Here is a 144179-nt window from a genome sequence, read left to right as displayed (position 1 = left end):
GGAAGTGAGACATCACACATCACCTGTCACTCACTGACCAGTAACGTTGAGACGTGGGATTGGAGGCGCTCGAATAAATGATTACCCAAACCACCTTGGCTTAGCACAAGACATGCATTTTTCATCCTCAGGGTCGGGGGTCTGAAAAATAAATGTCACTCCTCTCCCTGCTGCTTGCTAACATCACTAGCCGGCCAGACTTGATCAGAAACACAACCAGACTTGCACACTAAACCTACTAGCCCAAGGAAACTTGGGAGTGGAGACGTGTGCGGCTAAGCATTGAAGATAAGGAGCAGGAAGGAATAGTAAAACTTTCACAAACTTCAGCGCCGGCTCTGTAGGTGCTGAGGAGCTTTGGCACCACCGGTATTTCTGCCCTCAGCCCTGCCTGCCGCCACAGAATAAAAATAAAATATGAAATGAAATGAAAAAATAAAGCAAAATCAAAACGGCATTGTTGAGCAGCCAGATATCTGTTGAGAAATGGAATGATAAAAATAAACCAAACGCACAATATGTGATTTTTAACTGTGCGACTTTACCAAATACGTAGCTTTAAGCAAAGCCGTAGGCTGCTTACGCCTCCCGGGCTTGCCTGAAAGTTTGATGAACATCAGACTGCCAGTTTTCCAAAGTGTAACTTTTGTGCACTGAATATCAGCAACGTGCAGACATTTTTTTAAAAAGTAAAAATGAAAAAAACATTGGACAAGTTGGTCTAGAGTTTTGCTGTGCGGAGGGATCATCTATACATTAAAAAAAATCCCCATTTTAATTTCATGACAGTCGTTGAGGTTTTTTGCCACTGAGAAAATGTGAACGGTACAATCTATATGCACTTTTATGTCATTTTAGATGACCACCCCCAATCACTTTTATAAGCTGCCGTCTTATGTTCACACAGGGTACCTCATTTTAATGTCCCCCTCGAGGCACCAGGGTAAATAGCAGCCATTTAACCTGCTTGCCTTCTTCTTCTTTCGGCTTGTTCCCTGTTTCTCAGGGGTCACCAGCAGATTTTACAGTTTCCATCGGTACCCTGATAGGGCACAGTACCAATGGCGGCCGCTGTTAACCCGGGCCTTGACCGATCTGGTATGGTGCCTCAACCGATCCGGTGTGGTCTTGTCAATCCGAATACTGATTTGACAACATTTTACGTCGGATGCCCTTCCTGACACAACCACTAACTCTATGGACGGGGGCACAAGTAAAGCGCTGGATGCCATCCCAGTACTCATGGACTTGCGCCCATGCCTGTCGCCTGTACCAGCAAAACAAAAAGTGGCACCAGACTTCATGCAAGAGCCATAAGGTGACTGCTTCCTGCCCACAGCAGCACTGTTGTTGAAAGTCAGGATTGTAAAGAAACGCCTGTGGGCGCTTCCTGAGGCATCATCCTGTTGGCTGATCATAAAACAAAGAATAGCCAAGAGGAAACAGGTGTTTGAAACAAATCAATTTCTGCATTCAGTGTACCACTCAGGTGCACTGAACGCTGAAATCCTGCAGTTTTACATACAAATGGCTGAGTGTGTCTCCAGATAATTAATGCTTTTGTTGTTGGTCATTCTAGCTCATGTCAGTTACGACTCTCCGAGGAAAATCCACACGCCTCATAGTATTTCCTGTCTTTACCAAAGCAGCCCAAGTCTGTGAATTTCGAGAAGAAACGAAGTTGACAGAGCAAATACAGCACACCAAGCTTGTGTTTGGATCTCTAAGACTTCTAAGACTAAGCGGTCACATGCTAATGTCATAATAAGGATCAACATTGGTGTCAGTAAGTTAAAAAAAGAAAAAAAGATGATCTTCAGGATTTTAATCGGCGTGATTTTCGACACCTAATTGTTATCGGTAACAGTCTCCTCTGTATATTAGAAATGAGCTTAGCTGGAGATTGCTACCATTTCACATTTGTTCCATACAAGTTGTCGTGTATGCTAGACACTGTTGGGGAGACTTAATTAAAGGTTGGCAGTGGATTGAGGGCCGGGCTCTGGAGGGGGAATTTATATTATTCCTTTAATCATCAGAGGGCTCCTATCTGCACAACATGTTATCAGAAAGGTACCCAGGGGAGAAGAAGAATAGGCTCATAAGTCTTTCAGTAACAACAGTGACGGTAAAAGGGGAGAAAGGTGTCTGTCCTTGTAAATCTGTACTCTTTACTCTTCACACTGTGCCCCCGCCCCCTCTTTCTCGTCCTCCCTTTTCTTTCTATTTCTTTCTGTGTGGGTTTGTAGCTCTCCCCATCCATGTCATCAGGGCTTCTGGCTCTCAAAGAGCAGCTCGTGTTAGTCTGCCCTCTACTGGAAAAGTCCGGAACAGATTTCTCCCTCTCCATACTGGAGAGACGCAACGAGGCTCGGTGACAGCAAAAGAAATGCCACTAAAAAAAAAACAAACTGAAAAGTAGCACGTTTGTCACTCTCACAGAGATTATATTAAGTAAGGCCGTCTGAAATCGGCTTTATTTTTTCCCAGATTCCGTTTTATTTTTTTCCCCCATTTCCGTTTTTCTTGGCTTTATTTATTTGTTTGGTTGATCGGTTGTTAAAATTTTAGTTTTTTACTAATGTTCCTTGTTAGAAAGTTTGTCTAATCAACTACAATAATAAAACTAAAACCAAAATGGCCATGTTGTCTACTGTCGCTTCAACATTTTTTCCCTGCATCGTATGCAACAAACCCACATGTGTTTGCTGACGTGTGTCCGCAGTGATGCACTGATCACATGACCAGACACGGAAGTGTGATGGGGTTTGTGTGCGTGAGGGAGAGTGATGGATGGTTCATTTTCTAACGTGTTCACAAAGTTTGCGAACAAATCACCAGAACGGCGCACGTGCATTTAAACAAAATGTTGTAACTGTCTTAGTCTACCATCGTTGTAAAAGTCAAAATTTAATTACATTAGTATAACGTTTACCCCCCCCCCCCAAGGACTTTTTCTGATTCCGATTGCACTTTACTGATCTCCTCAGAGGAAAACTGGTTTTCCTTTCAGACCTTAAAAAAAGGACTAAATTAAAGTCGTTTTCGTCCGGAATAGAACAAAAAATATTTCGAGTCTGGGTCATTCTAGTGGTGGGACGATACTGGATCGAATTCCAAATCGTTTGATATGTAAGGCGTTTATTCACTGCCAATAATCAGCGCGAGCAGACACTCACTGCGCGAGCACAAAAACATTCTCGCGCAGTGAATATCTGCTCGCGCCGATTGTTGGCCGTGCATAAACGCCATAAATACTGTAGCGAATTCGGGGGGCAACCACAGGAACTGCCGCGGCCGGGACGCGAACCCGTATCGCCCGCACCGCGGGAAATATCGCTAACCGCTCGACTAGTGTAACGTGCATGGATAAGAAACGTTGGCCGCACCGTCACGGGTCTGACCCTTTAGTCGAGCGGTTAGCGATGTCTCCCGCGGTGCGGGCGATACGGGTTCGCGTCCCGGCCGCGGCAGTTCCTGTGGTTGCCCCCCGAGTGAAGCGCACCACTTGGCTTCGACCACCGACTCGTGGCTCTCGAGAGCCATGGAGTTATTTGACTGTGACGGCTCATTATATTTCTTCGGAGTGGGAGTTAAAGAGCTCTGTGTTCCAGACACGCCCGTTGTATGAGAGCCACACGAGTCAACACTTGGTGGTGGCTGCTGTTGAAGAGGGGAGATTTGGTGAAGTCCAACACGTCAATTCCAGTCACCACTGATAATGCGAAAAACAGTCAATACAGTTGAGGGAGCAGCTGGATTGGGACCACAGATTGGGTGTTTTGCCCACGTCCTCAATCTTGCTGAAAAATAGAGAACTGTTTTGTCTTTTGTTTCCAAGGCATTCACTGTATCGTATGAAATCAAAATCGTGAGCCCTGGATTGTGAGACGTATCAAACCACGAGATCTGTGAATTGTCCCACCCCTAGTCATTACAGTGCAAGTCCAACATGAGATCTTCGAAATGCAGAGTCGAGACCGCGTCCACACTACAAACGTAGAGGATATTCAGATCCAGATTGACTAGCCGTGCTCCTGAATCTCCCCTCCTTCTCTTCTCACCTCCCATTCATTCCTGATCATGTCTCTTTATCCTTTTTTTTCCTTTCTTTCATCACAAATCTCACTTTGATGGACACACTCCAGTCCCAGCAGTGATTTCACCGTCTGCCAGTCCGCAGCGGTGGGTTTGGCTGGCCTCCGTGACCATTCTGGAGTGCAGGAATGTCATCGCTCTGATTCGCCTCCCCACGCTGCGCTACAGCTAGGATCACACCTGCTGCCTGCTGGGAAAATTCCACCTTATTCTCTGCAGGAGAGAAGGGATTATACCCTCTATCCAACCCTCAATATGTCCTCCTGTCCCTTTACAGTTCAGGCTGCTACTTTTCTCCATGAAAGGAGTGCACGGCGTTGGTATACACACTGTATTTAATAGTACGCGGGCATAATAAGCAAGTGGGCTTGTACGCTTACACTATAAGCGCCTGATCCACACAGATGTAAAAGGCAAGGTTAAGGTCAATTTCTTTCAGTTTAGATGGCCTCACAAAGTTGAACATACAAGTCACATAATAAAGTGGCTTCGTGGCCCTAACTGACTTTGAGTAAGTGAAATCGGATAGATGGGGAAACCTGGCTCCGTGAGGCCAAGGTGCCGTCGGCACGCAGATGAGGCTGCGCATACATACCAAGGCGAGATTGCGGCAGAGGGGTGGCAGGTGATGAACCCTGAAAGGCAGATGGAGTGAGACAAAGATGAGAAGATAAGAATGGGGATGAGGGAATGTATGAATACAAAAGCGCAGGAAGATGAGATGAGGCGGCCCGGGTTGAGAGAGATCAGATAGAATTGAAAGCCCGGAGTGAGCCAAAAGAGACAGACAGAGGAAACAAGAAGAAATAGATCAGAGGGAGATTGGGGTTAAATCCTGGAGATGATCCCTTGTGCCTTTGCTGCCTTCACTCCGGTGATGATGTCTTCATCTGTTCCTGCATCCTCTTTCCTGTTTGTTGAATACTACCCAGATCCTATCAGTTCTCCGCCAACTCACCTCCGTGAAAGACACTTGAAAATCAACAGTATCAAATATTGCTGTTCACTCTGGCCATATTCTATTGTGAATGAAGGGAGTATACTATCTTGAACCCGGGAATGACAAATACAGAAACACACACACACACAAACAAACACACACACAGACTTAGTTTCTCTATACTTGGGGACCCCTTCATTCCCTAACCTTAACCATCATAACTACATGCCTAACCTTAACCCTTACCTTAACCTTATCCTAATTCTAACTTAACCCTAAATTCACGCGCTAACCCTAAAATAGACCCTTTTCCTCATCGGGACCCATAAAATGTCCCCACAAGGTAGATGGTTTCTGGTTTTTCTATCCGAATGGAGACATCTCCTCCCCATGCAGATAGAAAAACAAGCACGGGGCATCTGGGTAGCATAGCAGTCTATTCCGTTGCCTACCAACACAGGGATCACCGGTTCGAATCTCTGTGTTACTTCCGGCTTGGTTGGTCATCCCTACAGACAAAATTGGCCGTGTCTGCGGGTGGGGGAACCGGATGTGGGTATGTGCCCTGGTCGCTGCACTAGTGCCTCCTCTGGTCGGTCTCCTCTGGCTGGAGTAGCGTGATCCTCCCACGCGCTACGTCCCCCCGGTGAAACTCCTCACTGTCAGGCGAGAAGCAGCTGGCGACTCCACGTGTCGGAGGAAGCACATGGTAGTCTGCAGCCCTCCCTGCAGCCTTCAGCAGAGGGGGTGGAGCAGCGACCGGGACGGCTCAGAAAATAGGGCAATTGGCCAAGTACAGTTGGGGAGAAAAAGAGGGAACCCCCCCCCCCAAAAAAAGAAAAACAAGCACACACACACATACAAATGCACATAGTACTTGAACAAAGAAATTGTTCAGATTTTTCGAAGTCTATCCTTATTTTAATCTCACCGCTGGGTTTCTTTTTACAGTTGTCCATTCGTGTTCTCATACTCGACATTGTAGGCTGCCATCTATGACGCAAATTATGGTAGGACAAATCCACAATCCTCGTTTCAGTGCAAACAAGAATTAAAAGGGCCAAAGCCAACGTTAAGCTACAGCAGTCTATCGGTGGCCATTTTAAAAATATAGTTATGTTTCTTGCTAAATGCCTTCGCAGAGTTTGGGTATGTGTATGGGGATTATGTCCCCCATCAGTTTGCTTTGAACTGTAGATGGCCAGCAAGGGTAGCACGGTTAGTATGAAGAAAAGGATGGATGTTTGTGAAAATTAAACCTATGTACATGTACTACATGAGGGCTGAGTATCAGAGGTGGCAAAAGTACAAGCATTCTTTACTCAAGTAGAAGTACAGATACTTGTGTAAAACTAGACTCTGGTAAAAGTAGAAGTACTGACTCAACTTCCTTACTCAAGTAGAAAGTAAAAAGTACAGGCTCTGAAATGTACTCAAAGTATAAAGGTAAAGGCTCGGCCATTTCACCGTGTCACCATTATTTTTAGTCAAAGTTGCGTTATCACTGTTTTAATTTAGTTGAAGGCACAGATTCATTTGAAAAGTCTAGCCCGAAAATACTCCTTGGTGAAAAGATCGTTTTATGAATTCAAACGTCCATGACTTCCATCAAGGCAATATGAATGTTAGCCAGAGAAGTAGATCATTTTATGATAGGTCTATCCCCTGAAAATATGAATTAAAAAAACATGCGACAACACCAGTATCGTCCTTTTTTCCCCAAATCGTTCAGCTTTACTATTATCTTTCTAAATTTATTTCTGATTTTTCCCTTTTTTCTTCCAATTTAGTGGCCAATCGAACCCTATTTTAGTTCAAACACCCACCCTCGTACTGCATGTGTTCGCCAACTGCATCTCTCCGGCCGGCAGTCTCGAAGGAGACGCCTCGCCACTTCCGCGACAAGGCGAAACCAGGCTGAATCACTGCTTTTTCCGACACACACAGAGACGCATTTATGTGACGAACACAAGCTGACTCCGCCCCCCTCCCGAAGACAGCGTGCCAATTATTGCTGCTTCATCGAGTCCGGCCATAGTCGGATCTGACGAGACCGGGGCGCGAACCCCGGTCCCCAGTGGGCAACTGCATCGACACAAAGCCGATGCTTAGACCGCTACACCACCGCGGACCCAACTATTATCTTAACCATTCCAACGTCAAATAAAATGACGTCCGTCTGGTATCGTAAGACTATCTGAGATCGTCTCCGCTAAGCGTTTAGAGACGGACTCACGAGTCTACAGGGTTATAATGTTAATAATGGATAATTCCCCCCGAATGCATTAAAGTAACGAGCCCGTTTTGAAAATGTAAGGAGTAGAAAGTACTTAAATTTGTGTTAAAATGTAGGGAGTAAAAGTAAAACGTCAGAAAAAATAAATATTCAAGTACAGATACCAGAAAAATCTACTTAAGTACAGTAACGAAGTATTTGTACTTCGTTACTTCCCACCTCTGCTGAGTATAAAATAGAGAATAAACTTCAAAAAATCCAAACTATTCTTTTAATGGGAGTTTGCCTTCCAGACAGGGGAGAGGAACATGAGGTGAAACTGACTGTGGGCTGCGGGCTGTGCAGCAGAAGTCTGTGAGCATTTTGTTGTGAACTATGTGGAGGTCAGGACCGCGGCTCTTATTATTATTATTTTTAAGGTTGGAGGTGTAGTTTTCATGTAGGAAATGTGAATGTGCATTGAGCACAAACCACCAAGCTTGAAAAGGGATTTGTAATTGGTTTTCTATGTATACCAACGGCGTGGGCTGACCTCGCTATTGTTCTGACCCTGTGTGTGTGTGTGTGTGTGTGTGTGTGTGTGTGTGTTTAGGTATTCCAAACTGAATGACCCCGCCGACTGGCTGTCCATCAACAGAACAAACGGCCAGATAGTGACCACAGCCACCCTGGACCGAGAGTCTATCTATGTCAAAAATAACATCTATGAAGCTACGTTCCTGGCAACAGACAATGGTAAGAGTCCGACCTTTGACCCTGTGAGATATTGAACAAAGAGGGACTATAACAGCAGCAACCCAAGCCAGGTGCTTCCTTGGGTTCCCTGTTCATATCGTTCTCCTTTTGTACGCTTAGCACCCACATATGTATTGATGTCTGTGCACAGTTCATTAAACATCACACAGAGCAACACAATGTGTGTTTGTGTGTCTGTATGTGTTAAGGGACCGGAGAACACAGAGACCAGAGTCTCTGGCCTTGGTCAAACCTGGTATTCTTGGATCCATACATACAACTATTGATTTGTTTTTTCCCACACACACACACATATACACAAACACACACACACACACACCTGTAATCACACGGTAGCCCCCACCCGCCATACAAACAAACACACACACACACCTTTAATCACACGGTAGCCCCCACCCGCCATACAAACAAACACACACACACACACCTTTAATCACACGGTAGCCCCCACCCGCCATACAAACAAACACACACACACACACACACACCTGTAATCACACGGTAGCCTCCACCCTCCACACACACACACACACACACACACACACATCTCTCCCTCCTTTCCATTTTCTCTCCTCTTCTCCTCCTCCTCTTCCTTGATATTCTCCATCTTAGCCTCCCTTGCCTGTCTGTTGTGTCACAGTCTGTGTGGTGTGCGTCGTTTGTTCTGCCGCAAAGTTGAAACTCGAGCTTAACCAAGCACAAACTCAATCACAGCAAACAAACAACTTCCTTTTCTCTCTCAGTAGACGTGAGTGCTGCTTGTCAGCCAAAAAAAAGGAACGCTTTTCCTCCCCAAATGAACTCATCAGTGATGTGTAGCGCATCAGTGTGTGTCCATTAGTGTGTGTCCAGGGCGGAGGGTTTCTTTCATGCAGAAGTGGGTGTGCGTTTGTGAGCTTGTGAAAACCTTTTTTTCCTTTTCTGCATGTAGATATTGATTACAGTGTACATCCAAAGGAGTTGAATCAAGTGCAACTGGACTTGGTATATATCCGTGAAGACGTTTTGCCTCTCATCCAAGAAGCTTCCTCAGTTTGTGTCTTTCTGACTAGACCAAGCTAGTCTGGCTGGCTGGTGATGAGACTCAGTATTTGTCCTCTAGGGGTCGTTTTCAGAGCTATTGATATGCGTGGCTCTTTGTGATCAGATATTTACCAACGCCCGTCGCTAACAGAGCCATAGATATGCGTGGCTCTTTTGTGTACCGATGTTTGGCCGCGGCCATCGTTATCGGAGCTATTGATTTGCATTTGTTTAGCAGCGACGGTCATTTGGGGTGTTAGTTTCGACTTCATTATTCAGTGGTCATGAGGGTCGTTGGAGCCGTTAGTGACCGACTGTTGTTCTTGGAGGCTAGGCTTCTTGAGTCTCCTGGGTAGAGATGAAAGGACGGCATTGTAAGTGGGAGATAGGTGGTGTCGCAGACCTCCTCCTCTGTTGAGGGATGGTTTTTCCAGTTTCACATAGATGGCTTCCTTCACCCCTCTTTCAAACCATCTATCTTCTCTGTCCAAAATGTGTACATTGCTGTCCTCGAAGGAGTGTGTCTTCTCCTTTAGGTGTAGATACTAGACTGCTGAGTCTTGTCCTGAGGAGTTTGGTCTTCTGTGTTGGGCCATCCATTTGTGTAGTGGTTGTTTGGTTTCTCCTATGTATAGGTCAGTGCAATCCTCATTGCATTGTACAGCATACACCAGATTGCTTTTTTGGGTGTGTGGTACACGGTCTTTGAGATGAACCAGTCTTTGTCGGAGTGTGTTGCTGGGTTTGAAGTATACCGGGATGCGGTGTTTGTTGAAAATTCTCCTGAGTTTCTCGGAGACTCCAGAAACATATGGGATGACTGTGCTATTCCTTCTGTTCCTTTTCTCCTCGTCGCTCACCTGGTTGGTCTTTTTGGAACATGTTGCAGTTTTCACAAAGGTCCAACTGGGGTAGCCGCAGGTTTTTAAAGCTCCCTTCAGGTGTTTGTGTTCTTCCCGTTGGGCCTCAGTGCTGCTGGGCACATTGTCAGCTCTGTGTTGCAGAGTTCTGATGACGCTCAGTTTGTGTTCCAGAGGGTGGTGTGAGTCGAAAAGTAGATATTGGTCTGTGTGTGTAGGTTTCCTGTAAACCCCAATGTGGAGGCTCCTGTCTTCCCCAATGTGGATGTTACAGTCCAAGAAGGGCAAACTGTTGTTCTTTACGTCTTCCCTTGTGAACTTAATGTTCTTGTCCACTGAGTTGATGTGTTTGGTAAACGCTTGCACCTCTTGTGTTTGGATTTTGACCCATGTGTCGTCCGCATATCTGAACCAGTGGCTCGGAGGTGTTCCTCTGAAGGAGTTCAGGGCCCTGTGTTCTACCTCTTCCATATATAAGTTGGCCACAATCGGCAATACTGGTGAGCCCATTGCACAGCCGTGTTTCTGTCTGTAAAACTGGCCCCTGAATTGGAAATATGTAGTGTTCAGGCAAAGGTCCAGTAGTTGGCAAATCTGGTCTGGGCTGAGGTTGGTCCTATTGTGGAGGGTGTCGTCCCATAGCAAACGTTGCCTCACAGTTTCCAAAGCCTCCATGGTTGGGATGCAGGTGAATAACGAGGTCACGTCGTAGGATACCATGGTTTCATCCGGTTCCAGTTTTACACCTTGGACCTTGTCCACGAAGTCAATGGAGTTTTGGATATGGTGAGGTGTTTCGCCCACTAAAGGGGTTAAGATGTTGGCTATATGTTTGGCAATGTTGTACGTGACTGAGTTTATGCTGCTGACGATAGGCCTGAGGGGGGTTCAATCTTTATGGATCTTAGGGAGTCCATATATGCATGGAATGTTATCTTGTGGGTAGAGACGGTGGTATTGTATCCGATCAATGGTTCCTCCTTTCTGTAGTTTCTGTAGGTATTCTATGTATTATTCTCCTCTTGTAACCACTAGTTGGATCACGTCTCAGAGGTTCATAGGTGTCAGCGTCGTTGAGTAATGACGTGATCTTGGCGTGGTAGTCTGTTGTGTTGAGGATCACCATGCATCTTCCCTTATCTGCTGGAAGGATAGTGATGTTTTCATCCTTGCTCAGGGCTGTTATAGCTTTCCTTTCCTCCATGGTTAGGTTGGAAGGAGGGAGTTTCGCATTGGACAGAGCTGCTGATACCTTTAACCTAAGCTGTTCCGCCTCGGTTTCCATTAAATTGTTTTTCCTTAGGGCTGATTCTGTGGATGTGATGAGGTCAACTATAGGTAGTTGTTTGGGTGTCATGGCGAAGTTCAGTCCTTTGGCTAAGACCTCCTTCTCTGATTGGGTAAGTACCTTGTCCGACAGATTCTTGGTCCATCTGTCCTGCGTTCCGTTTTGTGTGGGATGTTCTGTCTTTTGTCTCCAGGTAAGTATATCTGCTTGGCTAGTGTTGTTGGTTTGTCGCTGTAAGTTTTGAAACTTCCTTGTCTGCCTTTCTTTGGTTTTGTGGTGTTGAGATAGTTGGGCTTTCTTGGTGAAATCAGTGATCCTCTGCAAGACCGCACCAGGCAAATGGGATGTTATTTGCTGGAGTAGTTGGTCAGATTTCTCCTTCAGCCCTTCAATAGTGAAATGGACCTGTCTCACTCTTTCATTCAGGAGTTGATTCTGTGCCTTCTCTTTGATTCTGTCTGCTCTATATCCTTTCATTGTGGTACACAGGCACAGGCTAGTGGGTATGAGCCTGTGTTGTCTGCATCTCAGATTGAATCGCAAGTGGTTTCTGTAGTCTGCAATCTTCCGAGCCATCCTTTCATATTCCCTCACCATTTTGAAGGAAGCCATCTATGTGAAACTGGAAATACCATCCCTAAACAGAGGAGGAGGTCTGCGACACCACCTATCTCCCACTTACAATGCCGTCCTTTCATCTCTACCCAGGAGACTCAAGAAGCCTAGCCTCCAAGAACAACAGTCGGTCACTAACGGCTCCAACAACTCTCATGACCACTGAATAATGAAGTTGAAACTAACACCCCAAACGACCGTCGCTGCTAAACAAATGCAAATCAATAGCTCCGATAATGACGGGCGCGGCCAAACATCGGTACACAAAAGAGCCACACATATCTACGGCTCTGTTAGCGACGGGCGTTGGTAAACATCAGAACACAAAGAACCATGGACATGTATAGCTCTGACAACGACTCCAAAGAGGATAAATTCTGAGTCTCATCACCAGCCAGTCAGACTAGCTTGGTCTAGTCAGAAAGGCACGAACTGAGGAAACCTCTCGGATGAGAGGCGAAACGTCTTCATGGATATATACCAAGTCCAGTTGCACTTGATTCAACTCCTTTGGATAACCGTGACCTGGATGAATGAGAACATTCACAGACATTACAGTGTACACATACATGTAAATGTGTGTGTGTGTGTGTGCTTTTGTGTTCATGCTTGTATGCCTTCCATGATTGTCAGTTTCAAAGTGGCTTATGATTTCCAAGAAAGACTAGTGTTTCAGATTAGGTAGCAAATGTGTTCGAATTGATACACACACACTTTGTATCTCTCACTCTCAAACCCCTTCTCCGTGTCTTTCTTTGTCTGTTTTTGTGTTGTCAAAGTGTCCTGGCTCAGGGCGTCCGGGTAGCGTAGCGGTCTATTCCGTTGCCTTCCAACACGGGGATCGCTGGTTTGAATCCCTGTGTTACCTCCGGCTTGATCGGGCATCCCTGCAGACACAACTGGCCGTGTCTGTGGGTGGGCAGCCGGATGTGGGTATGTGTCCCGGTCGCTGCGCTAGCGCCTCCTCTGGTCGGTCAGGGCGCCTGTTTGGGGGGGGGGAACCTCCCATGCGCTACGTCCCCCTGGTGAAACTCCTCAGTGTCAGGTGAAAAGAAGCGGCTGGCGTCTCCACATGTATCGGAGGAGGCATGTGGTAGTCTGCAGCCCTCCCCGGATCAGCAGAGGGGGTGGAGCAGCGACCGGGACGGCTCGGAAAATAGGGTAATTGGCCAGGTACAAGTGGGGAGGAAAAGGGGGCCGGGGGAGAAAGATGCCCAGAGCAGGGGTCCAGATGAAGGCGCCTGTTTTCCTCATGGCCTACTTTAGGTGCGTAGTGCCAAAAGGCATCTTAGGTTCAGGTTGAGCTGGTTTGGGTTTAAGAGCCCGTGTTTGTGTGTGTTTTTGTGTGTGCATCAACATACTGGATGTGCACATGTGTGTGTGTCTGCTGTTACATCAGGCCGAGTGTGTGGGTGTTGTCGGAGTGTCAGCCATCACAACGTGAGAGGGATTATGGTGAGACACGCTGGCGTTGCTGAGACACTGCAAAAAAAAAACAAAAAAAAAACGGGACAGCGGTTCTGGGCCGGGTGACATTAGGTTGAGCAGTGAAGCCTCACTGCTGCCACTTTTGTAACGTCCACCCCCTGCGAATCCCGCCCGCACCGAGCCCCTCCAACATGCATCTCTCCTTTCAAAACACCCGTGTTGTTGTTTAGACTTTCTTCACGGAACATGCGGTTGGCTCGCTGGAAGTCCTTTTTCCATGCGTAAAATCTCTGAGCCGCCATCAAAAAAGAGGAAGTTAATACAAATCCTTCTGAGGCATTTACACAAACATAATTATTTATTTAGCTGGTTAAAACCCACATAATTCTCCTATCAGCTACGGCAAGCTGCTTTCACATGTCCCCCATACATGGCTGGGATTATAACATGCGGCACGCCAGGAGAGCGAGGGGAGGCTTCCGTTGTGTGCGAGCGCCTGACTGTACACTTGTGTGTGCACGTGTGTTTTCTGCACAATTTCCCATCTGCGAGTCTGTATGTGTGCGCAGATATGTTGTCACCCGCATGTGTGCGAGCGTACCTTACGTTGGGCTAACCCAGGGGTAACTAACCGCGTGCCATGGAGAGCCATGTGTGTGCAGGTTCTCATTGCAGCCGGACTCCACACCAGGTGACTTCCCTGATTAGCAACCCTTCAACCAAAGAAGAAGAACATATAATAATAATAATAATAATAATAACCTCATTCAAGGAATGGGCCCAGTTATGTTGTATTATGGCATGAAGTTAGAGGAAATTTGTATAATAATAATAATTATTATTATTACTGTTATTACAGAAGCTCGCACTACTTAGAACATCTCATATCCTAAGAAAGGCACTATCCATCAAATAGACTTGTACCTCATTCTAACCCTAGGCCCAAGGAATGGGCCCGGTTATTATGTTGTATTACAGCATGAAGTTAAAGGAAATTTGTATAATAACAATAATAATAATAATCACTGAGCTCACCTGGTGTCGAGTCGAGTTGGGATGAAAACCTGCACACACGTGGCTCTCTATGGCACATGGTGAGCCACCGCTGGTCTAACCCCTCTCCAGCATCCATACGGCTAATCCAGGGATAGCAATAAGGAATAACAGTAGCAGCCCACTGAACATTTTTAAGATGATTCGCAAGCAAAATCACATCCAGGCATCTACGCTGAACCCAGACTATTTTTGGCTGGGTCACATACAACCAGTGTTGCAACAGCATTTCGACAACCATATGTCCATGAGTGGCAGGTTTAATAAAGGCGATCCACAGACCTCATGTCCTCTGTCAGGCCCACCTAAAAGTCGCTTTGTAGCCACCAGGCATTAGCAGACTGCCCCCCCCCTGCCTTTTTTTTTCCTCCCCTATTGTACTTGGCCAATTACTCCACTCTTCCAAGCCGTCCCGGTCACTGCTTCACCCCCTCTGCTGATCCGGGGAGGGCTGCAGACTACCACATGCCTCCTCACATACATGTGGAGTCGCCAACCACTTCTTTTCACCTGACTGAGGAGTTTCCTCAAGGGGTCGTAGCATGTGGCAGGATCACACTATTCCCTCCAGTTCCCCCTCCCCCCTGAACAGGTGCCCCGACCAACCAGAGGAGGTGCTAGTACAGCGACCAGGACACATAACCACATTTGGACCCACACCCGCAGACACAGCTAATTGTGTCTGTAGGGATGCCCAACGGAGCCGGAGATAACATTGGGATTTTAACTGCCGATCCCCATGTTGGTAGGTAACGGAATAGACAGCCATACCACCCAGACTTGTGTATTTATTTTACGGTAGTTGCTGCAAAAAATATAACTTCACTTTCATGTGATTGGTTGAGCTAAAACCGGCATACAGTACACATAGCCAGGTGACTTGCAGGCTACGTGAGGGCGAGGCTAACCCGCAGCCAGTTTCAATGGAAAGCAGATGGACATATACATCTAAATGAGATCTACTGCTCAGTGGAGGTACCATGCTTCAAGGTTTGCACTTGTCAGTCAAAAACCCCACCGCCCACCGCCACCCTGGTCTTCATGTGTCTCCCTCTTTCTCTGTCTCTCTCTCTCTGTCTCTCTCCTCGGACCCGCCTCTGTTGTCAAATGCCTTGCTCTGTTGCTCCGTTTAATTGGCAGATCTGTCAGCTTTGCATAAATCTTTCTAAACTGCCCTTATCTCATCCTGGAGATGGGTTTGGGGGTAGATCCCCTCTAACCATGGGCTCAGTCAGTGGGGCGTGGTGAGGAAATGACTCCTAATTGGAGGCAGCCAAGGGTCGTCAGCCCCTGACACACGCTCAATAAACAGCCCTGAGCTCACGCTGTCGAGAACTCACTTTCGTCTTGATTTTTTTGGGGTTTTTTTCCATTCGTCACATCAGACCGATGCACACATGCACACGCTTACACACACATACATCTCCAATACACACACATATAAACACATACATGCTTTTCTTCGCCCTCTTTTCTGCTCCATTGTTCTCTAATTGCTGAAGGCTCTTACTCTTCACTCCCAATTCTCTAAAATGCTATTGCCGATGGTCTGCTGTTCTGCTAAATCAATGCAAATGCCTTCAAGGTTGTGGCTTGATGAACAGCAAGTCTGCATGTCTGTGTGTGTTTATGTGTGTGTGTGTGTGTGTGTGTATGTATATATATATATATATATACACTACCGTTCAAAAGTTTGGGATCACCCAAACAATTTCGTGTTTTCCATGAAAAGTCACACTTATTCACCACCATATGTTGTGAAATGAATAGAAAATAGAGTCAAGACATTGACAAGGTTAGAAATAATGATTTGTATTTGAAATAAGATTTTTTTTACATCAAACTTTGCTTTCGTCAAAGAATCCTCCATTTGCAGCAATTACAGCATTGCAGACCTTTGGCATTCTAGCTGTTAATTTGTTGAGGTAATCTGGAGAAATTGCACCCCACGCTTCCAGAAGCAGCTCCCACAAGTTGGATTGGTTGGATGGGCACTTCTTTGAGCAGATTGAGTTTCTGGAGCATCACATTTGTGGGGTCAATTAAACGCTCAAAATGGCCAGAAAAAGAGAACTTTCATCTGAAACTCGACAGTCTATTCTTGTTCTTAGAAATGAAGGCTATTCCATGCGAGAAATTGCTAAGAAATTGAAGATTTCCTACACCGGTGTGTACTACTCCCTTCAGAGGACAGCACAAACAGGCTCTAACCAGAGTAGAAAAAGAAGTGGGAGGCCGCGTTGCACAACTGAGCAAGAAGATAAGTACATTAGAGTCTCTAGTTTGAGAAACAGACGCCTCACAGGTCCCCAACTGGCATCTTCATTAAATAGTACCTCTTAGAGCCTGTTTGTGCTGTCCTCTGAAGGGAGTAGTACACACCGGTGTAGGAAATCTTCAATTTCTTAGCAATTTCTCGCATGGAATAGCCTTCATTTCTAAGAACAAGAATAGACTGTCGAGTTTCAGATGAAAGTTCTCTTTTTCTGGCCATTTTGAGCGTTTAATTGACCCCACAAATGTGATGCTCCAGAAACTCAAATCTGCTCAAAGAAGTGCCCATCCAACCAATCCAACTTGTGGGAGCTGCTTCTGGAAGCGTGGGGTGCAATTTCTCCAGATTACCTCAACAAATTAACAGCTAGAATGCCAAAGGTCTGCAATGCTGTAATTGCTGCAAATGGAGGATTCTTTGACGAAAGCAAAGTTTGATGTAAAAAAAATCTTATTTCAAATACAAATCATTATTTCTAACCTTGTCAATGTCTTGACTCTATTTTCTATTCATTTCACAACATATGGTGGTGAATAAGTGTGACTTTTCATGGAAAACACGAAATTGTTTGGGTGATCCCAAACTTTTGAACGGTAGTGTATATATATATATATATATATATATATATATAGTGGGGGGGTTTTTTCAAAACCGTCAATGGTGTTGTAAGTGCTCAACTAATGAGGAGTGGAATATCAACACAGTCCGTGTGGTGTGCGTTGTACATGAGGGGTGAGTCTGCAGTGGGTTCCCAGTAGAATTTTGTTGATATATATGATATACTATATGATATTAATGATATATATGATATATATCATTGATATATATGATGATATATATGCTGATATATATGATGACATATATGATATATATCCGCTATATATAGATATAGATATAGATAGATATAGATAGATATAGATATTAATCCAGCCATGCAAAATTCCATATATTCCATATATATATATATTAGTTTGCACGTGCTTGTGTGCTTAGCTATTGTACAAGAATGAGTGTGCATGGACCGAGGAGTGGGTAGCATTGGAATGAAACTTCACTCTTTGCTCATTAGAAATAAATTCTTAACCCACTCGAGAGAGGGACCTCTATATGAACAGATGACTACGCGTCTCTTGTGAAATACACTCAGACATAGGCCTGTTTTATGGTGTTACAGTCATCATTATTGCACCTGTGCTGCTCTTTGGGTATTTGGGTAAGCTGTGCAAAGTAGGGATGGGTTGTGATGGGTTTGATTTGGCTCTAAGGTGAAAAGAGGCGGTGGAGAGCACGACTGTCAGAAGCCATTCTGTCAAGAGAAGGAATTCTCTCTGACTCTCCGGCACCGCTGCCCCTCTCGTCATTGCTGAGAATAAACTTCAGTCTCGGAGATCCGCTCATTCACTCTCCCGCCGACTGAATGTACAGGATGCTTATTGTTTTTCCCTCCATCTCCTTTCTGTCTTCTCACTTCCCTGTTGTGCCTTATTCATTTATTCTCTCTTTCATGATAATCCCTCTCTTCCATCGACCGCCCCCCAAAAAATCTCTCACCGCTCCTCTCAGTTGTTACTTTCACTCCACACATTTCCTCTAGTCGTCTTTTTTTCTCCTCACACTGACGTTCTCTCGCTCTCTCTCTCCCTCCCTCCCTCTCTCTCTGCTCCCAGGTGGCCCTGCAGCCAGTGGCACAGGCACACTGCAGATCTATCTGATAGATATTAATGACAATCCCCCGGCGCTGGTGCCCAGGGAGGCTCAGATCTGTGAGCGTCCGAACAGGAACACCAACAACGTCAACATCACAGCCGCCGATGCAGATACGGACCCCAACGCCGGGCCCTTTGTTTTCGAGCTCTCAAAGTTCCCCCTAAGCATCCGACGTAACTGGACCATATCACGAATCAACGGTGAGGAGGAGTTGGCCGGAGAACAAGCCGTTAAAACTCAGTTAAGGAGCTGTGCTCTGAGAAACGGTCTCTGGCTGCGCTTACAGAGCGCCGCTGGTTGGCGTCACACCGTCCCAGCATGCACCAACCTCGACCAGAACAGCGCCACATTGGCAGGACTCTGTAGTCATTTCAGCTGCGGTATTTTCATCAAAACTGTAAAATGTTAGATAGCAGATGTGCCACTGGGATATCAGAACAAGAGGGGCTAAGGGAAAGGGAGATATTCTTATCACATCCCAAAAGATCCTTAAATGCAAAATAATTGGGCAACTTCTTGTGTGTCCTCAAGTAAATGGCTGTCGAGCCCTTAAACGCAATTGTCATCACTTGTCATCTGTGACTTTATGCTGGAGGACCCCGGAGAAATGTGTCAGAACTGTCAATCTGTCCAACCACAGGTCTGACATTTGGTGTAAAAGGGTAAAAACAATGCTTAAAATCTAGGTGGCGCCTTTTGTCGGACAGATTCTCCTCTATTCTCCTACACTGTGATGCTAATGTTAAGAGACAACTTAGCCTTCCGGTAACAACAATGCGTTTTCTAGCAGGAAGACTCCAGAGCTGAATGTTCATAAAAGAAAAAATCCAGACTTCGTCCATTTGTAAAGGTTCAGGCTTTTCCAGGCCTTCAAAAAAATCACTGGAGTAGCAGGAGAGAAGGTTTGTTAGATAGTTGTAGCTCTCTAGATGTCGGCGGTCTGGAACTTTCTCCCTTTCTGTGGTTTTAAGCGTATAAAAAAAGCAACACAGGTGCATGATAAGGTTCCCTGATATCCAGCCTATTGAGTTTTGTAGCATGTCGATCAATGTCCTATTCAATGAAATGTGCCTTGAACTCGGAAGGCCTCATATTGATACTGGCGCCATTAATTTTCATTCGTTTTGCACGACAGCCTTCCTGCCACAATAGCGGCGTAAACAGATGCGTCTCGAATCTAGTCACACGGCGTCCTGCAGTCCTATAGTTTATTATACGTGTGTTTATTTTTTTCAACATTATGTGCTGCTAAGTTTTTGGTATAATATCCTGAATCTGCGCTCTCTCGCCTCCTCTCTCAACTTAGGTGACTACGCCCGCCTGGGCCTGCGGTACCAGGTGTACCTGGAGCCGGGGGTCTACGAAGTCCCTGTAATAGTGTCGGATTCGGGTAACCCCCCGTTGTCCAACACGTCGACCATCAAAGTGAAGGTGTGTCCCTGCGATGAGAACGGAGACTGCACCACCCTCGGGGCAGTGGCAGCCGCTGGGCTGGGCACCGGAGCCATCATCTCCATCCTCATCTGCATCATCATACTGCTGAGTGAGTAGCTTCTGTGTCAGTTCAGTTCGACTCAGGAGTGGCTGCAAAGCAAAATAAACTATAACATAAATCTAATACAGTATTAAAAATTAACAAAAAGAAACGACCAGCCATACACAATATTCACATGGAAATGCTAAATTATAAACATATAATAAGTAGTAGTTAAGGAATACTACAATAAAATGTATGATTAACTCAACACCAGATAGGTTTACAGAATATTATCTTTAATTTTTTTATTTTTCTCCTCAATTGTACTTGGCCAATTACCCTATTTTCCGAGCCGTCCCGGTTGCTGCTCCACCCCCTCTGCTGATCCGGGGAGGGCTGCAGACTACCACATGCCTCCTCCGATACATGTGGAGTCGCCAGCCGCTTCTTTTCACCTGACAGCGAGGAGTTTCTCCAGGGGGATGTAGCGCATGGGAGGATCACGCTATTCCCCCCAGTTCCCCCTCCTCCCCGAAAGGCCCCCCAACCGACCAAAGGAGGCGCTGGTGCAGTGACCAGGATACACATGCCCACATCTGGCTTCCCACCCACAGACACGGCCAATTGTGTCTGTTGGGACACCCGACCAAGCCGGAGGTAACACGGGGATTCGAATCAGCAATCCCTGTGTTGGGAGGCAACAGAATAGACCACTACGCTACCCGGACGGCCACAGAATATTAGTTTAACAACAAATAACATCTATTTAGGTACTCCATTTTTTGTTTTGGATCATGTAAAATGAACACATACAAGATGTGCTGAATGAAGTTCCTCTCCCAGAGTTATGGGGAGCATTTTAGGATTTGAAAGGAGGTGAAATGTGGAACAGATATTTTTAAATGTCTTTTAAAAAAAATGCCTTCCTGGCCGTTTCATATTTAAGGACACTGAAAAAGGAAAAGCACTTCGTTTTCAGTGTCACCTTCTTAACATGATCTGCTCTCAAGATTCAGTGATTCATCACATACTTCACGTACAAGTCCAGTAAGCAGGGGAGTCATTCTTTGGCAAACTCCAAAACTGTGCAACGAAACGGAACAATAACAATAAAATGAGAATCGAATATAATAGAATTATAAAAAGCTAAAAAAAAATATCCAGGGAGCACACAAAAGGTCTGTCCCGATATATATCTACATACAACGTGCAGTTACAATACAAACACAAGTACATGTGTGCAAACAGTCTGAATGGGTGAGGTGCCTCCTCTCTCTTGGTGAGAGGGATTCTCAACGTCTCCCACTCTTGATTTTATGACAGTGATCGCCAACTCCGTATTTTGTTAGGATTTGTTTTTCACTAAGTTGCTTTAAATTTAAAGTGTTTCTATTACTCATTCTCTCTCCTTCGCTCTCTTTCTCTTTCTCAGATACACACACACATGTACATCATAACATAACCGCTGGCACTCTCTCTCTCTCTCTCTCACATGCACACATGCACACTAGGGGTTGCACAAGTGCATAATTTTACAACTCGAGTACTCTTCTGGAAAACTCAAGTACTGGAGGGGAGGAGAGGGGGGTCGTGCAGGAGCTGGAGGTGTCTTGCATCAACTATGACGGGGTTGGTCTCAGCACATAGAGCAAAGCATGAAATTAATAATATGATCTGAAGATAACACTTTGTCTTACCTTATGCCATCATGAAGCGTGGATGATGCCGATGATATTTTAACATTACTGCAACCAATATTCTACAGTAGCCCAAGAAAAGAAAGTTCAGTCAACAAAGTGGGTTATTATTCTGTTTAGATAAAGCGGCTGGTTTTCTTGTAAATTAGGTGAAACCTGGTTATCGTTAGTAAGCCTAACCAACTTAAAAATTAAATAAGTTGGGCGTCCGAGTGGCGTGGCAGTCTATTCCATTGCCTACCAACATGGGGATCGCTGGTTCGAATCCCCGTTTTACCTCGGGCTTGGTCGGGCGTCCCTACAGACACAATTGGCCGTGTCTGCAGGTGGGAAGCCAGATGTGGGTATGTGTCCTGGTCACTGCACTAGTGCCTCCTCTAGTCGGTCAGGGCGCCTGTTCAGGGGGGAGGGGGAACTGGGGGGAATAGCGCGATCCTCCCATGTGCTACGTCCCCTTGGCGAAACTCCTCACTGTCAGGTGAAAAGAAGCGGCTGGCGTCTCCACATGTATCGGAAGGGGTATGTGGTAGTCTGCAGCCCTCCCCGGTTCGGCAGAGAGGGTGGAGCAGAGACTGGGATGGCTCAGAAGAGTGGGGTAGTTGGCCAAATTCAGTTGAGGAGGAAAAAAAAAGGGGGGGGTGAAATAAGTCATATTTGCTTGGATCTACCTTTTAACAACATCAATCTATTATCTATTCAGCCACGTTCATGTAGCAGCCTAGTCTGTTATATGAAAGACTGGACGACTGAGTGCACGTGAGCTCTAGCATCACGCAATTAATGAGTTCTCTGTTAATGTAAAAACTCGAGCACTGATGTAACTCTTCGAGTGCAATCCCTAAAGAATGTGTGCACACACACACACACACACACACACACACACACACACACACACACACACACACACACACACACACATACATACATACATACATACATACATACATACATACACTATATATATATATGTGTGTGCACAATCTGACACAACCACAGTGTGAAAGCTGCCTGTGATCTTCTTTGATCTGCTTGTCTACTAGCCAGTCCGGATGGGATGCGATCATAAAACATTCACCAGGTTGTAATACATACACATGTACAGTAGTTTGTATAAATCTTTAATGCCCTGGCTACCGGATAACTCTCCTGTATCTGTTGGCACAGATGTTTTTGTCTGGATTTTCTTTTTCTTTTCTTTTTTTTTTTAAAAACCTGTTAAGGTGAATATATATGATGATAGCTGTCTGGCAGATGCTTCATACAGCTGGGTTACTTGTGGCCATGGGCTGTGGTGAGCAAAGGGGGGGGGGGGTTTAATTGACAGATGTACCTGCGACTGTGAGTCTTCCCCGGAGTATTAAAACCCTGGTAGTGTGTGGCTGAAACTCCTCTATCTATCACTACCCCTGCTACTCTTGTTGTTGTTTTTTATTTATTTATCTATTTTCGTTTATTTTTTCATAAGCAGAATTGAGTATCAGAAGGCGGTGTGCTTGTTTGTGCGTGTTTGTAGGCATGGTGCTGTTGTTTGTGGTGTGGATGAAGCGCAGAGAGAAGGAGAGGCAGACCAAACAGCTTCTCATCGACCCCGAGGATGACGTCAGAGATAACATCCTTAAGTATGACGAGGAAGGTGGAGGAGAGGAGGACCAGGTGAGACAGAGACACAACCAGTACGACTAGACACACACATCACATGTTTGTTTATATTATATATTGTCATGGAGACAAAAAAAAATTATATCGAAGTCAAAGCCCCATTTGCTTTACCCCAATGTCAAAAATGAACCCCCACCCTAATCCTAAACCTAACCAAAATACCCCAAGATAACCCACATTTAAACCTGACTTTAACCCTTCACCTGAGCCCTGGGACTAATTCTAAGGCTAGCCACAATCCTAGGTGTAAACCTAGCCCTAAACCTCAGCCCTAGGCTAGAAATAATACTCTCGTGGCGACCACAAAAATGTCCCCAATGGGTATTTGGGTGGTGATTTTACTGTCCTAATGAAGACTTTGGTCCTCATGAGTGTAGATAAACCAAAACACACACACAGACACACACTCGTACATACTGATGTTCCTAGTTGAACATGAGTGCCTCGTCACATCTGGGTGCCCCTCTGACTGTGCAGGACTACGACCTGAGCCAGCTGCAGCAGCCCGACTCTCTGGAGCACATCATCAGTAAGCCCCCTGGTGTCCGAAGGGTGGACGAACGCCCCATCATTCCTGAGTCTCAGTATCCCATCCGGCCTGTCGTGCCCCACCCTGGAGACATAGGGGACTTCATCCATGAGGTGAACTGGAAATGGAACATGTGTACACATACATGCATACCAGCACGCACACACACACACACGCGCACACACACACACACATATTATATGCAGAATATGCAGAGCTCAATGTTTGTTAGATTCATCTAGCTTAAAGCTCTTAGCACATTGCCAAGTTCACACACACACACACACACACACACACACACACACAACACTCCAACGTTGGCACGCTCATGCAAGAAAATGCTGATTGACAGACTCACGACAACACGTTCACACTTGAGAGGTGTTGGCAGCTGTTCAGCTTTGATCCATCCATCCTCAACACTTTCTCTCTCTCTCTCCCTCTCTCTCTCGTTTCCTCTATTCCTCTCCCCACTCACACATGTGCTCACCTGATCTTACTCCAGCAATCTGGTAAAACACAAACACAACAAACACATGGTGCCTCTGCCACCCACTGCACCCTGGGGGGCAGAGGCATTTCAGATTCAGTGGCTTCACTCTGTACTTTAGTCTGTACGACTGCCTGTCCACAGGATTACAATGGTTTTCCTTTGGCAATCCAAACATCCTCAGTCTTTGTTGGTTTGTTTTGGGGTTGTTTTTTTTTAGCTGTTTTTTTAATCATTTGGAGCAAACTTTTTTTTTTTTTTTTTTACTCGCTGCTTTGGTGTTTGATGCCCATCCCGTAGACCTCTTAGGTGTTGTCATCATTTCGGGAATCTCAAAATACATCCAGATGCATTTATTGTTTCACCCATGGTGAAAATGAATAGGGTTTTTGGATCCTGTTTGCCAGTCTTTCTGCTTTTATAACTTTATTGAGGGCTATAAGTAGAAATGACATATCACAGAGTTTTGACATCGCCTAAGAATTATTTTGCGAATAGCCATGGTGCTGATGTAATGTCACTGGGATATGAGAGTGCGCTTTTTGCCCAATTTTTTATTTTAGGGAGTTGTTCTTATCCGATGTGAGGGTCTAAGGACAGGACAAACCCACTGAGGCAAATTTGTACTTTGTGATAATGGGCTATACAAATAAAATTGACTTGGCTTGACTTAATCTGCCACTTGTCAGTGCTATCATCAGGGGTAAACTCAGTTTATGCTAAGCTAACAATAGCCAGCAATTTCTTAAAGGAAATAAATCCCGATTGTAAATATCATCTCCATATATATGTTGTAGGAATGGCTCTCCACTGGCAGACATAATTCTGACCATGTGTGTCGGAAAAGCTGCTGAAATTGTGTGGAAAATGGATGCCAGTGATGTCACCGAGTTTGAAACCTGCCTCCTGGTTTGCCAAGGCTACACAATGTATAAGAAAATGTGAATATCAATGCAACATTGTATAGCTAGACGTAGCACTTTTATCTGCATTGTCTTTTACAAAACAGCCTATCGGCAAACCAGGAAGTAAGTACACATTTATGGATTGCCCACCATGGGCGTCACCGGTGGACACAATTACGGCTTCACTTCAGAGATATGTAATAGACTGGTCAATATTATGGCGTTTCATCCCTACAACATGTACTTAGAGAAAATACGGAAAATTGTGATTGTTTCCCTTTAACCCTCTGGGACTAGGACTTTAGACCCAATCAAAATCCCTCTCAACCAATCTAAATCTAAATTAATAAGAGCAATCCTTATAGGCAAAAACAGTCAATGTTCAGTGTTGAACATAGTTAAAGGGAATCATTTTGCACCCATTACATTGGAGTGAAACGTCACAAAATCATTTATTATGTCATGAAATATAAGTTCATGCTCTAGAGGGCCATTTCTGTGCACACTGACCTTTGTCTACCCCACCACCCTTTCTCCATTACATCTCAGGGTCTACGAGCGGCAGACAATGACCCAACGGCCCCGCCCTACGACTCCCTGCTGGTGTTTGACTACGAAGGCAGTGGGTCCACGGCCGGCTCTGTCAGCTCCCTCAACTCCTCCAGCACAGGGGACCAGGACTATGATTACCTCAACGACTGGGGCCCCCGCTTCAAGAAGCTGGCCGACATGTATGGCGGAGGAAATGATGATTAAACACATCCAATCACTTGTGCAAACACAGACACTCTCTTTCTCTTTCTCTTTCTCTCACACACACACACACACAGACACACACACACACATACAGACAAACACACTCACACCCTCGTAAACCGTCAGCTGGCCTGCCATGCTCTGTCCCTCCAACACATAAGGGGCCAAATGCCCTCTCTGAACATACGCAATGTTGTTGCAGATATACACACGCTGACGGACTGACTGACTGACCGACTGACCGACCGACCGACCAACCAATCAAATTACCTGCCACAGTTGGACCGCGCCGTGAGTCAGTTTTGGGTGCTGCTCTAAACCGTCTCCTGCCCCTAAAACTGTCTGAGACTGAAACTGAAGCTCTGAGCTGCAGGCTTCTATTTGTATGAATTTCTGAGTTGTTGTTTTGTTTTGTGTGTATTTTTTTTTCAATTGCTTTGGTTTTTTTCTTTATATGTTTTATGCTAGGTGTAGGTGTCAGTTACCTTTGTCTGATTTCGGTTTTGCCTTAGTTTGTTTAGGCTTATGTTGTCCTCATCTCCCTTCGACGCGAGTTGTTTCATGTTCTTGAGGGTTCACTTCTCCCTCGCTGTCGGCCCCGCCTGTCCCTCTGCAGAGGCTGTAGGCTCAGCTGCTTGCTTAGTCCAAGGGGAAGAAAAGAAAATCACAAAAAGAAGACAAAAATTAAAAGTCCTTCCTGCATGGAAGGCCCAGGCTTATTCTGTCTTGAACTTGAATTATTTAGAACAGAAGCACTGTTGTTTAAGAAGTGCCTTCAGTGGTGCGTATTAGCAGACTCCCGCTATCTCAGGATTGGTTGCCATTTTCTGGGCATATGTGCCCGCCATATGACCCCTGACCCTTTAACCCAGACACTCCCCTTATCATTTTTTTTTTTGTATCCTGCAGGGCTGTGGTAGCTCCGGGAGATGTTAGTGTTGGTTTTAGAGGAGATGTGAGCGACGTCGTTGGCATATGAGGGTGCTTTATGTAGACCTGCTGCACTTCGGCCTATAGTGTGTCTTTGTAAGTGATGGACAAGTCATTTTTTTTTCTCACATCAGTCAACTTGATTGTGATTACCGATATCATAAAAACACGCTACACGACTGTGTTGGAAAAAGACGAAGCATCGCGTGTACTTTGGTTCATTGTGGCTTTGATAGCAGCAACGTTTCTTCTGAGCTCTTGTTGTTTGCACCTACAACTTAATAAGGTTTGTTGCTCAATTTTGACCGATCATCATGTGTGTCAGCTCTGCAGTGGTATATGAAGTACGTGTGAGGGTTATTTAAGGAGACGTCTTTCCTAAGATAAACTGGGGTCTTGCATGTTTATCCCCCCCACCCACCCAAAGCTAATCCACATAGCACCAATTATTGTGTGGTAGATGTGTCGAAGAAGTCTATGTAAACTGTACAAAGGTGACGAAAATATATCTTTTGAAATGCTGACGCCGAAAAAATTGCGAAATCATGTGAGCCCTATTTGGTACCTGTATTCTGTTTTGTTTTGGGGTTTTTTTTTCCACCTTTCTTGTCTGGTTTTGTAGTTTTTGTATTGTCTTTTTAGTTTATTGGGGTTTGTTTTTTTGTTATTTTGGGTTACCACAAACCGCTGATATACAGTCTTTTGTGCTGGCCTTCATCGTAAAGTACCAGGACGAGCTGCACCTCGGCCAGGGATTTAGCACCGTCGCAGTCTGTCTCTCCCCTGACGCTTTATTCATCTGAAACCGTGGGGCTGTACGTGCAGGAGGTTTTGAGGAAGTTAAGGGAAGGAAAAAGTCTTGTTAGAAAGTTTTTTTTTCCGAAATGAGGAGATATATCTGCACTTTATCAAAGCAGAGTTACATAACCGATGCTCCAGTGATAGCACTTGTAATCACAAAAGACAACATTGTGTTCTTTTATAATAGAAAAGAAAGAAGAGAGGAAACTACCCAAAGGCAAATTTGAATACTGTAACTAAAGCCTCACCCTTCATGACGCCGTGAATTATTTAGACATACAAAATATTCCAGGAGGGGACCTTGGAAATCCTGGTCAGTGACAGAACAACTTAATCATCTCTTATCTTCAAAACTCCTGTTGAAATGCTTCTTAAACATGATCCAACGGCAACCCGGCCAGTGTTCCCGGTGTCACGGGAATGTCAAGTCTACCAGAAGCTTTTCAACTCAGTGTTGGAATCACCGCCGTATCTCTGCTTTTCTTCTTTCTTTCTTTTTTTTTCCATTAGATTTAATAAGGTTTGGCTAGAGATGTGTGTTTAATCTAGCCTCCGAATCCTCTATTAATTAAGATGATGAATCCATGGGAGGTGGTCTCTTTGATGAGTGAGCCTCCACAAAGTCTTTAATACGTTTCGATGAGGAGGACTCTCTATTCTGCTCATCATCTACCCCAAGATTATTTCATTTGATCTTCACCGAGAGTGAGTCCCTTTCTCTTAGGCCCTGTTCACATAGGGATCTTTGGGCTCGACAAGCAAGGTTATTAACAAGAGTCACTGTTCTGGATCCGTAAACAAACAAACACACCCACACACACATACACAGATATTTAGAAGACTGAACACCGAGAAAACTCGGGAAGCAGTCATCCCTCTATTTACAATGCAGTCAGTAAGTTTGTAATACAGCAATATTTGCTCTGAACATAAATCTCACATTTCAAATATTACGCAGTGATCTCCATTGTCATCAAATATGGAGGCAGCCCTTCATGTTTTGTTTATTTCTGCTGAGAGAAGCTGGAGAGCACAAGTGTGCTTCACTGGCAGGGAATTGCACCAAAAGAAATATATATATCTGCACATAAACTTAGAAAGAATTTCATCTCATCACGTCTCCAACTTGAACCACGAATTTCCTCCATCATTTTGAAGGTTAAATGAAAGACACTCCAGGAGCGTTCTGCAGTTAATTACTGGGCATCAGCTACCAGTTGTCAACTCCTGTTCCCGTCCATACGTGTAAAGCCAAGCTCATTAACGTAGGAACGAAGGAACCGGAGTCAACTGCAGCTGTCACTACCTGTTTCAAGCACGACCAAGGAACTTCCAGCTGTCGCTCCCATTTATAGCCAGGCTGAGTTTGAACTTGACCGGGTTAAAAACCGAAACGGGGAGCATCGGCGTCTGTTCCGTTGCCTACCAACACGGGGATCGCCGGATCGAATCCCTGTGTTATCTCCGGCTTGGTCGGGCGTCTCTACAGACACAATTGGCCGTGTCTGTGGGTGGGAAGCCGAATGTGGGTGTGTGTCCTGGTCGCTGCACTAGCGCCTCCTCTGGTCGGTCGGGGCACCTGTTCGGGGGGGGGGGCTGGGGGGAATAGCGTGATCCTCCCACGCACTACATCACCCTGGTGAAACTCCTCAGTGTCAGGTGAAAAGAAGCGGCTGGTGACTCCACATGTATCGGAGGAGACATGTGGTAGTCTGCAGCCCTCCCCGGGTCGGCAGAGGGGGTGGAGCAGCGACCGGGACAGCTCGGAAAATAGGGTAAGTGGCCCACTACAATTGGGGGGGAAAAGGGGTAAAATTTTAAAAAAAACCGGGGAGCGTCATCCGTAGTTAGCTCTAGTGTGAATGGGGCCTTGTTGGAGGACTTTACCAGATATGGCCGAGACTCACGCGGTGCAGGATTTGACCATTGAAAAGGGGAAGGCTAGCACAGCTATGATCAATACTGTTACTGGGGGGTGGGAAACTCCTCATGGATTCATAAAATGAAGAAGTTATTTGAACACGATGCTGTCGAAACTGACAGCAGATGATTCTGAAGACACCTGTCGCCTCTGTGCTGTGGCAGGCCTGGGAGACGGAGCAGCGTGCTGCTGGATAAGTCTTATCTTTCTTATTGCCTCTCACTATAGCATGCCCTCACAGAATATCTTCACACAAAAACAAAAAAATAAAAACCCTTCACTTTCTGCTGCTCATGATTATTTCCAACAAACAAATGTTGTGTATATATGTTTTTTTATACATTTGGTAGAATGATTTCGTTTGTTTACTGTATTTGCATTTTTTTTTCCCTTTCACTCGCAATTTCATTGATTTGTCACCACAAAAAGCCATGTCAATTTATGACTATCTCCAAGACTCTAAAAGCTTACAGCCATACTTGTTTATGTGTTTCGCCGTTCAAGGTTGGCCGAATCGATACGTGAAAAGGTAGCTTTCCCAGTTCAAACCAACTTGTACAGACTGTAGTCCTGCTCACTCACCCCTCTAGGCCTTACTGTACAGATGTGAGTGCTGTATATTATATGAGCTCCCCCGGCTTTGTTCACGTTCTGCTGTGGAGCTCGCAAATCGCTGAAGGTCATCTGGCATTCATTAGGACCAGGTTCGTGAATACCTTGCAGTCCCACATGCCTATCAGACATCATGTCCCTGATTCGGGGCCCGTCCGCTCCACGGGAGGCAAACGACCTTCAGAGCCATGTCACACATGACACGACAGTTATTATGATAGTGAATGTGATGAACGATTTCCAACAATACGAGGCAGCCAACTCGTCAATAAAGTCAATCAAACCTGACCCAGTGTTTGAATGAAGATGTGTAAGCGATGCAGGGATGAAAAGTGAAGTCGCTCGTCTCTTTTGACGCTTCCTTGACGGCTCAATTAGCGCGAGCTTCTTGAGCACACACCGAGGTTCGTCAGTAATGGCGAGGAAACGACCGCCTCGCCATAGCTGACCCCTGTCCCGAGGCTGTGTGACCCGCCCAGCCTCGGGGCAGCGGCCACCTCGTCACAACGCCTACTGACGAGGGGTGGCCTATGCGTTGTTATTTCAATCCTGAATCTGACAATGGAGGCAAATGTGATGGGAGGATTTCGGGGAAGGGAAATGTTTTTTTTTTCAGTCCTGCCATAGCCAGAGCCACCAAGACGGGCCGCAGCGTGGAGTTGGAACGACTCTAATATTACTATTACTCAAGTCTGAGTGTACATAATGTAGTATTTGCTTGAAGCTAAACAGATGAAGTTAGCCAAAATATAACTGTACAATTGGAGCTTTTTTGCATGTGTCTTTTTATAACGGACAGAAGAGTTCTATAACAGTAAACATACGACGTTTTAAACATGTGCCGCATCCCGCATGACTGAGGATGCGGCCCAGAAGGAGTTCTGGTGTACCATACTCACGTAGATTCAAATGAAGGGAAAGAAGGAAAAAAAAACAAACAAGAAAATTAACGACAATAAAAAAAAGAAGAATTGCACAGTTATCGAGTCAAAAGACTTTTTTCTAAACTGTCAACAGCACAAATATTTTGTATTGTTGTTTGTACCATTTTGTAAGAAAAAGTGAAGAAAAAAAAAAACCTCCAAAAAAAAAAAGGGAACGAAGTCTGTTGTTTTAAGCGTGTGTTTCTAGTGCCACTGCAATCTTGGTTTCCAAATACCGTACAGTACATACGCAGCCTTGCAGATCAACCCTGTATTATAGCAGTTGAATGGGTGGCTCCCCGTCAGCACCCTGTGGTATAAATAAAGCTTCCCCTCCTTATAAGAAATCTGCCTCCTGTTTCTTCTTCCTCTTCTTCGCCTCCCGCCATCTTCTGCGACGGAGGCGTGCAGTCGCCTCACAATTATTTGATTATTTTCAAATTAACCATATGGCGCTGAGTTAAAAGGCGCCACGAGGGTTTAGGTTTTTGTTTGCGACGGTAACCTTTTCACGCAACAGCTAACAAACGGTACATTACTTTTTTTTTCCCAATTAAAAAAAAAAGATTTAAACTTTTATAAGGTGATTAATCATTGATAAAGGGTTGTAAGGCAGCGAGGGAGCCGAGCAAAGAACAGATTGAAATTGAGTTCACTCAAATTTAACACGCCGCAGTCCTTTGAAATTATGGAAACATGAATGCAAACGCAGTTTGGTTTACCAGATAATGTGGGTAAAGTTGAGTTTGTTATGATTGCGTCTGCAGCAGCAGCAGCGGCGGCGGCGGGGGGGGGGGGGGGGCAGGCTGAACCTGAGGGTAGTTATATGTGATTTGGTAACTGCATTTGATTATGGCTCCGGAAAGCCAGAATGCAATTTGATAGGAGGCCCCAAGTCTCGTATAGAGTAACACTCACCTTGATAGAGTGAGCGTGCAAACAGCACGATAACTGGATTACATGCGCACATCAGCTGAGGCCCGGGCCGGGGCTGGGGCCGGGCTGACAGGGAAAAGGGATGAGGCGTGGATTTAGAGCGACCTTGATCAAAACGCCATCAATCTTTGTTTTGCAAAATTATACTCCCAACACTTATCTGCAGTTGTGCACGCACGCCGTTGAAAAACACAAATGACATCCAATTTGCATGTGCGCGTATGCATTCGAACGCACACGCTTGCGTGTTAGCGCGCTCATTATCAACAAAGAGCTCTCCGAAATTAGGATGCGCTCCGTCTCAGGAGCAAGCTAATTTGTGTGTATTTCTTGTTCTTTATTCAAACACGGGGAGCCTCAATGGGTTTTGCGTGAAAAGGGATTCAACAATCACTCGGAAGCGTTTACACAATGCCAGAAACGGAGACTTCGGGACTCTGAGAATCTGACTTGATTTGCTGCGTTTGAGTGTCACGTTTCACCTTAGTGAACTGCCGCCGAACACACAAAAGACAAAAATGTGCAACACATTTAAACCTGTTCACTTTTTTTTCTCTCTCTCTCTCTCTCTTCAGCAGACAGGACTCATTTTGAAGGTGTGAAAATAATCTCATCCTGTTGCAGCAACGGGAAATGAATTCGACAGGATGATGCAAGGGGGGGTAGGGGGGGTGCGGATGACACTTTCTCTTTTCCCACGTAAATACCTGATTTATGTGCTGCAGCCTGAGAGTGTCACCCTGGAAATGATGCCGCCGAGAAAGAAACAGACGTCACTAAAGCACGGGTGCTTGATAAACCCCAAAACTTCCACTCTGAGAAAAGACGCCACACACGACCGCAAGCGTCAATCTCAGCCTTTTACTAGTATCTCCATATAAGCGCTTGATATACGTCTACTGAGAGCTCGAGCTTTCTGATGGGCCTTCCTCCTCCGTCCTCCCTGTGTTTGGGTATTCAGATTAGGATCACATGAACAATGATGAATGAAACAAAACTCACACGAACTCATAAATCGGCAAGTCGCGTATGGTAGCTCCTCGGCCTATAGCAGAAAAATGAAGAAAAAAAACACATAAAACATGATAATTGACACATCACCCCTCAGTCAAATCTCTCTTATCAACGATTATTTGGCTGCAGGCGGCAGAAGCCCGCAGCGGAGCAGGAGGAATGCGAGCAAAAGTTCACGTTGGCAGGGTTCGATGAGAAGCGAGATGAGATGACCTCCAGTTGTACTCTTTTAGCACAGCAGGTAAATGAACCAGCAGCAGACTGCATCTCCTCCTCATCGATCGGCCTGTCAGATCAAGTCAGAACACGGGCAGACAGAACAACAATCACCCCCCCCCACACACACACACACACAACCATGTCACCCTACACTTGTGGGGACCCGTCATTGATGACATTCATTCCCTAGCCCATAACCATAACCATCAAAGCTACATGCCTAACCTCAACCCTTACCCTAATCTTAACCTAATCCTAATTCTAACTTTAACCATAAAACCAAGCCCCAACCCTAAAATAGACCCTTTTTCTCACGGGCACCCATAAAATGTCCCCACAAGTTGGGTGGTTTCAGGTTTTTCTATCCTAATGGGAACACTTGGTCCCCATTAGGATAGAAAAACCTGGAGTACACACACACACACACCATACACACTGCTGTGTCAAATGGGGCCCAATACATTCTACTATCTCCCCCCTTTCTGTTTCTTTCCCTCTGTTTTCATTTTTTCATCACATGAAAGGTGCTGTACAAATAACATTATTATTATTATTATTGTTATCCATCCATCCATCCATTATCCAAGCCGCTTATCCAAATTGGGGTCACGGGATGTTTATTATCATTATTATTGCCTCTCTTACACACTTGCAAACACACACAGTTAGACACACACACAGCCGCCAACATCAAAATCGGTTGCTCAACAGCAACCTGTCAATACCCCATCCAACTGAGGCCTGAACTACTCAATTCAGATCAACTGCCGAGGAGCCAACCCAGGAAAAGTGGGGGTAAAATCTGAAGACGGAAAAAGCGAGGATGGCTCCCGTGTTGACAGAACCCCCAACCATCAACCCAACCACCCCGAAAAACAACAACGTCACCACAGTGAGCAGCGGGCAGAATAGCCTCACGATTACCAGAACTGACAGTGCTGCCTTTTTTACAACGCCTGTACAGATGGATGGTTTGCAATTTGTCTTGAGCCACAGCGTAATTTTAATTTCATTATTTATTTCCCCCCCCCCGCCTCCCGCCAGTAAAGATGTGTTTGCAGACCATCAGCACTACGGTATGGAGAGACTCAAAAACGATGGTAGATCTATACGAGGGTTTTTTTTTCTTTCAAACCATGTTTGCAGAATTCACAGAAACAACGCTGAGAGGGGAAAAACGTGTGTCTTTTGCACAAGTCCTGTGTGGCTTTCCGTCATCAAGCGCGAGGGCTGCCATTTCGAATAACACCTCGGACTGTTACCCTATTTTCTTTGAGCAAAACATCTAATGAGCCCGAGTAAAAGCCGTGTGGAAGACATGGTGGAGTGTTTGCAGGCAAGCAAACACCGATGGATGCTGTGAACGTTGCCATGGGAGATAAAGTCACCAATATGTGTGTGTGTGTGTGTGTGTGGGGGGGGGGGGTAGTGCTGTTCTTACCCTTCCCCATACTCGGTTAACATTAACGCCCAGGCTATGTGAATGCCGCCACACATAAAACAAAGTCACCTTAATTGTTTGTTCTGTAGACGCCATACCATGCCCACTAAACCAGGGCAGCACGGTGGCCCAGTGGTTAGCACCGTTGCCTCACAGCAAGAAGGTCCTGGGTTCGAACCCCAGGTCCTTTCTGTGTGGAGTTTGTGTTTTTTTTTCCTTTGATTTTGACTGCTGGGATAGGCTCCAGCATCCCTGTGACCCTGACAGCAGGATAAGCAGTTTGGATAAAGGATGGATGGATATACTTTATTAATCCCCGTGGGAAATTCTTCTCTACATTTAACCCATCCTAGCTGTGTAGCTAGGAGCAGTGGGCAGCCGCCGTGCAGCACCCGGGGACCAACTCCAGTTCTCCTTTCCGTTGCCTTGCTCAGGGGCACAGACAGGAGTATTAACCCTAACATGCATGTCTTTTTGATGGTGGGAGAAAGCGGAGCACCCGGAGAAAACCCACCGCAGACACGGGGACAACATGCAAACTCCACACAGAGGATGACCTGGGATGACCCCCAAAATTGACCAACCCCAGGGTTCGAATCCAGGACCTTCTTGCTGTGAGGCAACAGCACTAACTACTGGGCCACCATGCCTCGAGTTCTCCCCATGTCTGGGTGGGTTTCCTCCAGGTGCTCCGGTTTCCTCCCACCATCAAAGAGACATGCATGTTAGGGTTAATACTCCTGTCTGTGCCCCTGAGCAAGGCAACGGAAAGGAGAACTGGAGTTGGTCCCCGGGCGCTGCAGCTTCCCACTGCTCCTATACAATAGGATGAGTTAAATGCAGAAAACAAATGTCATTGTAACCTGTAACAAAGAGGCTTTCTTTCTTCCTTTCTTTCTTTCTATCCTACATGCTATATCAAAGCGCCCACTGAACAAACTCATCACTAAAATACAAACTCCTGCTGCACAACGCAGCCTTCGCAATCGAAATCCATTGACGTGTTCCACGTAAGAAGCAACAAGTGCACTGCATGTATATTATCAAAACAAACCTGACAGAAAAATCTTTTTCACTGCATTGATTCTTTATTATTTAATAATGCCTCGCTTTGACCCGTCCTCCAGATATGTCTCTGCCTCATGAGACTCAGCAAACGCTGCTGGCATTTCAATTCCAACTTCATACAGAGGTGAGTATGAGCATAAATAGCTGGCAAATTCGCCCTGTCTACCTTGTGTTTTTCTCGTTATGAATGCACAACCATGGTAACAGATAACACAAACAAACCTGTTTCTGGAAGAAGCTTCTGCATAATTACATGTGCGCTTCTTTGGTATTGCCCTCTCTTCAACCCCACATTATGAAGTGCTACTGCTAACTAGCATCCTCTAAGCATCCACAGTTTATTGTCCTGTACAGTATACCCCACTTATAGGGCGGCACAGTGGCCCAGTGGTTAGCACTGTTTCCTCACAGCAAGAAGGTCCTGGGTTTGAACCCCAGGCTGTCCCAGGTCCTTTCTGTGAGGAGTTTGCATGTTTTCCCCGTGACTGTGTAGGTTTCCACCAGGTGCTCCGGTTTCCTCCCACCATCAAAGACACATGCATGTGGGCCATCCGGGTAGCGTAGCGGTCTATTCTGTTGCCTATCAACACGGGGATCGCGGATTCGAATCCCCATGTTACCTCCGGCTTAGTCAGGCGTCCCTACAGACACAATTGGCCGTGTCTGCGGGTGGGAAGCCAGATGTGGGTACGAGTGCTGGTCGCTGTACTAGCGCCTCCTCTGTTCGGTGGGCGCACCTGTTCAGGGGGGAGGGGGAACTGGGGGGAATAGCGTGATCCTCCCACGTGCTACGTTCCCCTGGCAAAACTCCTCATTGTCAGGTGAAAAGCAGCCGGCAACTCCACATGATTCATAGGAAGCATGTGGTAGTCTGCAGCCCTCCCCCGATTGGCAGAGAGGGTGGTGCAGTAACCGGGAAGGCTTGGAAGAGTGGGGTAATTGGATGGGTACATTTGGGTAGAAAAAAAAAGGGGGGGGGACAAAACATGCATGTTAGGGTTAAGGCGACACAGTGGCGCAGTGGTTAGCACGGTTGCCTCACAGCAAGAAAGTTCTGGGTTCAAGCCCTGGGGTAGTCCAACCTTGGAGGGGTCGTCCCGGGTTGTCCCCTTGTGTGGAGTTTGCATGTTCTCCCCATGTCTGCGTGGGTTTCCTCCGGGTGCTACGGTTTCCTGCCACAGTCCAAAGACATGTAGGTCAGGTGACTCGGCCATACTAAATTGCCCCTAGGTATGAATGTGTGTGTGTGTGTGTGTGTGTGTGTGTGTGTGTGTGTGTGTGTGTGTGTGTGTGTGTGTGTGTGTGTGTGTGTGTGTGTGTGTGTGTATGTCAGCCCTGTGACGGCCTGGCAGCCTGTCCAGGGTGTCTCCCTGCCTGCCGCCCAATGACTGCTGGGATAGGCTCCAGCATCCCCGCAACCCTGAGAGCAGGATAAGCAGTTCAGAAAACGGATGGATGGATGTTAGGATTAATACTCGTGTCTGTGCCCCTGACTAAGGCAATATGAAGAAGAACTGGAGTTGGTCCCCGGATGCTAAAGCTGCCCACGGCTCCTATATGACAGGATGGGTTACATACAGAGAACAAATTTCATTGCAACCTAAAATGACAAAATAAAGCGGTGTTCTTCTTTTTATCATATTGAAATTATTGCATGCAGTCAAACATGCATGTGATTGACTCAGCCTGGAGTGAGATGTGTGTCTTTAGTGATAATGTGCAGGGCTGGCCAGGTGGGCACAAAAATGGTTGCGATGTAACGATAAGGTATGACTTGCATGACATATTGCTATGACATATGGAATGGTCAACGTGAGACCTGAGATATTATCACTACTTGATAAAAAGGTACACAGGAGCTGATATGGATGTTGGACAGGATGTTGTGTTGCTATAAAGCCCACTGAGGCAAATTTGTAATTTGTGATAATGGGCTATACAAATAAAACTGACTTGACTTGATATGGTAAATGATAAGTGGGTTGCATTTATGTAGTGCTTTTCTAGTCTTCTGACCACTCAAAGTGCTTTACAGTGTATGCCCCACATTCACCCCTTCACACACAGATGGAGGAGGCTGCCATGCAAGGTGCAAACCTGCTCATCACGAGCAGTTAGGGGTTCAGTGTCTTGCTCAAGGACACTTTGACACGCTCTCTAGAGGAGCCAGGGATCGAACCAATGACCTTCCGATTACTAGACGACCCGCTCTACCTCCTGAGCCATGCTGGCCGCATATATATTATAATTCTTTAGAGTTTGGTATTCGAGGTGAATGGCTTTTGATCAGTAACCGAGACTCGGCTTGCATTTTGTACGGTGTCGAGTCTCGCACTTTTTCATGACTGCCCAAATCAGACTCGGGCTTGTTTTACACTCGTCTTAATATGGATGAACAGGGGCTGCTGTTCTTGCAAGGCTGCAGAGACAGGGTAAAAGGTGCTCCCATGCTTCTCGCCAACAGCTTTTCCACGCCGTCTTTCTCCACGAACGCAGCCGTATAGTAAACTGAATCCGACTCCTGTACTGTTCAGGCTGCTGCAGCTATTCTGCACACAGAAATAAGGACTGCCGGGCGAAACGTTTGAACAAGTTTTAGTGAAGCGTTGCACTAAAACTGTGCCCGCAGTGTGCATTCTGCTTGTCTTTGCATTTCAACTCACACCCTGACAAAGGCCTCATGAATGCCAAGACGCTTCGGTGTTCGGCTAAATCTAAACAGAGGCTGTTTAACTTTTACTGACACGGCGATTCTCCCACAGTTTGTAAACACAGAGGATTTAGGACACTATATGCCAAGACATCTGTCTCGATGCGAGAAGTGATAATAAGTCACAGTCGGTGGTATTTTTTCCACACTGTATATTCAGTAAGATAGCGAAGAGGAGTGTGAAAATGTGTTGCTTTTCCATCTGTAATTTGAATCCTTTTAGTACCGGCCATTACTCTGCCCTTTGTTGAGGTGAGTGAATCAGCGAGAGAACCAAAGGCTAATTAGACGTTCACTCCTTTTTTTGTGTTTTGCACACAATTCTTTCCACCACACATCAAGCCCTTCAACACCGAGGTTTTCAAAAACCTTTCTTCAGACGCTAATAGATGTCCACCCGCACCTTGAAACCAAGGATCCCCCTTTTTTCCACCCCAATTGTATCCGGCCAATTACCCCACTCTTCTGAGCCGTCCCGGTCGCTGCTCCATCCCCTCTGCCGATCTGGGGAGGGCTGCAGACTACCACATGCCTCCTCCGATACATGTGGAGTCACTAGCCGCTTCTTTTCACCTGACAGTGAGCAGTTTCACCAGGGGGGCGGAGTGCGTGGGAGGATCCCACTATCCCCCCCCAGTTCCCCCTCCCCCAAACAGGCGCCCTGACTGACAAGAGGAGGCGCTAGTGCAGCGACCAGGACACATACCCACATCCGGCTTCCCACCCGCAGACATGGCCAATTGTGTCTGTAGGGACGCCCGACCAAGCCGGAGATAACACGGGGATTCAAACCGGCGATCCCCCGTGTTGGTAGGCACACGACCAGATTAACCCACCAGGGGGCCCCATGGCACACACATCCATTGCCACCCCTCCCCCATCAGATAGGCTGCGCAAACAATACTAAACATTGTTAAATGTAAAACTAATGCAAATAGCCAACATGGTAGTCAACGCTATGCCAATCTGCATGGGATTCGGATGGCGACTACAAAGTACAACACAATTTTGAATCGCAACACAAACAGAGATGAGAATAGCAGCTCAAAGCATCGCAAACACATTGCTAAGCCTATTTCCCCCACTTACGTGAACACGATACCCCTGACCTTTTGGGGCCCCTCGTGGTCTGGGGCCTCGGGGCACTCGCCCGGCATGCCCGGTCCGTAATCCAGCCTTGGGTGGGCAATGGAATAGCCCACCATGCCACCCGGATACCCAAGGAAAAAAATCAGACTTTCACTCTTATTTTTTTTGTATTGTGCACATAATGTTTTTCCACCACACATCAAACCTTTTAACACCAAGGTTTTCAAAAACCTTTCGTGGTGGGCCAAAGGGCCAGGAGGCACCGAGGGCGGTCTGACAGGACGCGGAAGCAGGGCAGGCTAAGCTAATTGCTAGCCCATGCAGACCGGCAGTTCCGACAGTCATTCTGGCTGGCGTTCGTTCCCTTGGACAGGTTTTTAATTATTTATTTATTTTAGTTTGGATATACGTGTTAGTTTGGATGTGTTTTCTTGTAGTTTTTGGATGTGATTTTATCTTTGTGTTGCGCTGCTGTGGGCTGGGGGAAATTACATTTCATTTCATTTAATGTACTTCCATACATGAAATGGAACGACAAAGCATTCCTGATTCCTGACTCAGACGCTAATAGATTTCCGCCAGCACCGAGAAACCAAAGATCCCCTTTTTGACCCACTGAAATCCGGGGTGTGTTTAGAGAGAATACGTTTTGAAATATGTGGTTTCATTTTAGCATATGGCCAGGTGTATTGCCCCGCCCGAGGGAGTTCTGCAAGACATACATGGCTAGACGGGTCATCCAGCCGTCGATCCAAACAATTTCCCCATACTCTCCATCAGTGAATTTCATTTTCCTTCTTGATGGCCTGTGGACGCGGGGGACTGGTGCAAATGGGGAAGAGAGGAGAATGGCCCGGACCTGATGGGATATGTATCTAATGGGTGCTTTAGTGGACTGCCTCTGGACCCAGACATAGCAGACTATTGCAATAGACAGACCGGTGACAATCTGTTTTCTCTGGGAGCATTACCAGGAGCCCTCTCCCGGTAATGCATTTACTCCAACTGATCTGGGAGAGATGCGTCACTCGGCGTAATAAGAATAAACAAATTGACATACTACATTGGCTTTATTGTTTAACATCGATGCTGATTTATTTAAAGCCTCGGTGGGCTTTTCTATGCAAATTGCCAGCTGGCCCCGCGGTGAACCCCTCATCTAATCCTTTCAGAGAGCAAAGCACCATAGCAGAGGAGTGGACTCTCAGCAGAAATGAGGTGGTTCAAACAGTCAACAGGACCACAAATGGCGGACTGAAACAATGGTGAAACACTAGATTGCCCCTTCCACCAGTCGCCACATGGATAACTGATCTTCCGCTTCCAATAGAGGGTTCAGCGTAGACAGTAGACGGGAGGCTTTGATGACAGTGGCAGACAAGATGACTGTTATGATGGAAACCGGGGCACCATCTTGGAGGCGGGTCTGCCATATTGTAAAGAACTGAATTGGATGTGATCATGTTTCCCTCTGGGTCTCTGTGACCACATCCCAGGGTGAATAGCTAAGGCTGACCAAATTATGCTTGGCAAAAGATAGGGGTAAGCCGGAGCGCTGGGCCCATAGTACTGCCCAAAATAAGATTTACATTCCAGTCTTACATCCAAATCACATTATGATCCACAGCTTCCCTCGGAGCTGGTATCTGTCGCACACGCACACACACACATGGACAAACACACACACACACTCAATATGATCAGACCATCTGTCAGTTATTCTTCTTACCTACAAAGTGGAGGGAATCCTATTGAAGCGACTACATCAGTGACTGCTATGACATTTTTTCTACCGACCGTATGGACGAGCCATTTGATTATTATTAGATAATATAGATGAATCCCTCGAAATTTTAAAGTGCTTCAACCGAGCCACCGATATTAACTGATGACGTCTTATTGTTTCTGAATTCTAAGATATTTCATTATGTGTGACAAACTGTATTGGCATCAGGAAGATATCTATCTCAACAAATGCCGGCCATGCATCATGTCAGAGTAACATAATCCGAGTATTGCTTGGCTCTGGTGGCTGAGACCCGACATACGAATCTAAAGCTACAGCGCTGGGAGAGTAAGGAGACTACGGTAAGCTATTCTGATAGAATTTAGTTTCTCGTTGTGTTTCGTGTCCAAAATGTCTAACTTTCAAACCCCCTGACTAGTACTTCCTCCCTATTTCACGGAGCAGTGCTCTCCAGAGTTCATTCTTTCCCCTATCTCTCTCTCTTTCTCCAACTTCTATTTCCTCTTTCATTTTTTTCCAACCACTATGGTTTCCAAGACTAAGTTGGGAGACAGTTTTAGATTAGAGGGTAGAGATTTTACAACGTCTTCTGAATGCCTTTTCAGCACCGATGAAATAATGAAGTCTGTCTGAAAAGAGTCATGTCCTTACCACAGACTCTCTGGACATTAAACAACTCTATTTATCTCTGACTGTGGAGTATTTGGAGATCAAATCCATATTTCCTTTGCATTTCTGTCAGTAAATGTAGACCTGGCTGCGGTTCAGGTATAATCGAGGATGTCTGGATGAGGACACAGAACCTGCAAGACGATGCATTGTCATAGTACGTGGGCCAACGTGTTGTTTTGGCCACCAAAAAAAAATCCTCTCAAATGCGATTTTAATAGATGTTCTTATGGCATACTTTGCAGCTGTATAGCTGTTACAATAAACTGTACCTTATAAATGGGGAAAAGTGCACATGTACAATACTACTGTTTCTCAAATGATATGCCCATGAAAGGAATTATTTGGGAAAATCTTTTTTCCTCCTTTCCTTCTAAACAGCCATCGTAAGATGCGAGCAGAGCCAGACATGAGTGTTGTGTTAAAACGCCTGAGAATAAGAGATACACGGTGGTGGACTTCTGAGGAAGCCCTCAGTGGTTAATAAACACCAGACTGGGCGTCTGGGTAGCATAGTGGTCTATTCTGTTGCCTACCAACGTGGGGATCACCGGTTCGAATCCCCATGTTACCTCCGGCTTGGTCGGGCATCCCTACAGACACAATGGACCTATCACTCAGTCCCGTCCCTTGAACGCAGACGAGCCAATGGCAGTGTAGTACTAAATGCAGGTGGGAGCTCACTCAAACATCTAGAGCTAACGACTCCATTAAGTAGTATCAGAGTTGCATCAAAAGTCGTGGTTTTTGTGATGTTTTATGGATATACATTGAACAAAAATGGTCAAATGACGTGCATGGGGTACATGCAACACTGATAGGAGGTATCCTGAGAGGACAGGCAATGGGGTATATTTTATCCCATTTTCCAAACCAAAACAAGACAGAGCCAAATGTCTCCAGTGGATTAAGCTGTGTGGCAGACCACACAGTCAACTCAATGTAACGAAGATAAACAAGGATGTCTACATTTGTTCTAAGGTGAGGCAAGATTGTGTTGTGTAGTTTTGACACCGATAGCCGCCATTGTAACTCTCTAGTCAGCCCGGGTAGCTTGTTCGAGTTAGCAACAGTAACTAAGGGTGGCGGGGCTTAGTGATAGGTCCATTGGCCGTGTCTGTGGGTGGGAAGCTGGATGTGGGTATGTGTCCTGGTCACTGCACTAGTGCCTCCTCTGGTCAGTCAGGACGCCTGTTGGGGGGGGGGGACTGGGAGGAATAGCGTGATCCTCCCACACGCTACATCTCTCTGGTGAAACTCCTATCAGGTGAAAAGAAGTGGCTGGCGACTCCACATGTATCGGAGGAGGCATGTGGTAGTCTGCAGCCCTCCCCGGATCAGCAGAGGGGGCGCAGCAGCGACCGGGACGGCTCGGAAGAGTGGCGTAATTGGCCCAGTACAATTGGGCAGGAAAAGGGGGGAAAAAATAAAAATAAAATAAACACCAGACTTCTGCTCCAAAGTGAAATATCAAAACACGTGGACAATGTGACGTGCGCCATGAAATTATGGGAAACAAACAAACGATTTCAAAGGATAGAAGGGAAAAGGTCCAAGTACACAAAAGGAGGAGCAGAGCTGTGGAATAATTACGTGACCAACTTTCAGCTGGCCAAATCTGTTTCAAATACTAAAAAGGTTTAGATCCACGTTTATTCACTTGCCATATCATCGTGATTGTCCACATTTTCTCCGTCTCGCTCCTCCTTCTTCTCTGTTTTTTTAAATTAATTTTGGATGTTTTCTTTTATCTTTTTATACATTTCTGTTCTATCTGTATGCTGTTGTTGTCAACGCTACAGCTCCAAATATGTATAAGCTCTATAGACCACCTTCCTTCCTTCCTTCCCTGCGTATGTTATTTTTGTCGTTATTATCATAGTGACATTATGAACTGGTATGTCTTTATGCATGCTCAATAATCCAGGTAAGGAAATCACAGCAGTTCATCTGGACACAACGTTTATTGAGAGAAACATTTCATCCCTCATCTAAGTGACCTCTTCAGTCTAAACTGCGAGGGTCTAAGGACAGGATGTTGTGTTGCTGTAAAGCCCCTTCAGAAAAATGTGTAATTTGTGATATTGGGCTATACAAATAAAATTGACTTGACTTGACTTAAACTGAGTACAGGTACCCCCACCCTTATAAACAATACAGTGGCATAACAACCGAAACCAGCGATTCATTTCATATGCAAAATGCCATGAGCATTAACTATTGTTACAATGGCCGTGTGTACTGTTCACAGAGGACTAGGGAATAGTTGCAACCACAGCATTGTAAGATGGCGACAGGTGTACTCTTAGCCCCCCCAGTTCAGGAATTGTCGTTCCCTCTTCACATAGATGGCCTCTTTGACTCCCCAGTCAAACCAGTGTTCCTCCCTATCAAGGATGTGGATGGGTGCACCTGTAGATGGCCACTCTTTCAAGGATGAGGATGTGGTCATTATGCCAGTGTATTGTTTATAAGGGTGGGGATACCTGCAGTCAGCTGAGACTGAAGAGGTCACTTAAATGAGTGAATAAATGAAAGCCACTTTATTTGACATTGTATTCTTACAATGAATATATTCTCTGCATTTAACCTATCCTATTGTATAGGAGCAGTGGGCAGCCATGCAGCACCCGGGGACCAACTCCAGTTCCTCTTTCCATTGCCTTGCTCAGGGGCACAGACAGGAGTATTAACCCTAACATGCATGTCTTTTTGATGGTGGGAAGAAACCAGAGCACCCAGAGAAAACCCACGCAGACACGGGGAAAACATGCAAACTCCACATAGAAGGGACCTGGGATGGCCTGGGGTTCAAACCCAGGACCTTGTTGCTGTGAGGCAACAGTGCTAACCACTGGGCCACCGCGCTGTGATGAAACATTTCTCTCTCAATTAACGTTGTGTCCAGATGATCTGATTCAACTTTCTGTGATTTCCTTACCTGGATTATTGAGCATGTATAAATGCCACCAGGTTAGTTTTTGGCCGTCACTACAAGGTTTGTTTGAATGCTCTTGACGAAAATTACAAATTAAAAAAAAAAAAAATTAAAAAGAGAACATACAGCAAAGAGTAATTATGTCACTATTATTAATGTCATCAATAATGTTCCTTAACTACGGTACTCCATCACTGCTGAAACATTATAAATGGCCATTTGTCTTCCTGCAACATCCTTCCTTGGACACGTCTGGCATGTTGCTGATGTCGGAGAAAAGAGAAAAGTGCTCATTCACTGTAACACCGGAGCGTGAGGTTGGACCCAAGATAGAGGCCTAGCAGTAAAGCTGTTAGAGTCAAGCCATGATGGTTGAACTCTACTGAAATGTCCACATCCTCTGTCTTTACTCAAATAAGGGAAACGCCATTAGACTCTTTCTTATGCTGGCATCGAAGACCTTCTTCTCTTTAATGGAAAAGGGGCGTCAACGCTAAAGCAGCCAAATGGAAAGACTAGCAGCAAACTGCAGCTCTAATTGATGGACACTTGGCACGCTCTGTGAGCCTGGCGATTTGTAGAATCCATAAAATGAGATGTTGAGGTAATTATGTTTGTCATGATATATTGAAAGCAGGGATCGACAAGCTAATCAGAATGGCTGACAGCTGCAGCGTGCAGATGCTATCGGACCTCTTGTCCACGGTGATAAAATGGAAGCAGGTCATTCTAACAGGTAACAGCTGTTCATGGCTAATTTGCTGAATTATCTGCAAAGGATGCAGGCGGAGGTTGTTTTACAGTCCCGGAGGACCCCTTCTCTACCCTGTTGACTCTGGAGTGATCCTGGACCATCCCAAGAGGTCTGGTTAAAATTAAATAAAAAGCAAAATTAAAAACACCTGCATTGAAAATTCCCTCGGCGATGGTGACTCTGCAATAGCATTAGGATGCTTTCTCTGGTAAGGTTTTGGATTAGCTATTCTGCAGAGGGCAAACTCAGTGCTGTTCGCCACAAACTTTTCAAGGTTTTTTTGTGTTTTTTTTTTTTACTTGTCTCACAGTGCTTACGTCAGGGTATGGCTAGCAAAAATGGCAGATGATATTACCTGTTTTGAGAAAGTGCACTTCTTTTCCATGATAACAGGACTTGTTTCAAGTTTCAAGACATTTGCTCAAAAAAAAAAAGCTTAAATCGACTTTCTGGCGTTAAAATGTCTTTTCCTGTTTAATGAAAATTCCTTATAAGTCTTCCAATCACGAAACAAGTGTACTCTCTTGAAAAATAAAAGATAATATCTGGGAAAGGGTAAGAAAACTTTACCAGCAACATCTTTAAACAAGCATTTCGAGACTTGAGAAAAAAAGATAAAATACCTTAACAAGCTTGTAATTTTTTTTGCAGTGTAATCACGTAGCGTTGTTGGGCAGTATGGCAGTGATGGCTGAATCCTGTTTTAAACGGTCCAGTCCCGTGTTAATGTTCAGCTGGGATCAGTTCTGGTTCATAGGAGGATCTCATTATATTGTCATGCTATTCAATCTCGCCCTGTTGATTGGGGCCACTTTCTTCTAGGGAGACACAGCAAAACTGCATCATGGGAAAACAGTGTCATAAACCTGTTTAACCAAGCCTGTGTCATCAATCAAATGATTATATGAAATGTTCTGTTCTCAGATCTTTTGCTACCTTGGCCTGTTTAGAAATGCTGAATTTAGAAGTTGTATGCTAATTTAAAAGTCTTTGATACCGACCTACTGTATTGTTTAGGGCTGTCCCCGTGACTAAAATAAATCTTGTTAGACCAAAAGACGTCATTTTTTTCTCAATTTTCCATTATTTGTGACCCCCCCCCCCTCATCTGCTCGGGCCTGTCTGCGCAGAGGCAATGGGTACGCTCGAATAATTGGGCTATGACACGAAAAGGGCGCGAGAGAGGCAGAGGTTAATGTCAGCAGGGTGTTTACAGAGCGCGGGGAGGGAAGGCAGACAGGTACGTGCCCGGAACAAAGAGTTTAGATGAGCATCCACAAAGCATACCGAACACGCGCCATGGCCCCATTTCACTCAACACAGCTCCCATAATAATCATTTGCATGCAATTTGCAAAACGGGGTCTTTAGTGCGTCTTTACTTTACCTCGTGTTTGGGCCGGTTCCCTCCGTGGATCTGGGTGCTCTGTGGCGTCTTTGCAGTCTTTTCGAGGCGAGTCTTGGAAGACGAATCGTCTTTAGTAACTTCATCGAGCCCCCCGTCAGATAGGCTACGCAGACAATACGAAACACTGTTAACTGTGAAACTAATGCAAATACCCAACATGGTAGTCGACGCTAAACCAATTCTCCTGCGGTTCGACCTTAAATAGTGTTCAAACGCGTCCGGGTGGCATGACGGTCTATTCCGCTGCCTGCCAACACGGAGGTCGCCGGTTCGAATCCCCATGTTACTTCCGGTATTGTCTGGTGTCCCTACAAACACAACAGGCCGTGTCTGCGGGTTGGGAGTCGGGTGTAGGTGTGTCCTGGTCGCTGTACTAGCGCCTCCTCTGGTCGGTTGGAGCACCTGTTCGGGGTGCGTGATCCTCCCACGCGCTACGTCCACGTGGCGAAACTTCACACTGTCAGGTGAAAAGAGGCGGCTGGCGACTCCACGTGTGTCGGAGGAAGCATGTGGTAGTCTGCAGCCCTCCCCGGGAAGGCTCGGAAAATAGGGTAATTGACCAAGTACAATAGAGGGGAGGGGGGGGGGGTAATCCAAAACAGTGTTCTATGCGAAACTGTCAAGCTAAAGCGTTATTTTGTGTGACATAAGGTACGTTTGCAGGGGGACCGACACGTCTGCAGAGGCACAAAAAAACTAAAATGACTGCTGCACAGCCGCCGCCCCAAGAATAGCTCAAGTCAAACAGGCCTCGTGCTCAGCGAAAACGAATTTCGACCACCAAACAAATCTTGGATCAATGACACAACGAACCCACCAAACATTCAACCGGTCGATAAACCGAGGTCACCCCCAGTATTGCTAACGGGTACCAAAACCTGAGAAGGGCGCGTTCTTGTTATTTCAAAATTCACGGTGGGCGGGGCCAGACAGGCTAGCCCGGTGCTAATAGCAAGACGCTCCTGCCATATCCGGGAGAATGAAAACGAGACGGACTGTGTCTAGATTTCATCTGAGGCGTTTTGGAGTAGATCAAAATGTGCCAATTTTATTCACTCGCCTTCACAGCTGTCTCCAGAAAGACATTATCCCGTGAGCAGTCTGCAGCCCCTCATTATGCAAAATCAAACAAGACAGTGGAATTGAGTTTAGTGTCCCAGAGAAACATCAGCAAACACTGCCTGACAACTCATATCGGAGAAGACTTAGAAGTCTGCCTCTGCCGGGAGAGGGAGGCAAGGACGACAACGATCTGGCCCAACTCACAGGCATGAGATACCTTGTCTGCAGAGGGAACAAAACAAACAACTTTGTAAGCCTCAAATCCACCTAATCTGAAGGAAAGTGAGCTAGTGCTTTTGTGGGATACTTAACGAGATGTCCATCTGTGTGTGTGTGTGTGTGTGTGTGTGTGTGTGTGTGTGTGTGTGTGTGTGTGTGTGTGTGTGTGTGTGTGTGTGTGTGTTCTTTTGCAGCTATATTTGTCGGAACCAATGTGAGTTTTTAAACCATCAGCGCGAATACATTTTTGCAAATGGAGGACATTTTGACCAGGCCTCACTGCTTTAAGGGTCTATTTAAGGGTTAAGGTTTGGGTTTGGGGTTAAGGTTAGAATTAGGGTTAAGTTAAGGTTAGGCATTTAGTTCTGATAGGGTTATGGTTAAAGCACAGAAATTAATGTGGTGAATGAGGACCCTTGCAAGTATAGAAAAACAAATGCGCGCGCGCGCGCGTGTGTGTGTGTGTGTGCATGTTGTACAGAAATCCCTGTACCGTCAGAGCAGAAGAACAGAAGGCAGGCGACTGGTATGTTGCTTGGCTTGCATAAAATCACATAGCAGTCAGGGCACCTGGGATCAATAACTCAATATGAATTTCCATCTCAAAACAAAATGAGTGTGATATGGGGTGGGATTCAATTCTTTACCAAGGCAAAACATATGGCATGCATGGTCAAGGATTTGCAACACTGGTAAAGGGGTCAACCTGTGTTTATGCAACATGTTTGGTTGTGAAAGTGGTGCAACAGTGCCCTCTTCTGATGACAATCTGCCCTGTCTCCATGTCTCCACTGACCAGAGGTGCATCAGAAAAGGGTGGTATTAAGTGGGTAAGTAGCATTCTCTGCATGCACTCCCATATCTAAAGCAGATTATACACGAGCTATTCTTCAAGACATTGGATAGAGGCAAGGAAAGGGGCTAGTGGACAATAATATCATATCAATAATACCAAAATGGCCATCACACCCGCATCCGTTTGACTGTCGGGCAAAAAGGGGAACTCAGATGTTTTGAGGTCGCTTCAGCGGATGCTATTCAGATGCTGCGCTCTGTCACGGTGAAGCTGATCATAGCAGCGAGGTGATCTGAGACGTTTTCTCATCAGATGGTCTCGGACAGATTCTCGACTCTGGTCCTCAGGAGCCCCAGCGGGTGGATGGGATCAACAACCTGGCAAAACGAAAAAACTAGGAGAACTGGAGGAGTCCCGAGGACCACCAGTCTTGGATAGTCTTACTGTATATTTGTAAACAGGAATATGTCTCTTAAATATGCGGTTACCAGAGAATCTGGACTTAGACCTGTGATTCATCAAGATTGTGATTCATATTAGAAAGAACTACATACGACTTGGCAAACATGTTCATGGGATAATGGTCCATTTTGGAGTTAAAACTAATTGCACAAATCAAGATCAAACTTATTTGGACATATTAATGAAATAACAATAAACAAACCTGCTCTTTTTTTCTCCCTTTTTCTCCCCAATTGCACTTGGCAAATTACCCCACTCTTCCGAGCCGTCCCGGTCGCTGCTCCACCCACTCTTCCGAGCCGTCCCGGTCGCTGCTCCAGCCCCTCTTCCGAACCGGGGAGGGCTGCAGACTACCACATGCCTCCTCCGATACACGCGGAGTCGCCAGCTACTTCTTTTCACCTGACATCGAGGAGTTTCACCAGGGGGACGTAGGGCGTGGGAGGATCACGCTATTCCCCCCAGTTCCCCGTCCCCCCCTGAACAGGCGCTCCGACCGACCAGAGGAGGCGCTAGTGCAGTGACCAGGACACATACCCACATCTGGCTTCCCACCCGCAGACACGGCCAATTGTGTTTGTGGGGATGCCCAACCAAGCCGGATGTAACACGGGGATTCGAACCGGCGATCCCCATGTTCGTAGGCAAATGAATAGACTGTTATGCTCGTCTTTACATTTTGTTTCCCATCGATCATCCATCCATCCAACCTTTATCCAAGCCGCTTATCCCAATCGGGGTCGCGGGGATGCTGGAGCCCAATGTTCTTAAATAATGGAAAAGATTATGTGGACGTGTCATTTTGCAAATATTCCAATGTTTATGAATTTCATTTCAATGGACTCTGGGGTTCCCCTACCGAAGTCACTCTAAAATTTGGAGTGCTTCAAGTCTTGCACATCTAAAAAAAAAAGTAACCGTGTACCACAGTGAATTAAGAGAAAGCTCACCCAACAGCTTCATTGTACTGCTGGTGAGTTAGCATGTTAAAATCCCTTTGCGTATTGTAACACTGCAACATCTTTACATTTTCAAGCCAACGCTATATTGGTCTGATTTTATGAATGAATGAGAATATGAAGCAACCATAAGGCAAGTAAGATGATGGTGATGCTTAGAGGCAGTGCTTTGGCAATTTGTACAACGGCACTGTTAGCTCAACTTCAGCTTTCATCTTTCAGGTTAATTTGATCCAAATGGGGCAATAGTAAAGCTAAGAAGACGAGTGCTAAAAAGTTGTGTGTGATATTGAGGTGTGGTTTTTGTGTTGGCTGGAGGCAGAGAGCCTGGAGATGTTCTGTCGCACATCAGCAGCACACCTGCAGGGGATGAAAAATCCTACAAAACTGAGATGTGTAGTAATTAACTCAATATACATATTTTCCCTGCAGTAAGACTGGGAACTGAAGTATACCAAATGCACCAGAGCTGACAGCAACACCTCACAGGACAGAAAGAACTGGAATCTGTGTTGTGTCACTTTTGAACCGGAGTCATGGTGATAAGGTGGCCTGCGGATGGTTAAAGCTTATGTTGTTTTGGAATCAGTAAAACTCCCTCATACAGCTCATCCTGATGTAAGAACATCTTTCATTTCAATAATAACTCATGACACTGTGCAATGACTCAGTGGATTCAGCCAACTAACTCGTATGTGAGCAGCATACAAGTATCCTGCCTCTGGAGATGAATGGAGGGCAGGTTGGCACCAATGATTTTCTCTGCAGACCTAACTGTCCGTTGTAGTCTGTTCCAGTCGTGTTTGGTGGCCGATCCAAACCAGACATTGATGGATGTGCAGAGGACAGACTGAATTATTGCACAGTAGAACTGAATCAGCAGTTCCTGAGGTGGGTTGAACTCCCTGAGCCGGTGAAGAAAGTACATCCTCAGCTGGGCCTTTTTGATAATTGAGTCTGTGTTTGACACCCACCTTAAGTCCTGGGAGATTGTGGAACCCAGAAACCTGAAGGTTTTCATAACAGACACAGTTATTAAGTATGGTGAGGGGGGCAGTGTTGGGGGGGCTCCTCCTGAAGTCCACTGTCATTTCCACAGTTTTGAGCATGTTCAGCTCCAAGTTGTTATGGCCGCACCAGAGGGCCAGCTAATCAACCTCCCGTCTGTATGCAGACTCATCACCATTCCGGATGTCCGGATAAGGCCAATGATGGTTGTGTCGTCCGCAAAAACTTCAGGAGTTTAACAGATGGTTCATCTGAGGTGCATTAATTTGTGTTGAGGGAGAAGAGCAGAGGGGAGCGCACACATCCCTGGGGGGCACCGGTGCTGATTGTCTGGGTGCTGTGCGGCTCCTCCTGAAGTCCACTGTCATCTCCACAGTTTTAAACATGTTCAGCTCCAGGTTGTCATGACTGCAAAAAATCTACAAATGATAACTTGTCACAATAAAGTGGATTTCTCATTTTCCAAATTTGCACACGTCAGGTGAATATGAGATGCTTAAGAGTTTCAAGCATTTAAACCCTTTGCAGTGAGACTTCGAAGTGAGTTAGGATCGACGCACCCATAATACCTTTTAATGTCCTTGAGATGTGAGGGAATGATTCAATCTGGCAGAGATTATTCAGAATAAACCACATATGTGTATAACCTGTAATGTCCCACAGATGGTGCTGCCTGTATTGGCAGAGGCTCAGCTGTGAAGCTGTCTGTCAAATTCAATGACAGAATTGCAAGGAAAGGGGCATCCGGGTAGTGTGGCAGTCTATTCCGTTGCCTACCAACTTGGGAATCACCTGTTTGAGTCCCCATGTTACTTCCAGCTGGGTCGGATGTCCCTACAGACACAATTGGCCGTGTCTGCTGGTGGGAAACCGGATGTGGTATGAGTCCTGGTCACTGCACTAGCACCTCCTCTGGTCAGTCGGGGGGGGGGACTGGGGAGAATAGTATGATCCTCCCACATGCTACGTCCCCGTGGCGAAACTCTTCACTGTCAGGTGAAAAGAAGTGGCTGGCGACTCCACATGTATCGGAGGAGGCATGTGGTAGTCTGCAGCCCTCCCCAGATCAGCAGAGGGGGTGGAGCAGCAACTGGGACAACTCGGAAGAGTGGGGTAAATCATCAGGTACAATTGGGGAGAAAAAAGGGGGGGGGGGTCCAAAAAATAAAATAAAAAAATTGCAAGGAGGAGGCACACATCTGGGTGATGCTATCAATAAATTAAGTTTTAGAGGTTCAGAAGTAAAGAATGGACTTTGTCATTAGGAAATGTGCATCTGACCTTAACTGGGCAATCTGGCAGGATAAAGGCCTCAGCCAGGGGGGCAACCAAGAATTAAAGATGATTCTGACAGATGGTTTGTGGCTCCAATGGAAACCCAAGCCAGAAAGACAACAGTAAGAATAGCGCTTCACAAATCTGGGCTGTTGGTGGTAGGAAGCCACTCCTGAAAAAAAAAGGCACACGAAAGCACAGCAGGGGCTTGAACAAAAAGCACGTAAAAGGCTCTGACGTAGAAGATTTAGGACTCTGATAAGATAAAAGTTTCCCTCCCCAGCTGTTTTGCAAAGCATTTGTCTGGTGGAAACTGGGAACAGTTCAGCGCTGTCGCTAACAGCATGATGAAGGCAGTAATCATAATGTGGTGGGGGGTGTGCTTTTCAGTGGTATGGATTGGGAGATCTGTAAAGATAAAAGGAACAGTGAATTTAGCCAAATACAGGCAAATTTTGATTTGATTTTGATATACTATATTAATCCCAGTGGGGAAATCCCTCTCTGCATTTAACCCATCCTAGCTGTGTAGCTAGGAGCAGTGAGCAGCCGCTGTGCAGCACCCGAGGACCAACTCCAGTTCGCCTTGCCATTCCTCAGCCAGGGACACAGACAGGAGTATTAACCGTAACATGCATGCTTTTTTGATGGTGGGGAATACTGGAGCACCTGGAGGAAACACACCACAGACACGGGGAGAACATGACTCCATACAGATGATGACCTGGGATGACCCCCAAGGTTGGACAACCCCAGGGTAAGAATCCAGGACCTTCTTGCTGTGAGGCGACAGCGCTAACCACTGAGCCACCGTGCTGCCCAAATTCTGAGGCAAAGTCAGCTTCAGATTGTGAGACTGTAGCTTCTAATTACACAGAAAATGTTTAATATTCAGAGAGATCAGCAGTGGAGTGGTGAACAATAACATAAAACTTTTTTCACTGACTAGCCATAGCCCAGACCTGACCCCGATTGAACAGTGGAATGATTCGAAGATACTCTCCCCATTCAACATGACCAAGATTCAAATCTCCAATGAGAGACGGGAGACTTGGTGGTGGAATGAGAAAGTAAAGTATACAGAGGAAGAGGTTGGCAAAGAAGTGGGATAGTCAGAGAAATGAAGAAAGTAGACAGGAGTACAAGGAGATGCAGCATAAAGCAAAGACAGAGGTGGCGAAGGCAAAGGAAAAGGCATATGGTGAGTTGTATGAGAGGTTGGACACTAAGGAAGGAGAAAGGGACTTGTACCAATTGGCTAAACAGAGGGACCGAGCTGGGAAGGTTGTGCAGCAGGTTACGGCAATCAAGAATAGAGATGGAAATGTGCTGACAAGCAAGGAGGAGAGTGTGCTGAGAAGGTGGAAGGAGTACTTTGAGGGGTTGATGAATGATGAAAATGAGAGCAAGAGAGACGGTTGGATGATGTGGGGATAGTGAATCAGAAAGTGCAGTGGATTAGCAAGGAGGAAGTGAGGGCAGCTATGAAGAGGATGAAGAGTGGAAAGGCAGTTGGTCCTGATGACATACCTGTGGAGGCATGGCGATGTTTAGGAGAGATGGCAGTGGAGTTTTTAACTAGATTGTTTAACACAATCTTGGGAAGTGAGAGGATGCCTGAGGAGTGGAGAAGAAGCATACTGGTACCGATTTTCAAGAATAAGGGCGATGTGCAGAACTGTAACAACTACAGAGGTATAAAGTTGATCAGCCACAGCATGAAGATATGGGAAAGAGTAATAGAAGCTAGGTTAAGAGGAGAGGTGATGATTAGAGAGAAGCAGTATGGTTTCATTCCAGGCAAGAGCACCACAGATGTGATATTTGCTTTGAGAATGTTGATTGAGAAGTATAGAGAAGGCCAGAAGAAGTTACATTGTGTCTTTGTAGATTTAGAGAAAGCATATGATAGGGTGCCAAGAGAGGAGGTGTGGTATTATATGAGGGAGTCGGGAGTTGCAGAGAAGTATGTATGTAGGAGTGGTGCAGGATATGTATGAGGGCAGTGTGACAGTGGTGAGGTGTGTGGTTGGAATGACAGATGGGTTCAAGGTGGAGGTGAGATTACATCAAGGATCGGCTCTGAGCCCTTTCTTGTTTGCAATGGCGATGGACAGACAGGTTGACAGATGAGATCAGGCAGGAGTTTCCGTGGAATATGATGTTTGTAGATGACATTGTGATCTGTAGCGAGAGTAGGGTGCAGGTTGAGGAGAGGCTGGAGAGGTGGAGGTATGCACGGGAGAGAAGAGGAATGAAATTCAGTAGGAGCAAGACAGAATACTTATATATGCATCAATGAGAGGGAGGACAGTTGGAATGGTGAGGATGCAAGTAGAGGTGATGAAGGTGCATGAGTTTAAATACTTGGGGCCAACTGTCCAAAGTAACGGAGAGTGCAGAGGAGAGGTGAAGAAGAGAGTGCGGGCAGGGTGAAGAAGAGCGTCAGGAGTGATTTTCGACAGAAGGGTACCAGCAAGAGTTAAAGGGAAGGTTTACAAGATGGTAGTGAGACCAGCTATGTTATATGGTTTGGAGACAGTGGCACTGACAAAAAGACAGGAGGTGGAGCTGGCAGAGTCGAAGATGCTAAGATTTTCATTGGGAGTGACGAAGAAGGACAGGATTAGGAACGATTATATTAGAGGGACCACTCAGGTTGGACAGTTTGGAGACAAAGCAAGAGAGGCAAGATTGAGATGGCTTGGACATGTGTGGAGGAGAGATGCTGGGTATATTGGGAGAAGGATGCTGAATATGGAGCTGCCAGGGAAGAGGAAAAGAGGAAGGCCAAAGAGGAGGTTTATGGATGTGGTGAGGGAGGACATGCAGGTGGCTGGTGTGACAGAAGAAGATGCAGAGGACAGGGAGAAATGGAAATGGATGATCCGATGTGGCGACCCCTAACGGGAGCAGGCAAAATAGTAGTAGTAGTAGAATCAATTATTATATTTTGATATTTCATTCCCTTGTTATAATCTGTGTAGATTGTTAAAATCCTAATTTTATCAATTTGCTATTCAGGTAGCAATGTCACAGCATGCAGAAAAAAAATCCAAGGGTTTGAATACCCCCACTGCATATTCACAGAGCTTATTTAGTTAATTTATACTTTTACGGACAGCTACATGTATTTACAGAACAATGATGACTTTTCACTTTACCCATGAAATTGTCACTTAAACACTGGTTAGAAAAATATTTTCTTTTACAGAAAGTTACCATAAAAGACACTTTTTGAAAAGGTTCGCTGACACACCAGAATGGAAGCTTAGTTATCTGGTTGGATGTGATGACTTGTATTAATATACAGGACTGACATGTGCATCATATGTAAACCCCCCACCTAATATCATTCTTTGTTATCTATGATACATGCTTCTAATAATCACTGGACCATTTATTCATTCATTCATCATCAGCTGCTTCTCCGGGGTCGGGTCGCAGTGGCAGCTAGCTAAGTAGGGTACGCCAGATGTCCTTCTCCCCAGCAACGCCCTCCAGCTCCTCCTGGGGAATCCCAAGGCCTTCCCAGGCTAGATCGGACATGTAGTCCCTCCAGCGAGTTCTGGGTCTACCCCGGGGTCTCCCCCCAGTTGGATGTGCCCGGAAAACCTCCAAAGGAAGGCACCCAGGAGGCATCCTAATCAGATGCCCAAACCACCTCAACTGGCTCCTTTCGATGCGAAGGAGCAGAGGCTCTACTCCGAGTTCCCTCCGGAAGTCCAAGCTTCTCACCCTATCTCTAAGGCTGAGCCCAGGCACCCTACGGAGGAAACTCATTTCAGCTGCTTTTATCCACAATCTCACCCTTTCGGTCACTACCCAAAGCTCATGACCATAGGTGAGGGCTGGAACGAAGACTGACTGGTAAATTGAGAGCTTTGCCTTCCGGCTCAGCTCCCTCTTCACCACAACGGTCCGGTACAACGTTCGCGTTACTGCTGATGCTGCACCAATCCGCCTGTCAATCTCCCGCTCCATCCTACCCTCACTTGTGAACAAAACCCTGAGATACTTGAACTCCTTCACTTGAGGCAACAACTCATCCTCAACCTGGAGGGCGCAATACACCATTTTCCGGGAGAGAACCACGGCCTCAGGCTTGGAGGTGCTGATTCTCATCCTGGCCATTTCACACTCAGCTGCAAACCACCGCAGTGTGTGCTGGAGGTCACGTTCTGATGAAGCCAACAAAACCACATCATCCTCCGAAGAGCAGAGATCACTAGACCAATGATGATATAACAGGTTTTTTTTAACTCTTTTTTTAATGGAGATCATTCTCTCTCAATCCTCTATAAAACAATAGCAATTAAAAACCTTTTCATTAGTCTATTTACATATCGACAAGTGGCTGTGCAAAATTTACATGATATTGGTACATATATTTCTGTCAGGTCTTTGCATGTTTTATCGATAAAAGAAATCAGCAAGAATCCAGACTAACATTTGTAACAGGCTATCTGGCAAGAGTATCAATATTGATTGATAAGCAGTAATCAGGATTCTTTAAAAGACAAACTTTCCTGATGTGAAATTACAACCTGACAAATCTACAAAAAAAGCAAACCAAAATATATACAGTCATTCTTTCACAATATGATAAAAAGATATAAAGAAAAAAATTAGTATGTGCACAAAATATAAAAAGATATAAAGTGGGCGTGCCATCTGACAAACTTATTCTGAAAGCTGTCAAGAGTACAGTCCATATTCTGTATTTAGGCCTCACTTGAGTCATACACAAAATGTGGACATCCAACTCTGCAAAATTATGACTCTGAAATTACTGCAATTATTGTGAATAATTTGTTCAAAAAATAGTCTCTTCTCCAAACAGGTTGTCAACCATCCCTTCATCTTAATCTACTGGTGAGTGAGAGGTGTTTCAGAAACTCTTACAGTAAGAATGCTACAGTGGCCCGAGACATGGAATAAAAACATGTTTGTGCTAAGATTGGACATAACATTTCCAACAAATACGACATAAATAATAATTAATAAATTTTCCAACCAAATTAAGTCAAACAAAGAAAGCGCTTAAAAAAAAAACAAAATAAAAAACAGCAAAACTCGCACCCTACAAACCCAGAGGAAACTGACGGGGAGATGAAGCAAGATTCTTTAGACACCACCAGGTTAGACAGCTGTGATGCATATGGCTTACTTTGGGAAGAAGGCAACTCAGCATATAACAGAACTGTTAAATCTCACAAAAAAAAACTATCCACAGGCATTACAATTGTGCTACAATATACTAGAGAAAAGAAAAATGAAAATCCTATCTGCTAAAACCTAAAATCAACATGGTTGTCTTTGTGTTTCGCAGTGTCTTGTTAGATAACACGCTTACAATAACATTACTGCCGTACTGTAAAACCAACCACTTAAACCTGAATGTTGTTCTTAAGAGAAACAAGTGTCATTGCTGTTTTGACAAGTGATGTCACCGCAATGACAGTGATGACGATTCCAGTCCTTTGGGTGCTGATTCAGCTGAGGACATGTTGCTCCCAGACAGCAGGGGGCAGTGTATGAGGTGTGGTGTATTTGGGGTAGTTAAAATCTGGGGGGGCACACTGAAAGGCGGACCAAGAGTTTCACTTTTCCACTCCATCTCAATGCATTGCAAATTGCAAACGTGAAAGGCCAGTGCTTTAGGGAAGTTGGCAAAGCCAGTAGCTCCACAGTCTTCCAGATGTCTCTTTTCTTAACCCCTTAGATGGAGGTCTCTTTTGTCATTCAGTGATAACAGATTAAAATAAGTATCAGCTGAAAGGGACTCTGAGTTGGTGGTAAACTACTTCCTCAATGCCACTGAGTGAAGCTGGTCAATACAATTTGTGTGTTTGTGCTATTTTAGGAAGCCTTTATAGAGTAAGTGCGAGTGACTGGTCCCCCTTTCATTCTCCAGGCAGAAGAGCAGGTCCCTGAGGTTGACCCTGGTAATGCGGTGCCTCGTAAACTGTCGAGAGCCCCCTCCACCGGAGTTTGCTGACTGTGAGGGGCCAGATCCTGAGCCCTGGAGGGAAAAAGAGAGAAAGGGAAGAGTTATGGACTTTGTAATTACATTTCATCCCGATTTATTTTATTTAACAAATTCAAAACAAACTAGTTATGCGATGGCTGAGTTATGTGTTCAGCACCTCTACACTGGCACCGCTGAACGGTGAATCCATTTTCCGTTTTTTCCTAGGGCCGATGGCAGCCAGTGCGGTTAGGTTGGCTTCTCTCTGCCTTATCTGTGCCAGCTCCTGCTGCTGCATCTGGAATTGAGCCAAACAATTACAGGGTTGAGGTCGATCCTACTCACTCACACACTTGACATTACAGTTAACATAACTCATTCTATGCATTCGGAAGCATACTCTCACCTCTTTGGCCTTCTGTTTAAGTCGGAGCTGCTCAGGGTCCTCCTGCCGTGACCGAGACTACAGCAACATGGGTGAAAGTTTTATAAGTTCAAGTTGGCCACTAGATGGGGCCAATAGCATATGAAATTATGGACTGGTGTTTGCATCTTATGAGTTTGTTACCTTGGCTGCTTTCATGAGGATCTCCCTCTCCTGCTCTTCTTTCCTCTGTTTCTCCATCTGGTCCAACTGCTCAAAGAATTTTAGCTGAGCACGCACATCACTGACCTGCTCATACCGCTCATCCTCCTGTCGGATGGATGGATGAATGGAGAGGTAGAGGGAGTTCAGAAAGAGAGGGTCAGAACGAGATTGAGGATACTGTGATTAACTGAAAGGCCACATGTCTCTGTCTGGCCCAATACTGAATCGTGCTTTCTCACCTTAAAGATTATGTTTTTCTGTTGTGCAACTTCTGACACTTTTTCTAACAGGTTCTGTAGTCGTAGCTGGGTAGCATGGGAAATGTAGTTGATTACCTCTGGAGCCAGCTCGCTGACACCAAACTTCTTACCTGTCACCAACAGGGGACAGTGGACATGCAGAGTCAAACGTGGTATGAGAGTTGCCTCCTTTTAAAGATGAGTACTTGCCTATTAAAGGAGTGTGTGTGTGTGTGTGTGTGTGTGTGTGTGTGTGTGTGTGTGTGTGTGTGTGTGTGTGTGTGTGTGTGTGTGTGTGTGTGTGTGTGTGTGATTCTCACCAATCTCTAAAGTTCTTCGAGTGAGTGAAGAAGTGGAGAGGAAGGCTTCATCTTTACAGGATCGGGTCACTGTGCCTACAAGCTCAGAGTTGGTTGCTAGGATACGAGCGCTCTCCTCTGATAAGTTGACTCCAGCCATGGAGGCCACGTCATTGATGTCATCGTCGTCCCTGGATAAATGGAAAAGAGCAAAAAGCAAAACAAGCTGATGAGCTTCATCATAATTGGGGGAAAAAAATTAAAGGTTGTTAGTTCAAGTGGAAAATAATAACATAATATATAGAAACACAATAATCACTCGTGTCAAACATGCAGCACAATAAATCACAAAAAATGGATACATGATTGATTTAAAAAGCTTAGAGGTGAAGTTAAGTTTTAAAAGTAATGGGTAATCTTACCAATAATGGATTTTTTTCCTCAATTTGGTCAAATCAGGGTATTCCACTAGTGTATTCAATGTCTAGCTGGGAGGAAATAATAGACGGCTGGGACTGTGGGGTGGGGTGGGGTGGGGTGGGGTGGGGTGGGGGGTCAGGCACTCCATAATGTGAGCTAAAATGGTGTTTTGCACTTTTTGCGGCTCAACTATTGAAATTTGCAGCAAAGAATGGCAACATACTTTTTCAAATGTATTATGCTGATTTTTTGTAAGCTTTCTTCAGATGAAAGGCCACTATTATAATGAATGTGACTAATTAGGGAAAATACAGCATAGGCTCGCTTTTAAGCCCGCTTATTAAATACAAGCGCAACCAGAGTGAAAGTTCTGTTCTGTAGAGTAGACAAACATCAGACAGACACCAAAACATCACTCCACCTCAATACGGTGTCAAGCATGACAAGAAGCCTGCAGTAACACAAAACAAATAAAAAGTTATATGTCTATTTTGTTTGCCATCTCTTGCAATAGATGCATCTGATGATCTGGTGATTGATGGAGCACTCATTAAAAGTTGTGTAATGAAATTTGAATGGACCTGTAATTTCCTGACATTGTCCCCACGTGCAAAATATGTTTAGCGGACCAACCCAACAACGTGAAAACAGGCTTGGGGAGTAATGGAATATAGTAACAGGTATTAAGTAATCAGGATAAAAAAAAGTAACTATTCCAACACAGTTGGGTGGCATGGCTCAGGAGGTAGAATGGGTCGTCTAGTAATTAGAAGGTCGCTGGTTTGATTCCTGGCTCCTCCAGAGAACGTGTCGAAGTGTCTTTGAGCAAGACACTGAACCCTAACTGCTCCTGATGAGCAGGTTGGCGCCTTGCATGACCGCCTCCGCCATCAGTGTATGAATGCATCAGTATACGAATGAATGTGTGTGCTAATGGGTGAATGTGAGGCACATACATTGTAAAGAGCTGTGAGTGGTCGGTAGACTAGAAAAGCACTACATAAATGCAGTCCATTATTATCAAAGTTACAGGTGGAAAAAAAGACACAGATTACCGATTACAATTTTTAAAAAACGGGTATTATCTTTTATTTTTCAAGATTACATTTTAAAAATAATGTTTTTCTCATGGCTGCAGTGCAACTGCCGCCGTGGGCTATGCGTCGCAAATTGTGTTCACTCACAGATGACCTGAGACGGGCGCTTAGTAGGACGCGCGCTCGTTAGTCTTTGATATTGTAGCGAATTCGGGAGACAACCACAGGAACTGCCGCGGCCGGGACGCGAACCCGTATCGCCCGCACCGCGGGAGACATCGCTAACCGCTCGACTAAATGGCTTTAGTCGACTGGTTAACGTTGTCGCTTGCGGTGTAGGAGCCACGGGTTCGCGTCCCGGTTGTGGCGGTCCCGGACTGCCCCCCGAATTCGCTACAATATATTAACTATATACATTTCAAAATTCCTCAGAATGGCTAATCTAACGAAAATGGAAGGAGTCTCTATCTGTCCGTCTGTCTGTCCTTCGATTTCCTCGGTAACTGTTCATCCAATTGACTTCACACTTGGCGGGTGCACGGTCTGTACAGTTTCGTGCTTGCTAATATTGCCACGGAATCAGAATTGAAAATACGGAATCGTCCTGTGGTTTAGAAGGAAATGACGCATTCCTTGCTGAACTGACACCGTGTGTGACTTGTTCATTATTCTACAAGTGGCCCGAAGTCCGAAAACCAGAGAAGGGAGAAATATGTAGGCAGTGCCTCTGTATTTTTCCCTTCTCTGGTAAACTACGGTGGTCTACCAGAGCAATTTCCTCGGGGTACCAGGGGCACATGGCCTTAGTCTGAAAATTTAAAATTTATAATTAAATCAAATAATATAATTTTGTTAAGAAATAAAGAGTACATTGTACATTTGTACAATAGCACATTGTTATGTTCAGTAAATTTATTTTGCGTGTTTCTTTTGTTTGCCAATAAAGCACTTAACCAAAACATTATGTAGGCTACATATCTGTTTTCTGGAGACATATTACTCTGACTAGAACTGCTCATAAGTACCGTGCGCTAACCGATTGCGCCACTGGAGCTTCTGGGTCTGCTTACTGTAGGCAGTTGCCTAGCCTATTGTATATTCCCCTTTAGATATCCAAATGAGTTGAATCAAATGCAACTGGACTATACCAAGTCCAGTTGCATTTGATTCAACTCCTTTGGATAACCATGACCTGCATGAATGAGAACATTCACAGACAGCCCCTTTAGATGAACCACAGAAAGGTGAATCAGTTCACCTGGACACGTTTATTGAGAGAAATTTTTCATCACTCATCTAAGTGACCTCTTCCGTCTCAACCGACTGCAGGTATCCCCAGTACTTAAGGTTTGACTCTCAAACAAACTACGAGTCATCAGGATGCTGTACCACCGAGCTGACAACGTCCCCACCAACACAGTGGCCGGGAAAGAGGAGAAATCCCACATTAAACAAGCCATGTGGTTATTCTGGACTTCCGGTTTGGCGAATGGCGGAGTAGGCAGCAAGACGGAAAAGCTCTGTCACCATTCGACATTTATTTGATATCTGCTGCATTATTTACCCATATAAAAATTGAGGTACCCGCTTCTAAGACTGGCTTTTGACTTTACGTCCTTTATATCAAGTTCAACATGGGCAAAACGACCACAGCCTAAGACAAAAAAGCAGAACGTGAGGGGAATGGTAGTCAACATGGCGGGTTGGCTTCTGAGCTGACTAACTGCGAATCCAGGTATGACGACGGCAGCAACACAGCGGTAACTTTGGCTGATATACTCTCCAGCATGGAGGAGCGAATTATCACAAACATGGCAGCACAAATTTCATCCATCCATGCTGCTATTGTCAGACACGATCAGACAATTCAGGCCATTGAAACGTCATTGAATGACTTCCAGGGGGAATAACTGCGCTTGAATCTACACCTGGTCGTCTTGTGAAGGAGAATGAACGACTGAAACTGAAGATTGACGACCTCGATAACAGGTCCAGGAGGTGCAATATTCGTATAACAGGCATACCAGAGAGAGCTGAAGGCACCCAACCAACTTGTTTCATTGAATCCTGTCTCAGAGAAACATTTGGTGCCGATGTTTTCTCCCGCCCTAAAACCGTAGACAGAGCGCACAGGGTAACCATCCAGAGGAGACAGGACGGCGCACCTCGTCCCTTCATAGCCTGTATACACCATTTCCAGATGGAGCAACAAATAGTGCAGCTTGCACGTGAGAAAGGTCCTCTGTTTCGCAGGGGCGCCGAGATCCACATCTATCCGGATTATAGTGCTGAGGTAACCAGAAAGAGAGCCGTCTTCACTCCTGTCGAGACCGAACTGGGAAATGCGGGGCTCCGCTTTAGCCTACTTTTCCCTGCTAAGCTCCGGGTGACAGCAGATGGTACCAGGCATGAGTTCAACACTCCGGCTGAAGCAGCTGCTTTTTTGGAGAGCTGACGATCAACAACATAATACCCCTCAATAACCATAACTTGGGAAAATATTCCGGGGTTGTCACATTTTCCGAGATTGAGTTGGTTGGACTGTCCGGTGACTGAATGAAATTGCTGGCTAACTAAGTTGACCAACACTTGAAAACTGAAGAACATCTCCCATGTGTGTGTTTACGGGGGTCTGCGTTGTGAGCAGTGTGTCATGGGCTGTGTGTTTGTATAACGCTGTTCAGTTGTTCAATGGTTGCTAACTCTACGCCTCTAATGCTAAGCCATTAGCTCTAATGGTTACCGACATGCTAGCAATACTAGCCGTATACATAATAGCCTTTTATTTGGTTTAACGCTCAGTTGATGAACTCGGTCTGACTCGTGAAGTCGTGTTAAGTGTGTGCCTTGACTGTTGTGCATAGCCATGGAGCACAAGGTTTGTTTTTTTTTTGTATTTTTTCTAACACCTCGTTATGTCATTGACGTGAATCTGACCGGGTAAACAGAAACGGACGTGACGTTGCGTTTTCGTTTCTTCTTTTTTGGGTTGGGCAGACCGAAGGCCGCAATGGTGTGTTGCTGCCCTCTATTGTTTGTTGCATATATTCGGAGGTTGCGCCAAACATTAGGAATACCTTCTTTGCCAATGTCCACAACTTTATTACTCAGAGCTTCTTTATTTTTTTAAATAGAAAACTAGCGGTCTAACTGAATGTTTTCGGGCTCTTACTTTGACTTAGTCATAACCAGCAATTCCCGATTATAGGTTTAAATGTCTAATTTTTATTTTAATTATGATTTTTCTTTATCTTGTTGAGATACAGAACTGTCGATAGAGACAATGGTTGGAAGTTCGTTTTCACTATATCATCGCTTAGATACATAAGTAGAGGGATACCAAGTTTAAATTCATTTTTCTTTTTTCTTCTCAATTTTCCATAAAGACAAGAGCTTGAAGTGGATAGCAGTAAAAGGGAAAGGGTCGACAGGTTTACAGGTACATGGGATTTGAGTACCCCCCCCCCCCACACCCGTTTTTTTTGCCCCCCCCCCCCCCTTTGCTTTCTTATTACCTTCTTTTCCCCATTCATGTGCTCTTTCAAACAGGACATCACCTTTGGGCTACCAAATGTGGTTTGCTTCTCCCTTTTTATTTTCTTAGACTGTCATGGTAGGTCAGTCCAGTAAGGCGACTGATAACCCTTCTAAGTTCATATCCTGGAATGTAAAAGGGGTCAATAACCCAGTGAAAAGACAAATAGTTATGTCTCATTTGCAGCAATTGAAGGTAGACGTAGCATTTTTACAAGAAACAGATCTTTGTAATGCCAATATTTCTGGTCTTAATCAAAATTGGGTTTGTCAAGTATACCATTCCAAACTTAACGCAAAAGCCAGAGGGGCAGCCATATTAATAAACAAAAACATTTCTTTTCATTCCAGAGGTAATTAGTGATCCAAACGGGCGATATATTATTGTTGTAGGGCAACTCTTTGCCAGTCCTGTTATTTTAGTGAACTTATATGCCCCTAACTGCAATGACAGTAATTTTTTTGAGAAATTATTTTTGACAATACCTAAGCTCCACAGTGGATTTCTCATAGTAGCAGGTGATTTCAATCTTGTGCTAGATGTAACCTTAGATAGGTCATCAAACACTCCCCAGAATCTCTCTAGGTCAGCTGGAGTTGTGAGTGACTTTATGAATCAATGTGTCTTTCAGATATTTGGAGGCTTAAGTTTCCCCACACCAGAGCTTATTCCTTTTTTTCCTAACGTGCACCATACCTATACCCACATAGACTATTTCCTACTTGATAACAGACTGCTGCCTAAGGATAAAACTTGCTCATATAATAGTATTATTATATCTGATTATAGTGCCATCATATTTGATTTGGATCTTCCAAATTGTCCTCCCCCAAATAGACTCTGGAGACTTAACCCTCTTCTATTATCAGATGACAAATTTGTGGACTTCATTTCAGCCCAAATACAATGTTTCCTAGAGATAAACACTTCCCCAGAGATCTCACAAGCCACACTATGGGAGACTCTTAAAGTGTACCTCCGAGGGCAAATCATAGCTTCTTCTTCTACAATTAAAAAAAGAAAAAAAACCCTCAAAATTAAATGAGATTTCTCAACAAATTCTGAATATTGACTCAAACTATGCTCAATCCCTGACCCCAGATCTACAGTGCATCCGGAAAGTATTCACACCCCTTCACTTTCACCACATTTTGTTATGTTACAGCCTTATTCCAAAATGGATTAAATTCCTTTTTCCCCCCCATCAATCTACACACAACACCCCACAATGACAAAGAGAAAAAGGTTTTGTAGAAATTTTTGCAAATTTATTAAAAATAAAAAACTGAAATATTGCATGTACATAAGTATTCACACCCTTTGCTATGACACTCAAAATTGAGCTCAGGTTCATCCTGTTTCCACTGATCATCCTTGAGATGTTTCTACATCTTGATTGGAGTCCACCTGTAGTAAATTCAATTGATCGGAAATTATTTGGAAAGGCACACACCTGTCTATATAAGGTCCCACTGTTGACAGTGCATGTCAGAGCAGAAACCAAGCCATGAAGTCAAAGGAATTGTCTGTGGACCGCCGAGACAGGATTGTATCGAGGCACAGATCTGGGGAAGGGTACAACATTTTTTTACAGCTTTGAAGGTCCCGAAGAGCACAGTGGTCTCCACCATTCGTAAATGGAAGAAGTTTGGATCCACCAGAACTCTTCCTAGAGCTGGCCGCCCAGCCAAACTGAGCAATCTGGGGAGAAGGGCCTTGGTCAGGGAGGTGACCAAGAACCCGATGTTCACTCTGACAGAGCTCCAGCGTTCCTCTGTGGAGATGGGAGAACCTTCCAGAAGGACAACCATCTCTGCAGCACTCCACCAATCAGGCCTTGATGGTAGAGTGGCCAGACAGAAGCCTCTGCTCAGTAAAAGGCACATGACAGCCCGCTTGGAGTTTGCCAGAAAGCACCTAAAGGACTCTCAGACCATGAGAAACGATTATCTGGTCTGATGAAACCAAGACTGAACTCTTTGGCCTGAATGCAAAACGTCACGTCTGGAGGAAACCAGGCACCTCTCATCACCTTGCTAATACCATCCCTATAGTGAAGCATGGTGGTAGCAGCATCATGCTGTGGGGATGTTTTCAGCGGCAGGAACTGGGAGACTAGTCAGGATCGAGGGAAAGATGAATGGCGCAAAGTACAGAGAGATCCTTGATGTACACCTGCTCCAGAGAGCTCAGGACCTCAGACTGGGGTGAAGGGTTACCTTTCAACACGACAATGACCCTAAGCACACAGCCAAGACAACGAAGGAGTGGCTTTGGGACAAGTCTGTGAATTTCCTTGAGTGGCCCAGCCAGAGCCCAGACTTGAACCCCATTGAACATCTCTGGAAAGACCTGAAAATAGCTGTGCAGTGATGATCCCCATCCAACCTTACAGAGCTTGAGAGGATCTGCAGAGAAGAATAGGAGACATACCCCAAATATAGGTGTGCCAAGCTTGTAGCTTCGTACCCAAGAAGACTTGAGGCTGTAATCGCTGCCAAGGGTGCCACAGCCAAGTACTGAGTAAAGGGTGTGAATACTTATGTACATGCAATATTTCAGTTTTTTATTTTTAATAAATTTGCAAAAAAATCTACAAAACCTTTTTCACTTTGTCATTATTGGGTATTGTATGTAGATTGATGAGAAAAAAGGAATTTAATCCATTTTGGAATAAGGCTGTAACATAACAAAATGTGGGGAAAGTGAAGGGGTGTGAATACTTTCTGGATGCACTGTATATAAGGAACGCTTGAAACTGCAAACTGAATTTAATCTTTTATCCACTGATGCAACACATCTCATTTTGAAATCCAGACACAACGTCTATGAATTTGGAGATATAGTGAATAGATTATTGGCTTTGCAAGCCCGTCAAGCAGCTGCTACCTGCTCAATCACAAAGATTCAGTCACATTTACAGGAGAGATGCTGACAGATCATGATGACATAAACAAAGCTTTTTTGCAATTTTACTCTAGCCTTTATGCATCAGAATGTAGTGATGACCTTGCTCCCCTACATGCCTTCTTTGAAAATTTGACTATTGACACTGTATCAGAAGAACAAAATACCAATATGAGTGCGGACATGTCGATCTCTGAAATAAATACAGCCATTAAATCTATAAAAAAACAAAAAACAAGTCGCCCGGTCCTGATGGGTTTATGGTTGAATTTTATAAAACGTTTTCCCTCCAATTGGCACCAATTCTTCAAGCTATGTTTATAGAGGCACTCTCCTCAGGCATTCTTCCTATGACTTTCAGACAGGCCTCTATATCTCTACAGGCAAAGAAAGCTAAAGATCCATCATTATGTGCATCATATCGTCTTATTTCTTTGCTAAATGTAGATTTTAAGGTGTCCAAAGGAGTTGAATCAAGTGCAGCTGGACTTGGTATATATCCGTGAAGACGTTTTGCCTCTCATCCAAGAGGCTTCCTTGGATGGAAACCTCTTGGATGAGAGGCGAAACGTCTTCACGGATATATACCAAGTCCAGTTGCACTTGATTCAACTCCTTTGGATAACCATGATCTGGATGAATGAGAACATTCACAGACATAGATTTTAAGGTACTGTCCAAGGTCTTAGCTAAGCGCCTAGAGAGTGTGATTCCAAATATCGTTTCACCCAATCAAACAGGATTTATTCAAGGCCGGCACTCTTACTCAAATCTAAGAAAACTATTCAATGTTGTCCACTTGGACTGGTCAAAATGCCCAGAAGTCGTGATTTCACTTGATGCTGAGAAGGCCTTTGACCAGGTCGAGTGGAAATATCTATTTTTCACCCTCCAAAAATGTGGCTTTAAAGACGAATACATTGCCTGGATCAAATTGCTTTATTCCTCTCCCCTTGCAGCTGTAATCTCTAATAACACTCAGTCTGATTACTTTCCCCTTGGAAGGGGGACAAGATAAGGGTGTCCACTCATCCCCCCTATTGTTCACATTAGCAATTGAGTCCCTAGCAATAGCACTGCAACACTGTAAGGACTTTAAAGGCATACACCGAGGTGGGCTAGAGTTTAAAGTTTCTCTCTATGCTGATGATCTGCTTCTGTATGTCTCTGATCCAGCTTTATCACTCCCCTGCATTCTAGACATCCTCAATCAATTTGGAAAAATCTCAGGGTATAAGATAAATTTGCAAAAAAGTGAACTCTTCCCTTTAAACGCTGAAGCAGATGCACTTCCTCCTAGCCTTTTCCCCTTTAAAAGGGTCCAAGATGATTTTAAACACTTGGGGATTGAGGTCACTCGCTCCTTTCCAGCTACTTTTACAAAAAAAAAATCACTGCTCTTTTTAATATGTGTAAACAGGATATGAATCGCTGGTCCTCTTTACCATTATCATTAACAGGGCACATCAACTTAATTAAAATGATAGTATTACCAAAGTTTTTATATCTCTTCCAAAACATCCCCATCCTAATTAAAAAAAAAATTTTTTAAAACCCTTGATAAAAGTATCATCTCATTCATATGGGCGAATAAGTCTGGCTGAATCAGCAAAACCCATCTCCAAAGACCAAAGCGCTCAGGAGGCCTGGCTTTGCCTAATTTCCTTTTTTATTATTAGGCATGCAATATTCAGAAAATAAATCACTGGTTTGAAGACAAACCAATTGCAGGAAAGGCAGACGGCACAATTAAAGTTCTCATCATGCCAGCACAATTTGGGCTGTGCCCGAATCTCTCCACCTTTTGGATAAGAATTTTCAAAGCCTTTAGCCGGACATTTGAAATCCAATTTGACCCGGACCCTATCTGTGCTCTCTTTGGTTTAACATCACAGCAATCTCATGCTCTTTTACCATATAAAGCCCATGTGATCATAGCTTTCACCACATTGCTTGCGAGACGTTTGATCCTCTTAAAATGGAAACAACACACTCCTCCATCCTTTTCACATTGGGTCAAAGATGTTATGCATTTCTCAAATTTAGAGAAAATTAAATACACATTCTAAGGGTCATCTGGAACTTTTGCTAAAATATGGAGGCCCTTTCTGGGTTTCTATTACTCTCTACAGGAACCCCTTGAAAGAGTAGGTAGACGCCAAAATGGCCTATTACAGTAATGAGCTTTCCCCCCCTCCCGTTTTTTTTTTTTTTGTTGTTTTGTCTTTTTTTTCTTCATCTTTTCTTTTTGTTTGAATAATTAATACAATTATTTGATTATCTTATGTTTTCCCTTCTTTACCTAAATGTATTCTGTAACCTGTGATCCTATGAGTGGGTGGTTGGGTGGGTTGGCAGTGCTGGGAATGGGGTTTTCAATTTGTTAATACATGTGATGAATAATACTTTGTTTCTGGGGATGAGTAGCTGATTTGACATTATACATGTTTTGTAATTCTTGTGGGATAAAACATTTGAAAATCAATAAAATATATTTCCAAAAAAAAAAAGTGTTTATCCTAACTGGGCGTTTGTCAAAGCCAGGAAGACATCCAAACAGTGCACCAGCCGATCAAAGAGAGGAGAAGGACAATAGCTGTCTAAGTGCAAACCAGTGGTGATTCCGTATGTGGCGGGAGTGTCGGAACAGTTGAGACATATTTTCCAAACACTGCATCTTAGTTGCTTTCAAACTCCAAAACACACGGCACCAGAAATTGGTCCACCCCAAGGATTGGATCCCCCAACACAAACAGCAATAGTGTATACTGTTAAGTGCCAGGAGGATTGCTGTGACTTGTACATTGGGGAAACCAAACAGACACTGGCCAAGAGGATGGCACAACACAGAAGAGCTACCACGTCAGGCCAGGACTCCACAGTCTACACTCATCAGTCTACACCCATCTCCAGGCCAGTGGCCACTAGGGCTGAATGATTTGGGAAAATAATCTAATTGCGACTTTTTTTTTTAGACCAATATTGTGATTGCAATTTAGTATGCAATTTTTTCTAAAGTTCCTTATATTCTGTATTATTCATTAAACACAAGCAATAACTCATTCTATAATATGACCAACACAACATTGAATACACTCAACATATAAACTGCTCTTTCCTGTAGGCCAGTGCTACGTATTATGATAAAATGAGATGAATTGATATGTATAACATATCTTTATTTAACTACTGAATTGTAAAAAGAAAAACCTTCAATCGCAGAATATTGACTGATTTAACTTCAAGCCTTGTAAACAGGTAATGTAATTATCATGACTCAACTTTTTCATAAAATCAGAAAGGAACAACAAAGCACTACAGAACAACAGGCCTGGTGTGAACATTAATATGAAAAATAAATACAAATCTTACTGATCTCCAGTCAGTAACTTACAAATCACACAAACTGAAGTGCATAAAAAGAAAAAAGAAAAAAAAATCTGTGGCTCTACCACTAAAAATATTTAGACAACTCAAAGTCGTTGTAATGAACATGTAATATGTAAACATATGGATTGCACTTTTTAACAAAATCTGAAAAGAAAAAGAAACACTGTGAACATTAATATAAATATTAACCCTACTGATCGCCAGCCAGTAATTGTAACAAACCACACAGACTAAAGTGAACAAGGAGTATGGCTCTGGTAGCCACTATGATATCCTACTGTATAGTTCTCAGTAAAAAAAAAAAAAATTTTGCCAGGAAAACCAACTTATCGACTTTTGCTGGTTTTAAGGGTGAACAAGTACAAGTTACTACATTCCCTCCAGTGCGAAACAGACGTTCCGAGGTGGAACTTGTGGCTGGTACACAAGGATACTTGCGGGCCAACTTGCTCAGTCGTGGAAAGTTGATCTTGTGCAGTTTCCACCAGGCCAGGGGATCTTCTTCTCCATCAATGGCAGGGGTCATGATTCAACTCAGTCTCTACGAAATCTTAAAGTTGTATAGGCAAAGCAGGAGATGCCACACTGGTCTTGAAAAAACTGCCGAGAGACTTCTTTGCCTTTTCTTCATCAAAAAGACATGCATGTTAGGGTTAATACTGCCCCTGACCAAGGCAATGGAAAGAAGAAATGGAGTTGGTCCCTGAGTGTTGCAGCTGCCCACTGCTCTTATACAATAGGATGGGTTAAATGTAGAGAACAAATTTTTTGTAACAGTACAATTTGTTGCAAGAATAAAACGACAAAATAAAGTGGATTATTCAGGTGTAATTGCCAGGTGTCCCAATACTTTTGTCCATATTTTGAGTTGTTTTGGAGTTTTTTTTGTATTTGTTTTTCATTAAATCTTTCTGCCTAAACCATAAAGATGGAACTTAATTATTCGATTCAATTTAGAGTGATAACACAAAAAAATAAAGAACCCCAAAAGTAGCGATTGTGTCCTGTGTGGTACCTATTTCCACGAGTTACACAATTTTGGTGTGTATGCACACAAACACACTCTCACACACTCACACACACACACACACACACACACACACACACACACACACACACACACACACACACACACACACACAAAATATGGACAAAAGTATTGGGACACCTGACCATTACACCTACAGGAGCCTTTATGACATCCCATTCTAAATCCATAGGCATTAATATGGAGTTGGTCCCCTCTTTGCAGTTATAACAGCTTCCACTCTTCTGGGAAGGCTTTCCACAAGATTTTGGAGTGAGTCTGTGGGAATTTTCATCCATTCATCTAGAACAGCATTTGTGAGGTCAGGCACTGATGTTGGACAAGAAGACCTGGCTCACAATCTCCGTTCTAGTTTATCCCAAAGGTGTTCAATGGAGTTAAGGTCAGGGCTCTGTGCCGGCCAGTCAAGTTCTTCCACAGCAAACTCACCCAAGCATGTCTTAATGGACCTTGTTTTGTGCACTGGGGCACAGTCATGCTGGAACAGACAAGGGCCCTCCCCAAACTGTTCCCACAGAGTTGGAAGCATAGAATTGTCCAAAATGTCTTGGTATGCTGAAGCACTAAGATTTCCCTTCACTGGAACTAAGGGGCCTAGCCCAACCCCTGAAAAAAAAAACCCATACCATTATCTCTCCTCCACCAAACTTTACAGTTGGCACAATGCAGTCAGGCAGGTAACGTTCTCCTGGCATCTGCCAAACCCAGACTCGTCCATCAGACTGCCAGACAGAGAAGCATAATTTGTCACTCCACAGAACACGTTTCCACTGCTCCAGAGTCCAGTGGCAGCGTGCTTTACACCACTCCATCCGACACTTGGCATTGTGCTTGGTGATGTAAGGCTTGCATGCAGCTGCTTGGCCATGGAAACCCATTCCATGAAGTTCCCACCGCACCATTTTTGTGCTGATGTTAATGCCAGAGGAAGTTTGCAACTCTGCAATTATTGAGTCAACAGAATGTTGGTGACTTTTACGCACTATGCGCCTCAGCATAGAGAACTGGCTTGAGGTAGGAGACGCTGGCATACTGTTCTCCAGAAGAACATCAATAAATTCCTGGAGAGGATATATAGCACCTTGTGAATGGACTCTTAATACATCAATATCCTGCCAGGTCGGGACAAAGGGGCGCGCATTTCGATTGCCTCACAATACCTGGGATATGGCCTTGGTCTGTTCCAAACCTCTTGCAATCACCATTTCTTTGGATCCCCATCTTGTTGGGCACTCAGTTATGAGGGTGTGCTCAGGAAGATTGAGCTCCCTCTGTGCCTCAGTCACTGCTGCCTTCTTCCAACTGTGGAAGTGCCCCATCAGCTTCTTGCACAGCCCTGTTGCTCTTGACACTCTGTCACCTTTCATTGCATTTTCTGAAAGAAATGAAAAAAATAATTTAGTGTACTTTATACAATTTAAGTTGTGTGTTACTAGGCTATCACGCACGCATGCGCGCCCACAAACACACACACACCTACATTAGAAAACAAAATTAATCTTTCATTCAGCCATTCTATTCTTAATCTTAATGTTCTCTTCTTACTGTCTCTCCATCTCTCTCACACAAACACACAAAAATGCTGAATAAAACTTACCAATGGCAAGATATAATTGGTGGCCAAAACGCTGGAGCCTGATCCACTCGTTAAGCTGCGCTGCCTTCACCATGTTCAATGCATTGTCTGTTGTTAGGCAGACATGTTTTCTTTTTCATCGAGGTCCCAGTTGGCTAAGCCCTCTTTCAGGCTGACTGCAATGTTCTCCCCAGTGTGGTCATGCAGGAAGTAAAGCAGTCTGAAGACAGCAAGCTTTCAGGTCGAATTCTTCATTGATGAAATGCACGGTCAGACTCTGATAAGGGCCCGCTGTACAGCTTGACCACATGTCCGTGGTAGTAGTGAAAAACTCCACTCTTTTAAGCTCCACTGCGACTCTTTGCCTGCATGTTTTATATAGCTCCGGTATGGCAACCCGGCTAAAATATGTGCAGGATGGCATGCTGTACGGTTTATCAAGTGTCTTTACCAAAGCCGTAAACCCGGCCTTGGTCACCGTGTTGAGGGGCATCATATCTTTCCCTATGAACTCCGCTATCGCCTGAGTAACTTCGCGGTGCCGTTTTGAATCTCATTCATATCAAGATACACTCTTGAACATTTCGGTCAATGATCCCTGCCGGGTGGTATTCAGCCTGCTTGACACACTGGTGGTCAGGTTTTGAGCCATGCAATTGTTACACATGGCCTTGTGATGCTTTCCTAAAGGCTGGAACAGGTTTGTAGTGTTGCCCTGTGTTGTAGCTACGGTAGCAAGGCACATTCTGCACAATACCTGACTCTGTGCAGCATCTTTGTTCCTACATCCAAAATAGGTCCAGACAACCGATGTTCTGCTCCTCTTTGACATTAAAGTCATCTCGTCAGTGCTTGGTTCTGCTGAGGCCTTGTCCACAAGATAGTAACGTTACTGCTAGAATCAAAGTGTAGCGTGGCAAGTTATTTTCTTCATTAACTGCTCTCACTTGCATGTCACGTGAGTATAGGGTAGCGTGTGTGTACGTAAACCCCACATGGCCAGGTGTTTCTGACCCTCTGATTAGTCAAGAGTATGTAACATAAAAAAAAAAAATTTGCAGCCTTTGCGATTTGAAAATAGTGTTCTATTATATTGCGAGTCCGGTTTGAATTCGATTAATCATTCAGCCCTAGTGGTTGCTCTTTCAAGGTGCACATCCTTGATAAAGAGGAATGCTGGTTTGACGGGGAGTCAAAGAGTCCATCGAAGAGAGGAGGGAACGACCATCCCTGAACCGAGGGGGGGGGGGGGGGGGGCTAAGAGTACATTTGTTGCCATCTTACAATGCTGTGTAACTCTAGTTAATGGTCACGGCAATTTGCATATCAAACTCTAGTTAATGGTCACGGCAATTTGCATATGAAACTGATCGTTGTTTTCGGTCGTTATGCCACTGTATTGTTTATAAGGGTGGGGATACCTGCAAGTCAGTTGAGACTGAAGAGGTCACTTAGATGAGTGATGAAACGTTTCTCTCAATAAACGTTGTGTCCAGATGAACTGATTCACTTTTCTGTGATTTCCTTACCTGGATTATTGAGCATGCATAAAGAGAACACTGGATACTCTTAATTTGTGTAGTAGGCCTAAAGGAGAAGGGTGGGTGTAGGTGCCTTTATCTATGTATTGCTACATGTTTTCATGCTTAAAGCTTGGTGTCCCCATTATCCTTTCTAAGGTTACATTGTTTTGTTGTCTTAAAAAAACACTTAAGTAATAGTCGTGTTATTGATTTATTTTTTTCCATATTTAGCATTAAGGTAGTCCAATTTTACCCAATTTCCCCTCGGGAATGAATAAAGTATTCTGATTCTGAGTATTCTGATTCAAAAGTAATTGAAAGTAACCAGATTACTTTACTTTAATATTGTGATAATTAGAGTAAGTTACTGAATACCTTTTCCAACAGATAATTTGTAATTTTAATAGAATACATTTATAAAGTAACCCTCCCAACCCTACGTGAAAATACACTTAAGTGTTAGAATGAATGATTTTTTTTTCCTTTTTCTGGGGAAACTGAATTACTCTTTTTCTATAAAAAATTGTCTTGTCACAGCATACTTCCAAGACACTGAAGCTACTCATAACTTTGTTAACTGTCAATGTGAAACAAACCTGAAAGTTCCACCGCCAACCTCCTTCAGCTTGTTTTTCTGAGCAGCGGTTAGAGTCGACTGGGCAGCAAGCAGTCCTTTGGACCCAGGGGCCAAAGTCTTCACCACTGGAACTAATACACAGAGAGAGATGATAGATGGGAGGAAATTTAGAGTGCAAATAAAAGTTAAATACAACTAAAAACAATAGGCTGATGACCCAGACTGGCAGGAAGTGTGGACTCATGCTACAAAAATATTTATCTGTAATCGAACCAAAATCTACTCAGTTTAAAAAACTTTACACCGTACGTATATAACACCTGCTCTCAAAAACAAGATGGATGCTAATGTGTCTCCGCTCTGCTGTACATGTAACTCTGAGACTGGCAATTACATTCACTGTTTCTGGTCATGTGTGAAGCTACAAAGCTACTGGTCTGGTATTGTGGATGACCTGTGTGTTATTTTTGGTGTTCCAATAGAGTTAGATCCTATATGTCTCTTTCTTGGTCTTCCAGATGGTCATATTATAAATATCAAACACAAGAGGCTATTCAATCTATTGACTTTTGCTGCTAGGAAGAATATTTTGCTCTTTTGGATCAAGGACTTTTTCTCCAACAAAAAAGTCGTGCCACAATATTATAATGAAGTTTATTCCCAATGAGTACATCTCATGTATGCTTCACTCATCACTGGACACCTTCTATCAAGTTTGGGACCCTTACTTAGAACATATTGGACCTACGCTGTCATCTTCCATATTACAAGGGTTTCCTAAACCGGCCTAGCCTGTCCCTGTACTTTTTTTCTATTGCTAAACCAGTTTTCCTGTAATCTGGCTATTTTTGTACATGTTTATTTATTCGATGTTGCTTTTCTCTGTTGTAGGGGATGGTGGGGGTTGGAGATGGAGATAATGCCCACTATTTTTTTTTATTTACTTACTCATTTTGTCATGTCGTGTCTGAGCTGTTAGTGTTTTGTGTTGTATACAAAAATGTAATAAGTGAATGCGCCCCAAACTACACTTTGACCAGATAACGCGACCAGATAATGCGGTAAAGCATTGTACACAGTAATGCCAGTCAAGGAGACTGGTGATATCAGCAGCCGCCTATGGTGGCAATTGGTTAGGGGTGGTGCAGAACAATGTTTTACTGGCCTTATTTTAGCCAATATTTGAAAAATATTGGCTAAAATAAGGCCAATTTGAACCATATCTTTAGACCTATACAGAGGATTGCAGACTATATGAAAATATTATCACGATAATCATATTGGATTTTATGCGACATCAATACACATCACGATATCTGCTTACATATGCAAAAATACCATGTTTAAGAACCCAGCTGAGATTCATCACATTAAACTGTTGTGTAAAACAAAGTATAATATCAAATCAAAACTAGTTTTCAAATAATATTCCCCTCAAATGTGTCGGACCTCATTTTGTGAGAAATTCTAGATTAAAAAGTCTCATTTTCAATTTCGACAAAATTGTGTATCACGATATGACAATCTCCAAATTTCACCTTGATACATTCATTCATTCATTCATCCATCCATTCATTGTCCAAACCGCTTATCCTTACTAAGGGTGCTGGAGCCTATCCCAGCAGTCACTGGGCAGCACGCAATAAGACACCCTGGACAGGCTGCAAGACAATCACAGGGCCGACACACACACACACACACACACACACACACACACACACACACACACACACACACACACACACACACACACACATTCACACATAGGGACAATTTAGTACAGCCAATTCACCTGACCTACATGTCTTTGGACTGGGAGGAAACTGGAGCACCCAGAGGACACCTACACAGACATGGGGAGAACATGCAAACTCCACACAGAGGATGACCCGTGATGACCCCCAAGGTTCGACTACCCCCGGGCTCAAACCCAGGACCTTCTTGCTGTGAGGCGACCGTGCTAACCACTGTGCCACCGTGCCACCCATCCTGATACAATACCAGTGAAAAATGATAAACAGCCATACTGAATTATTGCCCATCTCTATACACTCACACACACCCACACACCTGTCTGCAGCTGCTTGACCACCTGTGGCTGGCCCATGATGATGCGACTATGGGGTTGTCCCCTGAGTGTAACCATGGGGGACTGAGCCAGAGTCACCTGGGGCCTCACCATAGGCCCCTGTTGCTGGGGCACAATCTACATGCAGATAAAGACATGGAAAGAAACACAGGTAGAAACACATGGCATTAAGATATAGACAAGTAAGGTTACCTGGAGCTCACACTTAAGCATACTGGTGGTATACAGGTATAAGTGCAAATCAGTTGCAGTGTCAGAACATGAGGGCAGATACAGCGAATGCGGCCCCTGATGCATATATTACCAGGCCAGGTTTGCTGTGAGGTGTCTGTGTCACGCTGATGATTGGGGCTTTGTTGCCACTAGTGCTGGTTGCGCTCGTGGTGGTGGTGGAAAGAGGGGGTCGGAGCACCACAGCAGTCAGGGCTGTGGAAGCTGTGGCAGCGGGCTGAGGGCTAGGCTGGGGCAGTTGGCTCTGCTGAATAAAAGCTGCTGCATCTGGGGTCCTCTGACGCACTGCTGGAAGACTTCTCTGGAAGCATGAAGAAAGGTTAAAACTATGCTCAGTTTGGCAAATTCAATGTCATCAAATTTGATCACAATGATAATAAATCCAAATAGTTTCTTATTTTTGGGGTGGGGTCAAAATCAATTTTAACCATTGCGATTCTGTCGTTGAAGACATGAATATAAAATGTTAATCCATTGAGCCAATTCCGCATGCAAGATTGATATATTTCTTCTCCTTCTTGGGAGAAACAAATTTCTTCGGTGATACTTGGGTAACATGTAGTACATCAAAATTCAGATCAATAATATTGTTAAAAGCTATCAGTACAATCGCCTCCCCTTATACCATAAAAACTTTGTCATCACTGCTCATTTTTCCAAACTGTTGTCAGATGGCTACCTCTCAAGTCTGAAAAATTAAACTGGTCTGGTGTTGCATTTTTGCTGCCGCTGTTGGGGTGAGCGCTACAAACTGGGTGCATGGTAACTGGAGAGTGGCTGGCTTGACCCTCAGCTCCTCCATGGAAAATGTCGAGGTGTCCCTGAGCAAGGCATCCAACTGCTCCCAATGAGCTGGTTGTTACCTTGCATGGTTGACACCACCATTGGTGTATGAGTGTAGGTGAATGTGCGGCATTAATCAATGGCACAGCACTTTGAGTGGCTGTTGCTACTAGGAAAGTGCTACATAAAATGCAGTCAATTTACATTGATCAGCATCTCTGTCTCCACAGTTCTACTCTCTCTCTCTCTGGCACGTTTTTGTTTGGGGTGCAGCCACTTTTTAACCTGCCTTAGGTCAATTAGACCAAATTGAGACAGGTGCAACTGCACCCCACTCTGGCACATGGGGAGTTTTGGCAGTTTTGCTATGACCCATCCTAATGTTTCAGCGGAGATACATCGGTGTAGAAGAAAAACACTCTCTAAGAGTATTTTTAGTTTTGTCAAACAACATCCATAGATGCACAAAACTCTATTTATAGCTTTGCATTTCCAAGTTCTGAAAAACTTTATATTACATATAGGCATGATTAAGAGTTTTTAGACCAATTCGATAGTGTGATTTAAGGGAGGAGACATGGAGGGAATGAAAGGACTGTATCAGGAAACTTGAATTGTATCTACATCTGTATGAAACAAAGCTACTTTTAACATCTGTCAGTGATATTCCCAACAACAAGTCAAAGGCTCAAATCAAAATCACCAAGGAAAGCTGGTAAGGTTACTATCTATAGTCTGTAGAACCTTGTGTTCTGGGGAAAAAAAATTACTCATTAATATTGAGACACAATGTTCTTTAAATAAGTATGTAGTCAAAATGTGTAGAAAAAAACTTATCGCACTGTACTGAAATCAAATATTGAGATGTATCATCAAGATGCGGAAAAAAATCCATTTAGTCGAAATGCAGTCTGCAGTGTAATGGTGAGGTGATTTTCATTCTCAGCACCTTCATTTTTCTATCAAGAACTTTGATTGGTTTTGTAAGTTTATATATTTCAAAAGTTCAAAAACTTAACTGTAACTCAAGAAATGTATTTGGTAACACTTTCTATGAAGCTTGCATCTATAACGCCCTATAAGCATCTATTGCATCTATAACGCCCATACTTTCCTATAATGTGTATTACAATGACTAATGGCTATGGCTGAAGACTGAAATAGCACTGAAGTGTCATTATGCATCTCTACAAAACTTCAGCAAAACAAGTTGGCTATGACGCATTATGACATTTGACAGATAAACAGGCTAATGATGACATATTTATAATGCATAAATCCGTTTAAATTGATATAATGTATCATAAAGGTGGTTATGAGGTGTTGTGAGGGTGTATACATGGTTATAATGAATCTTACAATGATTTATAGCTACACTTATAGGGCGTTATAGATGCTTATAAGGCATTATAGATGCAAGCTTCACAGAAAGTTGAAACTAAAAACTATCCTTTTTCACACATTAAGAGGACAGACAGACAGACAGACAGACAGACAGACAGACAGACAGACAGACAGACAGACAGACAGACAGACAGACAGACAGACAGACAGATGCACTTGCTCTTTCTCTCATCAAACAAACCATCTTTCTGATCGTACTCTGCTGGTCCTAAGTAACCAAGAGCCTATGAGAGGGCCTTTTCCTGGATCAAGCCACTAATCCTCTGATTGTTGTCACCGTGGGACCATGAAAGTCAAATATCCAGCAACTACACCAATATTTTAAAAAAAGAAAGAAACCAATTCCAGAGGTAAAGTTGGTACATTTAAATTAAAGAATGCAATTAAGGACAATAATCCATATTACACTTTATAGATACTGGTCTCACCTTAAGGAAAGGCACAAGATATGGTTGTGGCGAGGAGTTGAGCTCCTGGTATAACCTACTGGTGAAGTCCTCTGCCTCAATCTTCCCCTCCTGTGGCACAGCAAATGCAGAGAAACAGATTAGATAAACATGGGTGGGAATGAAAGAAGAAGGCAGGACTCCAGAGAAAAGAGGGGCAGGAATGACAAGAAAAGAATGAAGATCCAAATTATACAAGTTGACAAAAATGGGAAACGATGGGAAAAGATTGAGCAATATTGAACAGACACAAGAGAGATCAAAAGACAAGAAAAACAGAGACAGACAAGAGAGCGCTATAGATTAAAAAAGAATATCAGAGAGAGAGAGAGAGAGAGAGACAGACAGACAGACAAGAAGAGAGAGATAGATTAAAAGAAAATAAGAGAGAAAGAGAGAGCAAGAGAGAGAGACATACGTACCAGTAGGTTCTTGACCAGCTCCTTAACATTGGCAGTTGTCTCAGAGGACTGCTTTCCACTGGATGCCAGTTTGATAAGTGTGGACAAAAAGTTCTTACACTTTTTCACATTTTCCAGCGTTTCCTGCAGGTGACACAGTCAAACAAATTATGATATGACAATGTAACATTAAGTTTTTATTTTCCTGATTAGGTCCATTATACTGAAAGTAAGAGTCTAAAATCTATGGTGTAATACAAAGACGTCTTTGTATTACAGATTGGTAATATACAGATGCAGAGAAACAGATCAGTGGCCAGATCAGTGGAGAGACTTCACCGATCTGTCCATATTCAAATCACTAAATGTGAGAGCAGTTCATATATGACGTTTGCTTACTTTTAATCTTTGACCATGTATGACCTATATCATGTTTAACTTTATTTTACACTGCTTAGATATATGCTTTAAGTTCATGTGTAACAGAACAAAGGTAGTCTTATAAGGTGTCTTCTCCATGCGAACAAATAAAGGCTATTATTAACTGTTGATTGATAACAGAGGAATGTATGGGAAACTCACTGAGTGTAGCAAGTCTGTACACACTAATTGGAGAAACGGCCTTGGTGGGATGTGAGCTGGAAGACATGAGATAAGGAGGGGAAGAACAGACAACTGCCCTATAAGAGAGACTGTACTGTATTGATCTGTGCGCATTCAAGCATCTAGGCTTGTGCGTCATGTTCATGAACATATTATATTAAAGTGTGACAATACTGTAAGGGATTTTTGTCTCGCTCCTCATTTAATATCAGAGTGGAATTAAATAATTGCCACAAGAATTTGGGGGCTCATCCGGGATGCCTAACTCATTCTTCTTTGACCCACTCTCTGCATGGATTAAATCTGGCTGGCCAGTCTGGTGAAGGGGTTGAAAAGTCACTTAAAACCCATGAAGTCTACCTCCCCTAAGGACAGCTCGTAACTGACTCCCAGGTTGAGAAAGACTGTTTGTGAGATTGTGGAGAAAGGAATTGTGTGATACGGCTTTTTATTTAAATGAAGATGCAGTATTGAAGACCACAGGAAGATGTCTGAAGGTAATGAAATTCAATTAGGGGTGACGACCCATTGGCAAAGGAAATAATGAATAATGTCAACTGAACGGTCAGAACAGGAAATTTCCAGGTAAGAGTGACTGCAGGTTAAAAGAATACGGGGGGGGGGGGGGCATAGCAAACTTGACTTGACAAACTTTTAACTGACAAGTCTTGTCTGACAGAGGCAGAGGAAAATTATGTGTGAAAGACATGGTGATGACTCCCGTAAACAGCTTTCAATGTGCGAAAATAAATTTGGATTTCCTGAAACTGGTAGTTTTACCGTAAAACAGCTGCAAAATAAATAAATAAAAACTGCAGGATAAGATGGAAAAATAAGAAAGAGAAACGGGGAACAAGATTTGAAAGTGTTGATGATGTGGTAAGAGGAGGCAGAGAAAAGCAATAGGGAAAAGAATAGTGAGAAGAGATATTGGGGGGGGGTAATCACTGTCCTCAGCTTTCGCAAAAGACCTGGATCTCCTCCCCGCCTCAACCGTTCATCAGAGACCCACAGACCAGCAGCAACCTGCCGCAGACCGACGGCAGCCTGCCCGTCAATATCAAAAGGCCCAAGAACAGCTGGGATCAGCAGCAGAGTCCATCACGCAGAGCCCAGCAACAGCCCTACCTCCACACCAGGCGGGTACAGCCAGAATAAAACTGACCATAACTGACCATAAAGGGACTATGTGGCAGAATGGGAGACAATTTCCCAGTCACCATGGCTGGGAAATTGATTGACTGAAGATTAATTTGATTGATTGATAGATTGACTTAAGTTTTCAGAGAAAACAGCGGTCTAGCACCGCCAAATGGATAGAATGACTCCATGTATGAACAGCAGTTCAAGAACCGTTTCCTGAACGGCATGGTGGAAGAAATCAGCTGCCAGATATGCAAACACTGAGTGGGCTGGGACAGAGGACATTTGGCTGCTGTTTAAGAGCATGCCATTCATGTTGAAAGAATATGAAATTCTCAGAGACAAAAGCACAACGAACCAAAGCTTGGTTGCCTGACAAGCTTCAAATGGCACAGCTGGCACAGTTCCAGACTCAGCAGCGCATCAACAGAGGCAGAGGGGGAAGCAGAGGGCGCAGTGGTCCCCCTTGGAGCAGAGGCCAAGCTCTGAGTGGAGGACCCCGTAATGCAGGTCCTTGAGGCAAGAAATGTTGGAACTGTGGGGCCTCTGATCATTGGGCAAGACTGTACCGAGAGAGTGGGACCCACTAGACACACACGTAGTGTATACACTGAAGATGAAGCGTGACTGGCGGCAGGGACAGGCGAGATTCCAGAGTCTCTTGAATGCACTCCCGACATCTCTCTCACTCTCACACACACACACACAAACACATGCTCACACACATGCAGAACAGCAAAGATGCATTCAATGTGACAAAAATGAGTAGATTTGATGTTTTATTCGAAATTATTTTAGAAGTGCCAGAAAAAAACATTACCTTTCAGTAATAAAACAAAATGAGTTTCAGTTTCCTCCAAAATTGAGTGGTAGATATACACTGCTCAAAAAAATAAAGGGAACACCTAAAAACACAATATAGACCTCGATGAATGAAGTATTTCAGCTGAAAATCTTTATTTATTAGACAGAGGAATGTGTTTAGAGCAAAATAATCTAAGAATGATCAATGGAAATCAAAATCATTAGCCCATTAAGGTCTGGATTCAGAATCATACTCAAAATCAAAGTGGAAAATGAGAACATAGGCTGATCCAACTTCTGTGGAAATTCTTCAAGACGATTCAAAATGAGGCTCAGTAGTGTGTGTGGCCTCCACGTGCCTGTATGCACTCCCTACAACATCTGGGCATGCTCCTGATGAGACGACGGATGGTCTCCTGAGGGATCTCCTCCCAGACCTGGATCAGGGCATCGGTCAACTCCTGGACAGTCTGTGGTGCGACATCGCGTTGGCGGATGGTACGAGACATGATGTCCCAGAGGTGCTCGATTGGATTCAGGTCTGGGGAACGTGCAGGCCAGTCCATAGCATCAATGCCCTCGACACACAGGAACTGCTGACACACTCTGGCCACATGAGGACGAGCATTGTCATGCATGAGCAGGAACCCAGGGCCCACTGCACCAGCATATGGTCTGACAATGGGTCTGGGGATCTCATCCCGGTACCTAATGGCAGTCATGGTACCTCTGGCTAGCACGTAGAGGTCTGTGCGGCCCTCCAAGGATATGCCTCCCCAGACCATCACTGACCCACCGCCAAACCGGTCATGCTGGAGGATGTTGCAGGCAGCAGAACGTTCTCCACAGCGTCTCCAGACGCTCTCACGTCTGTCACATGTGTTCAGTGTGAACCTGCTTTCATCTGTGAAGAGCACAGGGCGCCAATGGCGAATCTGCCAACCAAGATGTTCTCTGGCAAAGGTCAATCGGGCTGCACGGTGTTGGGCTGTGAGCACAGGCCCCAATTGTGGATGTCGGGCCCTCATACCATCCTCATGCATTCTGTTTCTCACTGTTTGAGCAGAAACCTGCACATTAGTGGCCTGTTGAAGGTCGTTTTGTAGGGCTCCGGCAGTGCTCCTCCTGTTCCTCCTTGCACAAAGGACCAGATAGCAGTCCTTCTGCGGGGTTGTTGTCCTCCTGCGGCCCCCTCCACGTCTCCTGGTGTACTGGCCTGTCTCCTGGTACCTCCTCCATGCTCTGGACACTGTGCTGGGAGACACATCAAATCTTCTTGCCACAGCACGCATTGATGTGCCATCCTGGATGAGCTGCACTACCTGAGCAACTTCTGTAGGTTGCAGATACCGCCTCATGCCACCTCTAGTGGTGAGGGCACTAGCAAAATGAAAAACTAACCAAAGATCGGCCAGAAAAGATGAGGACAGGCAAATGGTCTGTGGCCACCACCTGCAAATCCAATCCTTTTATAGGGGTTGTCTTGCAAATTGTCTAATTTCCACCAGGTGGAAATTAGACAATTTACCAACAGGTGAAATTGATTCACAAATCAGTGTTGCTTCCTAACTGGACAGGTTGATATCTCAAAAGTGTGATTGACTTGGAGCTACATTGCATTGCTTATGTGTTCCCTTTATTTTTTTGAGCAGTGTAGTAACACTGTAGGAGCATCAGGTGTTGCAGTATGATAATTAATTATATACCACACCAGTTGTCATGTAAGACGGTGACGGGGGAGAAGAAAAAAAAACACTCTCCTTTTTCCCCCAATTATTGCCCTGTAAATCTGTTAGCCAGAGATTTGATGTGTGCGTTGGGCTTGATACTGCATTGTACAGAGGAAAGAATTAAAGTCACTAGAGCATCAGACATCCTAGGTCAGTACGTACAATTAGGGCGTGGCAAGACACTGTACATATATTGATGGGATCTGCTGCCGTCAGAGCCAAGATCAATAACCTCTGACTTGCTTAAAAATAGCTCACACTCACATGTCACCACAGCACACGTTCATGAAAGAATCCGATTTGCATGTAACAGCCAATGTAAGTGAAGGAGTTTTTGAGTTTGAGAAAGTTTGGTTCAGGCAAGGAAAGAAAAGTGATCTTATGACTAGTGATTAATGTATTGGGATGATGATATGTGTGCATTGATGGTTGTGCTGAACCCCACCGTAGCCTACCTCCGCTGGGAGTATACCTCAACACCACCAAAACTTTTAATGTCCAGTGGAAGGATTTAGGTGCGTGGGTCACTCAGTATTCACAAGAACGCATGTCGGAGACTAGGAGAGAAGGAATGCAATACTCACCCCAAATGTAAGCATATAGATGCCCATTTCAGAGCACTTTTATGGGAAAATGGACTGCATTTAGCACAGAGAACTAAATTCAACTTGAGGGGGTGGGGAAATTTCCCTCGGTTAAACATTGACTCACCAGAGCGGCAAGGAGTGCCACAAATTTTATGGGCCACAGATAATTACAATGTGGGGTTAGTTAAAGGGGCTGAATCCCTCATGTGACATCCAAGAACACATACCGTCCATGTCAGGCACAATATCCAATCAAACCAGAGGCAGTAATAGGTACAACATCAGTGTTTAACAGTTTTCTGGCAGCAGAAGTTATTATCCCATGTGTTCATTCACCAGTGAGGACGCCTATCTATCCAGTTAAAAAGATAAGGCCAGAGACTAAGCCAAGATTTATGAGCAGTAAATGCAGCACTGTCCGTGTGCACCCAGACTCTCAGTATTGGTTTGCTTTCATGTTTAAGGGTAAAACATATATGTGAACCAGGATACCACAAGGTTATGTAAAGTCCTCAGCAGTTGAATCGCAGGTTTTACATGCAAGTCTGGAGACTTTAGGTCTTCCAGCAGGGAGCGCGCTGATACAGAGTATGTTGACAATTTGATGATCTGTTCATCAACAAACAAGCTTGTGGGATTGGTACCACTGCATTGCTAAAACATCTGGCAGAGCAGGGCCACAAGGCCAGTCTGAGTAAATTGCAATTTGTCTAGGAAAAAGTCACCTTTCTAGGGCAAGAGATCTCTTAAAAAAAAAAGGGGGGGGGGTAAAACACTGAGCTCAAAATGAGTGGAAGCCATCCTCAAATTTTCAAAAACCTTTCATAAGAGGCAATTACTGTCAATTTTAGGGATGACAAGCCACTGTAATAATGTGGCAAGAGGGCAACTCACACAAGCCTCGAGCCCCCTTCCCCTGACCAACCATTTGATCATCTAAAGATGGATATCACTGAACTAACACCATGTGAGGGAAATAAATATGGTCTTGTGATTGTTGATGTTTTCTAAAGAGGTTGAAGTATTCCTTACAGGAAAAAAGGCAGATGCCGCCACAGTAGCAAAGGTGCTAGTACGAACGATTATTCCCAATTAGGGAATATCCTGGAAGATCAGCACTAATAACGGAACTCATTTTGTAAATAGTGCTATTAAAAAACTTTCAACATTTTTGAGTATTAATCTGAGGCAACATTGTGCCTATCATCCAGAGTGGTGGAGCAGTTGAGAGAGAAAATGGGACGATTAAAAATAAACTGCTCAAATGTTGAGATGAGACAGGACTCACATGGATAAAGGCACTACCGTTAGTGCTGATGGCCATGAGAGCAAGAGGAAGGGCTGCAACAGGTCTGTCACCTTTTGAATACTCACAGGAAGACCAATCAGAATCAGAATCAGAATCACTTTGTCATTTCATTTCATGCCCTTGCACACACGAAATGAAACAAAACATAATTTCCCCCAGCCCACAGTAGTGCAACACAAAGACAAAAAACACATATTCAAGAACTACAAGAACACATATCCAAACTAACAAATATCTAAACCATCCATCCATTCATCCATTATCCGAACCGCTTATCCTGCTCTAAACAACAACAAAAAGAAAAAAAAAATCACTGTCCAGAAGAATGAACACCAGCTAGGATGACTTTTGGAACTGCCGGTCTGCATGGGCTGTCCTGTCAGACCACCCTGTGTTCCTCCTTCGGGTGCAGCTCCAGTCAGGTCCCTGGTCCTTCGGCCCATTGGCTGCAACAGATCAAGCTCCCTCAGCCGAGCCAACACTAGCTCTCCCAGCCAGACACCTTCGACACACCTCCCTGCACTCCACACTAAAAACACAGTCAAGGCCAGGCAAGGCTGCTGCCAGACTGCCCTCAGTGTTATCAGAACTGCCGGTCTGCATGGGCTAGCAGTTAACTTTGCCTGCCCCGCTTCCACATCCTGTCAGACTGCCCTCAGTGTTACCTCTTCAGGCACAGCTCCAGGCAGGGCCGTGGCCCCTGGGACCACAGGACGCAGCAGACCAAGCTCTCCCAACCGATCCAGAACCAGCTCTCCCTGCCATCAAACGAAGAAAAACTTAGACGCAGATGTGGCCAAAGACACTGCATGGATGGAACTGGGTGAGGCCACCGCAAACATGAATTCGTGCCGCCATCTTCCCACACCAGTACTGGGTGAGGCCGGTGCAAACGTGAATTTGCACCGCCATCTTCCCACATCGGAAGCAGAAATGAACACTGACCATTGGAATAGCCCTTCCCCTGCAAAAGCGGGTCCTCAGGTCAGACCTCATGGAGGATTATTGTGTGCAACTAAACAAAATGCTGAGTTCTATTCACATGCAGGTGAGAGCGGCACTTCTACAGCTGATAGAGGGTCAGCTGCACGTCCTGAAGCCAGAAGATTGGGTGCTGATAAAGAACCAAAGAGGAAACATTGGAGGAAGCCCCGTGGGCAGGGTCCCACCAGGTGCTCTTGACCACACCTACAACACGGTGAAGGTGGAGGGGAGAGTTCGCTAGACACAGGGCAGCCACTGTAAAAAAAAAAGTGCCACCATTTGAGACGGAGGTCCAGGGTGAGAAACCCACTCTGCTCACAAATGATAAAGAGAAGTAGACGTGGCCAGCTCTCACTGAGTTTTAAAAACCTACCGAGAGTTAACGGTTGCTACGCTATAGGGAAAAGTTTTCTTTTATTTAATGGAGCTTGGAAACAATAAGGCGCCATTGAGGTACTTTGTAGTGATGAGGCCAGCAAGTAGGCAAGCAGTCCCAAGCATCCTTTTAAGAGAATGGGGTTTAGTCTCAGGGGAGTGATGTATTGTTTTGCAATAATAACTATTGTGACTGTCAGTCCCATTTTATGGGTTTTTGATTCTCTACAAGATAACAATGTTGTAACAACAACCTTCATTACATTCTCATCCACCTTTCGCCCCCACCATAGCCAAATTGCCAGACATACAGATGACAGGAGATTAATGTTTGTTTAGTTTTTTTTGTGCAGGAGAGATACGTGTAATAGAGTTAGCTGTTCTACTAACCACTGACTCTACAGTTCACCCTCGTCGGCCAGAAAAAGTTTATTGGGCATGGATAAACAGCAATCACTATCGTGTTACTACATGTGGAACAGAATACTGTGAAGTGCTAGTCACAGACCAACTTACAGCTGAGGGCTTGAAAGAGTCTGCGGTCTGGTGCCAAAAAGTTGGAAAACCGACATGCCATATAGATGCAGATTGGCCACCAGGGCATCAGTCACAGATATGTAAAGATATTGCTAAACCCACAGTAGCCACTCGGACTTTTGAAACTCCACTAATGCGTGCAAGACGCTTTGATACCTATAGGAGAAATCTGGCTATAACTATGATGAAAGAATGGGCCACCTCTCATAATTTTATTAATTGTTGTATTTGTCAAGAATTATGTCATCTCTATCACCTATGGTAGTTTGAGTACCATTATCTACAGCAGACTTTAAGGCACTCAATATTAACCTATATGACACCTCCTCAGTCTGTTATGTCTCAGGGCTTATTCATTATGATCTACCTGATAGTGAGGTAGCTATAATCTTATTTGCCTTGTCTGATTTCAATAAAGTTTATAAGCTGCGTGACTTAAACCACACAGTATTGTGGAAGGTATCTTAATTTGAAACAATGACAAATCCAATGATTCAATATCATGCAGTTTCTGGCTGTGCTTGCTAACTGCAGTACCGATATAATAATAGTAATAATATTAACTTTATGTATATAGCACTTTTCTAAACCAATGTTACAAAGTGCTTTACAAAGAAATAAAACCAGACACGGCAAAAATAAGAATAAAACCAAACAAGAGTAAAAATAAAAACAGTATAATAAGTAAATAAATAAAAACAAATATCAAACATGTGTACAAGCTTTCATGAAAAGAAAAGATTTAAGACACGATTTAAAGAAGCTAGAGACTTGGTTTGTCTTAGTTCAACAGGAAGAGAGGTCCATAGTGTGGGGGCTCTAACAGCAAAAGCCCCATCACCCTTTGTGACAAACCGAGAACTGGGAATAACCAGCAGGGCTCCATCTGCAGATCTTAATGGTGGAGAGGGCATATACCAGGTCAGTAAATCAGAAATGTATGTAGGAGCAAGACCAGTATCGATATAACATTTTAAAATCTATTTGAAGTATAACAATGGAGCCAGTGTAGGGAGGCAGGCACAGGAGTGATATGGTCATGCCCCTTTGTCCCAGTAATGAGCCGAGCAGCAGCATTTTGTACCAACTGCAGACGGTGGAGGGAGCTCTTGCTGATACCAGAATAAAGTGCATTACAATAGTCAAGCTGAGAATAGATAAAAGCATGTACAACATTTTGCGGATCGGCAACTGATAAAAATTACCTAATTTTGGAGATTAGCTAGAGCTGGAGAAAGCATGACAGAACAACATGTTTGATTTGATTACCAAAACCGAGGTTAGTATCGAATATTACCCCAAGATTCCTAGCAGCCTGCTTAAGACTACCTGACAGACCACCAAGATTAGTACCCAAAAGGGCTGATGGAATTTGGGGGACCGAACAGAATGACCTCAGACTTACCATCATTAACTTTGGGGAAAATTTTCAGACCTCCAGGATTTAATGTCAGATAGGCCAGTTGTGAGATTTTCTAGGGTGCTAGGATCTGTGGGTTTTAGTGGCATAGAATGTGAGTCTATAACTGAATCAGAATATATCTATCGCAGGGGTCGGGAACCTTTTTGACTGGGAGAGCCATAAAAGCCAAATATTTCTAAATATATTTCATTGAGAGCCATATAGTATTTTTAACGTATAATAAATTAAATATGTCTTACTTTTAATGCGACTTCTGGTGCTGCATGGTTTTGCTGATGGCCTTGTAGTCTGGTTCATACGTGGTGAGGTTGAGCTTCATGCAGGCGTTGAGGCTTCCATCAGTTAAACGTGAGCGTAGGTTGGTCTTAATGTTCCTCATATGCGAGAAAGACTGTTCACATGCATATGTAGAGCCAAACATGGTCAATACGGCAATACTCACACGCTGCATTGTGTGGTATGTCACAGGAAGCTCGTTCCAAGTTTTAAGAATCAGCTGGTCTTCAGGTTGAAGATTTTTAATTTCTGTCCACTTGTGTTCCCTCGCCAGCTCTGCTCGCTGTCGCGCAAGACTTTCCAACTCTCCATTAAGTGACTTGAACTTACTCATCCACATGTCTGATGCCTTCAGGTCAGCAACTTCCAGCTCAAAGTCTCCGATAGAGACCCCGGGGATGCATGTCAGGTCGATTTTGTCCACTGCACACTCATGTGGATGAGTGATGAACTTGAAAAGACCAGTGCACGCACGAAATTCTCCAAAACGTGCTTTGAATGACTGCAGGAGATTGAACGTAAAGCCAGCTAGCTGCTGGAGATCCAGATGTTGAGTGGAGTCACTTGCTAAGCATGCATCTCTAAATTGTTGCAGTCTTTCAAAGTGCAGAAGACGACCTGTTTCAATGTCCCTGAGAAAGACTTCCAGCTTGCTTTCAAATGCAAACACTGCTTGTTGAAGGGATGAGATTGTATTTCCAATACCTTGCATTTTCACATTGAGCTGGTTCAGATGGCCAGTTATGTCCACGAGATAGTGAAACTGCAGGAGCCAGTCAGTGTTGTCTAGCTCAGGATGCTTGACGCCTTTCATTTCAAGAAAAGTCCGGATTTCACTCAGGCAAGCTGCAAAACGGCTGAGCACCTTCCCCCTTGACAACCAACGCATGTTGCTGTGTAAAAGCAGACCGGGATAATGATTCCCAACTTCTTCTAACAGAGCTTTAAACTGGCGATCATTTAAAGCTCGGGCAACAATAAAGTTGACCACTCGAATGACCAGAGACATCACCTCGCCAAGCTCCTGGCCACACGTCTGAGCGCAAAGCGCCTCCTGGTGCAGGATGCAATGAAAACTTAGGATGGCGCTCTTTTCATGTTCACGGAGAAGCGCTACAAATCCTTTGTTCTTCCCCAACATACAGGGTGCACCATCAGTACAGACAGAAATAAGTTTATCCATCGGTAGTTTTTTTTTCTTTAGCAAACTCCATGAAAGACGTGAATAAGTCCTCTCCTCTTGTTGTCCCTTTCATTGGCAAAACAGCCAAGCTTTCCTCACGCAGTGTGTCACCTGCAGCATACCTGGCAATGATACTGCACTGAGATAGATGGCTAACGTCTGTTGACTCATCTAACGCGAGAGAAAAGTATGTCCCGGCGTTTATGTCCTTAATTTGTGTTACCTCGACTTGATTTGCCATCATGATGCTACGATCGTGCACAGTTCTTGCTGACAGGGGCATGTCTTTTATTCGTTTGATTATCTTGTCTTTATTTGGGAAGTCATCAAACAGTTCATTGGCCACATCAAGCATGAATGTTTTGGCATACTCGCCATCTGTGAATGACTTTCCATTCCTTACTATTGCCAAAGCCCCCGCAAAGCTAGCGGAATTCCCGTCACCTTGCTTGGTCCACACACGTAGTTGCTGCTGACTCGTCTGCACTCTCCGCTGTAGCTCCTCGCATGCCCTTTTCCTGCTGTCCCCCGCTGGATATTTCGATGCAAATGAAGCATGGTGCGTATCGAAGTGCCGCTTTATATTTGACCGTTTCATCGATGCAATTTTATCATTGCATATTAGACATACCGCAGATCCTGCGCTCTCCACAAATGCAAATTCCTCTGTCCACGCAGCCTGGAATGCACGGTAATCATCGTCTTTTTTTCTTTTCGCCATCTTTTCCGTTACAAGGGTTGAAGCGGATAAACTAGTTGGCTATCTGATAAAATTGATTTCTTCACCTTTACAATGACCCGGACATGCTCGCGAGCCATTGGTTCCCGACCCGACCCACGGGTGACCCGTGAAATTTATCTTCAAAACTAATTTCTGTTTACTTTAAAATGACACAGTATTATTAAGAAATATCACAAGTATTTTAAAATCAGTTCCAAACTGATTTTTTTGAAAAAAAAAATTTTTTCAACTCAAAATTGTCTGGGAGCCATATGCCGTCACCGGAAGAGCCATATATGGCTCGCGAGCCATAGGTTCCCGACCGCTGATCTATCGCATTGTAGCCGGGGTGTATTCAGCCCCATGGAATTTGCAAATATAGCTGGCATTTTTACATTTTACTGTATATAATTGCTTTAGGCCTATATTCTTTACTAAGTCTTTGACTCACAACTATTAATTTACTTGGCCTACTCTGCGTGAGCATGCCCTGCCTGATGTTTCTTTGTGTGTATAGGACCGCAGTTATGAAATCACAGCAGACACTACTTACTGTAATAGGACAGTAAAGATAACATTCAATAAGCAACCCATAATGCCTGAAAAGGTCTATTTAATTTGTGGTGATCAGGCTTATAGCTGTTTCCCAAGAAAAACCCACAATCGGTGTTACTTTGTAGTTTTGGTGTCCTTAATCAGACAGGCATCTACATCAGAATTATCATCACTCCATTGCAAAGCTAAACATGCCTTATCAACTGCTCAGCACACATTTGGCATATTGATACCCTTTTACGGTACATATGCAGCCCAGGATGAGATCAAGTCACTCTCTACTATGTTAGAATGTCACATGAACATCTCTACAGCCACCATTACAGCCCCGGCGAGACGCTTAGATGATGTTGGACGCGTAGCAACTGAAAATAGGATGGCATTGGATCTTCTGTTAGCCTCACAAGGTGGTGTGTGTAAAGGGATTTCCACTGAATGTTGCGCATATATTACTAGCAATGATGCTGAAATATCAGAACTGAAACATGATGCTGAACAAGGGGTAAAGGATTTACATACTGTTCATGGGTGTGTTTGGACCCTTGGCATCTGTGGGTGCATCATTTATTCGTACTCTGATTCTGGGTATTATCCTGTTTTTCGTTATTATTTTCATCATTACTTTTATGATTGGATTGATCCGTATATATTGTATTAAGACTGTACTTAACATTAGAACGACCAAGCCGGTCATTATTACCACTTTGGATTTTCAAAGTTTAATAACTTTATGAAGAAAAAAGAAAGATACAGACCTGCCACCCCCTGAATGTTCCTAAAATTGCATACATTTGCATTAAAATTAGTTTTAGATCAATTGCACAAAAAAAGTTTATGATAAGATCTACCAAGAACAACCATGAGCAGTCAAAATGTCCACTTGTAATTTGCATACGATTGTGCACATCACGTCACTATTTATGACGCGTGTTGGTTGCATCATTTCCTTCGCGAAGTTCATTGCTCTGTCCTAGAAACACACTAGCATTCTCCAGTGCAGAGTAATAGTCTGAACTTGATTTTTGATTATTTCCAACATATCTGGGTACAGACGCCGTTTCAGACGCACCATGACTACCACGAGGCGTTGCAGTGTTTACAGGCTTTGGACAGCGGCGATTTGAAATTGTTTGAAAAATATTACTAAAGTTGTTAAAATGTTAAATTTGTTGGCAGTCGTTTCTTAACAGACATACTAACATAAGCAATGCATTAATATCTCAATTGGGTATTTATCTTGACAAAATATAGTTTAAAAACTGTGGGCAGTGGTCCTTCTAGTAGTTTTTAAGTTCCGGCTGTTGTTTGGGACTGTTTCAGTAGTTATTTTCAGTTATTTTTTTTTACATTTCATGTGATATAGGCCTTGTTACATTTGTTAGATTATCAATATGTGTTTTCCGTTTTGTTTTTCAGGTAATATTTTCACTTTTTCAATTTTGCTATTCAAGTTCAACCATGTCTCTCTGAAGTTTAAATTATTTAAAAATAGTATTATAGTTGTTAAAATGTTAATTTTGGTGTCAGTCGTTTCCTAACAGACATATTAACATATGCAATGCATTAATGTATCAACTGGGTATTTATCTTGACAGAATATAGAGTTTAAATGGTCGTTTTAGGTAGGAGTGAAATCCCGGTCATTCCAGTGTTAACACTGTACAAGTCAAATATTATCCAGATCCCTGGGTTCCACGATGATGATGATAATAAGGATTTTAGCAAGTGTCTGCAGTGACCTCACTTGATAAAGTAGTTCCCCCGAATCCTTTTTTATTTAGAGTTATTGGTTTCTTTTTCCTTTTCCTTATGTTAACACTTACTTAATCAGTAACCAATCTACGTGTGTGTGTGTGTGTGTGTGTTATTATGGATTTATCTCCTTTTTATTATTTTATCATTAATCATTGATTAATATTACTGGGGACTATGTTGTATTTTTAGATAAATCTTGAGCATTCACATAGGTTTTTCCCAAATGTCAAAACGGGATTGTTTTTTTGTTTTGTTTTGTTTTTTGGGTTTTTTTTGTAATGTGTTTGCTCATATTAGTGTAGATAACTTCTCTGGTCTTTTACTCATTTCTAGACAAGAGAAGGGTGAGATGTTTGGCTCTAGAGGACATGGGACGATTGTGACTTCTTCTTACTGCTGAGTTTATAAGGAGCGTGTTGATGTAAATCTAATGCATTTCAGTTGGCTTACAACTGACAGACAGGCCTCACAGTTATTCTGTGTGAGGTAAGATGTTCCCCAGGGTGTATATCCATTGTCATGTTTTCATTTGATGTTTTACCTAGACGATCTGTTATTGATTAAAAGTAATCAAAAAGGAGAGATTGTGAGAGCAGTTCATATATGATGTTTGCGTACTTTTAATCTTTGACCATGTATGACCTATATCATGTTTAACTTTATTTTACATTCCTTAGATAGATGCTTAAAGTTCATGTTTAACAGAAAAAAGGAAGTCTTATAAGTTGTCTTCTCCATGTGAACAAATAAAGGCCTATTGTTAACTGTTGGTTGATAGCAGAGGCAGGTATGGGAAACTCACTGAGTGTAGCAAGTCTGCACACACTAATTGGAGAAACGGCCTTGGTGGGATGTGAGCTGGAAGACATGAGATAAGGCAGGGAAGAACAGAAAACTGCCCTATAAGAGAGACTTTCCTGTATTGATCGGCGCACATTCAAGCATCTAGGCTTGTGCGTCATGTTCATGAACATGTTATTATATTACATTAAAGTGTGACAGTACTGTAAGGGATTTTTGTCTCGCTCCTCATTTAATGTCAGAGTGGAATTAAATAATTGCCACGACCTGTTCAGAATTGCTTTTAATGCGTGATTAATGTTGTGTTTTATGCTTTTGGTGTGTTGCTTTTATGTTTATTTTATCATATGTAAAGCATCTGAGTATTTTGAAAAGTGCTGTACAAATAGAATTATTATTATCTTAAATCACACAGTTTTGTTTCTTTTTATATAATCTACACGATTCAGAATCACTGAAGTTCATAACCTCTTGTGTGGTGCATGAAGAAAATTAGTCAGGCTTAGAACTCTCTCCTTACCGCCGTGATAGCAGTAGGGGCAACAGCAGTCCCAGTTGCCCCTGGGGGCCCTATCCTTTGGGTTAAGGCTGTAGCTGCTGATCCAGGCTGCACAGTAGTGGGTTGTCCTGGAGTGGTGGCAGTCCCTCCAAGCATGATGGTGTTCTGTGGGAGTTATTGCAAACAAATGTGTGGCATGAGACTACAGTGAAAGGTAAGGCAAGGATAACTAAGTAAGTGACAGCTAATTTTGCAACTGCTCCATATAACTCTTCAGGTTGACAGCTTAGTAGAAATTAGAACTTAAATGCTTTACACTATGGGCCTGTCATTGGTAATTTTTGAAGAGGAATTATTCATTCACTTTCCTTGTACTGATGCTGAGCAAGACGTTCCTATTACACATTTGTGATTACACAGGTGGTTAGTCTGTGGCATTATGTCATAATGTTGAGTCATGGGTCATGTTATGTACATAGCTACAAAAAGGAAACATTGGCAGTCTGAGTCATGACAAGTATATGTTATTTATCTACCTGCAGCACAGGAGGTCTTTGCAGCGTGGTGGTGGCCTGCACACTGGTCTGAACTGTGGTGCCCTGTTTGATGATAGTGGTGGGGGTCACTTGACGAGCCATTATGGGCGCCCCTGGAGCCTAGAGAAAGTAGAGTTGGACTTTGATGCATCTCTTTCCCACTATATTACACTACAGTGGAGAATAAGGAGAGTGAAATTGATCACCTGGCCACACAGCTTGGTGTACTTATTTCATGATACATGAATTCAATGCATTTATTTTATGTTTGTGTGACCATACAAGGGGGCTGGTACCTGTACAGAGGTAATCTGGACAGGTGGAGAGCTGGTGGGGGTTGCAGGTCGTGGTGCCATGGCACTTTGAGATTGGGCCTGGGCCTGCATCTGGGCCAAAGTCTGATGGTGAATCATCAACAGCTGCCCACTCTCACTGCGAACCAGGACCATTCCTGTCAACACCAATCGCCAGAGGGTTTGAGGAGGGAAAAGGGAATGGCTTGGCTATGGAGGCCAGTCTTTACACCTATTCTCAAGATGTGAAAGGCCATAGAGGTAGGTTTGTGGCCACCATAATATCTGCAGCAACAAACAAAAACTCTGGTCCTTTACCTTTTACTCCTTAAACCACACTAATGTACTTTTTTTAAAAAAGAGAAGATGCTCAGACTTTAATATTAAATAGCCGCCACTACTGAAACAGAGAGTTTGCTATTATTTCTGATGAGACAATGAAAAGAAATTCAATAGATTGCAACAGAAGGCAATGGTTTGACATTATGAAAGAGGAATAATCTGGATGGACCTCCCTCCAGGTTCAGAATCTGTTGTCCAAATATAACCCCGTCCTTGCCAAATCATCTCTAAGTCAAATGAGAAAGTGAATACAATGCTAACTCAGTATCAAAGAACCCTCAAACCACTGCTCCCAAAGTCGTACCCAAGAACCTTCAAACCACCAATTTGCAATAAAATAGCTATGACAATATCTCAAGATAAAAAACAATGGGTGCTTTTGTGATTTTGCTTTTGTTTTGTCATTTGTAGCACCACTGTACATTCTGGAACAAGTTCCTGACAAAGTTAGTACTGTCTGACAACACTTTGTACTTTTAAATCAGTAAGTTTTACATCCAACAGCCAAGCTTACACCAAAACTCATAGAAGACAAACTGCAGATGTGTGTAAACTGTCCGCTTTACAATGTGACACACTTACCTGGTGGGAGCTGGATGTTTTGGATGTTTGGAGCATTTTGCTGTGGCTGAGCCAGACGAGGGGCTAACACTTGTGGGGCAATAGCTCTTATTCCACCGGGACCAGCAGCAGCGATTGTAGAAGGTATCGAAGTCCTGACATTTTGCAAAACATTAGGGCTCTTCGCGGCTGTTGTCGCAACACTTGGAGCTGCGACTTGTGCAGTAGTGTGGATAATAGTTTTAGGAGACTCAAATTTGTTTACCATAGGTCCTGGAACAACAGTGCTTGCAACACTTGCCACTTGTGACGATAGACCCGTGGTGGAATTGCCCCCGCTCTGCGAGGTAATTGTGGGAGTTTGCATAGGTGGCCTCACAAGTGTAACTGTAGGAACATTGTTTACTGAAGGCTGAGATGAGATTACAGGCGTAGTGACAGAATTCTGCGCATTTGTCGATGAGGTCTGAATGATAGTGCTAGATGTTGCAGATAAAACTGAATTTCCTTTGGTCAAAGAGCCAGGTCCGTTGTTGACAATTGTGACAGCAGGCGGTGGGTTGTTGCCGCTACTATCAACAGACGCGCCTCCGGGAGTATGAGAGTTCATCGCCACATTACTTCCATTCAAAGTTTGAACGCCAGCTGTTAAAGGTTTCCCGACCCCAGGATCAGGCACCACCGTCACAACACAACTGACTGTCTCTGTCTTGGTTAGACTCTGACCCGCTGTCATGCCCGATCCCGCCGCCGATGTGGTCCCGGCTGCTCCATCCATGGTCGAGCCGTGGGTCCTCGCACTGTTGATGACACCTCCTTGTACCCCTGTCCCTAAAACAACGCAAGAGCGCAAGAAAAGAAAGAACAAAATGAGCATCGAACACTTGCTATTGAACTCGCGGATAAGAAATAGTTGTGTAAAAAAAAAGTAAGGGTGACAGATACAATCTGCAGAACAACGTGACCAAAAACGAGCAACCATTAGCAAACCGGAGTCAGCAGCTATCTTACCTGCTTTACCGAGCTCTCGTGAAAGTCCCATTTTGCTGCCTTGGACATGGGAATTACTACCTGTAGGTGGATTGCCGGTGTGATTTGCTGTAGACTGGACCGTAGCCGCGGTGTTACCGTGACCCGCACCCGTCAACTCGGACTCCAAAGACCCAACTAACGCACTAACTACTTTTTCGTCCACCTCTGTGTTGAAGAAAACATCATCCAACAAATCGGAGCCCGCCGCCATCTTTTCCCTGCTACGCTCGTCCGTGAGACGCATGCGCCGATTGGATGCAGCCCTGCTGACGCAGGGGTCTCCGGTGTTCTGATTGGCTGTTTGGAGGAATAAAGTCCGAAATACATGGTGGCCAGCTGCATTTTAGAGTGCCAGCTCGATCATACGGGTAGAAGAGAGAGAGAGAGAGAGAGAGCAAGAGAGAGTATGTGTTTACGATGGGACTTTGCCGCATCGATATGGCCCTCAACGACACAGTTGACGTTAAACTTTTAAAGATTCTTTTTACATTTATTGATGGGTCTAAGGTATTTGCGTCCGTCTACGTTTTTGTAGACTACTCAAAATGGCTGCGTTGTGGTTTGTTTTTGTTTTTTTTTTGAAGTCTCAAAGCGGCTTTTACCTCGGCTCAGCACGCCCAGTGCTCGCCACAGCGCGCTGCTGGTCAAATAACTGTCAAGCGCACCTTGTCAATCGCCATGGCCTTGCTTTCCATGAATTATTTAACATGAATTTAGGTTATAATTTTGCGATTATTCTGTTGGGGGCATTACATAAAAGAATACCATGAGCCACCTGAACCGAATATGCGCCCCCCCCCCATATAACCACACGCAAGCACGCGCACCAAAGTTCCGTACAAGTAAATAAACCAGGCCAAACCATTGAGTCAATTGTGAGAACTTGCATACGGGAGTTGTGGTAAATTAGACCTGCTCCAGATACCACATCATGTCCAGCTGCGTCAATTTGAATAAAGTGGCTTGGCACTCGTTCACCTGCTTACTTAATCGATAACTCTCTGCTGGGTGTGGTTTAGCATGCTTGCTCTAAACTGACATCAGAACGAAATTCGTATTCTTTTAACGACTTCACTGAACATGAGTGGTGGAAAACCTTACATCGGCTGTGAAATGGGCCTTCTTTCTAAAGCTCAAAATCGTTACGAGGGTATTTTATATACAATTGATACAGTGAACTCGACAGTAGTACTGGCTAAAGGTAAGTTTTGCATGACATTTTCTGCACTATAACCACGGGGGCCTCGGTGCGTCCAAGATTTGTGTGATTTTCTTCTGGAATTACAAACGTTTTAATCACGCGTTCTATGCGATAGTGAAGTGCTTTGGAACAGAAGGGCGACCCACAAATCGGCCAACACCGCCCAAAGATGACATCTTCGATTATATAACTTTCAGAGGAAGCGACATTGAAGATATTATGTTGCACGAGCGTTCAGGACATTTCCATGGCCTGCCGCGTGACCCAGCAATAGTGCAGGTATAAAAATACACCGCACATCCCACAGTATAAAACTCTGAATGTGGACCAAGCATTTAATATCCCATGTAGGCCATACAATTAACGCCCTGTGGTTTGGTTCAGTCATCAAGAGGGACGGCCTCAAGCCTCCATCTGCCGCCAGGACGGTTAAATCCTGGGAGGATGCCCTTCCACACCCAGCTTTCCGCCACCTCTGTCAACCGTCAACCGTATGCTGCGGCCCGCGGCTTCGGTAATTGAGTCAATGGGAAATAAAATTCCCACTTGCACAAATGAAACGGGACATCAACCCACACACTAAAAACTCAATTTTTCTTCCTCTCCAATTCAGGGCCTCTACTGCAGGGCCAAACAGTTAAAAAATGTCATACGGTGGAAAAAGCTGTTCAGACTGTGATGGTGGAGGAATTGACGCAGACGAGCGATGTGACTGCGATCCAGGCCTTGAATCAGGACGCCGGCATGCCCCAGAGAACTGCACGGGTCAGCTCCCGGAGCAGAAAGGGCACCGGATCCACCGCCAGTAAGTAGGCAGCACACCGGGGATGAGCACCGGAAATGGCACCTGATCAAATGGATGCACCGCATTTGCCTGTTTTCTCACCAGAGAGATTTTCACCGGTTTGGGATGTTCACGTCGTTTTATCTTGCCGTTTTCTGTGTAGCTTGTCAGATTCAGAGGCTGTATCCTGCGTGTATTTTATTATTTATTTTTTTAGCAGAAGTTAAATCAGCTCCAGATCCACCCAGTGCTCAGCCGGACTCGTCTGAAAAACAGACTAAAGGGGAAGGTGAAAACGGACCACCTCCCAGGAAAAGAGCAGGTAAACATCTGTACATTTCGGCTGCTAAGGTTGTGAATTGAAAGAACCTGTTGGGTAGGTAATTGCAGAAACCAATATGGCATGGCCCAGTTGCTCTTTTTTCCTTTTTAACCCTTAACTTGCCGTAGGAGCTCGTAGGCACAAGAACCGAAGTACAGGCAGGCTCACGGTGGGACCGTCATCGTTCAGCACCCTAAAGTTCGACACAGACTTTGATTTTGATTCCTCAAATGCGCAGTTTATCAAGGAGGAGAGGGAGATGCAGGACGGGTTGAGCGAAGGTTGGTTGCGCTCCGAGGAGCTCGGTCGTACGGGAACCGGTGATGCTTTTTATCTGTCAGACTCGTCAGTGCGACGATAGAAAATTCAGTTACGAAAAACGAGCCACCTGCGACTTTCACACCGTTAAACACAGCACTGTGCATGTGTCTTTAATTGTATTTCTCAGGGGCGAATGGGAAAGAAAAGGAAGACCAAGGAGACAAACAAACAAAGAACACGGAGGACTGTGTGTTTGGCCCGAAACGCTACTACGATAGAGGAAAGTCCTTTTTTGACAACGTCCCCTCCAGTAATAACCCCAGGTAAATCCCACTGACCCACTTGTTCCTGACCCAACGTTTACTCGCGTGACTCCGCGGTCCGAGTTAGTGTAGGCGACGTGGGTGTGTGAGAAGAGAGAACTCAGTTGACACGTTCCGGGTTTTCCTCAAAAACTCGTCGGGTGCGGACACGGCTCAGCGAGCGACCGCACTACGTGCCTCAACCACCGTCAACACTATCCCCCTCCCCCCCCCCCCCTCATTTTCTTCTTCTACTCATTCTCCATTCCACCAAACCACCCGTGGCCTGAACAGCGACGCTAAGCGGCTGACACTAAAATGTCAATCATACACCAATTACCAAACGCGCAGCCAACATCCATCCATTATCCAAACCGCTTATCCAACTTAGGGTGGCGAGATGCTGGGGCCTTCCCAGCAGTCATTGGACGGCAGGCAGGGGGACACCCTGGACAAGGCCGCCAGTCCATCACAGGGCCGACACACACATTCACACCTAGGGACATTACAGTACAGTCATTTAGCCGACGCTTTTATCCAAAGCGACTTACAATAAGTGCATTTAATGTAGGAATCAGGAGAACTACTAGTCATCAGAGGTCATAATTGCACCTAAGAACAAAAACGGTGCTAAAGTAAAAGTGCAAGAATGAGGTTTTTTTTTTTAAAAGAGTGAATACAATAAGTGCTAAGAACAAGTAACGGTAGTAGTTCTTGAAGAGGTGAATTTTCAACCTGTGCCGAAAGATGGGCAGCAACTCTGCTGTCCTGACATCAGTGTGGAGTTCATTCCACCACTGTGGGGCCAGGACAGAAAAGAGCCGTGACCAGGTTGATCGGCAGCAAGGGCCTCTTAGTATGGCCGATTCATCTGACCTACATGCAGCCTACATGACAGGCAATAATTCAATAAGAATACAGTAAACCCATGTTTAAACTTAAGTTTACACAACTTTTTGCCCATACAATGCAACGTCATTCCTAGATTTGAATTACAGGTTCATGTATATGAACTACACACAAGTTGAGATGGGTAATAATGTATTTGATCAGTTTTATAACGACGTGTGTTTCAGATGGACCTGGGCTGAGGAGCGCAAGCAAAATCTTGAAACCTTTGGCGTTCCTGGTGTTTTTTTTAGGGGCCAGGGCTTCCGACATGGACGGCAAGGACAGGAAACTGCAACGTTAACCTCACAGAGCGCAGGGAGCGGACAGAAGTAAAGGTCGGCACAGATCCAGAGGCTAATGTTGACTTTGCCTACAGATCCTCTTCCCCAAAACCAGCTGATATGCAGGCAAGGCTGTATCAGTAGTGAATCTGACATTTTGTAGTTTTACTCTGCTCAAAGTATAGGTTCATCTTTTTTTTTTTTGTGAAGCTAGACTTGGTTACAATGTTGGGCATCATTTAGAGTAGTACAGACAAACTTTACTGTACTACTTTGCTGAATGTTCTTGCTGTACTTTAATACAGTGCAGTGGGTTGATTGTTGATGCTCATATCTCCCCAAGTCTTTAAAGAGACAGTTTACCCCAAAATCAAAAATATTTTTCCTCTTACCTGTAATTCCATTTATCCATCTAGATAATTTTGGTGTGAGCTGCTGAGTTTTGGAGTTATCGGCTATAGTGATGTCTGCCTTCTCTCAAATACAGTGGAACATAACTGGATGGCACTTGGCTTGTGTTGCTCAAAAGTGGCAAAAAAAACATTTGGAAAAACTCAACAGTAAAGTATTTTTCCAGAAATCATGACCTGGTTACTCAAGATAATCCACACACCTTGTTGTGGGTAGTTTCATGTAGGAACTATTTTCTCAGACCGAACTACACCAACAAAGTCGGATGTAAAGTTTTGAGTTCTGGATTGAAAAAGGGTGAACCTTTCCTATGAACACTTAAAATGTACTGCAGCTGTCATTATCAGAGTATATAGTTTTACATATAACATAGTATTATCATACTATATTAATCAAACGTAGAAATTTAGTTTTGAAATTTCTTTACAAGGAAAGTGCAAGCAAATGCTAAACATGCTGGTTGGTGTGCAAAGTCTGTATCTCAATACAGGCTGTTCTCCATCAAGAGTGTGCTTGGTGAGACTTTTTTTTATAAACTTTTCCTACATCTTTTTTATTGCAAGTTTTTCATTTGTTTTTCTGTCCCCAGGCCTCATTTTGGATGTAAATTTACTGGTTCTAAGTGGGCATCTGTGTATTCTTTAATCAGCCTCACCCCAAGCCTGCTGTCCCTGTCAGAAGAAATTTAGCAAATTATTAAAATCAGAATTGTTGCTCTAAAAATTGAAATTGCTAATTTTCAAATTGGGTCATGTGTAAAAAAAAATTTTGGTTACTTTGCTTCTTGGATTGTTGAAATGGATATCCATGGATTTGATGTTTGGATCATAATTTCGACTGTAAATATAAATGAGCTTTGAAGTTTCAAAAAGTCTGTTTGGAGACTGTATTTTATTTTTCTACCATTCTGAAATAAACAGAATATTGATGTACTCATTTCTCTCGTGTGTCTCATCCCTAGTCCTTTTTAAAGTTGAGCTCTTTGCACCAGTTTATCAGTCATTGACTGGTGCAGAAGTAGGGTACGCTGTACCAATTTGGAAATGGGACATAACGGTAAAACTTGATGTGCTACACAAGGTTTGTCCCCTTTTTTTCTGTAATGGCAACCCGCATATTAAGTTGCCCAGCTTTCTGTTTTGTTTGGGCAGCAAGGGAAATGTTAATTCCACAACTTGTGGTGGAAGATGCTCAGAAGTTTCCCAGTGTATCCTGTGGCAAAAATGTCCATACACTGTACAAATAAGTGCGATTGCTCTATCTTTGCTGTAAATTAAAGAGAAAAGAGCCCATCTTGCCTTTTATATTAGAAACACAATGTTAGAAATGGAGAATTGCAGCGTTTATAGAGAACTGTTTTTTCCTGCTTCTGACATTTGATTCATTCTAGGTATAGGAGAGACTAGAGTACCTATTGGCTCTCGTGAATCAAAGGAGACCCCCCCACACACACACACACACACACACACATTGAGGACAAGTGGTAGGCTACTATCTGTGCGGGCTGTACCAAAAAAGAATAGGGGGGGATTCCCCCCCCCATTAAACGTTTAATTGTATTGCGAGGTTGTTTGCATGCAGAAAATGAAGTGACGTTTCCAACACCAGAATATTTGTATCATATCAAGAAAAACAAGACGGACGCAATTTGATTTTTCTTTAGCTCTCACAAAACCGGTCCTCTCAACACCCCTACATCTGGGTAAGGGAACTATGTAGCCAAATAGAGGGCTGAGCTCAAAGATAATAAATATTAGAATAAAAGAGCCGTTTTTGTTTTATTTCCCATATGACCATGTCGGTGGCGTTCTCGTCGGCGCGCCCCAGGAGTAAAGGGGAGGTGACGCAACAGACGATACAAAAGGTAAAAGCCGTTTTGATGGGTCAGGGCATTTATGGTGTATGTATGTATGTATTTTTATTCGGGTCTGGATGAGTGTGCGCTCCGCCACCAGCGCAGAGAAAGTGGCTTGTGAAGAACAGAAGAAATGGCAACTGATATGAAATCATTAGTCTGCTGAAGGCGCCAACCAAACAAAGCGATGATGATGATGACGATGGTGGTGGTGGTGATGATGATACACTGCAATAAAGACTTGACTCACAGGCTGGTGCCATGTTTCATTGTGCAGGGTTACAGGATTCTCGTTGATGTTTGTTGATGAATAGGGGGGCGTTATATTTTGTGACCGATATCATCAGAATGACCGTTCATACTGCCGTAACATCGTTACAGCTGATTTTAATTGTTAAACTTATTTTGTTGTTGCCTTCACTGTTACAGAAACTCAAAACATCCAGTGAGGTTTAAGGCAATGAGATGGAAATGAAGTGCGAATCGCTGGACAGTCCTGAGCCATTCGTCGTATGGTTTTTTCTTCTTCTTCCCCCCTTTATCCTCGATTGAACCATGTGGGTTTAAAGGGATGCGTGCTGGCTACGTGAAATCCTTAAGTGACACTTAGGGCAACTTGTCAGCGCACACTGACGCTCCACCGATGTCGGAAATAAGCAGGCTTATTATGAAAAGATGCATTTAATCTAAAAAGACAAGCTCCGTATAACTTTGATAACATCTGCGCTATTACCCCATGATCTCGCCGCGCGAAATGAAATCTGACAGGAAATTTGCTTCGAGAGATGCGCGCGCGCGCGCACGAGCGCTGCCGGAATATGAGACACTTAAGTGCTTGTTGTATTATTGCGTGTCCTACTTTGTATTAGCTGTCATAACTGAGATACACGTATCTTCTTCTTTTTTTGTCTCCAAAAGATGCTTGATGAAAATCATCATCTAATACAGTGCATAATGGATTACCAAAGCAAAGGCAAGACAGCAGAATGCACACAGTAGGTGTTGTGTATTATCTCTCATGGCTTGTCATATTGAGGGCATGAAGTTAGTCCTAGTGGTGAAATGTATATTTGCAATGTGCTTCTTGACAGGTACCAACAGATCCTGCACAGAAACCTTGTTTACTTGGCCACAATAGCAGATTCTAACCAGAACATGCAGTCACTGTTACCTGCTGTAAGTATGTTTTATGAGGTTTCAGGAGCCCTCGGGTTTCAAGCAACACAACAAATCCACCATCCTTCACCACTCGATTTTTCTCTCAGTCAATGCTGATTTCATCCTCTCCCCAGCCTCCCACTTCCAGTATGTCTGTGGGTCCCGGAGGGTTGGGCCAAAGTGCAACACACTCTCAGAGTAACCTCAATGACAACATGGCTCCAGGACTTCCGCCAGCATCAATGATGCAGAGTCAAATGAGCAACGGTGAGAGTTTTATAAACATGCACTGCAGAGACAAACTGTCACTCATGTTGGCGTTTTCGCTTACACAAACTGAATATGCATGCATGCACGCACACTCACATACACAAACATGTACAAAACAAACCCTTTCCTCTTGTTGCCTTGTCCTCGTCATGAGCACTTGTCCTGTTCTGACTTTGCTGCATGTCTGTGTGCATTTACCTTGTCTTGTCCTTCATTGTCCCTCCCTAAGTGATCATCTTACTGCTTGTGAGCATCTCTTCCCTTGTTTTCCAGCCAGTAGTCAGAAATTGGAAATTCCAAGTCGTGTTCCATTACAGCTGCTCTGTGCTTGTTCTATCTATTACTACTCTATAAGCAGAATATGTTTTCGCAGCCCTGGTGTGATCCATCATACTCGCCCTATCCTACTTTACAAGCTGCCAGTAAAGATGAACTGAATGTGTTAACATTGAATATGATGTGATGCTGCATTGGACTGCGTGCTGGCTGCTCTGACTGTGCATGTGTGTCGTCAGGCCCCAGCCATACCCCCATGCAGCAGCAGCAGCAGCAGCAGCAGCAGCAGTCTGGTCAGTTGCAGTCGGCTATTCCCTCCTCATCCCTCAGCCTGCCAGCCGGCAACTACGGTGGCTCAGCCCCAGCCTCCGGTTACAGCCACCCTGCTCCCTCCTCCCAGGGCAGCATGATCCAGGGCCCCGGGCCCAGCTATGGTTCTTCCTCCTCTTCTTCCTCCACTTCCTCTTCCTCCTCCTCCTCCTCCCGCAGCAACCTCAACATGCAGTCTAACCAAGGTGAGCCAGGTGTAGAGGGCTCCAGAGAGTGGGCATCAGTTCATTCTGTCCTATGGAAAGGCATAGAAAAGTGGCCAGAATAAGGAACTTTGCTAATTCTAATGAGCCATTTAACGATGTTGTACGTGTTCCTTGGCTAGTATGCAAGGTGTGACCTGTAGAGTTGTAAAGTGAAAGAGTTTTCTTAGTGTCAGGAGCACGATCAAATATTGTGTAGTATTTAACGTCACTGATGCTGGGCTGTACTGATAACCCCATTTCCTAGAACATAGATCTTGCTCAGATTAAGAGTTTTACACTTTGCAGTCATATTTATTTTACAGTATGACTGCCCAAAGAACCAAACACATTCAGATCATCACAGAGGTGTCATGCCTCTTTTCTCTTCCCTTCCAGACTCCCTGTTCTTTGCATTCCTGATTCTAGGCTTTACCCTTTCTAATCTCTGACCCTTGACCCTGAGATGCAGCCCTTCTCTCACTGGTTGTCCATGTGTACCTATCCCTGTTTATGCACTAATTCCATTGGCTATGTTTGCACTTACACATCAAAGCATCTTGAAAACATTTTTTTAAATAGATTTTTTTTAAAATATTTATTTATTTAAGAGCCCCCTGGCTCCATACCACGACTGCCCATTTGCATTTATTTATTTATTCATTTATTTATTCGTTTATTTAGTTCTGCAAATTCCTGCCGGTCTCAGTTTTTAGGGTGTCGGGTATGCTCAGTGTCTTTTTCTATTAATGTATGAAGCCTTTCCCCCATAATGTCACCTCCCTGTTAGTCTCCATGATGCACCAACAGTCTGCCACTCCACACTACTCCTCAGCCCAGGCTGGGAGCCAACACTATCAGGGACAGCAAGCCATGGGCATGATGGGTCAGGGCAGCCAAGGAAACAGTATGATGTCTCAGAGACCCATGGGATCTTACCGCTCCTCACAGCAAGGTAGGTGCTGATGACTTTTAACCTCATGCTGCTGCATTTGGTAATGGACTCGAGAGCCATGTTTATTTGCATGGCGTCAGTGTGTGTGTGTGTGTGTGTGTGTGTGTGTGTGTCTGCAGGCGCTTAGGTATATAGCTGTTTGTAGGTAGCATCAGACGTTCATTAGGTGTTCATTAAGTGTGGCTGTGTTTGGCATCAAGAGGGGCAAAATAGGCTAAGATTGCAAGCTGCGTACAACAGATTGGAGCTTTTTAAGGCACTATACCCACATTTCATTACAAAGAGCATCGAGTCAGAGTGATATGGGAGCGCAGATATCAACACCGTCTTTGTGGTCCGCATGTGACTTTAAGAGGCAGACTGGAGATATGTCACTCTACTCACATCGGGTCTGTCTCTATAAATCATTTTGCCCATGCTGTGTCAGCAAGTGCCTAATAATAGCTTTGCCACACCCCTTTGTGTCTTTTTAAGTAGGTGGACCAGTCACATGCCTTATAGCTCAAAAAGAATGGGAGACTGTTTCCAAGGTAACAGAGGCCAAGCCTCTAGTTCGGGGCTGTAAAGCCACATTCTGAGTGATAAGTTATTATCCTTGCTTGACTAGATGACATTTTTCTTTATAGGTCTGATAGGGCATTGTTGCCTCCGAAGTCAGATCAGGTGACTTTAGGTGTCACTAGCCATCCTCTTATTGGCAATAAGGCTATGAGGCTATGCTCCATTACACATGACTGCTTGGCTATAGGGGAAATGTCAGATATGTTGCTATTATTGTTTTGCTATTAGTGTAGAACCTAATACGAAAATATTTTCTATAAATCAGCTCATCTCTTATTGGGACATTTGTTTCTCGGCATTGTGATTTGAGAAGCGTAGGATGTGTAGGGTTCCTTGTGTACCTCTGGCAGTCAGTTTTGTCCCCCTGTCTGAGTTTGTCATGTGAAGACAAGGAGCGGAATCTGGAGTTTCTGCACACCGCCACCAAGCAGAGATCAGATTCTCCCTAATAATTGGCTTTCTGTGACCTGTCATTTTCTCCTCAAAATTACCCGTCGTATCATTTTCATGGTATTGTTCATTTTTGTGATTGCAATTTTCCATTCCCCTAATTGGAGTTGGCCTGAGATGGCCTCCTTGAATTTACTATTATCATTATCATTTTTATTTCCATGAAAAAAAAAATCAGTGAGTAAAAGCAGATTATTTTTAGGAAAAAACTCACAGCTAAATTATAATTAGGATGCTTAGTCTTCTGAGTTTCTTTTTCTCAACTAAAGAACATATAAAAGAAAAGATAGTGCTGGTATCATCCGTCACAGTCTTATCTCACCCCTCACAGACAGGCGCACACACACATACACACACTCTCGAACACACAACACACACATACACACACACATGCGGACCTCGTGGCTGTTCAGTTGCCCGACTGTCCTGGCCGAGCCCCTTTAGTCGTTAACACAGCCCCAGATTGGTCCAACCACCTGATTAACCAACAGTGGTGTCGCCTGTCTTGCAGGATCTGCACAGCAGTACATGGGACAAGACGAGTTCTACGGAGAGCAGTATGGACATACTCAGAGCTCCAGCGAGCCCATAAACCAGCAGTATTACCCTGATGGTAATCATACACAGCCTTAAACTTTATCCACACAGTTCGCAAACACACAAACACCTGGCAGAGGTCATGCACGCATATACAGTTTACAGCGTTTCCTCTCAGTGCTGTCCCACAGGCGTGCCCCAGATTTATTGCAGCGCTGACGCTTTAACGCTTTTTGTCTCAGTCAGGATCTTTCTTTCCCTCGTGTTTTGAGGTTGAAAACTGTCAATACAAAAAAAACAAAAACAATTTTTTTTTTTTTTTTGGAAAAGGGCTGACGTTTGTCTCAATCCTGCTTCTTCCCAGTGTGTCTGTGTCCATACTGTGCCGTTTGGTGTGCCGGAATTTCAGATTTCAGAAATTGTTATGGCAGTTTGTTGAGGACAGAATGCAAACTAACTCCAGGGTGTTTCTTTGTACTTTGCACGTCGTGAGTTCATGTTCTGGTGAGGGGACTGGAAAATGTTGTTTGTGCTTGTCATTTTGTCTCTTGCACATCATGCATTTGGGACAGTTTATAGTACAATGCCTCGAACTGGAAGAGGAATACTCTGTACCATCTGTTTATGGGTTGTGGTATCATTGCAGGGTTGCTTTTGTATGTTTCCACTTGTTTACAGGTCATGGGGAGTACTCATACCAGCAGTCTTCATATGGTGAGCAAAGCTATGAGAGGCCCTTTGATGAATCTTCACAACACTACTATGAAGGAGGTGCGAGGTTTTGCTTTTGTTTGGTCATTGTTTTTTATTAAGAACCACATTTATATAGATACTGCCTTGTTGATATTACACTTTAATTTATAAAAAAAAAAACATTATCTTAAGAATTATTCTTAGAAAGCAACATATATTTGGGCGGCACGGTGGTGCAGTGGTTAGCGCTGTAGCTTCACAGTAAGAAGGTCCCGGGTTCGAACCCCGGAGTTGTCCAACTATAGGGGGGGTCATCCCAGGTCGTCCTCTGTGTGGAGTTTGCATGTTCTCCCCGTGTCTGCAGTGAGGTTCCTGCGGGTGCTCCGGTTTCCCCCACCATCAAAAAAACATGAATGTTAGGGTTAATACTCCTGTCTGTGTCCCAGACCGAGGCATGGCAAGACGAACTGGAGTTGGTCCCCGGGCGCTGCACGGCGGCTGCCCACTGCTCCTAGCTACACAGCTAGGATGGGTTAAATGCAGAATGTAATTTCCCTTGGGGATCAATAGAGTATATCAAAATCCCCCCCAAAAAAAATCACAGATTGTGAGCATTAATAGATGCTGTGCATGTGTACCTCCAGGCAACTCTCAGTACAGCCAGCAGCAGGCCCAGTACCAGCCAGGCTCTGGCCAACAACAGCCCTTTAGCCAACAGCAGTACTCTTCTCAACAGGGCTACAGTGGACAGCCACAGGGATATGGTTAGAACAACACACACACACACACACACACACACAACCCAGTACATTGTGTATACATGCCAGGTTAGGTCAAGTCAATTTTATATGTATAGCCCAATGTCACAAATTGCAAATTTTCCTCAGGGGGCTTTACAGCATTACAACATCCTGTCCTTAGACCCTCACATCGGACAAGGAATAACTCCCTAAACAAACCCTTGGAGGGGCATCCGGGTGGCATTGTGCTCTATTCCATTGCTCACCAACATGGGGCTTGCCAGTTCGAATCCTCGTGTTACTGCCGGCTTGGTCGGGCGTCCCTTCAGACACAATTGACCGTGACTGCGGGTGGGAAGCCGGATGTGGGCATGTGTCCTGGTCACTACACTAGTGCCCCCTCTGGTTGGTTGGGGCGCCTGTTCAGGGGGAGGAGGAACTGGGGGGATAGCGTGATCCTCCCACACGCTACGTTCCCCTGAAGAAACTCCTCACTGTTAGGTGAAAAGAAGCGGCTGGTGACTCCACATGTATCAGAGGAAGCATGTGGTAGTCTGCAGCCCTCCCCAGATCGGCAGAGGGGGGTGGAGCAGCGACCAGGATGGCTGGAAAGAGTGGGGTAATTGGCTGGATAAAATTGGGGAGAAAAAGGCGAAATTTCCAAAAAAGAAAAAACGGAGAAAAATAAGAAGAAACCTCAGGCAGAGCAACAGAGGAAGGATCTCTCCCCCAAGATGGACAGACATGCAGTGGATGTTGTGTGTACAGAATAGACCACAATTTACAATTTTGTATAAGTGTGCATGCACAGATGTATACTGTACATACACATATCCACATGCACACATCCTTGTGCATGCATACAAACATGCAGACACCAATTCACATTTGAGCAAACACGCACTGTCTCTCTCTCTCTCTCTCTCTCACACACACACACACACACACACACACACACACACACACACCACACAGAGTGAATGTACCATGTTCTCCTCAGGTCCAAGCCAGGGTGGCTCCTCACAGTACTCACAGTATCAGCCGGGTCAAGGCCAACAGTATAGCTCCTACCGCTCATCCCAGGGAGGCCCTGGACCACAGACACAGAGACCGTATACCTATGAACAGGTACATTGGATTTTATCATGATTTCTTTGTTAACTTCTCTGAATTGTTGTTACACTGGATGTCAACATCTCTGAAAAGGATAGTATGTAACTGTTCAATATAGGATATATCCAGTACAATTTCTAAAAAACAAAAACAAAACCGGACCCATGGAAATATACATGAATAAGTACCTTTCTGTTTTGCACTAGGCTCTTTACACCACCCCCAAAATTCTCATTTGCAACAACTTATGATATAACACATTACTTTGTGCGTCATTAAATACAATAAATTACTAAATCGGTTCTCCAAGTTTACATGGTGGAGTTACTGGAAAAAGCTGAAGTAAAAAAACAAAACAAAAAAAAAGTCGACCACCATGTTCACCGAAGTTCATCCACCATGTTGTGAAGCTACTTTTGTGCTAATCTGTGATCTTTTAACTTGTAGGGCCAATATGGAAACTATCAGCAATAAAGAATCAGATTGTTTTCCTGCGGGATGAAAGTTGCAGAGGAAATGTCCTGGGAGCGCCACTCAGCCGTGGTCGTATGTGGTCCTCAGCTGTGGACTGGAAGATCTGGCTTCACTAGACCCATTATTCTCTTGTCTTGTTCAACACCTTCAGGATAAATATTAGGGATCCCTTTTTCATGTGTTTTGCTCACTACAAGGTAGTATGTGTTTGAGGGCCATCGTACTGAGTCTGGGTACATCTACTATAATGCAACGCTCCCATTCGAATTACCGGTTTTGCCCCAGCACTTTGCCTTGTATACTTTTGTCTCACCTCCCTTTTTTGCTGTCCGCTTTCACCTTTTGTTCATCCCGTCTTCATCCCATCCTTTAATTCATTGGTAATGCTCTTTTGCAAGTTTCTTGCTTTCATTGGGTATACAGAACGAGGCCTCGGTTTGGGAGACGGGGGCTGTAGAAAAGACAAATTAGATGTAAAAAAAAAAAAAAAAAAAAGAAAGGAAAAAAAAGGAGAGATTGCTAGATTAGACCCAGAAACTTGCTTTAATTCTTAGAAACACTGCTAGGCCTTTATGACGATAAGGGAAATTGATTTAAGGAAGGTTAAAAAAAAACAATTTTTGGCCCTTATACCTGACTTGATCAGAGAAGTTTGTCTGTGTTAGTCGGACTGTGATGTGTGTTGGTCAAACATTCTGTGTTTTCACTTTGTCTTGATATCTTTGTAAGTCTTGCTGAAGTAATACACACGACAGATGACCGGTTGGCTCAGACATCGGAGTATGTGCCATTAACCATAATAATCACACAAAGTGTTTGTGTTGTTGTTGTTTTGTTTTTTTTTGTTTGAACTGGACTTTTCTTTATTCCATGCATTGTTCTGCGCGTGCATATCTTATGATGCAGAATCAAAATGGGTCCTTGAACGACGGGAGGGGTGTTTACACACCGATGCCAACTAGTATTGATTTTACATTAATACACTTTGCCACTTTGTCTGCACTTTAACTTCTTTTCAAGTGACGGTGTACTTTTTTATTGTACTGTAACACAAGCTGTTTTTAAGAAAAGCTCCTCAAAAAGCCAAAGTAACACAGGGACAAAGCAGTAGGATGTTTCACGCATCCCTACTTCAATAAGTGCAATACACTCAGTAAGGTTCGGGTAGACCTTTCTTTGTAGTTTCCACAGGCGCAAAGATGGCAAAGTCTAGGGTAGTGTCTTTTTTTTTCTTCCTTTTTTTTCATTCTAATGTATCACATTTGTTGCAAGTATAAAAGTGACATTTTGTGTATTGGAAATATATTTTCTGTATTTTCTATGTGATGTATGTATGGATTACATAAGGTTGTATGAAACATGAAGCATACTTAAGTGTTTGGGTTTTTTTTTTTAAACGAAAATTTTCAGCGTGGTCTATATTGAAGGAAAACTAGCAAATCATAATAAGATGTGTTTTATGGATGTGTCAGTTGTAACATAAGTGTATATCAATATCACCTATATTTGCCTTGTTTATATCTTGTTCATTTAACTGCAATTATTTAGAATTTATCTATCTATCTATCTATCTATCTATCTATCTATCTATCTATCTATCTATCTATCTATCTATCTATCTATCTATCTATCTATCTATCTATCTATCTGTCTGTCTGTCTGTCTGTCTATCTATCTATCTGTCTCAATACAGGCAGTCTTTATAGTTTCTTTTTTTCAAACTATTGAAAAGCTTCTGGTTATCATGCCGCTCTATCATTGCGTTAAGGATTCTATGATTGTTTATGAAGGTACAAACTTTGGGCGTATCCCAAAGGGGGCAACACAACTGTTGTGTTGTTTTTGCAGGGTTCATTTATAATAGGGTTTCCTGGCTGTCAGACAGCCAAATTGCTATATGCCACAACAGTGACAATCACAGGTTTCGCTACACTACGAAATACCTGTATCAATGACTACCTACAACAGTTGTTCTTCTTTGGGTTTTTTTTTTTAGTTCGTTGTGCTGTTTTATCACTGATCTATGTGTTTGCCTTTTGTTGTGTGTGCGAGTGCATGTAAGTGTGTTTGAAAGAGAGGAAGCGAGAGAGACGGAAAGAGAGAGAGAATGAGAGAGAGAGTCGGATTTGGTCTGAATCTTCCAAATATGAATGTTATTTACAATGCTATTGTAAAACTGAATTGCCTGTTCTTTCTAGCTGTCTTTTATTACTGTTTGTTAGAATAAACTGACTTTCACTTTTTGTAGGTCTAATGGTTGTTTTTTTTTCAGTGCTGTCAGGCAGTTTTTTTTTAAATTTTTATCTAATTTGCAGATTAGGTTTGGGGTACAGGTAAATTCGGTTGCAGGTAAATGGATTCCTATGTTATAAAATATGGTGTACATAACGCGAGTGATTTTTTTTTTTTGCTGAAGAACAAGTTTACAGTAATTCATGCACAATAATTATAATCATGATGATAATAACAATGAAAATGATCAGTTATCCATTAACAGTGCTGTTTGCCTTTAATAAACTCAGTTTATGGTCCTTCTCCGCTGCCATACTTGGTTTCCGCTGGTACCGGATCTGCTCGGGTCACCTCTTGGAAAGAAGAAATAAGCATATTTCCCAAAATGTCGAACATTTGTTTATTTAACAGAGATGGTATTTTTGCCAGTGTAGGTGGGAGCTATGACATAAGTAAAAGCTGTAAAATAAATATTCTTTTTCTCAACCACTCTCTCTTCTTCCCTAACCCTAACCCTTTCTCTACCTCTCGCTCGATCTGTATGTGATCGATTGGCAGAAAACTTATAAGCACCACTCTTGCTTTTTCAGGCCTCCTTTTTTACAGTTCAAACTCCTCAGGTATTAAATGACATTCATAGACGCATACGTTCTATTTGTTGGTCTATTACAGCGCTTCACACCTCATCAAAACAGAACAAGCTGACATTCATTGGTAACACTAGGAAGGTGCTGATTGTCAGCAGTATTTTATGCACACCCTTTGCTCTGAAGCAGTCCATGTTAAAAGGCATGCGGCCATCTCATATTATGACTGTGACTTCTGCAATCTTGGCCTCTATGTGTTCTTCTGCCTCATTAGTAGTCACAATAACAGAGATGTGTAAGGTTGATGACACCTGGGGTGCGAGGGTGCCTTCCAAACAGTGCACAGTATGGTGGGTACTTGGTTGACTTCTGTTGAAAAAAAAAAAAGTACAATCTATAGCATTTTACAGTTTTTCTATATCGGTTGAATACTGTTTCCATCTGCAGTCGTTACACAATATTACCTGTTCAGAGGTGTTGATGCTCCACACAATGCCCATTAAATGGACATCCCATTCATTTTGTTCCTCACAGTACTTAGCAAGCACGGCCTTTATTGTTCTGTTGGTGCACTCATCCTTTCCAATGGTCTGGGGGTGGTTGGCTGATTTAACGCAGTGTTTGACACCCAGAGCCTCAAAAACACCACAGTTGACCTGCAGACGTATTAGTGTATGCAAATTACCTTGAAAGATACTATGATTCAATTACAAATATTCTATGTCACACACACACTATGTTTTATATACATAACTGTACCTCTTTTATAAATTAATGTCCTTGGTCAGTAATAATCCTCTTTACCAGTCCAAAGTTGAGTAGAATGTTGACTATTTTCCTGGACACCTCAGTAGCTGTTTTAGTGTAGAGGGATTTTGCCACAAACCACTTAGTGGAAAGATCCGTGGCTGTCAGAATGAATCTGCAAATTAAAATGCAGATTGTTGTAAATACTATATGTAGCATCCCTGTCACTTTTTTTTCCTTTTAACCAAAACCTTTGCATTTACTACCTTTAAAGGGGATTACACATACTTCAGCCCAACATAACGCTACCTTTTGCCCTTTGCAGTGGTGGGAAGTGGACCAATTAGATCTAACCCAAGGACATTCCGTGCTTCTCTGACATTTTTGACTCTTTTATGCTGCTGACAGCGGGGACACTCATCAACCTTTAAAACAGTGAAATAACGTTCTATCAAGACACACTGGTATCAGAGTATTATAGATAATGACAAAGTAAAAAACTTAAGGATCCATATCTCAACAAGTATACTATTACGGATATGTTTTGGGGTCTTTCTTTCCCCTTCCATTCTATTTTTTTGTGCAGAGCTGATTGTAAACATGAGATGCCACAGCTATGCTTATTATTATGTGTTGTATGCTGTGTGACGCCTGGGAGATTAAAAAAAAAGAAGGGAAAAACTACAAATCCAAGTGCAGCAGGTTTCCTGAGTGGGACTTCACATCCTGCCCATTGGTTTGGCAGGAATGGCTGATCGATTGGGTTATAATCGGTTACCAGGCACAAGAAAAATTAGGGAACTGTATGGCACACACTCTGCGGAAGGAACAGCGTTTTTCTACACACATCTCTCTTCACTAATACAAGACTTGAACACCATCCACACGAACAGGACTGGCTGCTCACGGGAGCTGGGATTGCATTATTCGGACCATTGAGAGGAGACGTCCTCGCCGGGGGGTGGGGGGGGGGTCCCGAACCGGCTCACAGCTGCAGTGACAGTAAGCATGTGCTTGTCGCGGCTGTACAATAACAATACTGTATATTTGGTGTAATGTACGGACAGGTTACAGGAAACTTTAGTTTTACATATCAAAATACTTTTGCAGAATAATTGCATAAAAATTAAATGAAAGGCATCAGAATTTATGTACAACTTAAAAGGTATTAGATCTAATGGACAGCATATAAATTACAATGTACACACCAACTGCATTTCCTTCAGACACACTAATAACTGTCAAAAATTCTCACCCATTTGGTGACATCCTCCCGCAAGGTTGACGAGTGGTAGGATGCCAATATCTTCTCCAGTGTCCGACGTCTCCCTGGATGACCCCCAGTGCCAAGGCTGTCATGGAACTCATTCAGGACATCATGAGCTCGATCCTTGTTGCACACCACCAAGCGAAGTTTGTCCTGGAATTTGTAATACAACTCCTCGTCTAATGCAGCAAGAAATACAACATTCATTTAGAAGTGTGTATGTGCAATAACTGGGTAGGTTACATTATGACAGAAAGCAGTTCCAAAAAATCCAGTGGCCTTGACAAATTGCAAATATGCATTGAATATAACAGCTAATACTAAGGGTAGTACTTGGAAGAAAGAAAAAAAAAAACAAAGGAAGAGGGGTAAGACAGAAAACCTCATAATAAACACACAACTTATATTGTTCCTGACAGCTCATGCTTACCTTTCATCAGGTATTCTGGGGGAGTGTCTGGACATGGAGGATGAGTGGTCATTGCCCTGGCTCTGGCACTATCGCTAAGCTTTTTCCTCATTTCTCACCATTTCTTTCTTTGTGCTCTCTTCTCTCTTTCACTGAGGTCTGACACTTTCTTTTTTCTTCCTTCTTCTCTGTCCTTTCTCCACCTATCCTTCTCTTTATTGAGGTATTGCTGCCTTCTTTCAGGGTCTGCATCCCGACGTGCCCTGTAGCGCCGCTGCTTTTCTGCAGCAGACAGGGGCGCCATTCCCTGACAAATACAAACATGCCAATTTAACAAATCTTTTAAAACTATATAACAAATAACTTCATAATCAATTAATAATAAATCCCAACACATGCTGGAAACACTTACTATTCATCTAGCCCTCTTATGTCCACCTTGTTACTGTGTGTCCATCCTGTTACTGTGCAAAACAGTAACGGATGGGGGTATGTTATCCTAAAATTAGCGATTACTACTCATGTGATGAAAAACAAGTTAGCAATTGCTGACAACTGAGGAAGATTTTTAACATATTTATTAACCATATTTTCAAAATGACCAAAAATGATCGGTTTCCACTATAAATATGCATAACAGGGTGGACATGTTATGCTTTACCACATCAGTCAAGCATTCTAAAACATTGGAAAAAAGATTGATTAAAGAGTGGCGCTTACTTTGCTTCTTGTAGATGATTTTCCCGCCAAAAATGTACGCTACTTCCTGAGTCATGTGACTAGAGGAATGTTCAGGGGGACTTGCGTCAGAGTAACACGGGGGATTGTCGACTCAGGGACGCAACAGATTTTTTTTAAAATGTAACTAAGCATTAAATATGTATTAATAAAAAAATTTGGTAAGGAATAATATAAAGGCTATACAACAATGATGAAAAATGTAGAATTTGCTTGATTTCTATTACTTGTATTTGTAATTTAAGTTGAGCAAACATGATTGGGGACATGGCAGTTTAGCCTACTTGTGCTAAAATTAGAGTAATTATTTTAAATTTATTTAATCATGCGTGCATATCATTTTGTTCTGTGGTAGAGGGGGTTAACCATGTAAGGCCAGCTTTTAGAAAGTACTATTAGCCCATTTTTATACAAAATATACCATATTATGTCATGGGGACTCAAATGGCACCGAATACTAAGAATGACCCCTCCTATGAATAAATGCCTTCCTGCTCTCAGGTTTGGCGGAGGTGACGGTGAGGTCGTGATACACACCATTTATCACAAAGTGCTTTATTTCAATGTAGAAATTCTCCTTCATTATCTAGGCGAAACTAAATGTAAAAAGACAAATACAGTTTTCAAAATTAAGGCCAGATAAACAACCAAGTTCAAGTGTACTGTCTTAGTTCAATGATAAATATTGGGGGGGGGACGTTTTACAATAGTTTAATCATGTCTCACTTTTGAAAAACAGTACAAAATTGTCCGTAGGTGTGAATATGTGTCGGCCCTGTGACGGCCCGGTGACCTGACTCCAGGGTGTCTCCCCGCTTGCCGACCAATAACCGCTGGGGATAGGCTCCAGGGTCCCCGCGACCTTGAGAGCAGGATAAGCGGTTTGGATAACGGAAAGGATGGAGTATGAAATTATCTGTCATGTTTATCACATGTGCCTCGTTTATAAATGTATGCCATGTTTTAAATTAGACAGTTAACGTTGGCTAACAAACTAAGACCACAGAGAACTTTCGATCAAATTGATAAAACCTAACGACGTTCAAAGCTTGTACATTTCTTGAGCTTACCTTGTTGCGCATGCGCATTTTCAAAAGCCCATCTGCACAGAGGAAGTGCGTCATCATTACGCTGCCGAGCGGAGTTAGCAACCCGAGTAGCCGGTGCCTACGGAACCGAACCTTAAACTGGGGTTTGCCAGTTCCGATCAATCCAAGCACTGGGCAGAGGAGCGTGTTTATCCCAGTCCTCCGTCGACTGCCCTGTTATCGGCCGGACCGACGCAGATGGCTGAGGTCACATTGTTAACGTCGTGATTAGCGGTCGCTGCGTCATCCCAACTTGGAACACTAACCTGTGCGTTGAGTTTATATCTCGCCGAGTTGCGTGTGCCGTCGTATTCGGTCTAATGCCACAATGTTGACGATATTGTCCAGAATAAAGAACCAGAGATTTTTCTTCAAAGAGGTTGTGGTTGGACGAATATATGGACAAGCGTGTGGAGAGACCGAGTCGAGCCTTTTAAACCGCACTGCCCCTCCAGCATCAACGGCGCGTGGCGTTTCAGATGGAGTCAGACGTGTTTCTACTACCTGTGCACTTTGTGTCAAAAGCCGGGGAATCCAGAAGAAGAGAGACATTTCCGAAAAGAAAATGGTACGTATACATGTGTGTACTCTGAACATAATGTGTAAACTGCCTTCGCAGCTATGCATCACATAGCGATTGGTCGGCTATTGCCATTGTGCCCTCGCTTAGCCTTGACACCATTATTAAGGGTTCTATTACTGTGTCCTCCTCTACCTGCACTTGATATTTTATGATCTTATGGTAATGATTTGCTTGTTATTCTGATCTGTGGCAAGTCTGCATTGTATTTTGATTCGCCTATTCACCGATTCATGATATCTAAGGCACACATACACTTGGCATGTATGGCATGCACTCAGGCTATGGTGTGGTTTCTATGTAGCAAGTGTACTGTTACTACCATTTCACATAGTACAGCTTTACTATGATTTATATATACCAAATCCGGGCTACTTCTTCATATATTACCGCTATGATATGATTACTGAGAAGCAAATATTTCATTGGGAGTGACAAAGACGGACAGGATTAGGAACGAGTATATTAGAGGGACAGCTCAGGTTGGACGGTTTGGAGACAAAGCAATAGAGGCAAGATTGAGATGGCTTGGACATATGCGGAGGAGAGATGCTGAGTATATTGAGAGAGGAAAGACGCTGAAGGTGGAGTTGCCAGGCAAGAGGAAAAGAGGACGACCAAAGAGGAGGTTTATGGATGTGGCGAGAGAGGACATGCAGGTGATTGACGTGCCAGAGAAAGATGCAGAGGACAGGAAGAGAGGGAAACGGATGATCCGCTGTGGCGACCCCTAACGGGAGCAGCCAAGAGAAGAAGAAGACCGTAGCAAATACACCACTATTACTGCTTCATATATACTATGATTACTATGTGATACTCTGTGACACCAGATGGCAAAACTCGAATTCATCTGCTAATTGCCCACTCACTTGTAAGTTGCTTTTGATAAGAGTCTGACAAATGAGTTAAGTTATGAAGTGCATCATATATAATTTATTTATTCGAAATTTTTGATTACAGCAAACTACTTTTTTTTGTTGTTGTTGGATGTGTTATGTAGACACGCTACTTTGTGGACTGTCGCAATGTGAAGCTGCTTGCTGGGTTAGGTGGGAATGGAGCCTCCACCTTTCACAGTGAGCCCCGGAAAGAGTGGGGTGGACCTGATGGAGGGAATGGAGGTGATGGGGGAAGCATCACCATCAAAGGTTGGTTATTATGATCTGCTACATTTAAAACTCCATACATCCAGTGACACTTACCATGTTGCAGTTGTGTTCTACAGCTAACTTTATATATGTTTATACACGAGCCACCCAAACCTTTTTTTAATGTAGGCTTGCTGTGATAACCTTGCTTTTCATTTTGTCTACCCAATCTCCTATTATATGATGTACACTACCGTTCAAAAGTTTGGGATCACCCAAACAATTTCGTGTTTTCCATGAAAAGTCACACTTATTCACCACCATATGTTGTGAAATGAATAGAAAATAGAGTCAAGACATTGACAAGGTTAGAAATAATGATTTTTATTTGAAATAAGATTTTTTTTACATCAAACTTTGCATTCGTTAAAGAATCCTCCATTTGCAGCAATTACAGCATTGCAGACCTTTGGCATTCTAGCTGTTAATTTGTTGAGGTAATCTGGAGAAATTGCACCCCACGCTTCCAGAAGCAGCTCCCACAAGTTGGATTGGTTGGATGGGCACTTCTTTGAGCAGATTGAGTTTCTGGAGCATCACATTTGTGGGGTCAATTAAACGCTCAAAATGGCCAGAAAAAGAGAACTTTCATCTGAAACTCGACAGTCTGTTCTTGTTCTTAGAAATGAAGGCTATTCCATGCGAGAAATTGCTAAGAAATTGAAGATTTCCTACACCGGTGTGTACTACTCCCTTCAGAGGACAGCACAAACAGGCTCTAACAGGTACTATTTAATGAAGATGCCAGTTGGGGACCTGTGAGGCGTCTGTTTCTCAAACTAGAGACTCTAATGTACTTATCTTCTTGCTCAGTTGTGCAACGCGGCCTCCCACTTCTTTTTCTACTCTGGTTAGAGCCTGTTTGTGCTGTCCTCTGAAGGGAGTAGTACACACCGGTGTAGGAAATCTTCAATTTCTTAGCAATTTCTCGCATGGAATAGCCTTCATTTCTAAGAACAAGAATAGACTGCCGAGTTTCAGATGAAAGTTCTCTTTTTCTGGCCATTTTGAGCGTTTAATTGACCCCACAAATGTGATGCTCCAGAAACTCAATCTGCTCAAAGAAGTGCCCATCCAACCAATCCAACTTGTGGGAGCTGCTTCTGGAAGCGTGGGGTGCAATTTCTCCAGATTACCTCAACAAATTAACAGCTAGAATGCCAAAGGTCTGCAATGCTGTAATTGCTGCAAATGGAGGATTCTTTGACGAAAGCAAAGTTTGATGTAAAAAAAATCTTATTTCAAATACAAATAATTATTTCTAACCTTGTCAATGTCTTGACTCTATTTTCTATTCATTTCACAACATATGGTGGTGAATAAGTGTGACTTTTCATGGAAAACACAAAATTGTTTGGGTGATCCCAAACTTTTGAACGGTAGTGTAGTTTTGCAGGACAGTCGCAAACACTTTGACATTTAGGTGAACAAGAATAAGTTTTACTAAAAGGTTTCATGTAAATGGTGTCACTCACAGTACATAGGGATACATACATACATACATACATACATACATACATACATACATACATACATACATATGGACTTATATGGATTTTTTCCATTCAGGATCATGCAACAACATGATTCCATCGAAATATCTTTTATTTGCGTGCTTTCAGTCGACAGGGTTGTTAAATCGTTGGCGCAGTTAGCTCCAGTCTACAAGGGAGAAGATGGGCATTCAGGGAGCAACAAGAACTGTTATGGTCGGAATGGCAGAGCAACCTACATTTTTGTGAGTTAATGCATTTGCTCGAGGATAGAATGAAGGTTGCTACGGTTCTGTCATAATTTACCAGATTGAAAACTATGGGAAGTTTTTTGGATGTGTATAATCTATAGAGTAAAATTAACTGAAATGCAGCATAAAAAATAAGTATTCTGCTATCTAAAAAGAAATTCTTTTTAATTTGTGCTTTGTAACTGATACACAAATGTTAATGAAAGAATTGAAAATATTTATTTGTAGATAGTTGAATATTTGTTGATTTATAGATTGAGGTGATATGTGGATTTTGTTCATTAAAGTCCAAAAGCATATTCCATTATGCGTTAAAAAAAATAATGCTTAATTTCATCCTCTTGGGTTTTTCATCTTACAAAGGTGCCAGTAGGCACTGTGGTGAAGGAGCAGGGAAAGACAATAGTAGACCTCTCTGAGCATGGCCAGGAGTATCTGGCTGTATTTGGAGGAGCTGGTGGGAAAGGGAACCGTTTCTTTCTGTCTAATGAGAACCGTGCCCCAATGACAGCCACGCCAGGAGTGAAGGGCCAGGAGAGAGTCCTACAGCTAGAATTGCGCACCATGGCCCATGCTGGACTGGTGAGAAAAGTTGCTGATCATGAGGCTATTCTAAAAGAATTTTAAACAAAACTGTAGATCTTTTAGTCTTGATGTGGGTAGATATGTGGTAAAAGTCATTAATAGCCAATTTCTAAATCAATGGCTTTAGAACAGCTAAGAGGCTAATTTTAGAATAGCTGAGGCCTTGCTAGCACTATGTAGAGTTTTGCAACTGCTGTTACACACCATTTAGTTCAAGTTCTTAAATAGTTTTAATACTGACATGAGCGATGACTTTTCCTTAGCTTATTGCAATTTAAATTGATAATTCCAATTTGATATGAATGAGTTTGTTGTTGTTTTGCAATAGATATAAACATGATTAAGTCAGTCAACAAAGAATACCAAAAATGACTTACGTTTGACTTTTTCATTTAACCTCCTCAGGTTGGATTTCCAAATGCAGGGAAGTCATCACTGCTGAGGGCTATCTCCAATGCTAAGCCTGCTGTAGCTGCTTACCCCTTTACAACACTCAACCCACATGTGGGCATTGTCAACTACAGGGATCATGAGCAAGTAGCAGGTACCTGATGTTAAGATGGCTGTTAAAGAGCACACTACATTTATGAAAAGGCACAAAAAAATATTGTGCACTGGATACCTCACATTTTATCGCTTAACTGATAGACATGATGAATGCAAGACCATCTTTTGTTACACATTAGAAGATAAATGTTCTGTTCCCTCTTCATAAATATTCTCTTCTTTTTCCAGTGGCTGATATTCCAGGCATCATCCGTGGGGCCCATCTAAACCGTGGCCTGGGCATCTCTTTCCTACGACACATAGAGCGCTGTCGTTTCCTGCTCTTTGTTCTGGATCTGTCCGTTCAAGAACCTTGGACTCAACTCGAAGACCTACGCTATGAGCTTGAACAGTATGAGTCCGGTTTGTCCAAACGGCCTCACGCCATCATAGCCAACAAAATGGACTTGCCAGAGGCCCAGGAGAACCTCAAGACTCTTAAGAGCCACATCACCCAGAAGGTGATCCCTGTGTCGGCTCTCACAGGACAGAACACAGAGGAGTTGATCCTCTACCTCAGAGAGCTGTATGACGGCTACCTCCAGGGAGAGGACTGTGGGACATATCCAATCATTAAGTGGTAGCGGAAATTATGTGCTAGCCATTGCATTGTTTTAATTCTATGATGCATGAATGTATTTGTTAAATTTATATATTAGATTTATTAAAATTGTCTAATAAATTATTTTTTAAAATAATGAGATTGTCAATGATTTTTAGCTTTAACTTCATTTCATACCTAAAACACGTTTTGCTAGTTAATGAAGAGTATTACAGCCTAATACCCCTTTCACACTGGCCAAAAAACCCCCACTAACATCCGCCTTTGGTGGTGAATGTTACATTGACCAAAGGCGGATGTTAGTGGCTTTTTTGGCCAGTGTAAAAATGCCATAAATGAGTCGATGACGTTAGATGAACAACATTGAACTTTAAAAAATAGTATTCTGGATCGATGTTTTCATAAATATGAGGATTTTACCAATTGCTTTGCACATGAAGGCATGTTTCCAACACCTTTATACTGGGCAGGAGGTAAGTATGAAATGAAGCGTGTTACTAGATAGATTTGTTTTAATTGCATTAAGTTATGAGTTACATACTATGCAGGTAAATGAAATCTAGTTAGATTTGTGTATGAATGAGTTGATCAGTCAATAAGGGAGTGGGTGGAGTAGAGTGTCAGGAGTGATTTGCGACAGAAGGGTACCAGCAAGAGTTAAAGGGAAGGTTTACAAGATGGTTGTGAGACCAGCTATGTTATATGGTTTGGAGATAGTGGCACTGACGAAAAGACAGGAGGCGGAGCTGGAGGTGGCAGAGTTGAAGATGCTAAGATTTTCTCTCGGAGTGATGAAGAAGGACAGGATTAGGAACCATTATTTTCGAAGGACCGCTCAAGTTGGACGGTTTGGAGACAAAGCAAGAGAGGCAAGATTGAGATGGCTTGGACATGTGTGGAGGAGAGGTGCTGGGTATATTGGGAGAAGGATGCTGAATATGGAGCTGCCAGGGAAGAGGAAAAGAGGAAGGCCAAAGAGGAGGTTTATGGATGTGGAGAGGGAAAACATGCAGGTGGCTGGTGTGACAGAGGAAGATGCAGAGGACAGGAAGAAATGGAAACGGATGATCCGCTGTGGCGACCCCTAACGGGAGAAGCTGAAAGTAGTAATAGTAGATCGGTCAATAAGGGGTTATTCTAAAATATAACAGCAGGTGGCACCTTTATCTGAGAACAGACACGTTCATAGGAGACTTTTTTTCTCCATAATCAAAATGGCTGTATTTTCTTATGCATCATAATACAGTTTCTGTGGTCAGTCTTGACAAAATTTGATGATCTTCAACGTTTGAACATTGTCAAGTCAAACTATGCAAACAGAATAATGAGAGAACAAACTGGACGGAACCAATCTGCCCACGTACTCGTTCTTATTATTATTAATATTATTATTAATAATTCAATTTCAAAATCAGAAATGCTATATAGATAACAGTAGTACTGGTTGATTACTACAATAACAATTGCAAATAAAGTCAGAAAACAAAACAAAAACAAAACGCCAGGGGTTAGAAACAATGTATGTACGACACAATCAAAATAAAAAGTGCAATGTAAAAAAAAAAAAAAAAATCAAATGTGGGCTACAGTTATAAAAAATATGTTAAATTTGGAGCATAAATGAACACTTTTCACAGCTTTCTTATTGCATGAGGTGGACAATGTTCTAAGGTAGGATTCTGCTTCAATTTTAAAAGTTTAAAAAGAGGGTTTAATTTTCAACAACTTACATTTATGAATATAAAATTTGGCCAGCAATATGATGAGATTACATAAATAGAATTCACTTTCCAGTTCACTCCTATAATTCGTAAACCCAAACAATACCTCCTTAAAGCAAAGTACAAAAGCATCATAGACATAGTCCAAAATGAAACGACAAATGCCTTGCTACAGTTTTCGAGTGTTCACAAGTCCAAAACAGTTCATAGGAGACATTGGAAATACACATTACTTGATGATGACGTCAAGAAACAGTTATGATGTCACTTAAAAAAAATGTATCCCCCTCCTTAAAGGCGACGGACGTGGCGCCGCCTCTTTTCGATGTTTCTATTAATAACTGCGATAATACGGCGCAGATATGTAGTTCAATTTTTGATTTCTTCTTCTCGCGAGATCTTACGTGACTCAGCCGGGGATAGGATAGTCTGGAAGACAAACGTCACCTGCCGTTCCCGTGCGTAATTGGTGGATTCATACGTTCGTCTCACGCTGGTTCGTATATTATTGTGAAACCAACCAATCGACACTCAGAAAATCACAGCCGGAGCTGTCATGCCCGCTTGACACGCGCGTCATCTGCCTATCACCGTGCGTAAGTGGCTGATTCGTGTGTCCGTCTACATTTTGTGTGACACTAACCAATGGATACTGAGGGAAATATCTAAGGACTCACCCATCAGTCGATATTGGAGAAAAATGACGAAGAGGTTTATAGCAGCCGTAGTTCTTGCAGCGATTTGAGCCTATGGGCTTTGATTCGTATGATGAGTAGGAATACGAAAATAAAAGGGATCCATTTCAAGATGGGTACGTGTATTTATTTTACAAAAAAATTGTTTTGCAATAGTACGGTAATAGCGCACTTGTCGCGTAAATGTGACCATCTTTGCTAAATGCTGCTTCTGTGTGCAATGTGTAAAAATTGATTTATGTGTCAATAGTGATGAACTTTGACAAAATTGACTGACCAAAGTTATTTCCTTGTGTAAAAGTGAGCTTCCCTTAAATAGTATAGATAAATGGATATGTTTTAGTTCCACTGACTATTTTATAATACTGCTCTGTGCAGATGAGTCTTGTCTTTCATAAAATTTCATTTACTTATGTGTGATGTGTAGTAATGTCCACATTTTTTGTTTGTTTGTTTGTTTGTTTGTTTATTTATTTATTTATTTTATTTGCAGAGAGGATTCAAAGCTGCCAGGGCCCAGTGAACCGCAGCAAGCATCTCTCCAGCCATGACCACCACAGCCATCACCACCAGAACAGCCAGCAAAGAGTTCCCGTTCCCCCCGATCACAAGTGCCTCCGTTACAGTCATCACCACCATTCCGTCCAGCAAAGAGATCCTGTGACCCCCGAGTACAAGTACCTCCCCCACAGCCACCAGCCCCCCATGCACCATCACCCCAACCTACACAGCAGTCAGCTCTGCTCTCTTGGAAAACAGAGGAAGACCCGGACACTACTGCCACTGTGTCCAGTTTTCCATCAACTCGGGCACCAGGGCCACCGCTCGGCTCCACCACCACATATACACCCTTCAACTTCTTCAATTTTTTCTTCCCTGTACAAATACTGTGTCAAAACACAAACCATTGGGCTACTAAAAAGACATCATAGGGGAAGAAGTACAAATGGACAGACTTGGATGTAGGGGATTTTTACAAGTACATTGGGCTGCTTCTGTACATGGCCATGGTAAAAATCGACAGTATCAATGATTGCTGGAGGAAGGATTACCTTTTTCTTTGGCTCTTCCATCACAGACCATGCCATGGGACAGATACAGAACAATGTTTTGGAAATTTCATCTCAGCGACCCTGATGAGGATGTCCATAATGACAGAAAAAAGGGCACAGCCCAGCATGACGGACTCATCCGACTAAAACCCCTGATGGACACCATCAAGAATGCATGTAAGTCATGTTATAATCTAGGGCTGGGCGATATATCAGTATTATATTGATACTGTGATATAAGACTAGATAGTCTTGTATTTTGGATATCGTAATATTGTGATATGGTATACTAAGTGGTGTCTCTTCCTGGTTTAAAAGGCTGCATTACAGTAAAGGAATGACATTCTCTGAACTTGTTAGCCTGTTGTAGCTGTTCAACTATTTGCTTCTACTTGCTTGGTCATCATATCCACATTAGTAATGACTGTTTATCAAACGTCTCTTGTATGTAAATATCTTATGAAAACACCAGTAGTCATCCTGACAATATCGTCATAATATCAATATTGAGGTATTGGATCACAGATGATATTGTGATATTTGATTTTGTCCATATCGCCCAGCCCTATTATCATCTCCAGACATGGCTGTGGATGAAAGAATAGTTACCTCCAAGGCTAAAACTGGGATGACCCAGTATATGAAAGCAAAACCAACAAAGTGAGGATTCAAGCTGTTTGTCTTGGCTGATTCAAAGAATGTTTACTCTGGGCTTTTCAATTTACGCCGGCAAAAGTGACATCACTTCTGGACATGGCCTGTCCTATGATGTTGTGATGTCCTTTGTGCAACCAGGTTATTTTGGCACAGGCTGCCACATTTATAGGGACAATTTTTATTCTAGCCCCAAGCTTTCAGTGTTCCCCATGAGCGCAGATTCACTGCCTGTGGGACTAAGGCCCAGGCCACACCGCCTACCTGAGCAACGCGCACCGCGAAACCTTTTGCGTTTCATTTTGTTGCTCATGTTAACAGGTTAGCGCAGCCACACAGCCCATGTGAGCAGCACAACTCAAGCCACGCTGCAGTGACACAACTCTAGAGAATAGAAGTAATTCCTATTTTTCTCTACGTGAGGTGTGCGGTTGAGCAAAAACACAGTGAAAATGCTCTGTTGATTGTCATGTTGACATCATACCAGCAACATTACATTACATAACTGACACCTTTCACTATAGTTTCAGTGTCTATCTGTAGAATGTTAGACATGAAAAAATATAAATATTGTTTTTTTGAAATTGATAATAAATAAGATGTACTTTATTAATCCCCATGGGGAAATTCATTCTCTGTATTTAGACCATCCCAACACACACACTGGAAGCAGTGGGCAGCCGTATAGCTAGGAGCAGTGGGCAGCCGCTGTGCAGTGCCCAGGGATCAACTCCAGTTCTTCTTGCCATGCCTCAGTCAGGGGCATGGACAGTAGTTTTAACCCAACATGTATGTCTTTTGATGGTGGGAGGAAACTGGTGCATCCGGAGGAAACCCATGCAGACACGGGGAGAACATGCAAACTCAACACAGAAGGACATAGGACAGCCTGGGGTTCAAACCCAGGACCTTATTGCTGTGAGGCAACAGTGCCAACCACTTGGCCACCGTGCTGCCCATAGTAAATTACAATAATAAAAACTTATAGTGAAATAAAATATTTGATTATAGATGGTCATTGTCAAAGGTAAACTCAGTGTAGAAAGATAGAGCTGGCAGTAGCAGCATCACAGCAGCAATACTGTCTGTGTTGACGCCACATGCATGCGAGCTGCAGCAGTTCAGGGAGGTAGCCATCACGCACAGTTAGAGGTAAGTGGTTTGGACCAGGCCTTACAGGGAGAACAGCAAGGACTACCCTTGGACAGATATGAATGCCCTCACAAAAACATGGGAAAGATGCTCCATAAGATGGATCTGGGATGACCTGATCCTCTATGTGAAATGGATGGGCATGTGGGAGGTATCGGTCTGCTCCACAATTCACACTGCACACTCTGGTGAAACTGTGCGGAGGAGGGTGAAAGAACAATATGACTCCTGGACCAATCCCCTGTCTCACACCTGTTGCACAGTACAGTGAACACATGGGTGGAGTTGATCAATCAGACCAGCTCATTCAGTATTACTGCACAACATAAAACCATGCACTGGTACAGAGACCTTTTTTAAAAAAAATCATTTTCTGGACATTGCCACCACCAACAGATTCATCCGTCACGAGGAACTCTGTCTGGCCCAGCAAAAATAAGTAAATAAATAAAAACGACACAGATTTCATGGAGGAGCTGACTGCTGAACTCAGTGGCTGGCGTGTCCACACAGCTCTTACCCGGGCACCTACAGGTCATCTTCCTATGCCTATCGCTGATGTCCATACAGCAGGCCCCAGTGCGAGAGCCACCACGGGTTGCAGGAAGCGTGTACTTTGCCAAAGCCAAGGCCTGCAAGAGGACACACCATGGAAATGCAGGGAGTGATGCTGCCCTCTGCCTGCAGCTGGACAGAAGCTGTTTTGCAGCTTGGCATGGAAATTGAAAATATGCAATGGCATTGTCATTTTTCAGACAAATGCCCCAGCACTACACACTGAATGTATTTTGTGTAAATATAGTACTAGTCCAAGTCTGATTGGAATTTCTTTTTGGACAACAGACAAAGCCATGCAGAAGATCAGACTTTCTGTATTCTTATGGAAATGGTTATAAATGTATTACAGTTCATTATGTTCTGGCTTGTGTTGTTTCATACAAGATAGATTGTTTTATTTTCTTTATTGATAATGCATTATTGATAATGACTAAATGCCTCCTCAGCATCACTAATCACAGCTTCTGTGTTGTAAGTACAAATCAATATTTCAAGTCAAAAATGTTTGTACGGCACAGTAATAGTTTTTTTTCTTCTAAATATAGCCAGTGGTGTTAGTACAGTAGCCTTAATCTGGCTGTGTTCAGCTGTCCGCTGATACAATAATGGCTTGTTTCAGTGTCCGTTTAGAAGGTGAGAAGTCAAGCTGAAAACATGTGAATATTGTAAATGGTGTGAATACTGTGTTTCTTCTAAGTTTGTGGTTTGGTTTGGAAAAAAGACATCGTTTGGAGCAAAAAAAATGTAATACTCATTTTTATGTGTGCACATCCCATGAAGCTTGATATGTGGTATGAAGTCATATTCAGTCCCATTTTATCTCAGTCCCTCTAACATTTGGGGAAAGCAGAATGACAGACAACACTAAATATTACACAATTTCATTTTAGATATTTAACTATACATTAATCTACTATTTTATATCTACTTTTAATTTTCAGCATTAGGGCCAAATGATCTCTTTACACAGTGCTCTAGGGCCACTATAGCTCATTATATAGGTAACAGATTGTTCTGAACATCTTGATATGAAAAAACATGGGTATCATGTTACATGCACTGCCTTTAAAAGGTGAATTTAAGATTTGTAAAACTCAAGAAAATACCTTTTAGACCCCAAAGGGTCCTTCACTGTAAGCTGGCCCGCTCTCATTTAGTCCATGCAAAGGGAAAATCATACCTCATTCAAGCACGAATAGCATTCTGGTGGTAGATTAGCAAAGCCGGAGAGAATCTATTCTATTCTGTTCCTGGATGGGGCCGTCATTGTTGGGGGACGAGAACTGTTTGTTTGGTGGCTGAAAAACAACACCAGGTGTAGTAAACAACACCGGTGCGACTGAACTGACCCCTGACACTTGATTTTGTGTGTGTAGGCGAGGCAGATGTTTTTTCATTGTATGTATGAGCCAGGGTCACGTGTGTTAAAAGGGAGGAAGCGCTGGATGTTTTTGCTAACAGCACTGTGTGACATTATTCAAGGTAACAAAATGTATTTATTTGCAGTGTTTTGAGCTTGAACCTGTGCAGTGTCAAAAAAAATGTAACTGGGTTTAAACAGGGACTGTTATAGCCCTTAGATTCTTTCAGGCTACTGTGTACTATTTTAAATAGCTCAAACCAAATATCAGCTCAGTTATATACTCAATGCTGAAAACTTGTCCACGAATAGACTGATAAAAGATTTAAAAAGAAAAAGGATCCAGCCAATCACAACAGCGTGACAAGGCCTATACCAATAAATTATATATCCTATCACTTTATAGTATTGACATTCAACAGTAAGTGGGCTCACCATTTGCTGTAACCAGAGATTCATAATGCAAAATGTACAAAAAAAATTACCATTTACGTCCGCCAGTAATCAAGAGGAGATTGAGAGCACGAGAATGGATCGAGTTAATTCTGGGGAGAAATGAGATGGGATTGATAATTCCTAGACATGTTGGGGGTAAAATGGCACAGCTATATCCCACTTTCCACATGAAAAGCCTGTGTGGAGCTTAGCCACTGTTGTGGTTTCCCCATGTTAGTCACCTGTCCTGAGAGCCGTATTGTAATGACGGCTGTTTCACATTTTCTGTGTCAACGGACTTAACTGGTGTAAGCTAGTTCGACTGAAGCTAGAACAAGAGCTTCCTCTCCGGTGTATTTAAGGTTGCTGCCAGGGGTGTCATTTGTACATGAGAATATTTATTTATTTTCAGTGTGGTTCATGTGTTTGAATGAACCTCACTTTTTACAATTCTTTTCTGTGTTGTACTTTAAAATCTCTGTCCACAGGTCAGCATGTGAGAGGAATGGATTATGAGAGTGACAAGTGCGCCCGAGTTCTGTGGGACTATCTATGTCTTCATCAACCCCTGGAAAAGGCAAGGATTGTTTAAGGTCTTAAAGTGTGGTATACTTATTTATTTGGTCAAAATACATCTTGTGTAACTGTAGGGATATTCTAATCATGTCTGCTCAGTATTCCAGCAATAGGTTGTTAGAAACATGGCTTGTAAATGCTGACGCTCAGATACTTCAAATCTACATCATGCAATATTAATCTCTCAAATTAACATTCTATAACATTTCCATTATAGAACATAAACACAAAATACTTTCTGTTCTCAGAGTGACGTCATAATTGGCTTGGGTTGCCATGACTTGCGTGTTGCCGAGAGGTCTGCTGCTCTTTTCTTGGAGGGTTGGGCTCCCTGGCTAGTTTTCACGGGTTACCTAGGCAACCAGACTGCAGGTCAATGAGGGCATGCTCATCCATCCATCCATCCATCCATCCATCCATCCATCCATCCATCCATCCATCCATCCATCCATTAATTATCCAAAGTGTGTTATTTGCAACCGGCTAACCAACTTTGTACATTTTGAATAGGTGTGTGGACGAGAAGAGAGGCAGATGTTTTTCTGGAGGTGGCGCTGAGGATGGGGGTTCCCAGGAGGAACATCTTATTGGAGACAGAGGCCACCAATACTGGAGAGAATATACGCTTCTCACACAGAGTCCTAAAAGAGAGCAACATCTCAGGTGATGCCAAGTGAGAGATCTCCAACCACTTCTGGAGATTCCTGCATCTTTAGTATTCGTCGGTCCCTCTGATACTAGGGAGCAGCAGAGTACATAATATTACAGTAATAATGGTTATCGCATGTGACTATACATGCAGAGTCCTTTTCATTGAGTTTTAAAGGATGGTACTGTTCGTTCACTGGTTTGGCTGTGTTTGGGTTTTTTTTTTATTCAGTTTCTTCCACTGATACCACCCATGGCTTTCTCACTTCCACCGCAGCCTCCAGAGTGATCATGGTGCAGCAGCCCTTCATGGAGCGCAGGGTTTATGCCACCTTCCTGCGTCAGTGGCCTGACCTGGTGGGGCACATACATGTCATTGTGACTTCTCCACAGATGAGCATCTGGGCATACCCTCACCCCAGCGTGGGCACAGCTTCTGATCTCATCAGTTACATGCTCGGTAATCTTTTAACACTCATCCTTCTATGTATCTTCATTGTTATGTTGCTATTCCAACAACACGTTATCAACAGGATAAAACTAATGGTCACACGACGGTCCATTAAACTCAGCTCAATCTCCCTATTAGTGGATGAACAATACAGCACTTGGTGAATCCTGCTTCATAGTGATAGGAGGAGCTATTGTTTGTTTTTTTGTTTATTTTCTTTCTTTGTATTTCTGTGTTATTTTTAACTTTTCTTCTGGTCCTATATTGTCCAGGCGTGGTGGAAAGAATCCGTGACTATCCTCAGAAAGGCTTCCAGGTGGTGCAGGAAATCCCCCCCAGTGTTCTTTCTGCCTACCATTGGTTCCTCCAGGCTGGCTACAGCCCAAAATGAATGACAGACATTATATGCATTGCTGCTAAGTGCTTGCTGATCATTAATTATTTTGGTAGCCTTTTTTGGGCTGTGGACTTTGATATTGGGTAAGATCATTTTTAATTATGTTTACAAAATGTGTGCTTATTTAACAATATCTTTTATATTTCAGTGTAAATTGTATTTACATTTTAATCTTTCATTCCTTACAGTAAAGTAAGAGCATACAAAGATAGTCCTCTTAGTTCTTCTCACGACACTGAAACCTTGCTGTAGCTGCATGGACTTGTTCAACTGCATTCCTGTTAATAACAAGCACAATTACCTGTCTCTTTTTCCAATGAAAGAAAGTTGAGTTGTATTCAGTTCACAGTTCACTATTCCAGAACGGGGTGGGGGGGTTTAAGTAAACAGTAATTGAGTTAGCATCTGACTGAGACGTGGTGTCTGAATCGCCTTCCTCAGAAAGCAGGTAAGCATCAGCAAAGAGCTTACCACACTGTAATCATAATTTGTAGCAAATTAGCCGACTTTTGTCTCTACACACATGGCTTAAAGCCACTTGCCCAAAAGTCAGTGTTAATTTTATTGACAGTTTTGTTCTGGACATAATAAGAGACTATTTTAAAGATGATGGGATTTATCCGAGCTACTCTTGCGTAGCACAGCTCTCAGCCTGTTTTAAACTAGACTTGGATAATAGCTTTGACAGCAGTTCCTGTTTTTGACCACCAACCCATCAGATGTTTTCATAAGCTACCTGTTTCTACAAGCCCCAGCTCTAACATGGGAACACAAATGTTGGTACTCTTATTCGAATTTTGCTCATAGGCACTGATGATAACCTGTTAATAGCCTTGTTCTCTGATACTTGCCCTTTTCAATCAATAAAGCATCAGGTTTTGAAAACCTGATAAACTTAATGTGTTGACGGATAATTATGATATAGATTTCTGCCTGATAAAAGGATTTTGGAAAATAATAAACATCACTGGCCTATGTTTACTGCAAAAACATAAGGGATTGTTTCAGTTCATGCTTTTTGTCTGTGTATATTTGAAGGACAAGGGAAACCTGTCATACAATTTGACAATTTTATTCCTCTTTCATTTTACATTCCTCAGTATGTTCCTAACAATACTTGAAGTACAGTAAACATGTATGTTGTTACCTATAAGAAAGTAAATGGTGTGACTTGTACCTGGCTTTGCATTTCATTTTTCTGAGGCATTTTTGCCTGAAGAGAATGAATCTGTCCTCTGCTATTGAATTGGCTGCTGTGAAAAGGTGAACATACAGCAGTACAGGGGTGTCCGGGTAGCGTAGCGGTCTATTCTGTTGCCTACCAACATGGGAATCCCCGTGTTACCTCCCGCTTGGTCGAACGTCCCTACAGACACAATTGGCCATATCTGCGGGTGGGAAGCCAGATGTGGGTATATATCCTGGTCGCTGCACTAGTGCCTCCTCTGGTCGGTCGGGGCACCTGTTCAGGGGGAGGAGGAACTGGGGGGATTAACGTGATCTTCCCACGCGCTACGTCCCCCCTGGCGAAACTCCTCACTGTCCCATGATAAGAAGCGGCTGGCGACTCCACATGTATCGGAGGAGGCAGGTGGTAGTCTGCAGCCCTCCCCGGATCTGCAGAGGGGGTGGAGCAGAGATCAGGACGGCTGGGAAAAGTGGGGTAATTGACCAAGTGTACTTGGGGAGAAAAGGGGGGGAGGGGGTGAAACATACAGCAATACAAAGACAAATTACACATACACTGCAATCTACAAACCCAAGATATTTATTTATATACAAAAATTCCCTCACATTGCTCATAGACAAAGTGCACATTCCCCCACATAAAAACTCAAAAGGATAGTACGAGTTTCCTAAGAACTGTAGGCTGCTGGAGTTGTGCCAGTACTGTCTTATCAAGCAGCACTACAAATTAATCATACATTGTGTCCCAGTCTTGCATCATTTGTAATATGACAGCTGATTCACGCTTCCATACCACAGTCTATTTAGCCATTTGAAAAACCAGTCATCTCAAATAAGGTGTGTGATGGGCGTATTTAGATTTTGTTTCTTTGAGTTAAATGCTATTTTTTTGCAAGCACGCAAATGGATTTTGAAGCAGTACTTTGCTCACAATGAGATGCTGACTGTCCAGAGTGTGACCATAACTTCCAAACTGAACATAGATATAAAATAAAATGTTTTTATTTATTTGCTCACGGCTTTACCACATGAGTGCCACACCCAACACATTGTGTGCTCAGTCTCCCATGTCAAAACCACAAACTCAAAATCCTTTAGTTCCTTTTGAAGGCAACATGAATTACTGCGACCACAAGACAGCATTTGATTCATAGAACAACATCAGTAGGTGACTTAACCTTGTGTGAAACACATCTCACTATGTGGGAAGATTTACTTGTTAAAAATGAGAAAATCTGAGGATTTTGGCCCCTTTTTCCGCTAATTTTGTCCTACAAAGTGATGACATGGCCAGACCACTCTTAAAAAACTTAGAAAGTTTTTCAGGCCTTAGCGATATTTAATCGATAACTCCAGAAATGTCTTTACCTTGCTCTGTAATGTAAAGCAAGAAAAGTGCACATGAAAAAAAAAATGTTCAACATGATAGTTTCCCGGGGACTTTTACCGGAATGACATGTTGCTTGTATCAGATAGCATAAAACTCCCATACAGCCCTCACCACAGCCAGATAACCAGTTGTACCACAACACACACTATTGTCACTGTACTGGACACGTCCTCACATGTCCAGTCTATTTACAGCATATACATTTGAGCAGAAAAAAACAAAACACAATTATTCCAGTCAGAGCCTTCAAGAGAGATTAGACACAAAGACACACAGAAAGCAACCGAAATTAAAGGAAGGGAGAGAACATACAATGAATTAAGACATTTACAGTTTCAAAGACCCTGTTTACACCTGGCATTTACATGCATCGTGGGTGATCCTATCATAAGTGGACAGCTCTAAGTACAGGTGTGAATGCACCCAAGATGCATTGAGGAGGCACTGAGCTCACATTGCTCAGACCACATTCAGAGGTGGTCTAGGCCGCAATTTATCAGCAGTGTGTACGCAAATGTGCCCTGGGCCACAATGAAAGTCCTTCTACTCAACTGATGTCCTCTGCATAAGCAGAAGTATGTATTCATTCGCGCGCTGACGGTGTTATATTATGGTCTTTACAGACGATAAAGAAGCATAAAAAAGAGACACTCCACCGGTGTATACCCGCTTGAATCGTCGGGGTCTCAATGCGTTCCTTATGTGAATAGACCAGCAGACAAGCGCTCTGCTAGTAAACACCAAAGGCTGGTTGCACCAACAGGGTTTGGGTACATCTGGTTTTAAGCGTTGTCGGTCATAATTTGGTGTTCTTAATCCGACCTAATAGTTACGCTGGTTGTACCATCTGGGCTTAAGCCTTCTCGCTAAATCTTATGCCTTGTCAGGTGTTTGCAACCTACCTGACGGGTCACTCCTACCAGGTGACATGGAGGTGATCTGTGTCGGAGCCTCGCAGACTGACTACAGGTGTTCCACAAGGTTTGGTTCTGGGTCATCTCCTTTTCTCCCTGTACACGACATCCCTGGGTTCTGTTATTCGCTTGCATGACTTCTCTTACCATTGTTATGCCGATGACACCCAGCTGATCTTGTCCTTTCCTCCCTCTGAGACATCAAGTTGAGACACGCATTGCTGCGTGCTTGACTGACATCTCAGAATGGATGGCGACACACCACCTGAAACTCAATCTGGACAAGACAGAGCTGATGTTCCTCCCGGGAAAAGGTTGTTCAACTGCCCTAAGTTGAACACACAACTCCCCTTCTCATGTCCCTACACTGGCTCCCAGTAGCTGCTCGCATCCAGTTTAAGACTCTGGTGCTAGCCTATGGGGCAGTGAAAGGAACCACTCCTTCCTATCTCCAGGCCATGGTCAAGCCCTACACCCCCATCTGACCACTTCGCTCTGCTACCTCAGGATACCTGGTTGCCTCGTCGCTCAGAGGCCCCTGCTTCCGATCGACCCGGTCACGGCGCTTTTCTGTCCTGGCCCCACAGTGGTGGAATGAACTCCCCACCAATGTCAGGACAGCGGAGTCGCTGCCCATCTTTCGGCGCAGGTTCAAAACTCACCTCTTCAAGAACTACTACCCTGTTACTTGTTCTTAGCACTTATTGTATTCACTCACTACAAAAAAAAAGAAAAGAAAAAATCTCTTTCTTGTGCTTTTACTTTAGCACTGGTTTTGCTCTTAGTTGCTTGTTTAGATGCACTTATGACCTCTGATGACTAGTAGTTCACCTGATTTCCTATGTCAAATACACTTATTTGTAAGTCGCTTTGGATAAAAGCGCCGGCTAAATGACTAATGTAATGTAATGCAATATTCATTTGCATATAGAGCGGGGAAGTAAGATCCGATCACAAGTGGATACTCGGGACGCATGTGGAGATGCATTCTAATCCCAGGTGTGAACTGACATACTTAGAGCTGTCCACTTGTGATCGGATCACCCAAAATGCATTTTAATACCAGGTGTAAACAAGGACTTACAAATACATTTTGTACATTTTTTTCCACCACCAAAATTGAATTAAATAAAACGGATGCAAAAATGAAAGTAAATTGTCTTATACGAATGCCTCAGTCAAGATGATATTTTAATTTTGAGGCAGATCTGAGGCAGAAATCTAATATAGTGAATGAGCTTAGAGTTCAGCTGTGCATGCTCTATCCAAAGGAGTTGAATCAAGTGCAACTGGACTTGGTATATATCTGTGAAGACGTTTCGCCTCTCATCCAAGAGGCTTCCTCAGTTCGTGCCTTTCTAACTAGACGAAGCTAGTCTGACTGGCTGGTGATGAGACTCAGAATTTATCCTCTAGGGGTCGTTGTCAGAGCTATAGATGTCCATGGCTCTTTGTGTTCCGATGTTTACCAATGCCCGTCGCTAACAGAGCCATAGATATGAGAGGCTCTTTTGTGTACCGATATTTGGCCGCGCCCATCGTTATCGGAGCTATTGCATGCTGTACCTCTTGTCATTACACGAATGCCTTTCATGGCCATCTAAAGAAAATGTCTTGTCACTGTGTCATGTGTTTTTACTAACTGCTTGTCTGTTTCTAGTGTTTCTAGTGTTTGGTGAGCCTAAGACAAGTTTCCACCCTGGTGGACAATAAAGATATATTCTATTCTATTCTATTCTGTTCTATTCTGTTCTAGTGTTAGTGTACTGTCCATTGTTAAGCAGCATTTTTTTTAAATAATGCATTAGTATAATGAGAAGTAAGCATGTGTAATCTTGCCTGGAGATTTCAGATAGTGTTGAATCGTTATCTTCAGACATTTCTTTACCTTGAAACCTGTTCAACAGGATAGTCTCCTAAACAGGAAGGTTACTGTAACGACTCATTAGTTGTATCAGATAGCATCTGACTTCCACAGAAACCTCAACACAGCCAGACATTTACTACAGTTGTTCCCTGTTGTTGTATTGAAGAAAACAAACAAAACAAAACAAAACAAAACTCAGCCCTATTAACTGTCTCCATATGCAGCATTTAACACAGTTTTAAACTGAGTGTCAACCGTCACAAAAAAAAATCAATAAAATGCCTTGAGAAAGAGAAACAGAAAGGAAAATTCTTAAATGGAAACAATGACACTGGCTTGAAGTCGAGATGTCCAACACCTACACCAGCCAAAGTAATATGATAATGAACATTTTCCACTTGAAACAGAATTCAAAAGTTGTGAATGAGTCAATAGCTGAACCATGGCTGCTATAGCCACGTCTTTTTTACAATATGACTTTTGTTGTCATCCACAGATGATACAATGGCCACAGAAAAAATTGAATAACACAGCTAGAAAACGTCAACCCATGCATAATAGTAATACTAGAATTTATAACATTCTGAGGTCACAATTGAAAAAAACAAAACAAATCTAATAGAAGTTATTGAACTGTAACAGCCCTGGTAACCAACTTTTTATTTATTTATTTTTTTTAGTTTTAGCACTTTCTAAAGACAATTCAGTGATACTTTTTAGGTAATTGTAAGGAATACTCACCTGACAGAATATGTAGCAGTGAACACCGCTGTATACCCAATTCCACGTAAAAAATAAAAGGGGAAAAAAGTGAATTTTGCCACCAAAAGAAGTTCAATCACAAGGATCATAGCCTGCATCACCTTTACCAACACTGTGCATAAAGCAATTTCAGTTGAATGCCGTTATCGTTAGATTTTCAGGATTACGTGCAATCAAGATTGGTGATTATATAGTCCCCTGTGTCTGCAGTTTTGCATTTCAACTTTGGATCACATTCGCATCGGAACATATGCGCTTGACCTTAACTTAGCTGTTGGGCCGTTTCTCCTTTCTTTTTTCCCCCTCTCTTAAGAGATAGCTGCGTCTGGTCTACATATTGAGGCAAGGGTGTTGAACCTGGGACCCAGGTACAGGAGTGTGTCTGCATCAAAGGGGATCTCTGGAGTAGATATAGCATCCAGCTGGGTGTTGGTGTCCGAATCTCCCTCGTCGGCGTACTTGTGAGGGACATAGTCACCCAGTTCCTCTGCAGGTGTCTGAAGAGCATCTAGCCTCTGCAGAGGGAGGTGAGGAGGAGAAGCAGCCTCAGTAACAAACCAACATTTTATAAACCTTCGATAACTAGAATTAAACAAATTCTTGTTACTACCTGCTGAATTGTGTTGAACAGGGTTGTTCTGAGAATAGATAAGTCATTCTTTCCCCATGCAGAATGACTGCATGCCATTGAACTCTAGTGGATCAGAGCAAGCAATCATTATGGTGCTCAGTAAACACATCAGAAAATGAATAATGCGAAAATAAAAGGTAGCTAGTATTTGTTTTCAAGTACCTCTCTGAATCTTCCTTGTGGGTTCATGGTAACATTCTTCAGGAAGAAATAAAAGTCACATGTTAGTTATAGGACACAAAAAGGGCTCATGGAGTGTAGGGCAATTTGTAGACTTCAGTACCCTGTCCTCGGAAACTCTTTGCAGATGTTGTTCACCAACTAAACTCCGCATGGTGCTCCTGAGATACTTGGAATACTTTTGCTCTTCCATCATCCATGTTGATTCCCATATTGACTAGAACACAAAACGTGTATTTTCACATTTCAACGATTTTTGAAATATTACAGGGCCTTAATCAATTGCAAATTGGTCTGTACAGTGATGGCAGATACCTGCATTTTTGATGAAAATCAAGAAGATATTGTTGAACACTTACTTTCTTATATGACGTGTCAATGGTTGTTTGAATTCCTTTCATTTTTCGGTTCGTCTCTTCTTTAAAGGACTTTGCAGCCACCTGCCATGATATTTGTAACATAATCTTACGACTTTCTCTAGACAACATTCCACAGTGGTCTTATAGAGGCATTCACAAAACGACGACTGTGTACTGTGTTGGACTGAAGCTGTCAAATGCTATTTTTTAAAACTCATTTCACAATGAATAACAATACAGTTTACTTTTGGAAAATGTTCATGGGCTCAATAATTATGGAATCGATCTAGAATACAAATACATGTTTACTTGAAATTCACATAGAAGATACTACTGATACGACTGCTACTACAGCTACTACTACTACTTCCACTACTACTGCTGCTACTACTACTACTACTACTACGAGTACTATGAGTACTATGTAAGGGAAAATTTGATGATTGATGATTCTGATTATGGAAATGATCTAGCACACAAATACACGTTTACTTGAAATTTACATAGAGGATACTACTGCTACTGCTATTACATCTACTACTACTACTACTAGTACTACTACTAATACTACTACTACTACTACTTAGACTACTTTTATTGTAATTGCCTCATATGCATGTCTCATACATACAAGGGAACAAAATTATGTTTCACAAGGACCACAGTGTCGCATAAAAACAAATAACACACAATAAATATTAAAGACAAGTGCATTAAAAGCAAAAACTACTTCACAGACCTAAACATCACAAGCACACCTGAAACAGACAGTGAGAAAGATGGCCAAAACTCGTTTTGTGGAAGGTCTAAGTGTTCAGGCTGTTGAGGAACCTCACAGCCTGAGGAATTAAACTATTGCATAGTCTGGTGGAGGCAGCACGGATGCTCCGGTACTAGTGTTAGTACCACCACTACTACCACCATTAATACTACTGTTGCTACTACTACTACTGCTTCTACCGCTACTACTACTACTACTACCACTGTGACTACTACCGCTACTACTACTACTAAAACTACTACTGCTGCTGCGACTACTACCGCTACTACTACTACTAAAACTACTACTACTACTTATAATAATAGTAATAGTAATGATAATAATTAAACAGTTTTTTCACATGACATCAGCAATAGCATTGAAATTATCCTACTTTGTATTTATTAACATCACAATCAGTTCCAGGGCACTCCGTGTTAAAGCTTATCAGATGATTGTTGAAATCTTCATCTGGGATGAGCTTGCTCTCCCTCTCACATGACAGAAGAAGGGCCAAAAGTAGGATGCCTGAGATAGAGAGAATATCACCAGATAAGAGGAACACCAATATCACATACCATATAACTGTTATGTGTATTTATGGTAATTTTCTTACGCACATTATTGTTGCAGAATATGATAATATTTTTCTGGAATATGATGCTCTGAGCTTCTCTAACACTTGGGCTATTTTTAAGTGAGATGTTGTTAGCCAGTTTCCAGACGGGTAATTCAAAAGGAACTTGTCATTGGCGTGCCACTTACCAATCATGAGGAGTATGGTGATAAAAATGATCCCGATGGCTCCTCCTCCCAAAGACGCGCCCTTGACATGGTGGGCGCGACAGCTGAATATGTCCTTTGTGACCATTGTGTTCAAGCA

General features: G+C 43.5%; 6 protein-coding genes and 1 pseudogene across 6 annotated transcripts in view; 5 read left to right on the top strand and 2 right to left on the bottom strand.

The window, feature by feature from the left end:
• The window catches only part of LOC130107579 (cadherin-4-like), a 333350-nt gene extending 304290 nt beyond the window's left edge, over positions 1-29060 (top strand). The window contains exons 12-17 of the mRNA XM_056274241.1: positions 7867-8009; positions 18240-18479; positions 19586-19822; positions 22967-23106; positions 23590-23754; positions 25586-29060. Coding sequence (XP_056130216.1) covers positions 7867-8009; positions 18240-18479; positions 19586-19822; positions 22967-23106; positions 23590-23754; positions 25586-25792 — 1132 coding nt within the window. The 3' untranslated portion in view covers positions 25793-29060. The remainder of the gene's footprint in view (positions 1-7866; positions 8010-18239; positions 18480-19585; positions 19823-22966; positions 23107-23589; positions 23755-25585) is intronic.
• A 27965-nt stretch (positions 29061-57025) lies between these two features.
• On the bottom strand, positions 57026-99477 carry taf4a (TAF4A RNA polymerase II, TATA box binding protein (TBP)-associated factor). The gene is made up of 16 exons (XM_056274037.1): positions 99246-99477; positions 98256-99065; positions 97335-97489; positions 97039-97158; positions 96524-96667; positions 81239-81361; positions 80799-80888; positions 78257-78484; positions 77934-78069; positions 75883-75994; positions 59872-60041; positions 59552-59682; positions 59292-59417; positions 59130-59186; positions 58902-59021; positions 57026-58777 (listed from the first exon to the last, which is right to left on the bottom strand). Exons 1-16 carry the CDS (start codon positions 99475-99477, stop codon positions 58610-58612), a joined length of 2922 nt encoding a protein of 973 aa, XP_056130012.1. The 3' UTR covers positions 57026-58609.
• Positions 99478-100063: 586 nt separating this feature from the next.
• Positions 100064-103482, top strand: LOC130128973 (protein LSM14 homolog B-B-like). The gene is made up of 8 exons (XM_056298759.1): positions 100064-100467; positions 100583-100746; positions 100819-100981; positions 101081-101272; positions 101469-101573; positions 101702-101854; positions 102022-102153; positions 103203-103482. The coding sequence occupies exons 1-8, from the start codon at positions 100347-100349 to the stop codon at positions 103358-103360; spliced, it is 1188 nt and encodes a 395-aa protein (XP_056154734.1). The 5' UTR covers positions 100064-100346; the 3' UTR covers positions 103361-103482.
• A 2032-nt stretch (positions 103483-105514) lies between these two features.
• LOC130107936 (calcium-responsive transactivator-like) lies at positions 105515-113382 on the top strand. Its single transcript, XM_056274754.1, has 11 exons — positions 105515-105583; positions 106493-106569; positions 106666-106750; positions 106867-106999; positions 107518-107793; positions 108581-108745; positions 110268-110369; positions 110972-111064; positions 111631-111750; positions 112727-112854; positions 113287-113382. Exons 1-11 carry the CDS (start codon positions 105515-105517, stop codon positions 113311-113313), a joined length of 1275 nt encoding a protein of 424 aa, XP_056130729.1. The 3' UTR covers positions 113314-113382.
• Positions 113383-120432: 7050 nt separating this feature from the next.
• On the top strand, positions 120433-125632 carry mtg2 (mitochondrial ribosome-associated GTPase 2). Its single transcript, XM_056274402.1, has 6 exons — positions 120433-120949; positions 121962-122109; positions 123732-123847; positions 124217-124435; positions 124844-124982; positions 125174-125632. Exons 1-6 carry the CDS (start codon positions 120710-120712, stop codon positions 125566-125568), a joined length of 1257 nt encoding a protein of 418 aa, XP_056130377.1. The 5' UTR covers positions 120433-120709; the 3' UTR covers positions 125569-125632.
• Positions 125633-128017: 2385 nt separating this feature from the next.
• Positions 128018-135239, top strand: LOC130108402 (uncharacterized protein SCO4629-like). The gene is made up of 7 exons (XM_056275315.1): positions 128018-128078; positions 128456-129191; positions 133662-133750; positions 133998-134121; positions 134260-134412; positions 134675-134857; positions 135121-135239. Exons 2-7 carry the CDS (start codon positions 129044-129046, stop codon positions 135237-135239), a joined length of 816 nt encoding a protein of 271 aa, XP_056131290.1. The 5' UTR covers positions 128018-128078; positions 128456-129043.
• Positions 135240-141674: 6435 nt separating this feature from the next.
• The window catches only part of LOC130128964 (cadherin-like protein 26), a 17312-nt pseudogene continuing 14807 nt past the window's right edge, over positions 141675-144179 (bottom strand).

Source organism: Lampris incognitus, chromosome 2 (assembly GCF_029633865.1).
Source record: "Lampris incognitus isolate fLamInc1 chromosome 2, fLamInc1.hap2, whole genome shotgun sequence".
NCBI lineage: Eukaryota > Metazoa > Chordata > Actinopteri > Lampriformes > Lampridae > Lampris > Lampris incognitus.
The sequence above is the reverse complement of the archived record's forward strand: the minus strand, read 5'-3'. Positions and strand labels throughout refer to the sequence as shown.

What these genes read in the sequence shown, in the direction of transcription:
- mtg2 (XM_056274402.1), top strand. Translation starts at nt 120,710, where the DNA reads ATGTTGACGATATTGTCCAGAATAAAGAACCAGAGATTTTTCTTCAAA. An exon ending in ACATTTCCGAAAAGAAAATG is followed by an intron (nt 120,950 to 121,961) that starts GTACGTATACAT and finishes TGTGTTATGTAG; the next exon opens with ACACGCTACTTTGTGGACTG. An exon ending in GGGAAGCATCACCATCAAAG is followed by an intron (nt 122,110 to 123,731) that starts GTTGGTTATTAT and finishes GCGTGCTTTCAG; the next exon opens with TCGACAGGGTTGTTAAATCG.
- LOC130108402 (XM_056275315.1), top strand. Translation starts at nt 129,044, where the DNA reads ATGCCATGGGACAGATACAGAACAATGTTTTGGAAATTTCATCTCAGC. An exon ending in GGACACCATCAAGAATGCAT is followed by an intron (nt 129,192 to 133,661) that starts GTAAGTCATGTT and finishes CTCTGTCCACAG; the next exon opens with GTCAGCATGTGAGAGGAATG. An exon ending in CCTAGGCAACCAGACTGCAG is followed by an intron (nt 134,122 to 134,259) that starts GTCAATGAGGGC and finishes CATTTTGAATAG; the next exon opens with GTGTGTGGACGAGAAGAGAG.
- taf4a (XM_056274037.1), bottom strand. Translation starts at nt 99,477, where the DNA reads ATGGCGGCGGGCTCCGATTTGTTGGATGATGTTTTCTTCAACACAGAG. An exon ending in GTTGGCGGTGGAACTTTCAG is followed by an intron (nt 60,042 to 75,882) that starts GTTTGTTTCACA and finishes CCATTTATCCAG; the next exon opens with GGACGACGATGACATCAATG. An exon ending in AGAAAAACATAATCTTTAAG is followed by an intron (nt 59,418 to 59,551) that starts GTGAGAAAGCAC and finishes TCCATCCGACAG; the next exon opens with GAGGATGAGCGGTATGAGCA.
- LOC130128973 (XM_056298759.1), top strand. Translation starts at nt 100,347, where the DNA reads ATGAGTGGTGGAAAACCTTACATCGGCTGTGAAATGGGCCTTCTTTCT. An exon ending in GTGACCCAGCAATAGTGCAG is followed by an intron (nt 100,747 to 100,818) that starts GTATAAAAATAC and finishes TATCCCATGTAG; the next exon opens with GCCATACAATTAACGCCCTG. An exon ending in GGGCACCGGATCCACCGCCA is followed by an intron (nt 101,273 to 101,468) that starts GTAAGTAGGCAG and finishes TTATTTTTTTAG; the next exon opens with CAGAAGTTAAATCAGCTCCA.
- LOC130107936 (XM_056274754.1), top strand. Translation starts at nt 105,515, where the DNA reads ATGTCGGTGGCGTTCTCGTCGGCGCGCCCCAGGAGTAAAGGGGAGGTG. An exon ending in CCAGCAGTATTACCCTGATG is followed by an intron (nt 110,370 to 110,971) that starts GTAATCATACAC and finishes ACTTGTTTACAG; the next exon opens with GTCATGGGGAGTACTCATAC. An exon ending in GACCGTATACCTATGAACAG is followed by an intron (nt 112,855 to 113,286) that starts GTACATTGGATT and finishes TTTAACTTGTAG; the next exon opens with GGCCAATATGGAAACTATCA.